The following is a 144,179-nucleotide window of genomic DNA, read 5'->3' on the forward strand; positions in this document are numbered from 1 at the left end:
GCAAGGTGAATTTATTGTTCATTTCCATTTGTAAGAATTGTATGGGGTACCATTCGAAAGATAAAATTATATAGGGACTTAGATTTTTTTGCAGTTGTTTTCTCGCGATGTTTTCATTCATAAGATCCGAGAAACTCTTTGAAGCTAGGTTCGAACCCACGACCTCTGAACAATCATTAATTTCCTTTAAAATTTAATTTTAAAACAACCGTTGAGGGTATATTACCAGGGCTTTTTTTTCACCTTTTAAAATTACTATGTAACTTTATAATTACCCCGTGAGGAGTGAAATTAGTAACAAATTGGAAAAGTCAAAAATACGAAAAAGTCAGTTAACAATTTTTTTAAAGGCACGACTGCCATAATTGACAAGGTGATACATTTGTTAAGATAGGTAGTGAAATAAATAACAGAAAAAAAGCAGGCAGTTTCTAAAATTACTAATTGTTATGCAAATCTTTGTACTTAATTGAAATAAGTACTTAATTCACAAACGGCCTCCAAAGCACGTACACTCCATTAAGTTGGAACCTTCGGAATTATTTTTAAGCGCTGTGACTGCCGCGCCGTTTATTAATAGATCTCAAAATAAATGTAGCTAAAAAGTAAAATTGTGTACCTTTTTGGCTTCTGTAACCGTTTTATTTTTTTCATAAAGAACCTACTTACCTCGATTGGGTTTATTTTTTTCTGGTTTCTTTCATTTTTAATTTATAAATTTATATTCGTAACCTACCACAGTCGAGTTTTCAGTTTTTAAATGTTTTTTACGATATAATTAGACCATATTCCATTTTAGGGTTTTCGTTGTCATTTAATCGTTAGTCATTTTATATAGGCTATTACCGAGGAGACTGAATTTGTGGGTCATGAGTCATAAGGTGATATTTAGGTTCTAATTTGCTTTGTCTATTACTTAGTGATTACTTACGAGGGTTGCTACGTAAGTTGTTAGCTGCTCCGGCTCTACTTATGCGATTACAATATTATTTATACCATTGTGATTGTGGGGGATATTTCAATGCTTATTATGGCCATGATTTTTAGGGTTCCGTGCCTCAAAAGGAAAAAACGGAACCCTTATAGGATCACTCGTGCGTCTGTCTGTCTGTCTATCCGTCTGTCACAGCCCATTTTCTCCAAAATTACTGGATCAATTAAGTTGAAATTTGGTACACATATGTAAGTTTGTAATTGTAACCCAAAGACGGACATGTAACGTAAATAAATGAATTTTCAACATGGGGGCCAGTTTTGGGGGGTAAATGGGAAATTTAAAAATAAAGTTTTTCAAACTATATCGTGTTAATGTATAATTGAAAAGTAATTTTATGTGTTAAAGCAAAAAAAATGTTTGAATATCTGAAATTACTACTTTTGATGAAATGACTCATTATGGACACCTATTAAGTCATAATTTTGTTTACTCAATCAAAATTATTTTATACGTAAAAAACGGTCGAGATTAGCAATAAGCAGCACCTAAAAATATGATATGTTTTTAAATTAATAACAAAGATAGATATAACTAATAATGTTTATAAAATGATACCACATAACGGAGTCTAAATTGCTGATCATAAGGCTTGGGACTTTTGGGTACTAACCACGTTAAGCACCCAAAAGTCCCAAGCCTACAGTGATCATCCTGGCTGATGGTTAGGCTTCGGAACGTCGAAGTAAAAAAAATGCGTTTTCTGAAAATGAATTGACGTCACCTCTATAAGTACTGAAATATCCCTCACAATGGTATAATAGTACATTGTGATACAAGTGTGCTAAGTTGGTCATTACACACGAGGCGATATTTTGCAATAAGAAAGCCGCTGTGTGTAATGATCAATGCACACGCGTTTCATACGACGTTTTTCAACACACTTGCGAGGGAAAAAAAGAAACTTTCATATTAATCAAATTTATGGCATTATCAGAGATGATGGCAAGAGGCCCGATGGGATGTCCTTGGTTCCTTAGAGCTTGGGACGGATGTTGGTGTGGGATAGACACACTGGCACCGTCCCACCTCCAAGGGACTAATGTAAAAGCGGGCGGAGCGGCGGAAAGCGCCGAAATTTTAAAACGTAATAAATATAAGAGCCTCGGTAGAGAGTATCATTTCATTCCATTTGGAGTTGAAACTCTAGGTCCATGGGGTCCCAGCGCACATAAGTTGTTTGCAGAAATCGCGAAGCGTCTGGTTGACGTAACTGGTGACCGAAGAGCTGGCGGCTTTCTCGCACAACGTATCAGCATTGCGATACAGCGGGGAAATGCCGCCAGCATCCTTGGTACAATGCCTCAAGGGCCTATTTTAGATTTAGTTATTAATTTCGTTTACGTAGTACCACTGTATATATCTTGTATGTAAATAAATGTTGTACATGTAAAAAAAAAAAAAAAATTGTTAACCCAATAATGCATATTGTTGCCAAATGTATACAAATCAATAATGATGCATAATTAATTATAATACGCTTAATTAATTATATTACATTAATGAATTTAATCATGCATTTAAGGGGTATTATATTATATTATATTTTTATTTATAAAAATTACATTAGTTTTGAGACAAAATGTCGGAACGTTTTTGAAAAAATCCTGAATTTGATGATTTTTAGTATGTGATTTTGGACATTTTTTTCAGGGTTTGTAATTATTTTATATTTAAAAACTTTATCATAGGTGTATTACAAATAGTGTACCTTTCTGATGTCAGTATGATTTTTCATATATTTCTTGCTGAAAATTATATATTTACATAAATATGATTTAGCCTGTGCAACTTCTAACACTGATTTTTCAGTAAAAATCGATGTTATAATTTTTTTTAAATTTTTCCCATAATCAGCAAACAATTACGTGACACATATATTAATATCGGGCAAAAGGAAAAAATCATGCATTTAAGGGTTAAAACAGTTAGTAAAAGTCTAAAATCTGTCATACTGCCGGCCGCCCCTCGCCCCGGCCACGGGCGGGCCGGCCGGGCCGGAGCAGGCGGTCGGGGGCGCCGGCGCCCGCTAGTCCGCGTGGTAAAATCTACTCGACCAATTAAAGAAGGCTCCGTTTCCATACTTATTATTAGCAACCTTAACCTTAACCTACCTTAACCTTAAGTTACCTTCTTAACTCAGTCGGATAATACAATGAAAAAGCACGAGTGATATAATATACTGAAAAAGCACGTGTGTTTAATATCTAGGATCATGGGCAATATGTAATCGCATGAGTAGAGTCGGAGCAGCTAAAAACTTTCGTAGCAGCCTATGTATGTATGTATGTACTGATAGCATGTTGCGATTGCTACATTAACTAAACCACCTTCAACCACACCAACACATCAAATTTTGTACCACAGTAGGTAGCATAGGTAACAACCTTTATTTCAATTATTAGATAGTATTTTTCAAAAACACCTGTCACCCTACCCATCGAGTTTCAAAAATACTGTAGTGTTACAGTTCTGAAAGGTTTATCTATAAATTTACCCCCTTATTCATAAAACTTTACGGGCCTGATTTAGTTAAATTATTTTCCCCTCACTAGCTCGGAAAGTTGTCTTTTATCCTTTAAAACAAGCGGGGAAAAACGCATTTTATCCACTAGTGGGTAAAGTAATTTGACCTTGGATGGAGCGTGTTTAAGTAGCTTGACAGATAACAAAACTTAAAACGCTCATAATAATGGTTCGTTCGATATTAATTATCATTAAATAAATGGTTTGAGAATCTAATAAAAAATACGTTTGTTTTTTAATAATGATGTTAAATATAATTCTGAACGCACAAGTTGAGTCAATGCAATTTCAAAACGCATCATTGACATTTCATACGTCAGAAATGCCAACATTGTCAACAAATTTTTTACTTAAAAACTTCTCACGTAAAAATAAAGAATTTCCAGTTTTTTGTTATAATATCGTAAAAAAATGAGTGATTCCAGTGATGATGATCTAACGCCTGTGGATGTTGCACTTTCCTCGCTATAGTGAGGTGAAAAGTTTTGTGTTACACACGGGTGCAAATGTATTTTACTTCTCGTGTGTTGAAACAATCGCGGGTAAAATATAACTTTGCACCCTTGTATAACAAATAACTATTAAACAGTTCTAATATTATATGATTATAAGTCTGTAGTACAGTGTGCGAGAAAAATAAAACTTCATCATTAAAAACTTACGAATTATGTCTATTAATTTAAATATTTTATGCACATAGCTAATACTTAGATTATTAACTAATAATTACGTTCACAGCTTTTCCTAGTTAAATTGCAACAATTGTATAATTTTCTTTATTTTTTCCAGCATTTCTAGGCTCAAAGAAATAACACTGTTCGTATGCGCTTCCTTCGGCGCCTGTAAAATGTGTATTATAGTTATAAATAAGGCACTTATTTTCTTCTTCCGCATCGGTAAACGAATGGTGGTTCTTTCTGCACTCGTTCACAAAGAAATCCATAAAGTGACGATTCGCTTTGATCGCATTATAAGTATGAGGGTAAGTCTGGGTTTGTTTCCACTCAAAGATCTTTTCTGGATGAAACTGGACGCCGTAAAATGGATACCTGAAAGCATATATTTTTTGACTCGATGTATCAGTAAAAACATTTATTCTAGAGCATTATAAATGTTATCTTTGCGCAGTTAGGGAGACATATTATGCTACCTTTAAAATACGTTTTAAGTGAAAACGCGTTTTCCCTAGTTAACACGTTCAATGCCAGCGCGAGCTACGCTACGCGCTACGAGCGTAGCCCATAACACGCGAAAACCGTATGTAAAGAAAAGCGCCTACGAACAGAGAACCCGCCTAATAGCGGGTCACTGTCAGAGAATGTGTTAAACTAATTTTTCGTGAAGCCTTGGTAAAAACGCGTTTTCACTAGTTAAAGTTGTCGAATCGAATCGCTTAGCTTAGGTGAAAACTAGTTTTAACTAGTTTTTTTCAGTAAAAACTAGTTATGGCTAATTGTTCAAAATTTATGTCAGAAAAAATGTTTTGACTAGTTAAGACCAGTTTTCCGAAACGCGTAGGTGAAAATGTTTTAACTGAGATTTTTAGTCAAAAACAAGTCATAATAAACTGGAACAAATTATATTAAGTTTAGATTTCTGTGCCACTTGGTCACCTTGTCAAAGTAACAATAATATTATATTGGCTTTCATATTGATTGACTGTGACAAGGTACGAAAAGGCATCATAGTAATCAACTAGTAAATGATGAGTCAAGTATGACTGTATAGGTACTGTCCGCGCGCCAATTCCTTAATGACAGAGATTTAAATTGACTAGACATTCAATTAGATGTGACAAATATGTAGTATTATAATTAATGAGAATAAATTTAAATGTATATTATTAAATTGTATAATACCATATAATTCACCAAACTTTATTATTAATAAGATGTACAAACATAACATAAGTCCTCGTATAGAAATAAGTCATTGTAATGCCCTCACAGGGTAGCATGTACTATTCCTAAGATTATATTTAACACCATGTATTCTGATGCATCACTGTACTGTACATGTATACAATAATAAACACTAATAATAAACAATTCCGTGCATTCGGAGGTCGAGGAAGTGGGAGGGTGTGCGCCGCCGCCGCGCCCGTACACTGAAGACGTACAAGAAAATGACACTACTCTGTCATGACGCCCAACATTCCTAACATTCCTCAGCCGTGCACGGAATAGGGATGACGACACATGTTGAATTTTATAACAAAATCTAGTAACATAGATAGCAAATGAGTAATTTATCACAATAATGTAGATATATTAAAATAATATATGGAAATCATACAAAAATACAGGACTTCAAAGTTTCAAAATTTAAGTCCAAAAAGGAAAAAAGTAAGGGTACTATTCGATTTCTTACATTTTATCCAAAAAAAGATTGTACAGCAACTACATACATAAATGCATTTGTCCATACATTCAAAATGGGCTCTCAGTGAACTTAACGTCACGTTCACTTATCGTTTTGTTTGGAGCGTTACGCGAGTGAAGTAATGGAAGTACGACTGTCGGACTTTGACTATAATTTCTGACTTTTGTATTGCTTTAATGCAATGGGTCCCATATAGACATTTGATCCTAAAAATAAACCTGATCGATTGATAACATTAATGAAAATATGTCATCTAGCCTATTCGCGCGCGGACTATACATCAGTAAGCATCAAATATCAAATATATAGTAACGGCAAATGTGGCCAAATCTTTGTTAGGTACTGTAAAAAAATAAGTTCCGATATATTTGGCCTCTTTGGCCGTCACTATCTATTTGCTGACTGTTGGCTGTATCTATCTGTGGAGTGTGTACTGTGTATCTACTTCACAAATAGCTGATAGTTCCTTTTAGAAATTAGGTACCTATTATGTTCGACGCTAGCTATGAATTTCAGTCCGTTGGCGTCGTTGCTGTGTGCCGTTACGCACCAGTCTTTGGTCAAGTTGTGAGACTTCAGATTCTGAAATCATATTTAAAGTACTTATAGTCAATAAGAGCGTGTATTTAACAAGTGTAATTTGTATATAACAAGCAAGCAAGGTGAATAATAAATGTAATACAAGCAAGGTGGATGAGATATCTTATCAATATCAAATTAAATTCTGATTTTCAAAGCTTGAGTATAGCTCCTGTTCAAGTCTAGGAACTGTCTTTCCCTCTGTCTAGGAACTATTATTTGAGCATGTATAAAAAGTTTTGTACCACTGAAAAATAACTTGTAAACATTTACGTTAAAAATTGCTGAAAAAAGGGATTTCATTGAAGCTGTAAAGAATGCAACTACGAGTATGTGCGGGTTTTTGTTTTAGAAATAGTTATTTTCTCGCCTCATTTCGGAAAAGTATACTACAATATGCACTGCGGGTGCACTTATAATGTTATGGATGTGAAAGATGGATGTTAGATCAATTTTGGGCCTCGAATGACCAAGTTATTTGAGTTTAAAGCAAGTATTCAACCGACGCCACTCAGAGCGAGTAGCAATTTGAGATTATTCTTCAAAGGTTTTCTCTTAGAAAGAGAACATAGGTAGGCACTCGCGGGCAATATTAACAGCCAACTACTGTGCGTTTCTTTATTTCACACGGAATCTATCGGAGCGCTATTCGCTTTTTTCTGACTAATCAGACAGCTGCAGAATACAGGAAATGGAAAAAAACTTACCTCGTCCACAATGCAAAACTGATGATGATTGGCTGTGACGTCTTCGCGGGATAATATATTGATGATGTCGTCATCCGCGCTCTTGTACATCTTGCTGTTGCGGAGATCTAAAAAAATACAGAAAAATAAAATGTATTAATAAATATCATGATGGCGTTGTTGGATAGGTGGGACTCCCCTCTGCTGCAGCAGTGGACAAAACTCCACACTGCAGTAAAATAGGTTAATTTATACTTAGGTATGTAGGTTAAGATTAGTTTTGTAATTCTTCTAACACTATTTTATAAGTTAATGTAATATGTAACTAACAACTATGGATTTATGTCCGAAATAAAATTATTTTATTATGTATCTCATATAAAGTCACGGGTATATACATCCCGGTCATTTGATAGGCGTGCGTGGGGATACAGATCCAACACGTAGAGACCCTTTGGAGAAGTTTGCTGTTTTGAAATACACCTGCTAGAACCCATTCACGGGTACAAATAGATACCCGTAAATCGGTCCCAACAGGCGTAGGGGCTATTATAATTTATAAACACAGTGGAAAAGAGTGCCGGTTATGGTCTTGAAGTTTGGCTGGTCAAAAGATTGGGCTATTACTGAGAGGTCCGGACACCTGCCATAACAATGTATATACACGTTATCGAGGCAGGCGGTGACTCGCCACTGACTAGATGGGCCCCTGAAACTGCCGTCGTGAAGACGACCAGGAGCAACACCGGTGTGAGCGGCTCAGGGGTGTCGAGAGGTGTGCGTCGCTTTCTACCCAGTGACTGTTAACAGCCACTGTGCCCACTCGCGTCTTATGCATCTTTCACTTCCACCCCTGGAGCATATAGCTCTAGCGACTCCTCTCTGGACAGCCAATGAAGGCAAGCCAGAGCTGAGAGTCCTGCGGGTCCCCTTGGGGTCCACTCCGACCGACGAAGACACGCCGGAGACGGAGACCCTGACCGACTCTCGGGAGCACTCGGGTCCGTGGGGTCGTTACTCCCCAACAGCTCGCCACAACCTGCCCTGCTTCATTATTATTATTAAGGTTAATTAAGGCCGTAATTTATTTATTAAATAATTTCATTATAGTCGGATAACAAATGATCCATTTTTTGTTAGTACATTAAATTATTTATTAGAAATCTTAAAATTAAATGTTTTATTAAGTCATGTTTCGTTACTTAGACATAATGAATATTACCTAAACATACAGAAGAAAAGTATAGAGACAAAAATTCTTACTTATTTTCAAATCGGCCGAAACGTTTCTCATCATCATGTGCTTATCACACAAATAAATGCCCTTACCGGAATTCGAACCCAGGACCATCGGCTTTACAGGCAGGGTCACTACCCACTAAACCAAACCGGTCGTCGAATATACCTAAAAGCTTCCTAAAATACAGAAGCAGATTAAAACCATAAGACAGGTGCCGAGAAGATAGAAAAACTTACCACTAGTAAAATTAAGAGGACTATTTCCAAAAGAGTGGCAAGTGACCCTGTTTTCTACAGGCCCTCGACCGGAAGCCAGGATGATGATCAGCTCGAAGCCAAGACAGGTGCCGAAGATAGGGAAATAGTCCCCGGCCTCGTTGATTTCAATGGCTATCTCGTAGATGTGTTGGCCGGCGTCCGCGAAACCGTTGGACTGGTTGAAGTATGTTGCTCCGCCAGGGAAAAGGACGCTGGGAAAAAATTACAACTTTGACCAAAAGGAAAAACATAGCTATGCATTGGTAATACTAATAGATTAACTGTAGTCGACGTCGAGTAAGTTTCAACTTGTCTGAACCATATATTGATAATTTTATATATAAACCCGATACCAAATCGAGGCACATGGGAACATTCATTTTCACCACACCTGGTAAAGGCTCTCTTGATTGTTCAGAAACTGTTAAGAAAGTTGCATTTTATTCAGATGTGAGGCAAAGTAATCGAATGCATATCTTGAGTTGTTTTCTTATGCTTGCATTTTGAATGATATTTATAACAAACATTTTGAATCGATTTGCTTTGATTTTGTTTGATATTTTACAGTTAGTATTTTCCTTGTGTTGGTGTGGTGAAAATGGTTGTGTTTCACGCGGCAATATTGTTTAACCCTCGTGCCTTGAAACCCTCGGAGTGCTCAAGATTCCATTTTACGAATCACTCAATTTCAATTTTGGAATCTTTCGCTTGCTCGGGTATCAATAGTAACACGAGCGGTTAAACAACAACTTTGCCGCCTCGTAAAACAAATACTTAACTATTTGTATCTACGAAGAAACAAAGATAATTACATAGAAAGCCTCTATTATTTTACCTATCCATATATAAGTAGGTATGTATCTATACATCTTTGTTGTCCATAATTACCTAACAAAGAAGTATGCAATATCAACCAAAATAAAATAAATCTAAATCGGTGTCATAAAGTCCTTTCAAATATACCGACCCGATGAATTCAGAACTCCCTCCTTATAGAAGACGTTTAATACATTTTATGGGTTATAGAAACCTAGATATGTAATAATTATTTCTACTGTAATTATATAAATTATAAGGATGGACAAGACTTACCCATTTAATTTGCCTATAATATCTTTATAATAAAAACGGTCTTTCCCGATCCTGAAACAAAATAAATCATTTCATAAAATAGTAAGTATGGCTATAATATAATATTACATATAAAGGGGCCCACTGATTACCAGTCCGCCGGACGACATCGGCCTATCAGTTGTTCGGAACTGTAAAATTTTTGTTCTAGCTGACAGGCTGATATCGTCCTGCCGTCCGACTGATAATCAGTGGGCCTCTTAAGTATCAGTGATCCAAAACATTCAAAACATTTCCTACCTACGTTCAGAGTCGTAAAGCAAGTAAAGTAATTAATGATAAAATTATAAGTACCTCTGTTATGTCTTACAAAGTGTTTGCGGAAAATTATTATTTAACTGAAATAGCTGCTGATTTTATATTGTAAATACTATCTTAAGATACTATCAAGTCTCTTCTTTTCCATTCAATTCGATTTCCTTCTAAGGATCTACAAATAATAAGTGCGTCCTGCTTACATTTTGGTGCACATTTTGATCGTGACTACCAATTAATGCAAAGCTCATAAACTTTTTACTCGATCTCGAGCGACTCACGAAGCCCAGAAAGGTTTAATAAAAAATATAAAGATTCACGTACATTATAGGCACAACTCTTGCTCCGGACGCCTCCAAAGCTTTAACATACGATGCCGCGATGTAGCTAGTGTAGTCCTCGGGATACTTATCCCAGAACTTGTAGTGTTGTTCCTGCGCCAACACTCCAATGATAGGCCGGTCGTTGAGAGCCGGCGCCAACAACGCTGCACCTTCGCAGTGCAAGAAATACGCCAACGTCAGCAAGGCACCCATCGTAGTCGAACACATTGCATGGATCTCAGGATTAGTCAGCAATCTATAATTTTATGGATAGGTACTATGTGTTAGAGCGATTCAACCTCCATCAAAATGTACTTCATCAAAGTGCAGATGTCGCTAGTGACGTTGTCACAGTTGCAATGGCAAAATTCGCGTTGAATGACGGATGGTCAGCTAGCGGAATTGGTAACGCGTTGGACCGGCAATCCAAAGATATGGGTTCGAGTCCCACGTTGGCCAGAGTTGACCATCCTTGATTTTTTAACTGTGATTGACATCTGTATATATACAATTTAAGTACTTGTACAATTAAGTTTAGATAAAAGCGATTTCGAACACTGTAATAATATGCTAACATGGAACTGATTTGATGGCGTTTTTGTCGCGGATATCTCAAAGACTTTATAGGAACTCCGTGACAAAAACGCAATCAAATCGAGTTGGTACTCTTTTAGTCTTGAGGAGTAAAGGTTGACATAGAGATAGACGAAGCTCGTTAAGAATAGACGTCGTCAAAAATGTCCAGAATGTAACATTTGCTCTACGATCCCTAATGACCGCCGTTCAGTTTCACGTCGCGAGTTTGAAAAGGCAACAGTATTGTGATCATCAGTTTTGAATCAATGGTTCATAATGAATCATATAGGTAATTTACAAGAGAGACCTACTAAACTACTGGTGGCATACCTACTTCAAACAAAAAGCAATACAATTACTTACACAACAATTACGATTACAATAGAATAATTACGATTTGATCAAAATGTTTCAAATATCAAACCACTAAAGTGTTTAATACAAGAAGCGTTCTTACCAAAACCGTGAGCGTTTTAATCAGGGCATCTGATTTTACTAATGTAAACAACTACGAGTGCTGCTTATAGAAAATATTTACCTATACACTATAACAGTAACAGCAACACAAACAAATGAATATCTACTGCACATGCACAACAGACACAACAGTCTATCAAGTATCACTGCATAACTACTAAAATCGACTCCACTCCAGCGGGTTAATATCAACACAAAACACAGAGCTATTTTCGTACAAGCTCGATAAACATGAACACATGGTGTAAGTCCCTTTTGAAAGTGTTAGTTATAAATACCTCCGGCTCCGGTCATGCTAAAGTATTTCAATTAGCTATGAGTTTTAGTATCTATTATTTCGAAATCTAGATTCATTTATTCATTCATTTATTCCTTTATAAAACATAGTTTTACATGTCAAATACAGTATTTCATATATACAACTATTTACATCTAAATTAGATAGCAAAACACATCAGTATGAATATAATATTAGGTATAAGATAATTATGTCAGGTAGGTACAATTATTATTAAAAATTTATTATTTACATGTTATATAAAACAATATTCGTTTTGCTGAGTGTGGACAGTTTGACGTACCTAATTATAACACTAGATGTGTGGGTGTTAGTTTATGCAATCAATGGGTTGTGGATAGAATATAAGAATGTTTATCTATAACAGCTGCTGATCGGACCTTGGATTTATCTCTGAATCGTGATTGTATGAATCGATGTTGCTAACAGCTGTATACAATACCTACCTATACTTTCGGAGAAATTCGTGTAAAGAAAAATATCCAGTCCAATTATAATTAATATAGATATGTACGTATAGTAACTACTTAATAAAATAATTGGCTTTGTTCTCTAGTCACATCGTGAGAAAACCGAATTTCTTTACGGCCTAGTTGGTATGCACAAAGAGGATAGAGATAGAGCGGTATTGTCATAGTAAATTTTGTAACCACAGTAAATTCACTGCCATCTATCGACACACTTTAAAACTAAAAAGTATGCAGTAGCTTTCGTTAAATCCTAGCGCCTGCGTCAATTCGTGGGATTACGCTGCCAACCGGACCCTAGGCCAGGATCCATTAGGATAGAAGTAGGAAAACGTCCTACGTATACTTACACCGTGTTTTGTGGGTTCCGTATCCAAAGGGTAAAAACGCTATTTCTAAGACTCAACTGTGCGTCTGTCCGTTTGTCTGTCCGTCTGTCTGTCACTAGGCTATATGTCATAAATCGTGATAGAAAATTTCACAGATGATGTATTTCTGTTGCCGCCTATAACAACAAATACTAAAACCAGAATAAAATAAATATTTAAGTGGAGCTCCCATACACATACAACAAACGTGTTTTTTTTTGTAGTTTTTGCGTAATGACTTGGCCGATTTTGTAATTTCCGTTAATTTCAAGAGTGCATTCCTGAACTTAAATTTAGTAACTTTCTCAAAGACACCGGTATTTCCCTTTTCAGTGGCAAACTAAATTGCTCTTATCAGAGCAACTTCACGTTTCTCTGCTTAACCGCGGAGTGTGTCAATCGCAAACTGTTCTTATTATTATTAGAACAGTGTCACTGTTTCTCAGCACACGGTGTCAATTGATGTACATATATCTTCTATTTATGTATTGTGTTCCCACAACTCCATTTCGGAGATAATTAATAATTTTAATCTTATCTGATAGTCCTTAGCTCTAAGATTTACAATTCTGCTGTAAAGCTACAAAGTGACTTGATACGTTGCACGGTATACAGGCTAAACGGCTTCTTTTTAGGGTTCCGTACCCAAAGGGTAAAAACGGGACCCTATTACTAAGACTCCGCTGTCCGTCTGTCCGTCCGTCTGTCCGTCTGTCTGTCTGTCAGCAGGCTGTATCTCATGAACCGTGATAGCTAGACAGTTGAAATTTTCACAGATGATGTATTTCTGTTGCCGCTATAACAACAAATACTAAAAACAGCATAATATAAATATTTTAATGGGGCTCCCATACAACAAACGTGATTTTTTTTGCTGTTTTTTTCCGTAATGGTACGGAACCCTTCGTGCGCGAGTCCGACTCGCACTTTGCCGGTTTTTTTATTAAATGGTTATTGTCACTGGACTACCAGGAGACTGAAAATTTACTTCTAAAGGTAGTTTAAGGTTAGCTATAGTCTAATTAAATTTGTGTCCATTAGGAAAATAGTTTCTGTCAAACTGTAATATAATGTTATTAATTTCACTAACAAAACTATGTACTTTTAGTTCATAATTTTCTCCTCTGTCATTACAACTGTTACACATGACAAACAAATGCAAACCTGGTCTCCCGCGGTATAGGCCTAGCCTAGTGCGGGACCCCTGGAAATTCAGTACTGTAACCCTTGCTATGCACCCACCCGATGTCACACCAATTTTTGTATCGTATAACTGTGCTGTTTTTATGTGCAATAAACTTATTTTTATCTTTATCTTTTTATCTTGATAAGGCCCCTACGAGCGTGTACACTTGCCTTAGGGCCTGTTTACATATTGATTAGTGTTTAGTAAGAGTTTGAATATCATTGATATGTCACAGTTTTAAATTTTTTGGTTGAGTTAAATTACCCGTGTTACAGCAACGCTACATGCAACATTTAATTACTTTTTTTAAATAAAAATATAATAAAATTATTAAATAAAAACACGGTGAATATGTCAGGGCTAAATATATAATGACCATCAAAAAATACTTTGGTACTCTAAATAAAGAAATCTCTATACATATAAGTATCAAAATAGTAGATTGTACAATTACATTATAGGTACAGCAACGAGGGGTGCGAAACTACTCCTTTCGGGTATTCTCGGCTCCGGTTCAGCATCGCTCCGAGCAATGGGGTTGGCAATTGTCAAAGGTTTGCAGAGATGGCGCCATCATAGCTTGCCCCTTTTTCTATGAGATTTGGCCGCGCATGAGTGTGGAGGGCCCTTCGATTAGAAATTTTGCCCTGAACCAACATTACGAAAAAAAATTTTTTTTTTAATCGTACTGCGGTACTGCGGGTCCAAAAATAGTACGTAAAACCGTACTAAAAGGTACGATTTGGCAACACTGGATTTGGCTTAAAAGGCTGGCATCCAGGGCATTAAAAATACAAAAATTTGACACAATTCTAGGGATTGACAGGGCAAGCTATGCTGGCACCATCTGCTAAACACTTCGACCGGCCAACCCCATTATTAGGGTTGAAACAACTTGACGTCCCTTTGCGTGCACGACCACAGATAAGATAATTTTTACAACCCTAAATAGCCGAAAGGGATAGTGCCATACATTAGAAAGGGACAGCATGATTCGTCCTTAACCCGCTGTCAAACTTCGGTTTTGTAGGAAGTTTCCTTTCTGTACGGTAGTACTATTATAGTTTGTCAAGGGACTGTCTCATTTCAAACATAGACTGAGAGAATCATACTATCTTTGTCTTACACTAGTACTAGCACCCAAAAGAAAAGGACGAGTAGTTTTTTGTTCCTATTTACTGACAAGATTTGCTTGACCAACTATATTTATTTTGTGACATAACTATCCTCCTTTCAGTCCCAGCTCCCCGCCCCTCATTCGCCCAATATACATCGGTACATAATGGCCGGAGCCATACATGGCGGACGAGTATAACAAAAAAAAATACTAGCATGACAACTAAAAATAATTGGACACAGATTGGATTGGTTACAGATCTTGTAAGAATAACTTACAGCTATCTTCAAGCTCTCTCTGGTATAGAACAACTGGCAATTGCTCCATCTCTCCTTTCAAAAATTTGTAAATGTACGTGGCGTTGTTGACAAAATCCAGTTTTCTCCTGAATTAGCATTATCAAAACCACTTTACAGCTCGTAATCTATTATTGCACCAACTGAATGCTGGAAATAAGTTAGATTTTCATGAGAGACACCTGAATCAATGACGTGTTATGACGCATGCGCAATGCAAAAACGCAGCTGACTTGTTAACCGACTTCAAGATTTCAAAAGGAGGTTATCAATTCGGTTGCTTTTTTTTTTTTAATGTTTGTTACTCCATAACTCCGTCATTTCTGGACCGATTTTGAAAATTCTTTATTTGATTGTAAGTATATACATACAGATTGGTCCCGTTTTGGTCAAAACGCAGTTCTGATGATGGGATCCATGAGGAATCGAGGGAACTCCTCAAATGTTAAAGGCATACATATAGTGATTTTAGTATTTTCATCAACAAATCAAGCATTTACATTTAAAAAAGTGACATTTGATGAAGTGGAACTGCTGATGATGATCAGAACGGAACTCTTCAATGACGCATAGTTCACGTTTGGCGATTTGTCCTCTTCGTTATGATTGGTAAGCAAGTTAGGTTTTCAAGACACATTTTTGTCAAGCTCGAGTTCTGATGATGGGATCCATGAGGAATCAAGGGAACTCCTCAAATGTGAAGGGCATACATATAGTGCTTTTTGTATTTTCATCAACAAATCCAGCATTTCCATTTAAAAAAGTGACATTTGATGAAGTGCAGCTGCTGATGATGATCAGAAATATCAAAATGGAACTCTTTAACGACGCATAGTTCACGTTTGGCGATTTGTCCTCTTCGTTATGATTGGTAAGCAAGTTAGGTTTTCAAGACACATTTTTGTCAAGCTCGAGTTCTGATGATGGGATCCATGAGGAATCGAGGGAACTCCTCAAATGAGAAAGGCATACATATAGTGATTTTTGTATTTTCATCAACAAATCCAGCTTTTACATAAAAAAGTGACATTTGATGAAGTGGAACTGCTGATGATGATCAGAATGGAACTCTTCAACGACACATAGTTCACGTTTGGCGATTTATTCTCTTCGTTATGGACCCAGACCCAAACTTAGACCTGGACTTTTTTTTGAACTGCGATCCTCACAGAACCGAACTGCTATCAGAAAAGTGGGTTAGGTTAGGTTAGAACTGTGACCCTTACAGAAACGAAATGCTATCAGAACATTGGGTTAGGTTAGGTTAGAACTATGACCCCCCGCGGGCTGCTCACCTTGTCGTGGTGGAGGGGCTTAGTAACCGTGGCTTGGTCACCCACGGTGAAGCGAAGAAGCAACCAGGGCCGGCCTGTTTGGGTCGCGGGCTGGCCCGAGGAGGACGCTCCAAGTGGGCTGGTTTAGCCTGCTTGTGATGCGCCGAAGGTGGACCGTCGAGGAAGAGGAGTGTCGGTATTGCGGTAAGCCGTTCTCCCTATCCTCGGCGGCCGAGGTGGGATCGCAGGGGAAGAGGAGTGATGGTATTTCGATGCGCCACTCTCCCTATCCCCTGCGAACTTGGCGGGGCCGTTCCGCTGTAGCGGCGTTGGTGGGGCTGCAGAGGAAGAGGAGTCTCGGTGTTACGATGTGCCGTTCTCCCTGTCCTCTGCAGCCGAGTTGTGGTTTTGCGGCAGAACCATAGACATGATCTGTCGCCGGGCGCCGGGGAAATTCCTGGCGCCCGTGGCTTCCTTGTGGCGGGCTCGGGGGGGTCCGCTACAATACAGAATGGAAGCCGAGGAGGAAGGCGCGTCTTACCATCTGGCGCGCCTAGCGTGAAGGGCCTTCGGGCAGTCGCGAAGGAGCCGCGCACGTGGGCGGCTGCCGCCGGTGGGGTCGCAGATGACAAGCGCAAGCGTTCCTGTAACCCCACCAATAGAGCGGCGAGGCGGCATATGGGGGGTTTTTTAGTGGGTACACCGTGGGCCTCATTAGCCTAGACGGGAGTCCCACATAACCACTCGGGTCACCCCCCGCACCCGGGTGGTAACCGTAATGCATTTTTCCCTCCTAACAAAAAAAAAAGTTGTATTCTTTCTAAAACGTGTGATGGTAGGTGCAGGAAGTAGGTAGGTGCATTTTTAAAGAATTTAAAGGTTTTTGCAAAAATCGTTCCAAATGACAGCTTGTTGTTAGGTTCTATGGTTCCCACGATGAAGTGCATAATTATATTAATTATTTTCCATCGTATTTTCACGGAAAAGTACGAAATGTACGAATGTGTCCTAATTGATATTTCTAACTAAATAATCTGTGGTGTAATTGCATATTCGACCTGCAATGTAACCTGATTCTTATATACCTACAATAAAAAGTTTGAGCTTTGAATACTTTTATGTGGAAAATAACCCACGCATATTATATCACTACTATCACTCCATAAAGCTAGTTATATTTATTACGGTCGATTACGACCATCATATAATATATGGACCTCTCAAATAAAGGAGTTCAATATTTCTCTTTTATACATTATATATGTCTAATATCGTAACCTATTATTACATTACATTAGGTATTGCATTACATTAGAAACCTGGTATGGAACATTTTATTGCACGAGAACGTTGTAATGGTTTTCTTATGTAAAGTTAACTAGAAGAGATCCCTTTATAGGGATAAGTTTGCCCTTGTGCATGCATTTTGTTTTCTTGTGTCTTCCAGCTGTCTTATTTACAATTAAATAAATATTAATAAATAATATTATAGGACATTCTTACACAGATTGATTCCCACGGTAAGCCCAAGGAGGCTTGTGTTATGGGTACTCAGACAACGATATATATAATATTTAAATACTTAAATACATAGAAAACACCCATGACTCAGGAACAAATATCTGTGCACATCACAGAAATAAATGCCCTTACCGGGATTCGAACTCACTCACACTTCCCCTTGAGAGGAGGTAGGAAAGAAGCAGTAGTAGTGATCGAACCCAGGACCATCGGCTTCACAGGCAAACAGGCAGGGTCACTACTAGGCCAGACCGGTCGTCAACAAATACAATAAATGTTCACATACTTAGATGTCAGTACAAGTAGTAGTAGTAGTAAAACTCTTTATTGTACAAAAGTAAACATAAAACAAGAGAAAAACGCATCATTTGTACAAAGGCGAACTTATCCCTTTCTTCCAGTTAACCTTTCGCGAAGCCGCGAACGCGAGTGTGGAGTCGATTTCGCTGATTAGCGAACTAGATTCCACACTCGCGTTCGCGGCTTCGCGTCGCGATTCGCGCACGAGTGTGGAGGGCACTTAAGGAAAATCTCGGAAACGGAAGTTACATACAGTCACAAACTATTCAGTTGTCAAGATGCTAAAAACCTCGCCGATAATCACATGCGATCTAAAATCGCATGCCATTTATTTCACCGTCTATAGAAGCCGAAGCTTGCCGAGGACAGAGATAAGTGGCGCAAACTGGTGTCCGACTAATAATTATATTATATAAAGCGGCTATATTTTACTGTTTTACAACAAAACAAAATGGAAAAATAGCTAAATCACGTATGATGCCATAGATAACTAGCAGTTAAACTCGATCAGCTGATGCTTTTCCACCATCTTGGCGCGAACCAAACTGCGAAATCGCCGTAAAGTTTGCGAGTGTGGAGTCATACGTCAACGTCGCTACATGTTCTCTCCGCGAAGTCGCGCCGGAAATAGGAAGGATATAGGAAACTATAGGTCTATAAAAAATCTATTTGTTGCTGTTAGCTAAGCTGCTCATGTTTATTTTAAGACTGTTTGTTTGTCAATTATAATAAAAAAAGAAGGTATTAGGTATATTGATATAAATACTACCACAATGGTATCTTTTTAACATTGGCAACATGTGCGAGTGAGACACGGAGCGCTGGTTTTGCTATCTCAAGTGGACCGTTTTCTCTAGTCTGGTACGAAAAGCTTTCTGACTCGGTGATTAGGTTCTATTTAGTATGGCAAAAAAAGTGACAGCGCCCTCCTGGGCAAATGACGATTTTTTTTTAAGCCGTATATACACGCACATCGAAGATGATGTAAAAGTTATTAATATATTTAATATTAATAGATTAAATAAATGATTTGAGGATAAAAGTACCAAATATTTTGGTAATTTTTTTAATTCAATTATAATTGAAAATTTGACTGATCTATCATACTCAACGTGTATGCGCGTCATTACAGATTCTTTTCACTGTTCAATTAAAAGAAAAATGCCGCTGCAAATAAGAAACGTAATGATAAAGGTATTTTCGTATTTTTGTTGCTGTTAAATAGTTTTAATAACTGTTTTACAAGAGTGAGTGCGGTTATATAGTTTTAATTAGCATCCATCGTTGAACTGTGAAGGTATAGGTTCAAAGCAATACTTTGTGTTTTAGGTTGGTTTCCTGCGTTGACAGTGGAATTCGCGTATTATCGTAAATAACTCTCATTATAAGATGTTCGAAATGGTGAGCAGATTTCTTACTTTACCTAATTTACTCCTTTTATTTGCTTAATATCGTTCATCATTAGTATTAAATCTAAATGTTGTAATTACAGAACGCCGCAGAGCCTATGCAGGTAGATGTTCCTCTGGAAGACAATGAAAACAATGAATCAGAGTGCTATGTTGTTGAAAATCCCACCTTGGACCTCGAAACTTACGCTTCAGCTTACACAGGTTTTGCCAAGTTGTACAGATTAATGTTTGTAGCAGATCATTGTCCCTCACTGAGATTAGAAGCTCTCAAAATGGCTATATCCTATGTCATGACAACATATAATGTAAGTCTTTATCAGTCTTTACACAAGAAACTAGCAGACGCAATAGCTAGTGCAGGCCTGCCAGATATAGCAGTGCAAATGGGCTCTCAGGACATCCCAGTCCTAGATACCATATGGGTTGAATCAAAGACTAAAAAGGCGGCGATAAAACTGGAGAAATTAGACACTGATCTTAAAAACTATAAAACAAATTCTATTAAGGAAAGCATCCGGAGAGGGCATGACGACCTAGGGGACCATTACTTGGATTGTGGTGACTTGACAAGTGCACTAAAGTGCTATTCCCGAGCCAGAGACTACTGCACAAGTGGAAAACACATTATCATGATGTGTCTCAATGTAGTTAAGGTGTCTGTATACTTGCAGAATTGGGCTCATGTTCTTAATTATGTATCAAAGGCTGAGAGCACACCTGACTTCAGTGAAATACCTGGTAAAGATACAAACCAAACCATTCTGACTCGTTTAAAATGTGCTGCTGGACTTGCAGAACTGGCTACGAAAAAGTACAAGTCTGCCGCCAAACACTTTTTGGCAGCCAGCATTGACCATTGTGACTATCCAGAACTACTCAGTAGCAACAATGTTGCCATCTACGGAGGACTCTGTGCACTGGCTACATTTGACCGCTCTGAGCTTCAGAAGCAAGTCATAGTTAGCAGTTCTTTTAAATTATTTTTAGAACTAGAACCACAGTTACGTGACATAATATTTAAATTTTATGAATCCAAGTATGCTTCATGCTTAAGGTTGCTTGACGAGATAAGGGATAATCTGTTGTTAGATATGTATTTAGCACCACATTTGAATTCTTTGTACATGCAAATACGCAACCGAGCTCTGATCCAGTACTTCAGTCCATACTTGTCAGCTGACATGCACTTGATGGCTGCAGCCTTTAACCGCACAGTGACTGCACTTGAAGATGAGCTGATGCAACTTATACTCGATGGCCAGATTCAAGCTCGCATAGATTCCCACAACAAAATTTTATATGCAAAGGATGTTGATCAAAGGAGTACAACTTTTGAGAGAAGTCTCACCATGGGGAAAGAATATCAAAGAAGAACTTCTATGTTAATCCTCCGTGCTGCAATGCTCAAGAATCAAATACATGTCAAGGTAATTTATTTATTACTTATTTTCATAGGAGGACATACTGAGCCCAGTTTGCCACTTACTATAATCCTGCCCAACAACTTTTTCACTCATTTTTAGGGTTCCGTACCCAAAGGGTAAAAACGGGACCCTATTACTAAGACTCTGCTGTCTGTCACTAGGCTGTATCTCATGAACCGTGATAGCTAGACAGTTGAAATTTTCACAGATGATGTATTTCTTTTGCCACCGCCATAAACAACATAACAACAAATACTAAAAACAGAATTAAATAAATATGTAAGTGGGGCTCCCATACAACAAACGTGATTTTTGTGCCGTTTTTTGCGTAATGGCACGGAACCCTTCGTGCGCGAGTCCGACTCGCACTAGGCTGGTTTTTTCATGTCTTGTCAGTTTAGATTTATGGTGCTCTTGACCTATATAGGGTAGGTACTCCATACTCTACAAGTTCTCTGATTTTGTTATAATCATTCTTCCATTACAATATTCTTTTCAATTTTTATGAGTACACCTTTCTCCTACAATTCTCTCACATCACACCATTCCTCACTTGACCTCTGCACATAACACCATATATATTTCTTAAAATTTTACTGTGTCCTCTTTACAAAACAATAAGTAATAAAAAAAATGTTTTACAGAATTCCTAGTCTCCTCTGCCTCTTTCTTTCATATTATCAGAAATCAGAACATTCCTAAGAACTTTATTTATTATTTTTATATAATAAAATAAATAAATAAATAAATAAATTGATTTTATTTCAGGCAAGCACCCATATAAAACACACAATATACTAGTAATAAACTGTCTCATATAATTACATGTAACACAATAGGTTTTGTAAGGTAGCAATAAAATATTAAATTGAGAGGGTTATCAAATTATATGTATGGATGGAGAATTAAGTAGATTATTCCTTTTAAAATCCTATAGCTCTCTGAAATGGAATTCAAATTGGCATGAATATAACTGTCTACATTATTCTACAGTTTTATATATAAAAAGATACCTATATCAAAGAGAATTAAGTTTCTATGTGTCTCTATGTCTTCTTAATTCTCTTTGCCTATATTAAATAATTATCCTTAAGGCCAAGGGTCGTGATCATTGAATATGAACCATTTCTTTCGGCTTTTATTTCGGTTTATATATCCATAGAAGTACATATTATTAAAATTAAACTTAAAATTAACTTATATATTTAAATTACATTTAGTACTTGTGTAGTGTAGTTTGTAGTAGTAGTTTAGTTACTTTTCATAGTGGGCATGTGGCGCGTGCGATTTCGCCCAGTAGCCAAATATCGGGCTGTCATTGGCCCCTGCGACCGCGCTCAGGAGCCCGTTGGTGCTGCCGCGCGCACGGCGCATCAGGGACGCGACGCGTTTGCGCATAATGGCATGGAAATCGTTGCGTAAATAACTAACAAATCTTTTTGTTGCAGAACATTTGCCGTGAGACGGGACCTCAAAGCGGAGAAGCACCAGGCTCCAGCACTAGCTTGACTCACCGCACTATTGACACTGTGCCCTTGTCATGAACTTACCTGTAAGATGCTTTTACATGACAATCGCAATTAGACTCACATGAAGAGCAAAATGCAAGTCATTCTGTAAATTTTGAGGAATTATGTAGATATAATTCTAAGTTAATTCAGTTGGGACAAGCCATGCGGGTGCTCCCATTCGACAAATACGCGTACACAAGAAATACAAATAAGGCATAGCGGCGTTTCCACCACAGAAGACTGAAATTACAGAGAATCAGCGCAACATAGTGCAGTCTCAGGCTCTCAGCGCCGTTGTTTGAAACTGTTGCTCTTTAAGTTCAGTTCTCTATGGGCACATTTTACATACCTAAGGAAATTATGGCACAGATGAAGTGCTTCAAAATCTTAACTTCGACTGACTGTATTTCCAAGTAGGCCTCATCTGATCACAAGTATGATTGTAACTGGTTTGTCATGTAAAACCTGATTGAAAAAACACCTTTTGTATACTAAAATACCTGCTTATGTTTTTTGTTTAATGAGATTAAGTAGGCTCTGTGGTTTGATTTAAGTAAAATGTTTTATCGGCGATCACAAAACTTAACAGCTGGTGCATTTCTCAACATTGTTTATACTGAATTATTTTATGTAACCACAAAATATTATGTCTACGTAATTTTTAATATAATTAAAAAGTAATTTATCGTGTTTTATTGATTTGCTGACCAGCTAAACGGTACCTACTGATGAAATTAATCCTTAACCTTTTCGACGCCGTGTTAAACACAAAAGCTGTCACTCGGACGCCACGTCGCCATCAAAACAGAAATTGAACTTTATGCATAAGCACGTAGGTCTATGTTGATCTGTGGTCTGTGACGGATTAATGCGTCTTTGGCGTTGGACCTGCGGTTCGGATATATCCGTCGTTGGCATCGGAAAGGTTAAAAATAAATGTTTCACCTCCTCAGATGATTCGAATTCGCGCCTTTATAGCAAAGATAAATAAGAATTAAGAAGACATAGAGTAATCACTCCAACATCAGGTTTGTTACCAAAATGACTATTATTTTCGTAGTCTATATCTAGCGTCAAGTAGCGGAACTATCAGTACTGCTACTCGACACTAGCTGTCGAATGTGTCGCGATTGACGAAAAGTGTACTGTTCAACAATTTATAACTAATATTAAAAGCCGAAGGAGTGATAATAGTTTCGATTACTCTAGTTATATTAGCTAAAAATCGTTGTGTATTAGACTTTCCGTTTGCCGCGACATCTATTGTCGAGTAGCAGTACTGAGAGTTCCGCTACTTGACGCTAGATGTAGACTACAAAAATAATAGTCTTTTTGGTAACAAAACCGATGTATGGCGTGAGCACTATCTTCTTAATTCTCTTTGTTTATAGGTAGGAATGGTGATACCCACCAATAACCATTTTTCAAATATTGACTAACGGCAAGTTTCAAATTTTAATTAAAAATAATATGTACTTTATGAATTATGATTTAAACTATGGACTCACCGGATTTCCCGTGCACTTAATGAACTGGTAATTGTTTTATATATATTTCACTCTCTAATCTGGCTTGGTCATTAACAATGAATTTCAAACTTATATATCAGGATCAACATTAAAACTTCAAATTTTTGAGAATATCGAGTACTTTATTTAGATAACATAATGGCCTCGAGAGATAATGCATTGTGCCTTTACCATCGTCCACAGTTAAGTGAAATTTCCTGAACCTTATTAAGTTATTACAAAGTCTTAATAAGTTCCACTGCTGATGGTGAGTGTTAGTAGGTACTAGCAAAGATATATGTAACTCCGTATAAGTCTAAGAAAAAATCGGCCAAGAGCATGTCGGGCCATGCTCAGTGTAGGATTCCGTAGTTAACATTCTGTCAGAATAGGCTAAACGGGGCTATTAGTAAGTAACATACTGTGCATTACAAGTATGAGGTATAGGCTCGTGCGCCATCGCTGCTCAAGCAACTCGTTTTAAGCCAGGATGCCGACGTGTTCGCCAAAAGCTGGCACACTGATTTGTAAAATACAATCATTATGTAATGAATTCATTTAAACTTAAATGTACATCAGATTTACTGTTACATAATATATGATATAAATCTACTATTTCATTATGTATTGTTAAATACTGTTGTTAGCATTATAGGCGCTTTGGTATTACTGTAAGCTTATAATTGTAATTAAATAAATAAAATAAGTATATATATCACCTTTGTACGTCTTTTTACTAAGAAGACTTTTTGCAATAACTCAAAAACGGCTAGACTTATCATATTCGCTATAGTTTTCTTTAAAAGTATTTATTAAGCTTTTGTATTATGAATTTTTTCATATTTTTTGGATCCATGGTTCAAAAGGAGGAGGGACACATATTTTTTCTCTTTTGGAGCTGTCATTTCCGAAAATATTTGTTTTATCAGAAAATGGTTGTTGGAGACCCTTATTCGTTTTGAAAGGGGATACCGCCGTTTCGCCAAATTTCACTTCCCAACAAACTTATGGCATCAGTTTCATTTCCCAAATGAAATTTTAGCAAGTTTTTTACTTCGCAACCATTTCATTTCCCAACCCCATACTTGCGAAATGAAAATGACGTACTAGGTTGGGTTAGGTTAGGTTGGATTATGAAAATTTGCGAAATGAAATTTTGCCAAATGATAATTTGCGTAAAATAGTTTGGGAAGTAATACTTTGGGAAACGATTTTTGGCAATACATTAGTAAACCTTTTGAAAGACCTATCCAACAATAACCCACACCATTGGGTTAAAAAAAAAACATTAAATATGCATGGGGTACCGTAAAAAAAAATTCTTGTGCTTGATTGCTACGAGGGTAGGTAAAGAAATTAAAGGAAAGTGTATTAAAAACATTATTTATATATTATTTTGGAATTATATTTATATTCAGGTACCTACTATGACTAAAGAATAATCGTATATAGTAATTTGTGCCATTTTCAACCAAAAGGGAACTTATTGTCGCTTGTCAGTAAGGCGTTATTTCCATATAGCTTCAATTAGAAATCGACAAGCGACAATGTGGTACCTTTTGGTTGAAAACGTCACATTTATTTAATTATCATTTTCATTACAAGTCGTTGTATGTAAGCATGTGGGACAACTGCCTGTAGCTACTCCTAATACCGGCGGACGTCCACCAGAACAGGCAACCAACCACTGGAAAAGGATGATATTACAATTATTACAAATATTTGTTTAGGAAAAAACTAACTGACACTATACAACTGAACTATAGACAAACACACATACAGTTTCTAGTCCAGGGGTTCACAAACTGTGCGTTGCGGGGCCCAGGTCTGTCGTGGCATTGTCTTACAGGCGTCAGGGACCAGTAAGCCTAATATGCCAGCTCTAGATTCTAACTAGAGATATTTAGATATAACCAAGGGAGCTGCACTACAATAAGTTTGGAAACCCCCACTATAACCTTTTCGACGCCGTGTCAAACACAAAAGCTCTCATCCAGACGCCACGTCACCGAAGTGTCAAAACTGAAATTGAACCTTATGCATATGCACGTAGGTCTGTGTTGCTCTGTGGTCTGTGACGGATTAATCGGTCTTTGGCGTTGGACCTACGATGCGTATATTTTGGTCATTGGCGTCCAATGGTTAATCTATTTATAATTTCATTTAAAATTACCTGGAATAGGCAACTCCTGTGGAAATAAACTACACATTGTGGATTCTGACATAAAGGCTGAGGTACACCAGGTATTTCAGGTAATTCTGAGCAGAAACAAATGTCGCAAACAACTTCTTCAGGTAAATTCTCAGAGAATTTATTTGTGGTTGGAGAATAATCCCTGACAGCAAAACTTGCTATATCTGAAATAAAAAAAGACATGATAAGTTTACATACCTATAATGCAGGGGTACCCAATCTTTTTCAGTTCGCAGCGCATTTGCAAGTTTAAACATTTCGGCGGCGGCGACCTAACCTAGCTAGGCTATTCGAAATAGATAACATGGTGAGGAGGATTGCCTCACGGCGCCCCTCTACTGTCTACGGTGCTCCAGGTCGCCGCGGCGCACAGTTTGGGAACACCTGCTATCTTCTATATAAATATATATAAGAAGAAGAAACTGACTGACTGACATATCAACACACAGCCCAAACCGCTGGTTCTAGAGATTACAAATTTGGCACGTAGGTTTCTTATAAGGTCTAGGGGTGCACTAGGAAAGGATTTTTCTAAATTCACCCCCCAAGGGGGTAAAATGGGGGTCCAAAGTTTGTATGGGGAAACAAGATTAGTTAGACTGTTTTATTCGAAACCTCACAGGAGTATTCCTAACGATAAATGAATAAACACGTGTTTCAGGTTTTTTGAAAAATCAACCCCTAAAAGGGAGAAATGTGGTGACAAAGTCTGAAAATCAACATGGCTATGGTTCTATGGTCTATGGTCTCTATCTCGATCGTCGTCAATCGGTACCTAGGCAAGTGCGGGCGGCGCGGCGGCACAGGGCGGACACGCCATACATCAAAAAACCGGACAAGTGCGAGTCGGACTCGCCCACCGAGGGTTCCGTACTTGTTAGTATTTGTTGTTATAGCGGCAACAGAAATACATAATCTGTGAAAATTTCAACTGTCTAGGTACCACGGTTCATGAGATACAGCCTGGTGACCGACAGACGGACAGTGGAGTCTTCGTAATAGGGTCCCGTTTTTACCCTTTGGGTACGGAACCCTAAAAATCATTTGCGTTTCTATGTGTGAACGGCACGTCGGGGCGGGGCGGTGCGTGGCCGTTCTGTATGATAATACTATTACTTATTCTGTGACGGCGGGACGGACGGGGCGGGAGGAGTAAGTCATCGGGAAACTTCCTGCATCCGTAATAAGTACATTCAAGGTGCTGCAAGAAGGTGGTTGTCTGTTTGTTTCTTATAAGTTTAGGTTTCCATTCTAAGTAAAATGCAAAAAGTCGTAAAAATCAGACAAAGCCGTGGGCAAAAGCTAGTAATGTATATATGAAAGATAGTCATTTAGTCATTTATTCAATATTGCATTGTCATGTACATAATAAGGTGTTACATTTTATATAGCCAGTTCATGACACCCTGTAAGGGCACACAATAGTACAGTTTTTCTATTCTATTAATTCTAATTTACACATTGCAATTAAGGTAACATCATAAAATTAACATATTAGCGTATCAGTGGTTTAGTAACCTATTAGTTAGTCTCATAAATTAATTTAGTAACTTCAACAATATCAACGTCAACAATGCACCGATACAATAATTTCTGATTGAATTAACTTGTCAAATTATTATAATTATTATTTATTTAATGAATGTCAATTAATATTAAAGTGATGGCAGCAATATGTCAAGTTAACAGTCTTACACTAATTCGGTGTCATATTTATCTAACGTATTATCTTCCAGGAATGATTCGACTGTGTAATAACAATTTTCTATTAATAGGCTTTTCAGTTTAGAGTTAAAAGTTTTCTCATTTAGTTCGTATTTGATAGCATTAGGGATTTTATTAAAAATTTGGATACATTTATGCTGTGGTCCATTCTTATACATTGCTAAGTTAGGTCTAGGTAGTAGCAGCTTATTTCTATATTGACTTCTAGTTTTACACGTATCGACTTTTAATGGAAATAATTCTGTGTGTTGTCTGACAAATTGTACAGCCTCCATTATGTATATTGAGGGCAACGTTAACAGTTTAAACCGTATAAAGTGAGGGCGGCAGCTGTTAGGAATGTGTACGTTCGCTAAGATTCGTATACACTTTTTCTGTAGGATGAATATATCTTTGGCGTCTGTGCTATCTCCCCAGAGAAGTACGCCATATCGGAGGCCAGAATAGATATAAGCAAAATATACTGATAAAGCCGACTCAAAATCCGTGTTCGCTTTTAATATACCAAGAGCGTAGATAAATTTGATTATTCTTGTTTTGAGACTTTGGATATGCTCTTTCCAGTTTAACCCTGAATCTATAGTTATACCCAACAGTTTGAAATCATTTACCTCTTCTATTGTATTGTTATTTATTTGTAGTTGCAATTCTAATGGTTTCTTCTGTGTCGGTTTAAATTGAATAATTTTTGTTTTCTGTAGGTTTATATCTAAATTATGCTCGGCAAGCCATTTTTTGACAGTGTGTAAAAGGGTCGAAAGTTTTAGGTTAGCTTCGGTACTGTCCGTAGCGCTAAACAGCAAAGAGACGTCGTCTGCAAACATGACACATTTTGTATTTTCATCTAAAATTTTGGGCAGATCGTTGATGTACGCTACTAAATACTTCCTTGAGGGAGGGAGCAAGTGGTCTGACGTAGTTGAGAGTTTACGCTCGCTACCTCTCGGCTCTGGTGGTCGTAATAATCTATTTGTACATATTGTTTCCGATTCTGTAGGTATGATTGGAACCATTTGTAGGCCATGCCGCGTACTCCCATGCCGTATAGTTTAGTCAATAAGATCTCATGGGATACTTTGTCGTATGCCTTAGTCATATCTAAGAGTAGCCCTATACTATATTGTTTTATATTTAAGTGCTCTAAGATATGTGTTATATATTTGTATACTGCTAAAGCCGTTGAATGGCGTTTTCGAAATCCGTGTTGATTTGAGTCTAAGATATTATATTTTTCGAGAAAGTTATATAATCTGTTTGCCATAGTTTTTTCAAATATTTTTGACACAGATGGTAGCAGAGCAATAGGCCGGTATTGATTTGGGTTGTTTGCAGTACCGCCTGGTTTTAGAATTGGTTTGATTTTAGCTATTTTCAGTAGCTCCGGGAAAGCGCCTTCGTCAAAGGATTGATTTATTAGTCCCGTCAGTGGGGCTGCTAGTTCAGCATCGCATTTTTTTATTAAAGCTGGTGGGAGTTCGTCAATACCATAGCTTTTTTTATTTTTTAACTTACGTATCAATTTAGTTATTTCGTCTTCATTGACTGGACTAATATAGATTGAATTGGTTGTAGGATATATAACAGGGCGTCCGATGCGCGGTGCTGTCGCTCCCGCGGCCGGGGAGCACGGCGCGGGAGCAGATGATTCACCCACCGATGCGAAGTGCTCGTTAAACAGGTTTGCTATTTGCAGGGGCGATTCTAAAATAGTATTGTCTGTTTTTAATGTAATATTTTTGTAGATATTCTTTTTGTTTCTGCGCGTTATGTTATTTATAAGCGTCCACATAGTCTTTACTTTATTGTGGGATCTTTTTATTTCATTAATATGGTTTAATTTCTTTGATTTTTTTATACATTTTTTGAGTATTTTCTCGTATTTTTTATAGTGGTCATGAATTATTAAGTTATTTGTAGTGTTGGCGAAGCTTTTCAGCTGTCGTTTATGTCGGCAAGCGAGTTTTAAGCCTTTTGTTAGCCATGTTTTTTTATGGGTTGATGGTACTAGTTTGATACGTCTTATTGGTAAATAGGTATTTAAAATATTTTGTAATGTATTGTGGAATGCCTGAAAGTTTTGGTTTAAGTTATATTTTTTCAGCAACACGCTGTTCCAATTTATTTTGGCTAGTTCTTGTTTAAATAGTAACATGTTTTTTCCGCTAAAGATTCTACTATGTGCGTACCACGGGTTTTGGGTTTTTTGTGTATCTTGTCTTTGGAGCGTCAGCAAAACGCTTTTATGGTCCGATATGCCGTTATCTTCTACCTCAACATTACATTTTATCTGATTTGTAAAAATTAAGTCGATACATGTAGATGAGTTATTTATTTCCCTTGTAGGTTGTTTTACAATTTGTTTAAAATTATAACATAACATAGTGTCAATTAATCTGTTTTTAGTAGGTGAATTACCCAGCATGTTTATATTAAAGTCACCAACTATAAAAGTTTGTCTGTTTTTTTCTATTTGCTGTATTTTACAAAGCAGCCTATTTAAACAATCAAAAAAGGTTTCTATGTCGCGATCCGGTCTATAAATGTTTATTAACAGTATATTTTCTTTAGGGATTTCTACCGCACAACACTCGAAAATGAACTCTATTGATAGTTTAGATATGTCTATTCTTTCCGTAAATTCGATGTTTTGTTGTAGCAGAATTGCCACACCTCCTCCCTGGCGTTGACTCCTATTAAATGAGGCTGCGAAGTCATAGCTGTTAATCGTAACTAATTCTTTTTGGTTTTCGGATATCCAGGTTTCACTAATACATGCTATTTGGATATTTTTGTCTAGTAGAAGCGTCTCCATGATTTCGATCTTGTTTTTTAGGCTTTGAGCGTTTTGAACTATAATGGTAAGTTCATTCACGAAAGGAATCAGTTTTATTGCGAGCGTTGTCCATTGGTGTACTTAGTATTTTGTCATTCGGTGCGTTCGAGGTTGTTTGTTGTTGTGCGCATGATGACGTCATCGGTGCGCTTTGTTTTGTATCTGACTGCTGCGCTTGCATTTCTAGTGACCTATTTTCGCTATAAACGTGTTCTACACCGTTTATAAAAAGTTTGTTGTTCCTAATGACTGCATATTTTCCCTCTTGGCGTGCTTTTCTCATATTTTCTCTAAGTAGCATTCTTTCTTCTAACGCTTTTTTATCTAAGAAGGGTGAAATTGCGTAACCTGTGTTTTTAAAATAGTGTGCGTTTTGAAGTATATAGTTGGTCATTCGTCTGCTTAAGAGGTCTAGCCGTAAGGGGCGACGGCCCATATAACCATTCCGGTCGCAGAATCATCAAAGTAGTAACTAAATGTCAGATGTGTCGAAACGGTGTCGTAACCGTTACTACACTTTGCGACTGTGTTCAGTTTTGGTAACTTAGTGTGGTCGCCGTGTGCACACAATGTGACCAGAATTGTTTCAGTAACTAAGTGTCGTCGCCGTGTGTACACTTTTCGGTAACAAGGTGTCGACACACTGTGTACACTTTGCGTTCAGTTTGTGACCAAATCTCTACACAATGTGTCGTAACGGTTACTGAAATGTTTCGAAACATTGTGACCGCAAATGACAATATGAAATACCTCTTGAAAACGAAGGTTTGTCAAACTGTCCATTAATAGCAGTGTTGCCAGATCGTCCCAAATAGGACGATTTTCCTTTTTAATGCCACACCGTCCCTTTGTCGTCCCTTCCGAACTACCGTCCCTTTTGGGCATCGAGCGTCCAGTATAAAAGATTTAATGCCATGTTGTCAATGATTGACGTTATGAAGTTCGGGTCTCTACCTTCTCTTAGCGCCTATCCTTTTGAAGGTATGCTTAACAGTATTAAAAACCTGTTACGAAAAGGGGACCAACCATTGGCGCAAGTAGCGAATCGCATACAAGAACTGTCGAAATTGAATATAGAGACTACTTGCAACAAATCAGATCCCGCCCTCAAAAACGAAATTTTACTGGAAACTGGTGAAAAAGTTTTTAAGACAGAATTAGTAAAAAATACTCGATATCTAAAAACAATAAGTTAATTTTTAACAAGCAGAAACGTCTGCGATCGATGCTATTAAGCTTAGAATAAATTTAAAAGTGGAAAAATTACTGCCTTGGGTGAGACTTGAACTCACGGCCTCTGGATAGATACTCCAGCGCTCTGCCGAGGCATCCAGAGGCCGCGAGTTCAAGTCTCACCTAAGGCAGTAATTTTTCCACTTTTAAATTTATTCTAAGCTTAAAAACAATAAGGACAAGTGGTTTCTAACTACTGACAAAAATTTAACAGAAATGCAATACGCTACTTGTGTAGAAGGAAAAATAAAAGTCTTCGGCGGGAATATAAAAAACAAATATATTTTTTTTGAGTTGCCATTTAAATCATCAAACATAAACATATATGCCACAGCGATCATTTATGAAAATGAAGAATTGAGAGAATATAATTTAGACGACATTAAATGCAAAGTTTTTGCTATGGATTGCAATACCGAAATGGTATTCTTTCCAATATTATCAACGCTTCGATAAATAAACATTAATTATTAACATTCTCTAAGCATACTTTTTTTAACCCTTATCTTGGCAAGGCTCAAAATATTTTAAAGTTTAATATTTGTTCAGTGGTTGACCATACTAAACTATTATAAAATAACAAGAAAAAAACCAGGGTTTTCTACTTTACGAGTTTTCGCCCGGGAGGCTATTGGTCATTAAAATCGGTTCGTGGCTCGCAGTCTATATATTATATCACAACCATACGTTTGTACTTATTTAATACTTATTTAAAACTTAAACTACTAAAACGAATTGCTGAGATCATTATACAGGATAATTAAAAATTAACGACTTAATTATATTAGGTATTCTAGTGAGATCCTCATAGATAAAGAAAACATATTTAAAAAAATGCAAGAAATGTCACGGAACGCTCACTTTTTGTATGTACTTTATATGTAACAATGTGTGAAAAATAAAAACTTTTATAAAAAAAAACTTCCGGACACAATTTAAGAATCACCAATATAGTAAATCAATGGAAATTATATTTTAATGCCTAACAATTGCCTAAGAAATATTTAAATTAAATTAAAATTATATTAAATAAATTATATTAGGTCATATTTTTAAATTTATTTTAAATGTATTTTCAAATGCCTAACTTATTACATTTTGTACATTAAATGTTATTCTGTATAGGTAGGTTCTTAGCTCTTAAATGTATTGCAATACCCTCACAGGGTTGTGTTGAGACATGTAATGATTTATGCATAAGATCTTTTGTACACACACTAAGCAAGGAATAAATGAAATGAAATGAAATGAAAGTACCATGTTTTGTATGAAAAAAAAGCTTTAAATGATCTAAAATGATTTCAAGAACAATATACTAGAAATTGATTTCGTCTAACTTATACTACTTCAGTCATAATAATAAAAATTTAGTCTGTAAAAGGTAGAGTACAGGATATGTGTAATACAAAATTACTATTTTTAGCAGTCCAAACTTTACGAAGTTTACAAATAAATATGAGCGACAAAATCAGTGCTTTACGCGCGCTAAACGTCCATCAGAAAAAAAATTATTACTAATTTAGAGTCTGTTTTCAAAAAATGGATCTGTAAAACTGCAAGATGAGAAGACGTGCTAATAGAAACCAGTACTTGTTATTTCTATTAAGTACGTATCAAAAGGTGTACAATTTCTGCGACTTAATCTAACAATTTTACATTTTTGCGACTAAAATCGATAACAGGCTCTTACTAAACTAAAACGACTTGCTGAGATCATTATAAATAATAATTAAAAATTGACGACTTAATTAGATTAGGTATTCCACTTTACGAGTTTTCGCCCGGGAGGCTATTGGTCATTAAAATCGGTTCGTGGCTCGCAGTCTATATATTATATCACAACCATCCGTCTGTACTTATTTAATACTTATTTAAAACTTAAACTACAAATAATTAAAAATTAACGACTTAATTATATTAGGTATTCTAGTGAGATCCTCATAGATAAAGAATACATATTTAGAAAATGCAAGAAATGTCACGGAACGCTCACTTTTTGTATGTACTTCATATGTAACAATATGTGAAAAATTAACTTTTATGCCAAAAAAACTTCTGGACACATTTCAAGAATCACCAATATAATACCATGTTTTGTATGAAAAAAAAAAACGTAATTACCTTTTGTATTGTTTTTGAGCTCCCGATATCCCCGATATGATATAATGAGGGTAGACAGAGCGCAGTCTACACAACTTTGACACCCACCCGCTATCTTCAGTCACCCGTGAATAAGATGCATGTAACCGCGTCGAAATATCGGGAGCTCAAAAACAATACAAAAGGTAATCACGGTCTATATAGGTAGTGAAACTAGCCGCGAATCATTCAAAACTCTTATAAACACTTTTATGACAAAAACAAAAAATCTGGACACAATTTAAGAATCACCCGATTGCGTCGAGGAATCATTTGTATTTTTGTTTGTTTTATTTCCTTCTTGCTTCTTTTCTTTGTCATTTGTATTCTGTAGCAATTGGTTAGATCTGAAAATAAAGATAACTTGGGTCACGTTGGGCAAAAAACTATGTTTAGTTTGTTTTTCTCAGGGCAAAAGGAACAGTATTAATATGCAAAATAGTAAGGCACAGAAATACCAAAACAAAAAGTCACAAATTTTTACGCAAATAAATCGTACTTTTTTGGTCTGTCACTATTATTTCTACGCCATTATAGCATATTTTTGAACCGCTCATACGAAAAGTACGTAAAATCGTACTAAAATGTGCGGTTTAGCCAAAAAGTACGATTTTAGTACGGTTTTGGGCGGGGTACGTTTTAAGTACGTATGCTATTCAAAAAGTACGTAAATAAAAGGTACGATCTGGCAACACTGATCTGAAAACAGATGAGTACAAGGAGCCATTTTGCAAATCCAGTAACTTTGTTACTACTTTTGACATATGTCTACACAGTGTCTACACAGAGTCTACACAGAGTCGTAACATTGCGACTACTTTGTGACTGGAATTTTCTCAGCCTTAAACCATATTTTTACATCTTAAATTACCAAGTTTAGTAGTATGTAAAGCGTTATTTTTATTATTTAGGTATAGTATATGCATCGGAGCACTAAAATTGCATCAAATAATGTAGTTATGAACACATGCACTGAGAAGTAAATGATTTAATTTCTGGCTAAACTAAAATAATGAGGTGGCGCGTTGATAAAATTACACCTAGTTAATCAAATCACTCGAGCAGTTTAATTTCCCATAGTATTTAAAGCCATAATGTAATATAAATGCAAACAATAAATACTTACGTCTTGTAAATCCTTCTTAGCGATGGCGTTTGTCACTTGTTTATTTTTATTTAAGTATATTTCCATCTGACAGTTCCCATTTGAAACGAACAAAATGAACGAATGAACGAATGATTTTGGGATAACTAGTCGCAAACTGGTAACAATGTGTGCACACGGCGACGACACTTTGTGACTGAAATGTGTCCGTGTCGAGCCTTCCCCATTTTGGTAACGACGACGTAACGGCGACCACACTGCGACCGTTTTGTGACCGGAAAAGACGGTGTCGACGCAAGATGTGTCTACACCGTGTCGTAACGGCGACCGAAAATGGTTGTTAGGGGGTACCCTCTTTTACCTATTCGGGTGGCTTGTTCTATAAATCCGTTAATATTTATATTCATAACATCGGCGAACATGTTATCAACACGGCGACATAGATCTGATTCCGTTTCATATTCATACTCGTCCAGGCCATACAGAATTATTGTTTTGTTTTGTTCGATATTTTTAATTGTGTTTGTTTCTGTCCCTAGTTGATATTTTAGCTGGTGCAGTTCTGTCTTTAATTGGTGGGTTTCCTTTTCTAATTGTTCTATTTTTGCCTTAGTTTTCTGTAGTTCACTTTTTTGAATTTCATGTTGTGATGATAGTGTATTGATTTCTTGAGTTATATCCTGTTTTAATTGGTGTATACTTGTATTTATTTCTTGTTGTATTGTAGTTTTCATCTCAGCCAACATAATTGTTTTGTATCTATCCAATTTTTTGTCTAGAAGAGCGCTAAGTTGATCTAGTGTGAGGGGCTGGTAGCTTGTAGTTAGGGGTGCGATATTTGTGGACGGGTTTTGTGTCGTTATGCTGTTGCTTATTTCTGTTTTATCATATATTTGAGAGTGTGTATCTTCGTCTAAGCCTAGTAGATTGTCGACTGACATGGTGGTGTCGTCGAGGCGCGGGTCCGGTGGCGGTGCTGGTGCTGGGGGTAAGTACCGGTTCCGTACTGGGGTATCATCATCTCTTTTCCTACGTGTAATATTATCGCAACTTTGGCAGGTCCAATATAGTTTAAGATGCTTTCCGTGTTCCCTATAATAAGCGGAAGTCATACTAGTGCACGTATAGTGATATGTTGCCTGACAGGTGACGCATTTCAATAGCTCTAAACGAACATTTATAACTAAATTGCAAGCAAAGCACTTCATCTTTGATTGTTTTTATTGTATCGTATACTTAATCTCTAATTATACTTGCTGTGCAGTCGGTTGGTTAGTGCGCTGGGTAGGTGTCGATGTCGGCGCGTGCGAGCAGCGAATCCTATATGCAAGTCCACGCGCGCGACAGAGATGCCGGCATGAACGGTGACTCAAACTTAGATCACAGCCGTTAACTTTTGTTGCACTTATTTTCACTTCAAAACACTTTTGTAATGTAAATATCGTCACTATCGATTCACATGCACCTTAAACTTGCCAGCTTCCGGTTTCCCGGGGCTTATTTCCACTGTTTCAATTTAATTAATGCGGAGCTGTTTTTTTCGCGTGTTGTTAGTCCGAATTCCAAACTACCCTCCCTATAAGTGTTCACATGCTCCTTCATTGTAAATGAAAACGAAATATACTCTGCCAAACCCACTTTATCAGTAGAAAAGGCTAGTAACTCAACTTCTTCTATGGGAGAACAAAGCACGACCATTTTTTTTTATGATATAGGAGGCAAACGGGCAGACAAATCACCTGATGGTAAGCGATTACTGTCGCCCATGGACACCTGAGACTCCGACGGAAATGGCTTACCAAACTATAGTATGTCCTTTCAATTAAATAAATAAAAAGTATATTTCAGTCATGACTGACATCATGTACAAAGTTTATGTCTTACCAAACATAGTTGTAATATTTTCCACAATATCCTTGTCATTGTCCCAGTTAAGCAGACCAGCTTGTAACTTGTCATGCCAATGCTCCGAGTGACCCAGGAGGTGAATGTTTGCTGCGCTGCCCTTGGAGGTCACTTCAACATGCAGCCAAGTCCTGTCATCTGCCAGAAATGAGTATCCCTTTGAAAACAATTATTTAAGTTACTTGTGTAGTTGACAAATAATAACCCAACCCAAAGATACTAACAACAAACCAAGAAGTGATGTCATAAATCTTATTGCAAATAATAATTTACTAGATTTGAACTAAGATCCTATTTTCTAAGCATTAGGTATAAACCTTATATTATAATAAGTATTTAACTAACGGTTATATAGGAACATGTCAAGGTGTTTCACCAAAATACATAAGGATAATTAAAGAAATTTATAAGAACTCCACAGCTAAGATAAAAACAGAAATGGTAGGAAAGGAATTCAACATAAAGAAAGGCGTCAGGCAAGGAGACCCACTTTCGCCCAAGTTGTTCTCGGCTGTGTTGGAGCACATATTTAGGAAGTTGGACTGGGATGCTTATGGTTTAAACATAAATGGTGAAAAACTAAACCACTTGAGATTTGCAGATGACTTGATCCTATTGAGTGAAACACCAGAAATCCTACAAGTTATGGTTCAGCAGTTAGCAGAGGCAAGTGAACAAGTGGGCCTCAGAATGAACTCTGGAAAGACCAAATTAATGACTAATGGATTACAAAAACCTATACAACTTAACAACAACACAATAGAATATGTAGATCAATACACATACTTAGGACAAATAATTTCACCAGAAGATCAAATCCAAAAGGAAATAGATACCAGAATAAGTAACTCGTGGAAAAGGTACTGGTCGCTTAAAGAAGTAATGAAGAACCCAAAATTCACTATGGAAGATAAAAAAAAAAGGTTCTTAATACGTGTATATTGCCATGCCTTACGTACGGGTGCCAAACGTGGGCCCTAACGGAAAAACAAAGGAAAGCTCTGAAAGTGTGCCAAAATAGAATGGAGAGAAGTATGCTGAACATCAAACTGAAAGACAAAGTTAAACTAACACATATCAGAAAATTAACAGGAGTAGTTGATGTCACATATACAGTAAAGAAATTAAAATGGAAATGGATTGGGCACACGATTCGTAGCCGGAAAGACAAATGGTCCAAAGATATCACTGTCTGGTACCCCCGTGATGGGAAAAGGAGAAAAGGAAGACAAAAGAAAAGATGGGAGGACGAAATTAGAGGAATAGCTGGACCATTATGGAGAAGGAAAGCCATGAACAGGGAGTTATGGCAAATTCTAGGGGAGGCCTTTGCCAAAGGGCAGACTGACAATGAAAACGTCCCGGATGTCAGAAACACAAATTAGAATAAGTGAAATATATATATATAAAGATGTTTTTTTATTGTTAAAAATAAGTCAGTAATAAAGGCTTTATTTATTTATTTATTTATTATATAGGAACTATTTAATAAAATTTATGTTTTATAACTTATAATAAATAGTAGGGTCCACACAGAATGGCGTATTCCCATTTCCCACTAGTTACCACCAAGATGTTACCAGTGGTAACTACTGGGATTTTTTTCATCCAAACGTTAATTTCTCCTTAACTATTTTAGGTTTTGCAATTATTATTATTATTATTATAGCCCTTTATTCCATAAGAAGTTTTATATGGTTTTTGTATTTGTAATTTAAATGTTATCTTCTATATGGATCCCTCTTTGGGTGTAGGCCTCCTCCAATTTTATCCAATCATCTCTCTGCTTCGCTTTCTCCATCCATTGTTTTCCAGCTGTATGGACTATGTCATCTGTCCACCGTTTTTTTGGTCTTCCTATGGACCGTTTGCCTGCTGGTGCTTTCCATTTAGTGGTTATGTTGGTCCACCTTTTGTCAGTCATTCGGGCTACATGTCCTGCCCAGCCCCATTTAAGTTTTAAAGCACTTGTGAGGGCATCAGCAACCTTTGTTTTTTCTCTTATTGTTGTGTGTTTTATTTTTTGTATCTTCCTGAGTCCCATCATACTCCTTTCCATGGCTCTCTGTGTTGATCTTATTTTTTCTTTTACTTTATTTGTGTACACCCATGTTTGTGAACCATAGATCAGGCATGGCAGAAGAAACTTTCTACTACTTTCTTTTTACTACTTTCTTTAGGTTCAGGCTGTAGTCACCCTTAAGAATTTCTTTTAGTGACCAGTACTTATTCCAGGTAATATTCGCCCTTCTCGTAACCTCTTCTGTTTTGCAATAGAACCAGTAAAATAGTTTTATATTATTGATCACTTTTAAGGCAGTTTACTGAAACTCTAATTGACTTAAAATTATTGATTAAAGCACTATAGTTATACTGTTTTTATTAGTATTGAATGCTAACATTTTGGTGGTAACTACAGGCAAAAAACCCACTTTAAAAAAAAAACCCAGGAGTTACGACTGGTAACAACTTGATGGTAACTAGTGGGAATAACCCCACAGAACGAGCCTACTTGCGAGGAAATTGCCGCGCGGAGCTCGATCTGTGTAGACGTGCCTCGGCCGAGATTATGTGTGAGAAATTGTTATTCTTATTAAAAATTTGTGGATAAGAGCCACTGCATTATTTCACCTAGTAATATTCTTCTAAAATCATCTCTAAATGATGGCTTAGCAGGTTCCATAACAGTGCAGTATCTGTCAATGCGTTCCAATTCATAAAAATAACCAGATAGGGCATTTACGTGTTCCTCAAAAGCTTTCACAATGTCTTTAATACTTTCATATTCTTTGTCCTGCAATTCTGAATGAGGTATAGATGCATCAATGACACATAATTTCTTGGGGCCTTCATAACGTATGAAAACTGTATGGTCTCTAAAAGCTGATTCATCAGTTATAACACATTTTAGCTCCCTAAGTGTGGTCCCAAAGTGTAGCAGTACATCAGTTTGTCTCGTTACAGTCCTTATTTCTTCTATAAAATCGGCATCTAAGAGATCCGCAGCAATTGTATCTGATGTTTGTAAATTTTTGTACAACAGAGTGTGCAGTTGACTCACTAATGCTGTTAAACTATTATATTTTTCGGAGTTAAATATATTATCAACAACTATCTTGTTTTCCATACTAATTGTAGTAATTAGTAATTGTGTTATTTTAGTTTTTTTATCAGTTTTATCACAAACAAATGCACAAAATACAAAAGCGCGGTGTTTCTTTTCCAGGAAAGGAATTTGACATTTGACATATGGAAAAGCAGCTGTTAAAACCGGCCAAGTGCGAGTCGGACTCGCACACGAAGGGTTCCGTACCATTATTTATAAAAACGGTCACCCATCCAAGTACTGACCCCGCCCGACGTTGCTTAACTTCGGCCAAAAATCACGTTTGTTGTATGGTAGCCCCACTTAAATCTCTATTTTATTCTGTTTTTAGTATTTGTTGTTATAGCGGCAACCGAAATACATCATCTGTGAAAATTTCAGCTATCACAGATCACGAGATACAGCCTGGTGACAGACGGACAGCGAAGTCTTAGTAATAGGTTCCCGTTTTTACCATTTGGGTACGGAACCCTAAAAAGGGCTTTCCTGACGAGGACAATTTTCGTCAATCTGATTATTTAATTGTCCGATCAAATCAGGCCGTGTGGACTCAAACGCCAATTTGGCCACTCACTTATTTTAAATTTATGATGACATTTAAGCGCTCTAAATAAAAAAATTGTCCCAAACGCGATTATTAGCGTCACAAAGTATTATTGCGTCCGCACCCCATTTTATCGGCAATATCGGTCATAATATACGGTCGAATTCGGCGAGCCAAATTGGCGTTTGAGACCGCACGGCCTGAGTTGATCGTACAATGTAACCGAACCTATTCACGAGTGTGAGTAACAAAGAAAGCGCTGTTATTGTTTGTCCTTGTCACAGTCTCACATTTTTTTTATTCCCCACCGTAAATTTAGTATGGTTTATGATGGGCTACAAATCTTCTCGACCAATCATATTGTCGCATTGCGTATGTTTTGTCCCTCACGGGCGCACACGTATAGCTGATCTATGTAATGCTAGATCTATGTATGCTGCCCAAATTTCATATGAATATGAATATTCTTTCTCTTACCCCCGGTCGCTCGGTGGCGCGTCTATAGGGCCCTCCACACTCGCGTTCGCGGCTTCGCGCCGCGTAGTCTGGCGAGCTTATATACTATTATATACTATGTCTAGGGCCCTCCACCCTTGGATATTTTTCTCAGAATAATAATTTATTTTTTGTTTCTGAAATAGATGGCGCTATTTTACCTACCAAAGGGCATTTGCAGTTATTATTCTGAAGGGCCCTCCACACTCATGCGCGAATCACGGCGCGATTCGCGCAAGTGTGGAGGGCCCTTGAGACACGACTGTCCCCCCCCCCCAAACCCTTTGGTATGCCGAATGGCCCGTATGCATATGGGAACAGTCATGATTTTTTTAACTACCTACCTGCAATCTGTTTGGTCAGACCACTTTTTAGTCATCAGGGCTCTCCAAACGATATTCGCATGCGCTTTGCAATAGGGAATATTATGCAAAACTGCGCAGGGGGCGCTACTAGCAGAAACACAGCCTACCGCGAAACACGAAAATCTAAATTTTATTATTTCTATTACTCTTGCATATTCGAGTGACCTAATGAAATGTCAGAAGGCCTACCGCAAACACCGTAGTTCGCAAATTGCGGGCTTCTTTCTCTTTTACTCCAATTAAGGCGTAATTAGAGTGACAAAGAAAGATACGCGCAATTTGCGAACTACGGTGTTCGCGGTAGACCCTCATCTATCCAATCTGCTTTAAGTAGGTACCTAAGTAAAGAAAAAAAAAACAATATTTAATTGAAGTACTTATTAATTAATGAAATTCATAATTTCTCCATGCAATTTCGAACCTCACAGTACATACAAGGCAGAGGGTTTAAAAGAAAATAACCACAAATTCTCAAAAATGTATTGATTTGTCTACAACATCAATGAAAGAAGTTACAAAAGTAGCGTTTGAGCGTTTAAACTTAACCCAGATATATGGATAATATCTAAGAAAAGGCAAGATTACCGACTAAAAACATTATAATAAATTAGAAAAATTTAATACTATGATTGCACACGATGCAAATCGTTTGTGTAGTCAAGGTAGGTACTTGCGCAGGTTACATGCATCGTCGTTAAATAAATATTCAAACTACTATTGAGCAATGAGGATAAACGCACAAAACTTAAGAGCCCATCAACCTGCTCACTAGCGCCACTGCTTAATAATTGTGATTGTTTAAATTTATGGATAGATATTTAAAAAAGGGGGCCGCTAATACGTACTGTATTTAAGTACCTTTTGAATACATCAAACCTAGTTTTTATGTTGCTGGGTTTGTCGATCTATGAACTCAAAACAAAAACGGCCGTTTTAACTTCGAACGCATAGATTGACGAATCCAGCGACGTAAAAACTATTATAAATATTATAATGTATTCAAAAGGTACTTAAATACAAAATACAGTACGCAGCGGCCCCCTTTTTTAAGTATCTATCGTTAAATTTAAATAATTACAATTATTTACCAGTGGCGCTAGTGAGCAGGTTGATGGACTCTTAAGGGTCCCCGGCAAGCTCGGTTCTCCATACAAACGTAGTTACGATCTCATTTTAAAACAAGTAGCTAGTTTGCTCTGAAACTTTGTACTTACAATAGGATAAGGTATATCTATGTCTGTAATTAGTTTATGTAGCTTCAGATACCACAGTTAAAAAAATACAGCGAATTTAAGTTTTTCATACAAAACCTGTTTTTGCTCTATTTCAGACTACTAATTACAGACCTATGTCATTGTATGTGCAAAGTTTCATTACAATTCAACTTTTAAAATGAGAACGAAATTTCGTTTGTATGGGAAGGTGAAATTCGGCCGAGCTTGACGGGGACTCTTAACGCAGATGGCGCTGCAACCGTTCAAAACACAGGACTTTAGATACGCGAAACTCAAAGAGCCACTGGAGAATAAGTCAGAGAGATTATATAATGAAATTATAGATGTATTTAAGACAATAATAATCGGTATTCAATTCAAAATAACGTTTTTTGCAAGGCAAACACATAACTCGTTCAATTCAATAGTCATGCTAAAGTAAGGACGCTCAGCACGTAGAATTTCGTACATCGACCCGCCGTTTCCTATCTCTTTTGCACGCGCGTAATTATATTACTATGTCGCCCAGGTACCGGCGGTCAATGCCGCTGTGCGAACGAGACAGCATTATAATTATGCACGTGCGATAGAGATAGGGAATGGCAGGAGAAATTCTTCGTGGTTAGCGTCCTTACTTTAAAGTACATATCACCAAAAAGAATTCCTTGACCAAGTCCGTCTGCAAGATAATTCCGTACCATCATCCTTTCTGCTTGTAAACCAAAGTTGTACCTAAACATAATTGCAAAGACAAAACACGTGTTTCAGTATTTAGTTCCAATAGTCACACGCAGATGGCGCGCACTGCAGTCGAATCAATAAACCAATTCAAATAAAAATAAAACTAATTCATGTACAATAACAAATACAAGCAGATAAAAAAAATCTAAAATATTTTATTACTACATAGTATTAAAACAAAGCTTACCGCTGTCTGATCGTCTGTCCCTATGTATGCTTAGATCTTTAAAACTACGCAACGGATTTTGATGCACTTTTTTAATAGATAGAGTGATTCAAGAGGAAGGTTTATATGTATAATTCATAATAAATATAAATGCCGCCATGCCACATTGGCAATTATTGTATCTTACAAGACACTCCAAATTTTATTTCATTAAAACCCTTAATTATAAAATAATACAATAAAAGTTACAAAATAGTTGAAACCTTAGCTTAGTTAACTGTGGATCTAGATCACATTGCAATTTCACTATCACTTAAGAAAAAATAAAAAGTCAAACCTAATTATATTATTCTATTCTAAAACAGTCAAAACTGATGTCAATATAAACATCAGAGCGAGTTTGAACAACAATTTAAACTAAGAAGTTTTTGGGTTAAAATGTTACTAGTTTACAACAGACATGATCACATACCTATATTAAGTTGTACTTCACAAGTCAGATTTATTTAATGAAGTTTCAGATGTCATTCAAATGTAATATAACACTAGGTATCTCCGTCACACAACACAATTCAAGTCGCGCACAATAAGACTACCCACCTTCTAACTGTGCGATAGAGAGAAAACGCAGTCTCGCGCAAACTGACAGCTTTGCTGCAGGATACATAGTATTTAGTAAATCAATTTTCCACACTAACTTTCGGTTTGACAAGTCTCGTTTCAACCTTGACCATCTCATTGCCTTTGTGCATTTCTATCTGTACGATGGAGAACACTTCTATGACTTGTTTGATCTGCGGGGCATCCGCCGGCGCGTCCTTGTCGTTGTGCCAAAGGACTTCCATTCGGGATAGTTTGGCGCCGGCCTCGTTTTTCACGCACTTGAAATCGCCTGGGAAGTCCTGCGAAAAAAAAACATATAATACATGCATGCCTACTTTCTATTAGGGACTTAAGGGACAAAATTGAACCATAGCACTTTGAAATAAAGTTTAAAATCAAGTGGGAAACATATTCCCTCTGCCTTATAAAGGGCTTAAGCGTGTTTGAAAGGATGGCTTTATTTTAGGTGTATCCGGAAATTTCCGAAACTGGACTTTAATATGATGGAATTATGGGTGATGTTTTCCGATTACCGGCATTCTGAGGTATGTGGATTTCCCCTAATTCATCTTACAAAACAAATCTCTTTGTAGGGGTGCGTAAGGTCTGTTTTTTTATTCTGTAGACTAAAATGACGTTTGTATGACATGACGTTTCTTAGTACCACATGAAATGACATTTTAGTCTACGGAATAAAAAAACAGAAATAGTTAACTATTATAGTGTCCCTTATAGTTGCGTTATGGCTGCCTGTCTAATTTTACTTTGGCTTAATTTCGGCCATAAGACCTTTCTGTGACCATAATAAAGTGTTATAGTTATTCATAAACGTCTATAAAATGTAACCCCGGCCGCATATATTATACGGAATTTTCACTCAGTTTCCGTCCGAAATGACATGTGCAAGCGAGACAGCACTATTAACGTGTATAGCGACGTCTCGATCACACATGTCCGCACGGAAATCGGATCAAAATTCCTTATGTATGCGGCCCCCATAGCGTTCCAAATCGTTTCTCTTTCCGTCATTTTGATATTTCTTTTTGTGATAAGACAAAATATAACACAGGTTTACTGAGTTTTATAAAACAGGGGTTAAACTTACAGGATTGAAGTAAACTCTCCTGTTAAGCCCCATAGCAACGATGATGACATCAATGTACTTCTCCCGAACCTCCACCACAACACCTTCCGTCACCATGGGTGAATGCATCTCAATGTACTTGAGCGTGTACAACTCAGTGGACATCTCACCGGCCTTCTTGGCATTGTATTTCTGTTTGTTGCACTGAGCTGCAATCATACGGACTTTGTCCACCTCCCATTCTGGAGAACCATTGTTTTTGAGACTGGCTGTTAGTAATCTGAAATTAAAATAATTATTAGTGAGCACTGAGGTCAAGTTCAAAGTACAAATTTAATTAACAACTTAAGATTGCTTCTTTGCTTGAAACTCATTAGTCTCAATACACTCATTAGGTTGATTTGCTTTTTAGCTAATTATTTATTTCATAGCCCTCATTACGATTTCTGGATGAGACTAGCTCAGGACCAAGATAAGCGGCGTACCTACCTAGCCAAAGAGAGACCTATGATCAAGAGTGGACGACAAGAGGTTAAAAATGATGCTGATGAAGCATAGAATAAACGCATAATTATGTAATTAATCGTGATGTAAAATGTAAAAATATGTAATCTTCAATCGTAAGGTAAATTTAACAATATTTAATCTCCAATCGCAATGTAAAATTCCATTTTAATGTAAATTTAATAATATTTGATCTCTTATCTAATGTGAAATTCAATAACATGTAATATAATCTTTAATTGGAATGTCAAATTTAATATATTATGTATTGTAACCTATAATCGTGATCCTTAGCTACTTATTACTAATTACTTAGTTAGTAAGTTACGTAGATAAGAATGTAGTTAATTAGTGAGTATTAAGTTGCAGTGCCCTACAGGGTTCATAGCTGATCAAAATTATTATGTAACATCTTATTATGTACCTATGAAGGCAATAAATGACTGAATACTGAACGCATGTACTGTTGCATGTATTGTCTGCTTAAGGGTCCCCGGCAAGCTCGGTTCTCCATACAAACGTAATTCCGCTGTCATTTTAAAACGACTAACTAGATTGCTCTGAAACTTTGTACTTAAAATAGGATAAGGTATATCTGTCTGTAATTAGTTTATGTAGCCTCAGATACCAAAGTTAAAAAAAATACTCGTACAGCAAATTTAAGTATTTCATACAAAACTTGTTTTTGCTCTATTTTTTTGTTTTATAAACTAGAGCTACAAAAACTAATTACAGACCTAGATATACCTCATGTCATTGTATGTGCAAAGTTTCATTACAATCCAACACGTAGTTTTAAAATGAGAGCGGAACTACGTTTGTATGGGAAGGTGCAATTCGGCCGAGCTTGCCGGGGACTCTTAACTTAAATCAGACAAGCCATTTAGTTAATAAAAAAAGAAATCTTTGCTTGTGTCCTGTTCCTGTTATGTTACTTAGGGGGTCATCCATTAATTAAGTACGTCACACGAATTTTTACGTTTCTTGAGCCCTCCCCCCTCCTTGTGACACTTGGTCACATTTGGAACACAGTAGAACCCGCTTAAGACGATTCTGCAAAAAAAGCGTCTTAAACGGGAAATCGTATTAAACGTGAAAAAAAAGTTAGTATTAGGTATTTCATGTCATTTGTTTATATTTATGTTCTTTTATTGTGTTTGTAATCTGTCTTATGTACAATAAAGTGTTTACATACATACATACATACATATATAGAATGGAAGACACAACAAAGATTATAGGTAAATCAACAATAGGGTACTTAACATAATTTTACCTACATAATTGTAGTATTTTTGTGAGATAAATAAATTCTGTTTATGCTGGTATTAAATTGAAGAGGCTGCCACAGACGGACAGACGCACGAGTGATCCTATAAAGTATAAGGGTTCATTAATATATTTTCAGTTACTAATGAAGTTAAAGTGACGTCACAAAGTTTGTGACTCCCCCCTACCCCTTGTCACAACATGTCACATTTTTTTGACCCCCTTCCACCCCCTAAACGTGTGATGTAATGTAATTAATGGATGACCCCTTATTGAAGATATATTGCCAATTAAAATAAGTCCTTAAGGACGACAAACCGACTGACCTTTTGAAAAAATCACAAATACATTATAGTTTTGTAGGACAGGAATCATACATCAATTTTAGAAGTAATATTTTTAGTTACCTGTGCACCATGATGTCTGCATATCGCCGAATAGGGCTAGTAAAATGTGTATAGAGAGGTACATTCAGAGCATAGTGGTGAAAATCATCATCGTCTACCCCATCAGCGCAAAAGTACTTTGCTCTCGCCATAGGCTTGGCACAAAGCATGCTCAGCACCATAGCTCTGCCTTTATCTTCATTCTCCGGACCTACATATGGCAATATTGAGCGCTGCAGACTCCCTGCTGAATCAATTTCCAGATCAATTCCCATCGGCTTCAGTGCTTTAGCTAACTGCTTCATCATGAATCCACTTGGGGGAGGATGACACCTTAAAAATGCTAGCTGTGGATGATCCTTGTGTATTCTCTCAGCAACAGTCATGTTAGCAAGCAACATGAACTCTTCAATAAGCTGATGACTCTCTTTAGATTCATAAATCCAAAATGATTTTGGCAACCCATTAAAGGGGTGTAAATGAAAAGCAACCTTTGGTTGATCAATACGTAGAGCACCATTTTCGAAACGCCCTCGCCTGAATTTGGCAGCAATTTTGCCTAATATTTTAATTGTATCTCTTATATCTTTATACTGGAAGCCATTGTTTATCTCTGGAAAATCAGATTTATCCTCATTATCTTCAAGTATAGTTTGGGCATGTTCATAGGCCAATTGACTACAGGAATTAATCACAGTTTTAGCAAATCTATGACTAAGAACTTCAGCATTATCAGTTATTTCCCAAAAAACAGAAAAAGCTAACTTGTCAACCCCTGGAAACAGGGAGCAGAGCATACACAGCTCGTCTGGTAGCATATGGTAAGCTTTTTCTACTAAATAAATGGTTGTTGCTTTTTCTGCTACTTTCTCATCCAGCTCTGTGCTTTCAGTCAAAAAATGGGACACATCCGATATGTGTACGCCAATCTCATAATTTCCATTGTCAAGTTTTATACAAGACACAGCATCATCAATATCACGGCAATTTGATGGATCTATGCTGAAAATGCAGAGTTTTCGGCAGTCCTCTCTCAACTTTATTTCATCTTCTGGTATAACATAATCAAGTCTTGGGTACAAGAGACTATATTTCTGCCCGAATGGAGTTACATCCAAGTCATTTTGTGCCAAAATAGCTGTAGTTTCTGTCACCATATCTCCAGATTGGCCAATATTTTTTATTATTTTCCCATTAGCAAATCTTGAATCAAACCAGTCCATTATCTTGGCCAAAAACAAAGTATTTTCAAAGCTTTTAGCCTCTTTATAAAAATTATCAGGCCAACTTGTAAAGGGAATATTGAGGCGTGGTATCCTGTGATCGCGAGGCACAAATAAGGCCTTTTGTCTGTTTTTATCTGGCATTAGTTTTAATACTCCAATACATGTGCGGTTGTGCACTTTTTCTTTTAAATACACTACTCTTCCTCTCTTCTGTTTTTTGTCTGGTTTGGGTGTCATGTCATCAGTATTATTTTTAGCATCCTCATCATCATCATCATTTACATCTTCAAAACTTGTCTGAGTATCATTACCATCTTTTTCAGCATTTTTGCTGACATCATCCACGGGTACATCTCCAGATTCGTTCATTTCATTAACTGCATCATTTTTCTTGTTTTCTGCATCAGTCTCATCACTGCTGCTGTCTGTGATAATTTCTACAACCACAATGTCACCTTCCAAAGCTCTATTTCTATCTTTGATCCCCTCTATAAGAATGTCTTGCTCACCTCTATCCTTACTTGATACATAAGCATGTGTGAACTGTTTAGGATTGATCCTCACAACTCCTTCAATTAATTGTTTGCTCTTTAGGCCCACTTCCACTTCACTAAGAGGCATGTAAAGTCCGAACCTTTTATCACTATTTTGGTTGCTCTCTTTGCTGTTTGTTCTACTCTTGTGTTTGTTATCTGACTTTGGTGTGTGCCTGAAACTGGAGTTTGGAGTAATATTTCCCACGCTTTGCCTCTGTAGCTGGTGCTGTTGATATTGTTGGTAACTGTCAACCGAATATGATTTATTGAGCAGAGGGTGTTGCATGACATTTTGCAAATATCTTGGAGTACTAGGGTCTACCTGTCTCATGTCAGAGTGGTGAGCATTAAACATGGGTAGCTGAGCCAGAGGTGAGCTAGGAACACTTGCTGCATTATGGGGTTGCTGTTGATACATGTACTGAAAGTGAGGATGATAACTTAAATTCTCCAGGTAGTGTGATGGGCTCGCGAGATACATAGGGGCTATCTGTCTAGTAAACAATTCTTGAACCGAAGCATTACTTGGTGGCGCTGTCTGCGATTGCGGTGGTGTAACATTCTGTGGTGTAATTTGGAGCTTTTTTAGCCTTTCTTTCTTTTTCTTTGCATTCTTTTTCTTCGTAGTTTTTGGCGTAGTGTTTTCAGTTACCTTATCAGCAACTTGACTTAACATTTTCAGCACTTCATTGTTATTTTGGCTTGCGTTTGTAAACAATGGCTTGGAAGAAGTATCAGATACATTCTCCTCCTGGATCGGTTTAACGGTTGATTGCTGCAATGCTAAGTTTTTTGTGAGTTTGCAGAGCTCTTGGATGTTCCCACTTTGAGTAACTCCCGTTTCAAGTTGTGGAGTTGCAGTAGCACATGATGAAGATGCTGGTGGGGTTTTCATTTCTGCCTGGAAATCTGCTGAATGATCACTACTTGCCATGATTATACCAGGTTAAGTACTGTTTATTCACAAATAAAAAGAAAACTGTTAATTTTGGGTCAACATTACCAAAAAAAGTGCACGACACGTAGGTATTTTAAAAACTCCTATCAGACTGAAACTGAACTGTCATTCTAAATTAAATGTATGATATGACAGAAACGTAGTGGTTATATACTCTTTGATGACAGATAGAAAGGAAAGAGTATGGAAGGTTGAGGTAAGGAAATGAATCTTCATGTATCAAAAAGTGACCGTAAAAACAGTAAATAGGCGGCGACACCATACACTGAAGTACCTAGACCATACACCTAGTATTTTATATAGATGTGCACCCGTGCGACCGTGAGAGACAGAACATACGCAATGCGACAAAATTAAAAATACGTTTTAACATTCCTGACAACATACCAGAAACAACCTACGTAATTTGGTCGGGTTATTTGCTGCCCCTCCCCATTTAATCTCTACATTAATATACCTCTATGGTTCATGTCATAGAGTCTCCTATATATTACAATACTCTTTGGTCTCAGAGCCTACCTAGCGCCACCGGAGAGATAGGAACTATTATTTAAAGCTGAAAGCCTGAAAGCGGTCACTTTTGCCATGGAGACTGTATAAAGGAGCCAAAACTCTATGTATGAAAAGTGTCCATCAATAAACAGTAATTAGGCGGCGCCACCATACACCGAAATACTACCAAAAACAACCTACGTAATTTGGTCGGGTTATTTCTTGCCTTATATGGTTCATGTTATACTCATGTCCCAGAGCCTAACTAGCGCCACCGGAGAGATTAGGAACTATTATTTAAAGCTTAACGCGGTCACTTTTACAACAATTCTGCCATAAGAGATTGCGATCCTTTCTATACCATCCATAACTTTTGCAATAATGGGGTTGGCAACTGTCAAAGGTTTGCAGAGATGGCGCCATCATAGCTTGCCCCTTTTTCTATGAAATTTGGCTTAAAGGGCTGGCATCCAGGACATTAAAAAAACAAAAATTTGACACAATTCTAGGGATTGACAGGGCAAGCTATGCTGGCGCCATCTGCTATTTATTTCGACCGGCCAACCCCTTCTATACCATCCATAGAAAAGAGGGAAAGAGTGAACACAGAGTAGAAACGTTAATGATTAAGGTGCCTCCACACTCGTGCGCGAATCGCCGCGCAAAGCCGCGAACACGAGTGTGGAGTCTAGTTCGCTAATCAGCGAAATCGACTCCACATTCGCGTTCGCGGCTTCGCGCCGCGTAGTCTGGACTAGTCTGGAGTGAGCTTTACATTTATAAATCTAGAGGGACCTCCACACTCATGCGCGAATCACGGCGCGAAGCCGCGAATGCGAGTCTGGAGTCTACTTCGCTAATCAGCGAAATTGACTCCACACTCGCATTCGCGGCTTCGCGCCGCGTAGTCTGCAGCTGGCTTATGAATACAGTAGCGTAGTTATATATAGTTGGTCAAGTAAATCTTGTCAGTAAATAGAAACAAAAAAAACTACACTCATCCCCTTCTTCTGGGTGCCAGCACCAGTGCAAGACAAAGACACTATGACTCTCTCCGTCTACGCCCGAAATGAAACTTGACAAAGTATACTACTGAAACATAAAATTTGGTAGTCTGGCTAATGAAAGTAGAACCAGAAAAAACGCGGCAATTTCAAAAAATCGCAGACGGCTCTTTGATTACTAGGATTGGATAATTTTTATACTTTTTATGATTTCTAGAATATGAAAATTATAAGAAGTATAAAAGTTATGCAATTCTTGTAATCAAAGAGCCGCCTGCTACAATTTTTTTGAAATTGTCGCGTTTTTTCAGGTTCAACTTTCATTAACTTGACGCCAGACTAGTTGCTGATAAATAATAATATTTTTAGAATATTGCTTGCTAATTTTGTTACGTTCTTAAGAAAAATGTAATTGCACTGCGTGCACTGATAATTATTTACTATTATATAATAATAATATAATAAATATATAATATATAGTATTTTTCCGCGATTAAGTCCCGTGTTACTTTAAAATTATGAGTGAAAATCTTGTTAGTTTAAATCAATATACAATAGAAAAATCGTAATGCATTTTCTTTTATTAAGCCCGCTGCAGCCTACGAGTGTGGCCTTACGGAGCTTTATACTTAACGACGAACGTGTAGTACAAAGTATATAACCACTACGTTGTGTAGTGCGACTTTTAAGTTGCTTTTAACCCTTAAATGCATGATTTTTTGTATAACTTTTTAATAAATTGAAATAGATGTGTCATGTTGTATAGATTGAGGGAATAATATTTTGGATAGCTGCATATTGAGCCACGGACCATCAAATATACGATGCATATATACATCATTATGCATTTAAGGGTTAAGTTCCCTCAATGCTCAACACTCATGCGCGAGTCTGGAGCGATTTAGAGCCTACACTGATTGTGCAGAAACCATATAAATTAGTGATAATCACACAATTGTTAATAAAAATGTTCCGTAAATTCATAGAGTATTAAGCCGTTGCTTACCAAATTTAATAGAAAAAATAATTATATTTACACATATCAGTTAAATTCACATAAACTGATATTGAACCCCAAATAAGTGTTAAACAGTATTCGCAAAACGTTAATTCCGAATGTAATCTAAATAACATTCTGTCAATGTCAATTGGACATCAACGTCAAAACTCAAAATTGGCGAGGCCGAGGCAAAAAACAGGTGGAATTAATTCAGAGTATTTGTATTATTACATTTATTACTTGATTGTGTTATAAATAAAATACTTATGAGGTTAAAGTTGCAAAATTTATTACCGTATTTATTTAAATAAAAATATTATTGTAACGAGAACAGCAAAGTACAAAATGAAGCTTATAACCCACAACATGTTAACGTCGAAATGCTTGAAAGGTGTTACAACCGGCTATCCACTTGCTATAAGCGCTACAGATGTTAAGATTACAGAAGTTGATTTTAATCCGGAATTCGTGTCGCGTGTATTACCAAAATTGGATTGGCAAGTGTTATGGAATGCAGCTGATAGTATAGGACACAGTGAAGGATTACCTAAAACACTAGAAAATACAGAAGGAGACCAAGAGTTTTTAAAGAAAGCTCATCGAGTTTTACTAGAAATTGAAGTGGAAGAAGGTCACCTCACTTGCCCGGAATCAGGCAGACAGTTCCCAATCACAAAAGGTATCCCTAACATGCTGCTAACAGAAGCTGAAGTACAATAAAAAAGTGATTATAAATATGTGTTTCTTTATCCTACCCTTTTTAATGATCCAATAGGCCTAGCATATGATTGGCGCGACAGTTACTTGCCGCGAGATAGACTAACCATTTTTTAATAATTATTGTATGAATTAAAGGGGGACGGGTAGTCTATCTGTCGCGCCAATCATGTGCTAGCCCGGCTGGTGCAGCATAATTCTGAATATGAATTGTGTACCAGTCCTCTATTTGAACCCTTAGCCACTGACATATGTGTGGCACTTTGCCATAGCTTTTATGATGTTTTGTTAACATTTATTTGTTTACCAAAGATACATGTCAGTGGTTAAGGGTTAAAACATTTTTAGAATAGTATAGTTCCATTTAAAATCTGAAAAATACTGAATTAGAATTAATATTTATTCATCTTTTCAAGAAACAGACAGCACAAGCAAGTTTTGAACGAACCTGACACATAAATATATAACTTAAATTAGGGGTTCATAAAAGTTCAAGAAGATTTTACATTATTGAGAGAGCCACTACATTTTACAAGCTTTTATTTCACTTTCCTTAGAATGTTAGTGCGGGTCAAATCTTGAAAGCTATATTTGACCCGCTTCCTGATTTCTGACAGAGCTGAAATTTTGTATACATATGTAAATATGATGACATGGAGCTGATCTAATGAAGGAAAGAGGTGGCCATGGGAACTCTGTGATAAGCCAACACAATCTAATTGTGTTTGGGGTTTTAAGAATTGTCTTGCTTGATAGTATTAGTTGCCTTGCCTGTGAAAAGAAGTCAGCTTATACCAAAAATGATATTATTGCCGAACATTATTTTTCTGTCAGGATGAACATCTTACTTAAACAATTTTTTATGTATTTATTCCACATTTATTCCAATCTTGTTAATTACTATGTATGTTACCAAGTGTTAATTTAGGTCCTGGGTCTTTGAGAAAGTTTGAAAATTGGAAATTGGCATGCACTTAACTCATCATCATAATAAAGAAGTGAAAACAATTAACCTAGTGCTTATTTCCTCTCCCCCACTTTTGATTCACAATTATTACATAGCTCATCATTGTCTTTTAGAAAAAGTTGTTCACAATAAAACTGCTTTTCAGTTTTTTACCATAGTGCTAATTAATACCTTTTTACTTTTCTCCTTGCACCATATTTACATCTCTGTTTGGCCCAATGGTTGACTAGTCGAGAATCCCTTTAAGCATTAAGTCCGCCATTTGTACATTATTTTTATGTTTTATGCAATAAAGTTTAAGTAAATAAAAATAAAAATGCTTCATTATTTCATTATGTTATTTACAATGGTTGTCTGAAGAATGTTACAGAGACATAGTTTTTAAATTATGGGTGGCGCTTTGTTTATAACAGATATAAATTTGATGTACTGTTGAACCTACTATGTTCTTTTGAAATAAACATGCGAGTTTCTGTTACAAATAAATAAAACAGTATACCTATAACAAATCATTTATTTATTTAGGAAAACAATAAATAACTCCATGATTACTAAGATGTTCTCATTAAATTATCGTCTCAAAACATTACACATTTTCTATGGTGGTATAGCACTATTTTATAGTTCGTCGACGTACGGAGTGAAGGCCAGGTTTCCGACGGAGGCCATCGCGAGTGGGCTCTTAGCGGCAGCCGCAACAGCCTGAAACGGAAAACAGAAATTGTTAACCCTATGAATGCGAAGAATTCATAAAGCATCCGAAGCATCGCCATCGCCATCGCCACTGACGCTCACGACCTCTTTGTCCTGCAAAAGAAATGTATACGAATCCTGGCAAATATACGGATCCCAAATAGTTGCCGTCCCTTTTTCAGACAATATGAGCTACTTACACTTCCGGCAATATACATAATGGAGGCCGTTATCTTCGCTAGAAAAAACCCCGATCTATTTGAAGCTAAACTGGATACGTACAAAACTAGAAGCCAGTATAGAAACAAACTAAAAATACCTAACTCAAAATTAGCCATCTATAGAAACGGGCCCCATTTTATGTGTATCCAAGTAGTAAACAAAATACCCGATGAGATCAAGTTGGAACCAAATGACAAACAGTTTCACAAAAAATTAAAAACTTTTCTCATACAGAAATGTTACTACTCAGTGGAGGAACTTTTAAATGAGGAAACCTAGTCGCTGTAAGAGAAAGTAACTATTAAGCATAGCAATTAAGCAAATATTGACATTGAATTTATTATTGTAATTATTTATACCCCATACATATACAAAAATGTCTCTAACCAATTATTAATAATAGCATGCATGGCCTGTAAATGAAATTTAAATGTAATTTAGTAATAAGCTAGATATAAGACAATTTGTGTGCCCTGACAGGGTGTCATGGAAGCTTCCTGTATAACTTCAATAACATCTCATGTACATGACTTTACAAATAAACATCTTATCTTATCTTATCTTATTTGTTGTACGGGGCGTCAACTTCTTTCACAGAAATTTGTTTAATAGAATGTAATGATTCGCAGAATTTTCATTTCATAGAAACTTCTTTTTTCAAAAACCGTTCTTTTTAGGTACAGCTAAAAGGTAATTGTGTAGAACCCATTAGGTCTAACAGATAAGTAGGTTAGGTTAGGTTGAAACTGCAAACCTTTATAAAAAAATATGTTTTCTATGAAATGAATATTCTGCGAAATATTACATTCTATGAAACAAGGTACAACCGTTGTACGGTCACAGACTTTAATTGTTGATCCACCTAAGGTTCAAGCTAAATTGGTTGTCAATATTAACGGTATGAAATGTCCAATGTAAAGTAAACCCTTAATGGGTCAACAATTAAAGTCCGTGACTGTACCTATTAGCACAATCTACGCTTATAGTCTGTGCGGAAAGAGAACAGTCGTGTAATGTAAGGGAACCCATACATTCTATGACTTCTCTTTCCGCACAGATTCTAGGCGTTATGGCGTACGCTGACAATGAGGGCTACCGTTTTTGTGGTCACCAGTTGGCGCCACTGTAGATGTAGGTCCAGAAAACCAGATCTTAAAAATTCTTCTATGCTTATTTTTATAAAATCAATACGTTCTAATCACGTTTCACACAAAGTTATTTTAGCGTCTAAATGTGCAATTTTTTTCAACCTGTTTAATTTTTCATATATTTTATTTGGCACTTTTTATAAACCACTAACATTTATTGAGCTATATCTATTGTTTACCATGATTAATCAAAGATGGACAAAGATTTATCACAATTATGAATAAGGAGTGAAAATTCCCGATAAAAAAGCTTGAAACCCCCAAAACTTCTATGCATTTGACATTTTGAAAGACCTCCATCAACACTAGCGCCCCTAGCGGCGAAATTAAACGCGGTAGCCCTCATTACATAAGATGGCGTGCGAGTCACATTTTTAAATGATGATGATGATGATTCTCCTGACCGATTTTGGCCACAGCAACAGTGTGATCTAGAGTACATGGTTGATAGCACACCATCTACGTAGTTACCTATAGCAAATTGGGTTAGGCGGCTGAGCTCTCTTGCTTTCTGTCGAGTTCACTGCGACATTCAATCTTAAAATCTTGCATATGAGACCTGTATGACCTGTAGGTACTTATGTATATACATATACCTAATTACCTATGTTGGACAAATAAATAATTTAGATTTTTAAATTGACTCCATCATGAGGTGCCGCAATTCAGGCCGCTTCGCTGCCTTCCGCTCCCCGTCAGAAGGGGTTATTCCCACTAGTTACCACCAAGTTCTTACCAGTTTTAGTGGTAACTACTGGGAAAAAAAATCCCACCTTTTACCAGTGGTAACTACGGGAAAAATAATTCCCAGTAGTTACCAACAACTCGGTCTAGTAGTAAGTACTGTTTTTTTTTCCAGTAGTTACCAGTGGTAAAACGCGGGAAAAAAATTCCCAGTAGTTACCACTGGTAACTAGTGGGAATAACCCGTCAGAAGTCTCTATTTAACAAAATAAATATGAATGACAAATGAAATGACACTCCATGGAGTATCGCAACAGATAACTAGAGCCAGATGCTGCGCCATATACCTATGCGCAGTTGCGCAGTGCAGTACTTCAGCTAGTGACAGAGGTGCTTGGCTAAAACAGCAAATAAACATAACACTTGACATTACCTGTGAAACATCGGAAGCCGTAACTTGGTCAACAGCGCCAGCCAGCTCGGCGGGGTTCCTGGCCGAGCCGGTGTGCAGGCCCTGCGCGGCGATGGTCTCGGCCAGGCCGGTGCCGTCGTCCGCCTCGCTCAGCAGCTGCACCTTCAGCTGGGCCTTGGCGGCCTTCACCGCGTCGGCGGATACCGGCGAGCGGATAGCTGTGGCTACTGCTTTGATGGCCTGAAACGTTTTTCTTGGTAATTGAATACTTTTCATGTATGGGCTCCCAACTCAACTATAATATTCATTTCGAAATGTTTTAGTCAACTATAATGAAATTGACCAATCAAAGCTCGCCGCGGTCAAGAGGACGAAACGAAACGATAGCTCAAATTATTTATTTATTTTAGGTTGTATAGTAGAAACAATTGCTTGAAAAGTCAGAAACGCGCATGTGACACCCTTAATATAGCAACATCCATAGACTACGAAAACCGCTTACCGTTTCTTGTTAGTCTCCATAGGCTACCTACGGTGGCCAAAAATCAAGAAAATACTACTGTCTAAAAATTTAATTTAGCAAGGAGCTAGTACCAGGGCCTCATGAGAGTCATGAGTTACGGGAAGGTGTGTCGTTGACCAACCCGCCGGGCGGCCGGGGCGCGTACTAGTATGAAGGTATCGCGGCTGCTCGCGTATCTTAGCTGTATACTTTTGGTTTGTTTACCTATATAGAAAGGTTTGCTAGTAGCTGTAGTAGTTTGGTTTGGTGGTGGTGATTCTACTATATTGTTGTTGACTTGTAGAAAAGGTTTCATGTTTTATACACGGGATGCCCAATAGATATCGATGTAGCCCTGGTCAACGGATCGAGCTCAGTAGCGCCGAGTTCATTCAAAAATAAAAATGCGCATTTTTAGAAGCAATTTTCATATTTTTAGCTTTTGTGCATAAATTGTTAAAAAATTTTAAAGTGCGTTTTAGACCTATGTTAGTGATTTTTTTTTGTCAAGCAAAAGTAAAAAAATCAGGATTCGAATAGCTGAAGTCCCTAGAGGAAATCCTCAAGATTTATAATTGAATTTTTGGCAACCGTATTGTTATCTAAAAAAGTGTTACGATTTTTTTTAAACTCCGCTCGGAACCTACGGCACTTTAATATAAAGATCGCTGGCGCTTCGACTGGCGACCGGGAACCAGGGCTTGTTGTTACCTGTGCGGCCTCGTCCTTAGGCACGGACAGCACGGCGCCGAAGAGCCCGTTGTCGGAGTACGCCACGTTGAACCCGGCCGCCGCGAACGGCCCGATGTTGCCGATAGCCCTCGCGAGCACAGAGTTGTCTGCGCCCCACTTGGTGACCGGACCGTTGCCCAAGGCTGAAACCAAATTATATGAACGTATGTAGCATATAAAGCCTAAAAAATCGCGCCAAAAGTATTTCATTTGGAGAATGGTAGACGGCCACGACTTTGCGCGACTGACGACGGCGGCGGCGATAACCATAGGTTGGAGCGGAACACAGCGATCGATTTCGATCCCACCTTTTCTGTAGTCATCTTGTACCATACGTATTCTGGCAAATTAAGAAATTCTATTCTATTCCTATGATTGTCGCCGCCGCCGTCGCGAATCGCGCAGTCGTGACCGAGCCGTAAGGGACACGTAATAACATTCGCTACGATTACAAGCTTTATGTCTATTTATCATGCGCGAATGACAGCAAAATGACATCATTTTGAAATCAAAATGTATGTTCGAATTGGCCTCAAGGTCATTAGAGTCTCTAAAATTCCTGAAAGTTGATTGTTGAAACTTGATTTACCTTTGGCAGCGACGGCGAGGGCGAGAGACTGCGGGGTGCCGGCCTGGGCGCCCTGCAGCCCGAGGGCTACGTGCACGAGGTCACCGCCGGTCTCCTTCCTGATACCAACGAATGTTATTAGGAAGACTCTTGTACCAGTTTAATTTGAAGTGAACAGGAAAGACAGAAGTACAGGTCAATGAGGGCTAACGCGTATGAATTCGCCGCTAGGGGCGCTAGTGTAGATGGTGGTCTTTTCCATAGTTCGAAATGTCACTTGTCACTTCAATGACTGACAGCTGTTCTTTAGTCTTTTGGACCACCATCAACAGAGGCGCCAACTGGTGAGCAAAAAAACGATAGCCCTCATTCACAAGAGCTGGCATGAATGAGCAAATTAGTGTGAATAACATTAACCAATAAAATGGCGGCTCTGACTATACTGATATAGATGTCACTCATACAATGAAAGTTTCGTTTATTCTATTCGTGCCAGCTTTGCCAGTTTCGTGAAACGACCTGTACATAAATATGCAATTATGGATTAATAAATTTTTTCTCGTCCCACATGAAAGAGGTGGGACGAGAAAAAATACAAATGGAAATTCAAACTTACCTCAGTTCTCCGCCAAAGTACTTGCCAGCTTCGCCTTTAGCGTCCGAGGAGGAGTTCAGCTTCAGAGCCTGAGCGATCATTGTGGCAGTTTCCTGAAACAATACAATTGTTTAAGCCAAAAGAAAAAAGTTGTTTAGCGGTAATATATAAATAAAATATTGAATAAGAATGATTTATTGAAATTGCGTTGCAATAAATAAAATGCCACCCACGGCAGACCACGTGTCTCATCATCTTCAGGTATAGTGATATTTATTATTTGATAAAAGATTATAAGTTGGACATTCAAGATCTCTAATAGCTTATTACTACCAGTCGTTATACCATGTAGTGATAACAAAACGTATAATAGTGACATAAATAAAACAATCGCTGATGTAATAAACTGGTTGCATAGGAATAATCTTAAAGTAAATATATCAAAAACCACGTTTGTCCAGTTTATAAATAGAAATGGCAAAAAACAACAACTGACTGTAACATTCGCAGATCAGGTGATAACGGAATCAAGTCAGACAATTTTTTTAGGCATCTGTTTAGATGACAAATGTTCTTGGGGCGAGCATATTAATAAATTATGTAATAAAATTAACACGTTTGCTTATGCTCTTTGGAAATTGGCTAAGATTAGCACCAAACAGTCCGCTATACAGGCTTATCATGGTTATGTTTGCTCACTGCTCAGATACGGCGTTCTCCTCTGGGGAAATTCAAGCCATGCAAGACGCGCACTTTTAGCACAAAAACAGTGCATCAGGGCGATTTGCAACGTAGATGTCTTAACATCTTGTAGGCCGCTATTCATAAACCTGAATTTATTAACTGTGCCAGGTATCTATATATATGAAGTTTGTTTATTCGTTAAGGCCCACCCAGAACTCTACAAAACATTTAAAGATATATGCAACTTTCCTACAAGGTACCCAGATCGTCTCGCTGGCCCTGGCCGTAAGACACAATTGTACAGCAATAACGCATACTGTAAGTCCATTGACATTTTTAATCGCCTGCATGATGATATTAAAGATCTGCCTATTAGTTTATTTAAGCGTAAACTTAAGAACTGGCTCATTCAAGAATGTTTTTACTCTGTTGAAGAATATTTCGATTACTTTAGACATCAAACTTGAGATTTTATTATATAATTAGTTATTGAATCTGTATTGTAGTTATGACATATTGGTAATATAATTGTAATTTTGACATTTTAGTAATACGCTAGATTTAAGAGCACTAGAATATTAGTTGTAAGTACTCTAAATGCGTACCGTTGCATGCTTTCTTTTAATATTTAGGTACTTTAAATTTTGCATGCCTGTTTCTGGTGGAATGTGTGTGACCACGATATATTTTTTATAACATCTCTTGTACCACATTTTTAAGCAAAATAAAAAATATTCTATTCTATTCTATTCTACCGTGTTTTGCCATCAACCTAACAATTGCTTTGTTTTCTTAAGTATCCACCCTGTTAAGTCGATCAGACAAAACTAAAAACAAAACACTATAAATGGAGAGTAGCTCGATCTACTCTCTAAACCCCCGCCCCGATTCGAATTACCTCGCCCCGCGACAGCAGATTGACGACCTTTTGCCGACCGCTCAGTACTGTTTTTAAGCAACTTACTTTTTTATGTATAGCGTGCCCGCCCTGTGGCATAGTGCTGCAGGGACTCGGAAGAGATCTTGCCGATCTTCTTTGGCGAGATGAACAGCGAGTTGCCCAAGCCTATGCGGAACGCTGCCTTGCCAAGATGTTAGCATGCCTAACGCTCTATCTTCTAGTTGAGGTGATCCCTCTAAAGTTGTAGCCTATAAACCGTTAGACCTACCTTGTTCTCGCCGACGACGGCCACAGCGCAGCGCGCCGGGGTGAGGGTAGAGGCGACATAGTGCTGCAGAGACTCGGAAGAGGTCTTGCCGATCTTCTTGGGCGAGATGAACAGCGAGTTGCCTAGGCCTCTGCGGAACGCTGCCTTGTGGAGAAGGTCTACGGCGCGCACCTTTCATATAAAAATATATAATATAACACTTTAAAATATATACCTACTTTTAATTGTACTGTTTTTACTTTGGGTGTTTTACCCTACATTAGAGAATGTTTTGCGCTGTCTACTATTCAATATAAAATACAGCATAGCAACATAAATTACGCCATGTCGAACCAAAACAAAGACACAGCCTTAAAATCCTTTTCACAAATCTGTTCAGAACATTTTCAATCTCGTGAACATACCTTTATTGTGGCAGTAATATAACTAACTTTGGTATATATATATTCCTAATTAAGGCTTAGACCGCACTTAGACGAAAATTATAGGTAATTACCTGAGGCGCGAGGGCAACAATATCGTATTTCAGGCGGGGCACGTTGTCGCTGAGCTCCCACGGCCTGAACTCCTGGCTGGAGATCAGGTTGTTCAGGCACTCCAGAGCCGGACTCAAGTTATCCTTTGTCGTCTAGAGATAAAATAATACATTAATAGGGCCTAACAGCGTGTTTTTCATTCCACCACGGAGCAGTTTGTTTGCATTCGTAGCGATACATCGACAGCGAGTTAAGAGTGGCGAAATTCGGCCGAGCTTGCCGGGGAAGCTCGCCCGAATTTCACCTTCCCATACAAACAGAGTTTCGTTCTCATTTTATAACTACATATTATTGTTTATAAACATTTTTTTGAATTTTTTTATAGTACCTATACACAATTACACAAGTGTATGCTTTCTGATAATATTTGCAAAGTAATTGTGCATTAATTAGCTAACACACCTAAATGCAGAAATTATTATTCAACAGGATACACTTGTCCATTTTAGGGTTCCGTACCCAAAGGGTAAAAACGGTACGAAACCCTCGGTGGGCGAGTCCGACTCGCACTTGCCAGTTTTTTAGATTGGAGTGTAGAACAATAAAAAAATTAAATTGAAAAACATACCGTTACTAAAGGAAAAACGCATATAACCGATTTTCAAAACCGAAGTGATCCTATAAGTGCTTTGTAAACAAAGTTTTGCATGAAGCACTAAAAATGATAAAGGTTGTGAAAGCTGTGAAGACACTAGCTCAAATCTAGCCTAGACACCCGATATAGGTAATTGTCATCCTTTGAATTTTTTTGGTATTTGACGTCTATTTCCAATTTAAAAATCTTCCTCACCTCAAGTGTGTAATAGATGAACTCGCGGTCACCGGAGCAAGTGACAGAGGCTCCATGCTGGGCCAGTTTACGAGCAAGGATGAAGCCACTGGCACACCCAGTGCTCTGTCCAGCCGCTGTGCGCAGGACATGGGTCAGACCGAGCTCAGTTGGAGCCTCAAATCGGGAGCCAGCCCTATAACATTATCAACTTGTTCATTTACAATCAACATCAATATTTTAAATTTTTTTGAGGTCAGTAACAAGACAATAAAAAAAAATCTGACTTATCTGCAGGGAAAAGTAAAGTTTTATGATGACAGCAAACAAAAAGGCACAAAAGTATTGATTTTCAAGCATATGGTAAGGCTGCTTTTCCACTAGAGCTAAGCCAAGCTATGTTTTCTTACAAGTAACACTTAGCCGCTTATGAATAGTAGTAGTAAAACGCCTGTTCTATGTTTAATTTTGTACAATACAAAAATAAACATAGAACAGGAAAAACACATATCATTTGTACAAAGGCGAACTTATCCCTTTCAGTTAACCTTTGAAGTGTGAAGTAGCTTTAGAATGTGAAATGGGACTTTATTACATGCACTTAGTTTTGTTATTTGGCCCAACATATTCATTTCAAACATCAGGCTAAATAATAAAATTAAGTGCAAGTAATTAAGTTTAGTTTTACATTTAAATTACACATAATAATTGTATTAGTTATAAATAAATAAAAGATGTTTATTAAAAAAGTTTGAACATAGGTACATAATAAAAGTACACAATAATGCTTACAAACTAATTGAAAGGGAAAGTTTACATTAATATAGCTTAGTTTAAGCAATCTAAGAGTTTATTTATTTATTTATATAGCCCTATGTTCTGAACATGTTTGATTTTGTAATAGTAAATTAGTTTTGAAGGTTTATATGAAGTCTATTAGTTCAGTGTACCTGTCAGCAAAGGTCCTTCCAGTATTTCCTCTCTTTTGCCACCCTTGTGGCGTCTCCTCTAGTTGCCACTGTCGACGTCATCTAACAGATGGCGTTAGGGAGCTAGAACGCAATTAGCTAGAAACCTACATCGCGCTTACGAAGTTTCAAATGTCACTAACTATATAATACTCCTTCTGACTAACTCTCAGTGGACTTCGGTCCCCAGGCATAACACCCGCCTGGAGAGAGTACTCTCTAGTGGCCCTCTCTCTACACCTACTACATTGGTGACCTTCCGACATTGGACAGCTATGAAGACCTCAAGATCCTGATGACGCCGCCTCGCAGCAAAAAAAAACAGTTTCCTCTCTGTGTGCCACCTTGCATGCCACTGTACAGTTCTGTACATATGTATTATATCCTGTAAATATCTTGTAAATATTCATGCCTGGCACACAACTTCTCTCACTCTCTCTCTCTCCGCTCGCCGCTCTGGCTCTGAGCAACTGCGCTCGTCACACTGGCTCTGAGCAGCTCTGCTCGCCTGTGACTCTGAGCATCTTCGCTCGCCACACTGGCTCGAGCACACACCTGGTTTCGCTGCACGCTTCATACGTCGTCGCTGACCCCTCCGCTCAAAGGGGGGCTGATGTGGCGTCTCCTCTAGTTGCCACTGTCGACGTCATCTAACAGATGGCGTTAGGGAGCTAGAACGCAATTAGCTAGAAACCTACATCGCGCTTACGAAGTTTCAAATGTCACTAACTATATAATACTCCTTCTGACTAACTCTCAGTGGACTTCGGTCCCCAGGCATAACACCCGCCTGGAGAGAGTACTCTCTATTGGCCCTCTCTAAATCTACCACACCCTTGTCCAGAGTGGTCCCACTGTACATATCATTTCGTCTTCCCATCGTGTTAATTAAGGGACTTGGGATCTTGCGCCTTGCCTTGGATCAAGATCCCAATTGGAATTTCCTAACATTTCTCAAGTTAACCATGACCACCTAGAACTTGATTTATATTTTTACAAAGTCAGAAAAATATCGTCATAGTAAAATCCTTACTTGAAGGCTACAGTCACCCTGGTGACTGGAGACCCGTTGTCCAAAGCAGCAACGAATGTGTTGTTCTGGGTCGTGCCAAACTGTAGGGTAGCAGCCTGCTGCCTCACGGCAGCCTGAGCGGCCTGAGCGTATCCTCTCGCCTGAAATACATTTATGTATTATTTCCACTCGTATCTATCTAAAATAATCATAGGTAAATCCTTTACATAACAGGCATTTGACAGCTAGGTACTGAGGTGAACATTATAGGTTTGAAGTTCTATCGTAACTCATAATCGAATGGTGATATTTACCCCAGCGTGACGAATTATAGAGTTTTTCAGTGCGTTTGATGCCATTTTGCCAAAATTTTAAGGTTTTCGGGCACTCACACTGGCAGTGGAACGACCACCAAATCGATCGAAAAATACGATTTTTAATTATTTGACAGTTTCTGTCAAATGTCTTCTTTGAATTCGTAGATTTTAAGCAAGCTGATTATTAAAGCCGAGTGTGGAGCAAAGAGTAGTATAATATATATAATTTATATATACTATTAATACTATATATTATATAGTATAATATAATATATAGTATAATATATGGTGTAGAGTGTGCGTCGCAGATCTAGGAAATCGAATCCACGCCACAGAATAAGTAATAAGGGCCCTCACACTCATGCTCGAATCACGGCGCAAAGCCGCGAACGCATGTGGAGTCGATTTCGCCTCGCGCCCCATGAGGGGCCTCGCGCGAGTCCCCATCGGGCACAGTGAAAGAAAAGGGCCGCGCAGATACGATTTCGCCCACGGCTAGATTAGTTCACGCTACGCCACTGCCGAACGGGATAGTCTTATGTATCTTTCAGTAGGAGTAGCAGAGAAAGCGCTGTTATTGTTTGTCCTTGCCACAGTCTCACATTTTTTTATTCCCCACCGTAAATTTGAATGGTTTATGGTGGGCTACAAATCTTCTCGACCAATCATATTGTCGCATTGCGTATGTTTTGTCCCTCACGGGTGCACGCGTATAGCTGATCTATGTAAACTATGTAATGCTACGTCTATGGAAAGGACACTTCCTACCATGGAGATTATATAAAGGAGCCAAATCTCTATGTATGAAAAGTGTCCATCAAAAAACAATAATTAGGCGGCGCCACCATACACCGAAATACTACCAAAAACAACCTACGTAATTTGGTCGGGTTATTTGTTGCCTTCATGTTATACTCATGTCTCAGAGCCTAACTAGCGCCACCGGAGAGATTAATAACTATTATTTAAAGCTGAAAGCGGTCACTTTTGCAGCAATTCTGCCATAATAGATTGGCATCCTTTCTATACCATCCATACTTCCTACCTGAGCTTCTTACAAACGCGAAGTTTGAGAGCGATTCAGGGTTGAATCATGCTGTCCCTTTCTAATGTATGGCACTATCTCTTTCGGATATTTAGGTTGTCTTATCTGTGGTCGTGCACGCAAAGGAACGTCAAGTTGTGCCAACTTGCCTCAGGTTGTCTTTTATAATGCCACTGAATGTGTTTTAAAAAGTAGCTTAAATAGCATTATTGACATACCACGTGATCGTTTCGCTCGGTCACTGACATTTCACTACACATTTCACACACTTGACAGTTTTGTTTACCGCCAATTTTGCTGTTTTAGTTGTTGACGACGTTGACGTTGTTGTTGTTAGAAAAATATTAATTTATTTTATGTGATGACGGAAAGAAAACGACACCGATAATTGTGTACGTGTTAATTACTTGATTCTACTCGTATATTCTGTAATAACTAGGTAACACACTGACACTGGTCTAAGCTTAGCTGGAACCGTTTTCATTTGTTTAATATGCGTGGGTTATTTGATATTGCACTAGTTTTAAAGTTGTGGGAAATTTTGCTGCACTGGATATACTTAAAGGGCTAATACGAAGAATATTTTACCATTTCCCAGTTGCTTTCGTGTCGTACATTTCAAAATATCAGTGTTCTCGTTTTAATCTTTTTGTGTTACCTACCTATACCTAACCTAATACAGTTTTATCTTGCAATGGCTGCTAATTTTGATCTCATCTTATTAGATGTTAGTTTAGGCACAACGTAAGTCCTAGTATAAATAATTTCAGAGCACATATTTGTAGCTACTAAAAAAAATATGCCTGCTTTGGCAAAAACAGTTACTAATGTGTTTATATCAAGATGATTCCTAGCCATGATTTTATTGACTTCACTATGACTTAATTGATAAGTGTTCTGTGTGGATTTGGATGCTTCAGTTTGTAATGTATGCTTTTTTGGGCCACTTTAATATTGTTTCCTGCAAATTTTTATAATTCAGATTAAAGTTAAAGATTTATGAAGTATTTAGAAACCAATTCACCTTTATTACTCCATAATCTCACACTTTTTAAAAACAAATATGACCTATAGTCTAATCATTAAACCTCATATTTATCTGGTACTCTTAGAGTGAATAATAATAATAATGGGCAGCTTGTGGCGAGCTGTTGGGGAGTAACGACCCCACGGACCCGAGTGCTCCCGAGAGTCGGTCAGGGTCTCCGTCTCCGGCGTGTCTTCGTCAGTCGGAGTGGACCCCAAGGGGACCCGCAGGACTCTCAGCTCTGGCTTGCCTTCATTGGCTGTCCAGAGAGGAGTCGCTAGAGCTATATGCTCCAGGGGTGGAAGTGAAAGATGCATAAGACGCGAGTTGGCACAGTGGCTGGTAACAGCCACTGAGTAGAAAGCGGCGCACACCTCTCGACACCCCTGAGCCGCTCACACCGGTGTTGCTCCTGGTCGTCTTCACGACGGCAGTTTCAGGGGCCCATCTAGTCAGCGGCAAGTCACCACCTGCCTCGATAACGTGTTTTAACATTGTTATGGCAGGTGTCCGGAGTTCTTTACAATAGCCCAGTCTCATTGTCCACCCAAACTTCAATCCATAGACCGGTATACTGTTCACTTTTTCTGCAATAGTCCCAATGCCTGCTGCGACCGGTTCATGGGTGTCTATTGTTGCGCCTGTGAACGGGTTCCAGCAGGCGTTCTACATGACATTAAAGCTCTCCAAGGGGCCTCCACGTGTTGGATCTATATCCCCACGCAAGCCTATCAAAAGACCGGGATTTATAGGCCCGTGATATCGAAGGAGATACAAATAATAATAATAATAATAATTCTACATGACATTAAAGCTCTCCAAGGGGCCTCTACGTGTTGGATCTATATCCCCACGCAAGCCTATCAAAAGACCGGGATTTATAGGCCCGTGAAATCCAGAAGGAGATACAAATATTAATAATAAGCCCCCAGGGCAGCTTGTGGCGAGCTGAATGGGAAGTGACGTCCCTTGGGTCCCATACCCCCGAGAGTCGGTCAGGCCCCTCCCTCCGGCTTGCCTTCATTGGCCGGCTGGAGTGAACACTGAGCAGGGGCCGCAGGACTCTCACCTCTGGCTTGCCTTTACCGGCCGTCCAGAGTGGGGTGTCAGAGCTATATGCTCGCAGAGTGGAAGTGAAATATGCATAAGACGCGAGTTGGCACAGTGGCTGTGAGTGTTTACAGCCACTGGGTAGAAAGCGGTGCACACTTCTCCACACCCTGAGCCACTCACGCGATGTTGTCCCCTTGTCGCTCCGTGCGAGCGGCCGTTTTCGGGGACCCATATTGTGAGTTGGCGAGTCACCACCTGTCCATTTTTTTCGTGTTTTTAAACATAGATTGGGGCAGGTGCCATAGTATTTCCATAGACCCGGTAACCAGTACACTAACATCTCAACACAATAGTCTAGTTTATTTTGTTTCTTATCATTGCAATAGTCCTGCACTAACCGGGGCTTGTCCTTGGGTGCACTACTATAGTGCATACAGGGATAATCATCGGTTGGTGTCACATCACCTTTTAGAGTAAATTGTCTTTTTACAAGGGGCCTCTGCGTGTTGGCTTCGGCCCCACGCACGCCTTCCAAATGTCCGGGACCCCATGGTCCCGAGATTATGTAAAGGACGAACATAATAATAATAATAATATAATATAATAATATAATAATATTGTTTATTTCAAGTTTTAAACTCATACAGTAAAATAAAATAAGGTAACATAAAACTGAATGTGAATGTAAATACATTATAAGTTTTAATAAAAATAGACTGAAAATATTTGATTTTATGTCAATAATTAGGAAATTTGGCTATAATGTGCTTCTTTAAAAAAAAAAATATTTTCCTAAATTATGTTTGTTTTTTTTTCTGAAAAAATTGAAATCTACTTGGTATCACTAGATTGCATCAGATTGATGATTTGGCAAACTTATGTGAGCTATGGATGCAGCAATTTTGTGGTGACTACAAGTATTTTTAAATGTAATTTTGTAATAAGTATTCCAAATTTAGTTACTTAATCCCAAACTTAATCATGTAGTTGCTTAAGAGGGAAGAATTGATTTGCAATCCTAGGTACTTTATCGATGAAATTTCCACTTCGGGAGAAAACGGTTTCCACTAACTAAATCTTAACAAATCACTTTGATTTTGATCGCTTCAGCATAATATAATTTAGGTTTATAGGTTTCGCTTAAAAAAAAATCTAAGTTTTTATTTATTTCTGTATTGCAAATTTTGAAACAGGAAAACCTATAAACCTATTGTTTCATTGTGTCAATAACATACAAAAAAATCATGGGAATTAGAAAATATTTAGTAGTGGAAAAACATTTTCTTTTTTTCTTTTATATTGCCATTAAGTTATAATTCAAAACTAGAATTTACTTAGCTTTTTACAATATTTTGATCCACAACTAATTTTAAGAATATACAATACCTCCCATTTTCTGCCGAATCATTAGTCTAATTACTCTGCGTCAGATATAATTTTTGTTTTAATTTTAATGGATAATATGAGATTTTTATCCCTACTAATATTAAATATAAAAAAAAATAATGTTCTTAAAACTATATTGACATATCAAATGAAAGAACTTATAAAAATTTCAAATATATTATTTTTATAATTTTAGGATAAAATCACCAATCTTTATCTCCAATGGGTCTAAAATTTCGAAAGTAATACACAAAATAGTTCTTGACCTATAGATGACGGGAAAACTTATTAGAACTGTGCAGTCAAGCGTGAGTCGGACTTAATTACGACCCCTACGGATTTTTTAAAGATTTCACTCACGTTTTACATAAAAAAATACATTGCCTAAACTCGCACTTGGCCGGTTTTTTATATGTACCTACACCTCTCCATTTGATTTAGTGTAAAACTGTATTCTATTTATTCTATTTGCAGATTAAGTAATGTCCACTGTGCTTAAGCCAATTATCGGAGATTGGGAACTGCAAGAAAAACCAAGTAATAGAATAAATAAACAATTTGCTACTACACGGCATAAAACAGGGCATGGAATAAGATATAAAGAAAATAGTTTTAAACATAAATGCAATAAAGCACTTAAAAATAAGTTAAAAAAATATAAACTCAGAAGAGATGGCAAAGAAGATCCAGATGTTATAAATGTGTCCCACATATTTCAGACCGCTTTAAAAATAAAATCTCCAAGTATCAATAATAATGAAGAACTAAATATCTATGATATAGAGAGACCAAAGAATTATCTGTTCAAAATGGTGAGAAGAAAGAAAGACGTTGAAAATGGCAAGTCCATTAAAACATTGTTTAAGGAGCTTCCCGAAAAAAATGAACTTATACACATTCCAGATGTATGTACCGAAATTACTGGAAAAGAAAAACAGTCTCCTAACAGTCAAGATAAAAAACATACCAATGCTTTCAAATTGATGATGGAATCTAGAAATAAAAGTATTGGAGGCAATTCACCTGGTAAAGAAAAACCGATCGATGAAGCTGAACTACAAATAAAAACAGAAGAAAAAAACACTAAAGCTAAGAGACTTTTAGTTTTACAAAAAATGGCAGAACAGAAAGGATCTCTTAAGAAAAAAGAAACAGAGGAACTTCTGGAAGAAGCTATCAAAAGGAAAATGGATAAAAGAGCAGAAAGATTGACTAAAATGATAGTTAATAATGGCAGTAAGAAAGTGAAACCCAAAAAAGAACATTCAAAATTAGCCACAAAGGTAGCAGACACTAAAATGCCTACAATTGATAATGTAAAAGAGCTTCCTGAAACACTACCAATAAACAATAAAAACAATGGTGCACTCCATTTAATTAATATATTCGATGAACCAACTAGCGAGTCAAATATTACAAAGGGCTTAAAAGAAAAATGCGTACCCAAAGAAGATTTAGAATTTTTAAAAAAGCTATCTCCTTCAATTAGAAAGAAGGAAAATATGCTTTGTTATTTTAAAAAGATTGATAAAGATAGTGATTCCTCACCACCTCTTACCACTGATAACAATGAAATGAGTCCTATAATAAAAGTCAAGTTTGGAGCCAGAAACAAGAAGAAACTAAAAAAGAAAAAAATAAGTTTAAATGATAAAAAATCTCTCAACTTAAAGGATAAGAATACATGTGAAGAAATCGCAGATGTAGGCTCATCTTACACACCCACTAAAAATAATAATGAGTCCGTTGTAACTGATATACCTGCAGATAATAAAAACGAGTCTGTTGTAACCAATACTCCTATAGAAACTAAAAATGAGTCGAGAAAACGAAAGCGCGAGCAACTCTCTAAAGAAGAAAACACTCAGATTGTTAAAAACACTGAATGTCTTAATGAATCTGTGGAAGTAAATGAAATTAAAAATGAAAGACCAAAGCGAAATGTTAAAAAGCCTATACAATATAAAGACGATTTTCTCCTGTCTAGCTCAGATGAAGAGTATAATATATTTACTCCAAAAAAGAAAAAGCATAGTGATAAAAAAACTGATACTCCAAAATTGATCAAAGAGCCTAAATCCAAAACGAGTGATGGAGCAATAAAGCCAAACAATAAAAATATTAAGAAATCTGCAAAAAATAATGATGTTAATAAAAATACCAATGTTAAGTTGGCTCCCATATTTGCACCTAAACCACAGTTAGACCCAGTAGCATTAGAAGCAAAACAAAGATTTCTTCAGAGTGGTGTGCCAGAAACATTAAAGAAAATTGCAAAAAAACTCAAACAAGTAGAGACAGAAAGTAACTGTTTTCCTACTGTTGTCCATGTACAGCAAATGGAAGACTCTAAGAATGATATATCTAGCAGCCCAATGATTGATTCATTCAGATGCGAGTCACCTGATGTGAGCCCAGTGAAATGCAGTGATAAAATATTCAAAGCTATATTAAGCCCTGAAAAACCTGCAAAAAATTCACATGTTGCACAACCAGATAACAACACAAGGAAAGTTTTACAAAATATTAAATTGTCATATCCAAAATTTCCAGTTTACCGTACATATCAACTATTGAAAGAAAAAAGCAAAGGAGAGTTTGGAGACTGCAATAACTTTCCTGAATTTGACAACAGCGTAGAAATAATAAATAATACAGTAGATATTAATAAAGTACAAGTAGATAAATTGAATTGGACAGACAAATATAAGCCTATGGTTACTAGTCAAATAATCGGAAACTTTGAAACTACAAAGGAACTAAAAAAATGGTTAGAATCTTGGTCTGCAAATAACGACAAACGAAGAATGAATGCTGCTGACTCTGACTCATCTGATTTCTACCATTCGGATACAGACAGCAGAGACAGTGTAAATACCATTGACAATCTTCTTATTTTGACTGGCCCTACTGGTTGTGGGAAAACCTCCTGTGTATATGCGGTAGCTGCGGATCTAGCCATCAAAGTAATTGAAGTAAATGCCAGTAGTAAGAGAAATGGCAAAATAATGTTACAGGATTTACAAGAGGCTACCCAGTCCCACAAAGTCAACAGAGGAAAAGGTACTAACTCCGAAAATTCTCAAAAACCCCAGGAGATAGCTGAAGTTGATTTAACTATTAAAGCAAAGAAACGAGGAAGGCCTAAAAAAGTTAAAAATGTTGTAACAACTAAACAAAAATGTGATACAGGCAGTCAATCAACTAATAGCCAAGAATGTACTAGAACTGGAATGTCACTTATTTTGATTGATGATGCCGACATTGTGTTTGATCAAGATGACGGCTTTTGCTCTGCTATTAGTCAATTAGTTCAATATTCCAAACGACCAGTGATATTGGTTTCAAGTACCTTAGTTTGTCCGCATCTACAAAGGTTTTTGCAGAGCGCGAAAATTATGACTATGAAGCCACTTTTACCCAGAATGCTTGGCACATGGCTAGACATAATGTGCTTAGCTGACAGTGGCACATGTTGGCCAGGCCTAGGCTCAGTCTTATTAGACTTATACAAAGGGGATATTAGGAAAACCATAAATTGCCTTCAATTCTATGCAACTACCCACACACAAGGGACTAGGCAAATAGAAGAAAATTCACAAAATATAGAGGCCTTAAGTGATGAATCTTCAAGTGTGTCATGGGCTGGATCGGAAAACCAAGACGAACGCAACTTAGCATGTGAAAGTATACAGTTGGGTGACACGTTGTGGAAATATTTTATGGAAAGACAATCGCAATTGCTACACATCAGGTTTCCTTCCGACTTGTGGCATGTATGGTGGAATATACCAAGCTTTTTAATGACTTCTCAAAATGGGACACAGGAAAATAATAAACATAAGCAAACCCGTGAACTAGAAGAAGTAGCAAATATTTTTGACAACATATCTGCAGCAGATTATTTTGGACGTCTAAGACCAGATACAAAGACGAATATTTGTTCTCAACCGTGGTACTCTTCCGAATGTGATAGTTCTTCAGAATTCGAAAACTTTAACTATTACAACAAAAGCTATGATGTTGCTGATGACATATCGAAGACGTTTGTAGTCAGATCGATTTGCAACACACAGAAGTGCTTACAATACAATGAAGAATTGTATGTGAGACCAACTAGTATGGCAGTGCAAAGGTTAGTATTATATAAATTACAAAATATCAGTATTAGTGCCAGTTGCACCATCCGCACTTGACAGACTGATCAACGTCAACCGGCGCGCCGCGGCGGTTTACTATGAAACTTTCCATACAATGAAATTTAGCGAACTCTTTAACGATCACAAACAGTTGGTGCAACCGACCCTTAGTGATACTTGAAATAACAAACGTCAATGCAAGATGGCGATAACTAAAGACAGATAGGCATAATAACTACCCTTTCAAATCTTTACTAGACTGCAGCTAGTGATACTCCTTATTTCAAAAGATTGTAACTTTGTAAGGAGGTTATCATTATGGTTGGTTTGAGGCTTGTATGTTATTATAGAAACAATGTTAACACAATTGCAACAACATAAATGGATCATATTGCATTCAGAATATAGGCAGTTGTTCTCTTGGGGGCCGATTTTTGAATTTCGAGCGCTCGATTTCGTGATTTTTCCCTTTAATAAATCTCCACTACTAGGCATTTAAATTCTTCTAATAGAATTGAAAAGAGTGGTCAATACCACTAGATTCCTAATATCTATTGCTCGTATTTTAAAATTATCAATTCGTCGTTTTCCACAGACTTTCGAGTGACGTAATCGAGCGCTCGAAATTAAAAAATCGCCCCCTTCACTGCTTCTTAAGACTCTTAAGAGGATAGGGGACGATCGATTCTCCATACAAATGTAGTCCCCATTTTCCTCCCTGGATACCCATTGACATTATGGTAAATATTTTTACACAGTTTGATGTATTTTAATTATAGCTATGCCCGACCATTTGATTTTTTTAGATTGTTACTTTTATTATAAGAGTTAGGGGCTTTTAAAAATTTAAGTATATGAAACCTGTTTTCCGCTCCTAACTATAACAATAAAAAAAAATAAAAAAACGGTCGGGCATAGCTATGATTAAAAATATTAAAATACATCAAATTGTGTAAAAATATATTAAAGAGGAAAATGGGGAATAAGTTTATATGGAAAACCGGCTTCGAGGCGGTCGTCCCCTTTCGTCTTAATATAATTATCTATGAACACCGAAAAAAAACAAAACTCGTTTAAATAATAAGTAATATAATTTTTAAAGACAAGGACAAAAATGGAACACTTCATTTCCATTTTTGTCCTTGTCCTAAAAGTTAAATTGGTTATTAATTAAACGAGTTTGGTTTTCTGTAATGAATATTGAAAAAAACCGGACAAGTGCGAGTCGGACTCGCCCACCGAGGGTTCCGAACTTTTTAGTATTTGGTGTTACAGCGGCAATAGAAATACATCTGTGAAAATTTCAACTGTCTAGCTATTACGGTTCATATGGTCGGTTCGGTTATGAGATTCAGCCTGGTGATAGACAGATGGACAGTGGAGTCTTAGTAATAGGGATTGCTTTCTGTTACAGGGATAGAGATAGAATAGTCAAACGGCATGACAGCATATCAACTCATCTAAGCACAGGCGCAACACTGGACAGGAGAGCCCTCGCTTTAGACTACTGGTCGTCCTGCCGGGCGATATGCAGGTTTGAAAAAGAGAAAACTGACACTAACTCTAAAAGAAACAATCGGTTTTGTCACTACCTTAGATCTCTTAAAATAATGTGCAAGAATGACGTGTTCGATAAACTCGGCGGAAGTTTACATATCAAAGGGGACGATTCTAATTAGACTAATAAGGTACGTTAACTCCATAACGTATTTTAAGATGGTTGTACATGTAGAGATTTTCGAACTGAAAATGAAATTAGTTTGTGTTTTCGGATTGTAAAAGTAAAATTCACCGCATAACTAGTGCGCTGCTGTGTACTCACAGCTACTAGTAACGTAGTCACTCGCCGAAGAGATCTTTCATCAATGTTATTAGCCTCAAATGGGTCATTCCAGCGAAAACGACACCACAGGTGATAAATTCATAAACTGTTTTACTTTGAAATCAATATGTAGAGGAAAGTTCATGAATCATATTTTTAGGAATCAATAAGTTTGATTCGAATTTTAATCGCTTTTGCATTTTAATAATTTTGGAACGTGCCTATAGTAGTAGTTTTGATTATACCGTCACAAGGTGCTGTCCCACCCGTCACAAGATATGAGAAGCATTTTTATATTTTTTTTTACAAATTGCATAAGTTTCATTGCATAAATTATACATGTATTTACTTCAGACAATCTCAGAAACAATATATAAAAAAGTTGTTTAATAAAAGTTGCATAGTTTGTTACAATTTGCGAAGTGTCTCAGTGCTCTCGCAGAGGAGGGGTCATGATGTCCCACCCGTCACACTTCTAATACCATCTACTTCTAATACAAAAAAGAAACATTTTATCACTTTTTTTAAAGATGAAGTATGAAATGATTATTTGGGTATATGATTATATAGTATTTAATACAAATATTGTAGTTGTTAGGAAGAAATATAAAAAATAAATTAATGTCCCACCCGTCACTTTGGAATGACCCATATGTTTGTACGGGTAGTGTATTATTTCGGTTTAATTTGTTAATTATAATTAGCTCTTTATTAAGTCACTTTGTATAGATAAATTGAGGAAACATTGATTTAATTCCGGATTTTTATGAATATGTATTGTATGTTTACCTAATTAATTTTACTTATTGTAATTTTCTATATTTTTTTAACCATTACTTTTTTTCTAAATAAAACTTGTGGCTTCTTCTTAACAATCAAATTTTTGTGCTTGCTACTTTAACTACTATAGTATTCTTGCATTTCGATTTTATTAAGTACCTCTTTCTCCACTCATTATCGTCATTTCAATTTTATGTCAGTAATAAACATTATTTATATCATATAACAAAACGAAGATATCGTGCAATGTTATACATTTTATTTGACATGGTGGGGCAGTATCGTTTGTGGCGAGCCCTTGAAGGAATTAGTAATGGAGTACGCATCGCTACATCTTTCCTAACAAAAAATCTGCCGTTTTTCGAGGGGGGCGAGGTAGCACACATATAAAGAAACTAACTACAAATGCATCTATTCCTCTCGTTACTACGCACCCATACTAAAACAATACAACAACACTGTTAAATTAGCACACTATAGGAGTAGGCAATATACAATTTAGAAACCATGCGTTGTATTTTTCAATAATTGAAATACTACCGAAAGTACCGAATAAAGCACTGTTTAGTTAAACATAGTTACATCGATGAATTTTACTATGGATACAATTAATTAGTTAATGTACTATGGAAACAATTAATTAATTATTTTATCCTCCTGCCTGAGACCCAGAAGCATTTGTTTTGTTTTTGAATTTGGAACCCTTAGTTACTCAACAAAAGTTCAAAATAGATTTTGGAATATGTACAAAAATTTGTACGCGGGGTCTTAGGAGGTTATGTCAAAAGAATATTTCATTTCTCATCGATATTTTACCGTAAAGAATAACACTCTCAGCACTATTTTAGTCTAACGCACACTGCAATACGTAGTATAAATATTCAACCTTAAATGCTTTGAAATAAGCTTCATTATCGGACTACGGCTACAGTACTTAATTCACGAAGGCTGATATTTGCTTGTAATTTCATACAACATTTCAAGGTCAGTAGACCTTATTAACATTAAATACGGTGACATTTGAGATGTCAAACTCTCTATCAGTCAGAAATCAGAATCAAATACGATTTCTATGCGATTTTTTTCAAACTGATCTTGTAATCGATTCTAGATGCCTTGTTTCGTTGAAAGCGTTTGATGTTTTAATATGCTATAATCAAAGCAAAAATGTATTTAACTGTAAAATCATAAAATGATATTCCATCCTCTTGTATATTTGATGTAATTGATCGCTTTTTACACCCATAAACAGCACATGCATGCATTTTGACGCGCGGAATACGATCGCAAGACTGTCAATAATCGATGAATGAAGTAGTTTTTATAAAATGGTTTGAAAATTGTTTCGGTGTTTTTGGCAGAGGGGAAACGACATGATGGCGTCTCCATTACTAATTCCTTCAAGGGCGAGCCTAACAGAGGGCCTACCGCGAACCACGTTCGACGTGTTGCCTCTCTGTCACAGCCCGTAAGTGTGACAGGGAGGCAACACGTCGAACGTGGTTCGCCGTTCGCGGTAGGCCCTCTGAGCTCTATTGCCAAAACCATTTTTAGTCTACTCAAACAAAAGCGCAAATTCACTTTGGTTGGCGGCTTGGGATGACTAGTTTTTTAGGACTGATTGTGATTGAGAAGCTAACTGCATAAATTGCGTGTCCACGTCCACGGCCTCTCGACCTGCGGACTTACCGCGAACATTTGCGATCGTTCGTTCGAAAAAAATAATAATTTATTAGAACCTCAAGGAAAGGTTTCCTCAATCGCCTCATTCACAAATATTTCGAGGACCTCATTAAAATTGACCACAAACGAAATAGGAAAAGTATTATAAGGTACCTACAGATTTGTTTTACGAGTTAAGAATGTTTTTGTAAGCATAGAGCTCAATTAAATAATGTTATCAGTTATGTCAAAGTGCGGCATGATGTTGATATTGACACTAAGCTATTCTTGGTGGTAAATTATTAATATATTTAAGTAAGTAAATCGATTGTATGGTAACTAGGTATATAATGTAATATGACTTATTATTACACTCCAGTTTCCAATTTTGTCCTTTTATTTTTTACACATTTGCGAGTTAGGTGGAGGTAGGTAGGTACCTACTTCATTGTTGACCGAGTGTTAGCGAAGGTAATCAGTAATGTATAACTTTCATAGGTACAATAAGGTCTCCGTTTCACCTTGGACAAAAATGCTTGCTATGTCCGGATGATCACGATACCTACAGGTCACATTTCTCAAGCGATTCTCGTGAAATTTTGTGAGCCAGGTTAAAAAAAAAAATATTTTTTTGCCGATTCTGTTCTCGGAATTTTTACAAACCTGCGAAGCCATTCTTAAATATAGGTAGGTACGTCTACATTGAATGGTATGTACACTATTATAGCTTACTAGCTTTAGGGTGAATTTTTATCCAATATGCTTTTTATCGATTTCCCATACTAACTTCCACTCCCCTTTTCACCCCCTTAAAGGATGATTTCTAGGATAAAAACTACCCTATGTCCTCCCCGGGACTCAAACTATCTCTATACCAAATTTCAACTAAATCGGTTCAGCGGTTTAAGCGTGAAGAGGTAACATACAGGCAGACACACTTGCGCATTTATAATATTAGTATGGATGTACATACTAAAAACAACATTTAACTGACCTTTAGTAGAAGTAGACCTTAGTTGGCTTATGATATGATCTGTCAGTTTACAATGCGGACGGTATGCTTGCGAATCTTCGTGCCGTGGCCAATGCTAATTTAACTATAATATCATTGTTCGTGGCCGAAAGAACAAAAGAAAGAGCGGTATACAGCGGGATTGAGTTTGTCTTATCGTAGTCTTATCTTCTCTAAAAGGGTAACGACTTATTATGTACTGAAAAAAAAAGTCTCGAGCCACAAAAACGGATCTAGTGATAACTTTTACAAAATGTAGTAACTCTTCTTGCTATTGCGTGATAACTGGCTTTTTTGAACTCTCGGTTAGTGTTGAACAGGGGTACCTAATTCGTTTTCCGCCGGTTTAAAATTGGTATACCTACTTATGAAAGACTGGTGATAAAGCAGTATTATGATGATACGACGATGGAGACGGAGACCGAAGATGACTATAGGAAATAGGTGATTACACGACGCAACATCCATGTGTTTGGGTTTGTAAGAATCAGCTCTATTAAGCAGTAGATGACTGAGGAGTCGGCGATAAAAGTAGTAGTAGTAGTAAATCACTTTATTGTACAAAACAAAAATTGATAACATGAAATTCATATAAATTTAGGTACAAAGGCGAGCTTATCCCTATAAGGGATTTCTTCCAGCTAACCTTAGAGTAAATGAGTGGAAAATTCGATTTAGATAGATAGACAAACTTACAGAAAAGTTTGTATCAAAGATGACATTTTTGTCTAAAATGCCAAAATATCTTATTTTACTGTTTCACTCAAGTATTTTTAGGTTACATGTATTGGAAAGCCTATTAGGTCTTCATTTTCAAGCATCGATTCCAGTGTGCGGTGATTCAATTTGATATGAATAACTAAGCATTTTCGCACAGTGCGGAAAGTATTTGCATCTTACATCGTGTCATTATAAGAGACCTACCTAATTCTTCCTGTTATTTTTAAAGCAGGCACGTATAGGAAGAGTGGTATACAGATTATTTCCTGTTTAGACTCTGGTACGTTTTTATTGTAAAATTGACATTGTTCACTAATCAAGTTGTTTTTAGTAGTGGGGTATTTTATTGCCCACGGATACAAACATATTTTAACTAGTGCAGAGGTGGTTAAGATAACAATTCGTATGAATTCAAATTCAAATTCAAAATGTTTATTCTGTAAATAGGCTTAATCTAGCTCTTTTACATGTCAACTTATAACTATACTATATACATAATTATTCTATTTTAACATAAATGCATCCTTATCTTATACGAATTCCTTAACCGTATAATAAGCTTTTTGTAAAAACTGTCGTTTTACAATTGAATTGAATTTATTCATAGACAATTTCGTTAAATTTGATGGTTACTTATTATAAAAGCGCACACTGTTCCCCATAAATGACATATTATTTACTCTATTTAAACGGAATTTCGGAATCGCCAATTTATTTTTATTTCTAGTGTTAAAATTGTGTATATCACTATTCAATTTATACATGTCGATATTTTTTCTTACATACATTATATTTTCGTAAATATATTGACAAGCAGCAGTGGGAATATTGATTTCTTTAAATTTATCTTCGCGTTCCTAAATTATATATGTATGTGTATGTAATCTTTGTAGCGCTTAGCAACAGTAAAATTGAACTCACTTAACTAAATTAACGCATCAACTGTGAATATAAATAAAATACCAAGTAGGTAATAGGTGCGTACACACCAAGGTAACGAACGCCGACAAACGTTTTTCAGTGTTGGCTGTCGCACGTTCGTTGGTTCTCATTCAGGTGCGTTCACACCAGCGGCGGTAGCACGGTCGCATTTTTATTGCCTGTCACCATGCCTGTCACGTTCTAACAAGTATGTAAGTGCGAAAGTGACAGGCACCATGCCAAACCATGCTGCCACCGCTGGCCAAAGAACGCCAACAAATGGGTTTCGCTGGCCTTCGTTGGGTGTGTCTGGATGGATTAACAAACGCCAATGATTCTTTGTTGGCGTGTGCCGACGATCCGCAGCGAGGCGGCAACATCAAAGAATTTGAAGCAATCGACCCAACGCGGTGTGGATTGAGGTGCGTACACACCAAGCCAACGAACGTCAACGAACGTTTTTCAGTGTTGGCTGTTGCACGCGTTCGTTGGTTCTAGCCAATGCCAACGCCGAATATATTTCATTGGCGTTCGTTGGTCTGGTGTGTACGCAGGTTAGGTACAATGATACCACCACGCAACGGATTGCCGGCACACGGTAACGAATGATTATGGAACGGTCGGCGTTTGTTGAGTTGTCTAAACAGGCCCAACGAAGGCCGGCGAAACCCATTCATTGGCGTTTGTTGGCTTGGTGTGAACACGCCTTAAGACGAAAGTGGACGACGGTCCGTGACCGCTTCTCCATACAAATGTATAATGTGTGTCTAATATATGTGTGTATAACTTACATTCTTGGGATTAGGTTGCCGTTCGGAACCTAGGCTCCCTAAGTGAGCTGTAGCCAATGCCGGGACAACGCTAGGAAGAGGTTTCATTTCTGGGAAAATATTTTTTCCGGGTTTTCACGGACTTTCCCTGAAAGCAAAGAACCATATATCTAACATAGGTACAGTCACCTGCAATAATATGTTACACAACGATCGAAGGCCGCATAAATATCTGAGACGCTCTACGTAGAGCCGTTAGAGCGCATCATGTCACATATTTTTGCGGCCTTTGTCACCATATGTTAGCCTTACAGAAGTCTACTTTATATGATTATAAATAGGTATGAGGTAGGTACCTATTAGTGGCGTATACGTACAATTAGATTATGCTTTACTCACTTACTGGCTTGGGCTTTTAGCGAGTTGATGAATGGCCGTCAAGTACTCGCACTTTATAAATAGCACTGGGTTGTTTACTCCGCGCTGCCGATAAGAGTACGCGGCTTGCCGATTCTAGAATTTATGGGCAATTTCTAGAAATAACTTGGTTTAGGGGCTCATGGCGATAATGTTCATGAGAGAAAATATTTATTTACTCGCATTCGACCACAACTACCGACATTATTTTTATATTCCGCACTTGATTTAGTTGAGGAGAAGGATTTTTTTAATCAACATGAATCAATAAAATAAACAGATCGATTTTTACAGATTTGATTCTGGTTTATTTCGGGGTTGTGTTGAGTCAATGTTGAGTGATGTGTTTTCCTCGCTTGTGTAGGTACCTATTAGTTGCATTGCATTTAAAAATTGCCTGTTGCTCATAATAGAAGAAATAAATTTGTATACTTTGTAATATTGTCTTCGGTTACCGCGATAGTTACTCATGAAATAAAACTATGAAAACGGATTATATCGCGTATATTAAAGGAGCAAGCGAGACATAGACTGTGAGACCTTAGTGTTGGATGATGCTGGACATTCTGATGTTTTGAAAAGATGTGTCCCGCCGAGTTTTTTGCCGCTCCCATATTGGGATACCCTCCTACAATTTAGGAGGGAATTAAATCTTCTCGGGTCCGTGGTGTAGGGTTGGAGCCGGCGTAGTTTTTATCGCGTATATATATATATATCTTTACTTGAAAATAATTGTAGTGTATAACTAGCCTTATGAACCGATTTTGCATGTACAACCAGCCTTAAAGTTTGTAGTCTATGATTGTTCATTATTTTAGTATGTGGGTATTTTTGCACATTGTAATTTTTCCTCAGTCACCCGTTGACCACGAACGCTGTAAAGAGTTCGAAACGTCGGGATGTATTATAAATTCAATATACGCGATATAATCCGTTTTCAGTTTTATTTCTTGTATACTTTGTATTATATTTTTATATTTGAAACCTAAAATTTAAAATCTCACCTAGTACTTTGAACCATTTTGCTGCAGTTCGTTAAATTTATTAGTCAGTTAACAAATAATTGTAATATGTATGTAAATTATCAAGTTCTATGACAAAATAACTATACATACTGAATGTACATCCAGTTTCTTCAACAAACGTCGCAATTGGGTGTCGAATTAGGAGCAACAAGTGCATGCAATCGTTAAAGAGGTCTGATAAGCCGGTCTATTCTGGTGAAGATCTAGAACTCGATGCATCGGAAAAGGACAATATTAATGAGTTCTAGGTATCAACAAGGATAACAACGGGTTTTTACCGGTTATCATGATATTTACTACTAGACTTTGTACTGGGTATCAAACAACTACTAACAATAACAAATATGTTATTAGATTAATAATATTATACTAATAGTGATAACTGACATCGGTAATCTCGTAGCATTTTGGTGATCGCAAAGTTGAGTTGAAATGATTAATTAGAGCCAAGAACTTTTATATGGGTCATCATATTAATTGATTCCCTCCTTAAAATTGCCTGCTACGATATTATCTACTCACCCCAAGATTCGGTTTAATGATATGGATAGGCACTAAATAAAATAAAAAAATCTTGGGTTAATTTCCATCCGATTTTGTTATTTCGGGGCTAGCTCTCCGACTATAGGTAGGTCCTACTCCTACCAAAGTTAATCGTGTAGAGCTGGCAGGTACTTCCGTATTCGAGCGGCCCTATTAGTTTATCTCGAGTCTATTATGAATGACGGACAGAATTTTCGAGATTTGTCTGCAAATGTAGAAACATTTTTGATAAATTATCTTTAAAGTGTTATTGAAATAATTTAATTATAAATTACTCGATTTTATAATTTAATTTAGTTATAAATTACCCGAAGAAATAGGAAGAAGATAACTTAAAAATGTATCCTTAATCAGTTTTGGGAGGCAATTTGGCTCGCAATTTTTACGCGACCTATAATGGGGTTGCTTTTTACTATCACGAGTTGTACATGAAGTATGAAGTCTACATAGTAACGACCCGGCCAATATCGCTCACGAAATTGTCATCACGATATCTCTTGTTGGTGCGGCAACTGGCGCCGGACCTACTCGTGAGGTTATCAGCACGGCGCGTGCGCGACGCCACGGTATCGACAATAAATACGTCGAGTGGACACCGACCGCATCAGTCTTCCAAGTTTGTCACACGATAAGAACGTGCTACGATGGTTAAAAGTGTTCTGCGCGGTGAAACCTGCGGGTACTGCAGCGCGTGCGTGCGTATACGCCTGTGCACGGCGCGCGGCCGGAGTCCTGAACCTCTAGAGTGTGCTTACAAGCATATCTTGGAATCATACGGGGGCGGCAGCGGAGCGCCCGTGAAGACACTAGAAGCCCCCAAAACAGCTTGTTCTTCTTGTCGGTGGACGTCGGATGCACAGTTTCCTGAAACCCCGCCCTCCTACAGTGACCTCAGCCAGGAGTGGAGTTCCAGATCTTCAACCCGTTCTCGGACACGCCGGCGCAAGAGATAGATGTTATTGCGTCAGATTTTGAAATTTCTCTTCGGGTACTTATCCTCAAGTACGTAATTGACCTTTTACCGTTACGCAGCGTACTACGTAGGCGAACAACAGGCGAACGCGAAGCGATGCGGCGCGGGTTGAATCAATCCTTTGATACCTATAGAAGTGTTACGTGGGCGATCTCGTTGCGAACGCGAACGCCGTGGGCCCGCCGCGCCCCTTCGTTTCGCGTTCGCGAGAGACGCAGCATTAAAGATCTCGTCGGTGAAAATGTCTTAAGTGCTACTTTTAATTTATTCGCTGTGTGATGATATGCTAGTCATTTGTAAAATATTACAATTAAATTTGATGCTGAAGTAGTTTCCTTTTTCCCCATTGATCCCCATGGCCCATCCTTTGTGCCCGAGTTATACAAGAGCTTAAATTAATTGTCGTGTGGGGGAAAAAGAAATAATACAAGTACACTGCAGTCTGAATATTAACAGCTTTAATTTTAAACAATTTGTTTTATTCGTGATCACAAGATAATGTCATTAAACTATTATAGTGACAGTCGTAATGTATCACTTAATTTAATTATTAAGTTAAAACATATGTACAGCTTTTTAACCCTATTACGGCGAAGCCATGGGAAAGGGTTGGTTTTTATAACTAGTGTATGTGGATGAGTGCATTTGTATCATTTTTACGTTTCATACCGTAGCGTCGACATTACTGAGCTGATTCTGTTCTGATGAACGAAGTTTCAATGGATTATCTATGAAAGTAGCTAGGTACCTACTTTTAACTGTCCGGGTGACATATTTCAAATGACTGACGAAAAGGAGGAGGTTTATTTTGAAACTTTTTAACCGACTTCAAGATTTCAAAAGGAGGAGGTTATCAATTCGGTTGTTTTTTTTTTTTTTTTTTTTTTTTTAATGTTTGTTACTCCATAACTCCGTCATTTCTGGACCGATTTTGAAAATTCTTTTTTTGATTGTAAGTATATACATACAGATTGGTCCCGTTTTTGTCAAAACGCAGTTCTGATGATGGGATCCATGAGGAATCGAGGGAACTCCTCTAATGTTAAAGGCATATAGTGATTTTAGTATTTTCATCAACAAATCAAGCACTTACATTTAAAAAAGTGACATTTGATGAAGTGGAACTGCTGATGATGATCAGAACGGAACTCTTCAATGACGCATAGTTCACGTTTGGCGATTTGTTCTCTTCCTTATGGACCCAGATCCAAACTTGGACCCGGACTCGGACTCGGACCCGGACCCGGGTCTGGACATGGACCCCAACTCGGATCCGGACCTGGACCGAACTCTGACCCAAGCTTGGACCCGGACAGCCGGACACGGACCCGGACTCGGATCCGGACCCAGACCCGGACCCAGAAATGCTACTAGAAAAGTGGGTTAGGTTAGGTTAGAACTGTGACCCTTATAGAAACGAAATGCTATCAGAAAAGTAGGTTAGGTTAGGTTAGAACTGCGACCCTTACAAAAACGAAATGCTACTAGAAAAGTGGATGGTTTTACCTCATTTTCTACATTATTAGGCAATATTATTAATTAATTATTATTAACTGTAAGCTAAATTTATTTCACACTACATCACCCATATAACCATTCCGGTCGCAGAATCATCAAAGTAGTAACTAAATGTCAGATGTGTCGAAACGGTGTCGTAACCGTTACTACACTTTGCGACTGTGTTCAGTTTTGGTAACTTAGTGTGGTCGCCGTGTGCACACAATGTGACCAGAATTGTTTCAGTAACTAAGTGTCGTCGCCGTGTGTACACTTTTCGGTAACAAGGTGTCGACACACTGTGTACACTTTGCGTTCAGTTTGTGACCAAATCTCTACACAATGTGTCGTAACGGTTACTGAAATGTTTCGAAACATTGTGACCGCAAATGACAATATGAAATACCTCTTGAAAACGAAGGTTTGTCAAACTGTCCATTAATAGCAGTGTTGCCAGATCGTCCCAAATAGGACGATTTTCCTTTTTAATGCCACACCGTCCCTTTGTCGTCCCTTCCGAACTACCGTCCCTTTTGGGCATCGAGCGTCCAGTATAAAAGATTTAATGCCATGTTGTCAATGATTGACGTTATGAAGTTCGGGTCTCTACCTTCTCTTAGCGCCTATCCTTTTGAAGGTATGCTTAACAGTATTAAAAACCTGTTACGAAAAGGGGACCAACCATTGGCGCAAGTAGCGAATCGCATACAAGAACTGTCGAAATTGAATATAGAGACTACTTGCAACAAATCAGATCCCGCCCTCAAAAACGAAATTTTACTGGAAACTGGTGAAAAAGTTTTTAAGACAGAATTAGTAAAAAATACTCGATATCTAAAAACAATAAGTTAATTTTTAACAAGCAGAAACGTCTGCGATCGATGCTATTAAGCTTAGAATAAATTTAAAAGTGGAAAAATTACTGCCTTGGGTGAGACTTGAACTCACGGCCTCTGGATAGATACTCCAGCGCTCTGCCGAGGCATCCAGAGGCCGCGAGTTCAAGTCTCACCTAAGGCAGTAATTTTTCCACTTTTAAATTTATTCTAAGCTTAAAAACAATAAGGACAAGTGGTTTCTAACTACTGACAAAAATTTAACAGAAATGCAATACGCTACTTGTGTAGAAGGAAAAATAAAAGTCTTCGGCGGGAATATAAAAAACAAATATATTTTTTTTGAGTTGCCATTTAAATCATCAAACATAAACATATATGCCACAGCGATCATTTATGAAAATGAAGAATTGAGAGAATATAATTTAGACGACATTAAATGCAAAGTTTTTGCTATGGATTGCAATACCGAAATGGTATTCTTTCCAATATTATCAACGCTTCGATAAATAAACATTAATTATTAACATTCTCTAAGCATACTTTTTTTAACCCTTATCTTGGCAAGGCTCAAAATATTTTAAAGTTTAATATTTGTTCAGTGGTTGACCATACTAAACTATTATAAAATAACAAGAAAAAAACCAGGGTTTTCTACTTTACGAGTTTTCGCCCGGGAGGCTATTGGTCATTAAAATCGGTTCGTGGCTCGCAGTCTATATATTATATCACAACCATACGTTTGTACTTATTTAATACTTATTTAAAACTTAAACTACTAAAACGAATTGCTGAGATCATTATACAGGATAATTAAAAATTAACGACTTAATTATATTAGGTATTCTAGTGAGATCCTCATAGATAAAGAAAACATATTTAAAAAAATGCAAGAAATGTCACGGAACGCTCACTTTTTGTATGTACTTTATATGTAACAATGTGTGAAAAATAAAAACTTTTATAAAAAAAAACTTCCGGACACAATTTAAGAATCACCAATATAGTAAATCAATGGAAATTATATTTTAATGCCTAACAATTGCCTAAGAAATATTTAAATTAAATTAAAATTATATTAAATAAATTATATTAGGTCATATTTTTAAATTTATTTTAAATGTATTTTCAAATGCCTAACTTATTACATTTTGTACATTAAATGTTATTCTGTATAGGTAGGTTCTTAGCTCTTAAATGTATTGCAATACCCTCACAGGGTTGTGTTGAGACATGTAATGATTTATGCATAAGATCTTTTGTACACACACTAAGCAAGGAATAAATGAAATGAAATGAAATGAAAGTACCATGTTTTGTATGAAAAAAAAGCTTTAAATGATCTAAAATGATTTCAAGAACAATATACTAGAAATTGATTTCGTCTAACTTATACTACTTCAGTCATAATAATAAAAATTTAGTCTGTAAAAGGTAGAGTACAGGATATGTGTAATACAAAATTACTATTTTTAGCAGTCCAAACTTTACGAAGTTTACAAATAAATATGAGCGACAAAATCAGTGCTTTACGCGCGCTAAACGTCCATCAGAAAAAAAATTATTACTAATTTAGAGTCTGTTTTCAAAAAATGGATCTGTAAAACTGCAAGATGAGAAGACGTGCTAATAGAAACCAGTACTTGTTATTTCTATTAAGTACGTATCAAAAGGTGTACAATTTCTGCGACTTAATCTAACAATTTTACATTTTTGCGACTAAAATCGATAACAGGCTCTTACTAAACTAAAACGACTTGCTGAGATCATTATAAATAATAATTAAAAATTGACGACTTAATTAGATTAGGTATTCCACTTTACGAGTTTTCGCCCGGGAGGCTATTGGTCATTAAAATCGGTTCGTGGCTCGCAGTCTATATATTATATCACAACCATCCGTCTGTACTTATTTAATACTTATTTAAAACTTAAACTACAAATAATTAAAAATTAACGACTTAATTATATTAGGTATTCTAGTGAGATCCTCATAGATAAAGAATACATATTTAGAAAATGCAAGAAATGTCACGGAACGCTCACTTTTTGTATGTACTTCATATGTAACAATATGTGAAAAATTAACTTTTATGCCAAAAAAACTTCTGGACACATTTCAAGAATCACCAATATAATACCATGTTTTGTATGAAAAAAAAAAACGTAATTACCTTTTGTATTGTTTTTGAGCTCCCGATATCCCCGATATGATATAATGAGGGTAGACAGAGCGCAGTCTACACAACTTTGACACCCACCCGCTATCTTCAGTCACCCGTGAATAAGATGCATGTAACCGCGTCGAAATATCGGGAGCTCAAAAACAATACAAAAGGTAATCACGGTCTATATAGGTAGTGAAACTAGCCGCGAATCATTCAAAACTCTTATAAACACTTTTATGACAAAAACAAAAAATCTGGACACAATTTAAGAATCACCCGATTGCGTCGAGGAATCATTTGTATTTTTGTTTGTTTTATTTCCTTCTTGCTTCTTTTCTTTGTCATTTGTATTCTGTAGCAATTGGTTAGATCTGAAAATAAAGATAACTTGGGTCACGTTGGGCAAAAAACTATGTTTAGTTTGTTTTTCTCAGGGCAAAAGGAACAGTATTAATATGCAAAATAGTAAGGCACAGAAATACCAAAACAAAAAGTCACAAATTTTTACGCAAATAAATCGTACTTTTTTGGTCTGTCACTATTATTTCTACGCCATTATAGCATATTTTTGAACCGCTCATACGAAAAGTACGTAAAATCGTACTAAAATGTGCGGTTTAGCCAAAAAGTACGATTTTAGTACGGTTTTGGGCGGGGTACGTTTTAAGTACGTATGCTATTCAAAAAGTACGTAAATAAAAGGTACGATCTGGCAACACTGATCTGAAAACAGATGAGTACAAGGAGCCATTTTGCAAATCCAGTAACTTTGTTACTACTTTTGACATATGTCTACACAGTGTCTACACAGAGTCTACACAGAGTCGTAACATTGCGACTACTTTGTGACTGGAATTTTCTCAGCCTTAAACCATATTTTTACATCTTAAATTACCAAGTTTAGTAGTATGTAAAGCGTTATTTTTATTATTTAGGTATAGTATATGCATCGGAGCACTAAAATTGCATCAAATAATGTAGTTATGAACACATGCACTGAGAAGTAAATGATTTAATTTCTGGCTAAACTAAAATAATGAGGTGGCGCGTTGATAAAATTACACCTAGTTAATCAAATCACTCGAGCAGTTTAATTTCCCATAGTATTTAAAGCCATAATGTAATATAAATGCAAACAATAAATACTTACGTCTTGTAAATCCTTCTTAGCGATGGCGTTTGTCACTTGTTTATTTTTATTTAAGTATATTTCCATCTGACAGTTCCCATTTGAAACGAACAAAATGAACGAATGAACGAATGATTTTGGGATAACTAGTCGCAAACTGGTAACAATGTGTGCACACGGCGACGACACTTTGTGACTGAAATGTGTCCGTGTCGAGCCTTCCCCATTTTGGTAACGACGACGTAACGGCGACCACACTGCGACCGTTTTGTGACCGGAAAAGACGGTGTCGACGCAAGATGTGTCTACACCGTGTCGTAACGGCGACCGAAAATGGTTGTTAGGGCAGAGTTACTTTTCAAAATAAACCCGCATATGGCTCTCTTCATCATCCGTTTCTGTCTATTTACCCCAAAATTCATGTATGTGCTACGTAGCTGCCCAGTTTGGAAATTTCCCTCAATTCTTTCATCCATTGACTCCTCTCTTCAGACAACGCTATCGAAAATTTTAAATATACAGTTTGATTCTAGATCATGGACCCAGGCGGTTCTCCCAATTAGGTTTGGGGGGCTCGGAGTTCGCACTTCGGCCAGCTCGGCCTTACCTGCTTTTCTGTCTTCCGTGTACGGTTCGCTGTCTCTCATCGGTGTCATTCTAAACCTTCCACAGATACTCGATGATCAGGTAGCGAGCCTCAAGGAGGCCAGAGAAGCATGGTCCAAGTCGTGCCCGAGTGCGGACATCCCAGACGCCAAGCACATTCAACGGGCGTGGGACTCCCCTCGTCTAGAGGTAGTCCATGCCTCAGTTGTAGAAAATAGCCCAGACGACTTTGAACGCGCTCGCATTCTGGCGGTTTCGGCCCCCGAGTGGGGCCACTGGTTACAGGCTCTCCCTTCCAAGGCAATAGGCACGGTTCTCGACCCAAGTAGCTTAAGGATAGCAATAGGCTTGAGGCTTGGGTACAGAATTTGTGTTTCCCACACGTGTGCCTGCGGCAAAGGTGTGGACCAGCTGGGCCGTCATGGCCTCTCTTGCGCAAAAAGCGCCGGCCGCATGTATCGCCATGGCACTATCAACGATTTGGTCCGTCGCGCGCTTGCCACCGTCTCTGTGCCGGCAGTTTTAGAACCAGTGGGCATGGCTAGAGACGACGGCAAGCGTCCCGACGGAGCCACGTTGGTGCCGTGGAAATTAGGAAGAGCCCTGGTGTGGGACGCGACGTGCATTGACACCCTTGCACAGTCCCACATCGGGGCGACCCGCATCCAGGCTGGTGCTGCGGCTGACCAGGCCCAGGTTCTCAAGCGCCGCAAATACTCGACCTTAGTTAACGACAATGAGTTTGCGGCGCTCGCAATAGAGACTCTGGGTCCTTGGTCATCCGACATGAAGACATTTATGAGAGCTTTGTCGGCACGGCTGGTCGATTCCACAGGGGACCGTAGGGCCGGTGCGTACCTCTCTCAGCGTATCGCCCTAGCGGTACAGAGAGGTAACGCCGCCGGCGTAATGGGGTCCATGCCGCAGGCCGACCTGTTGGACGGGGCATTTTTTTTATGATTGGGTTTTATGTTTTAGGTTAGTTTAATTTTTATACTCTATGTTTAGGTAGTTATTTATTTAATTTTAAATTGTATTTCTCAAATAAATATTTAGTTACATAAAAAAAAAATTTGGCAATTAGGCAAAATTAGTCAAAAGATGGATTAGGATAATTACGCAAAATATGCTGTCTATTTCATTTCATTGTCTGGAATCTAAGAGTGCACCATCAACAATAAGTAAACTTTCAGCGGCATCCCCCATTGAAGTCGGTTTTTTTTCTTAAAAATTATTTATTTGTAATACCTACGTAGGTTCACAACTGTAAATAATATGATATGAATTGTATGTAACCGACACGGTAAATGCAGGGTAAATATGTTTGTTGTTGCAACTTGCAAGGGGGAATTTAGAAGTTCCGAATTACTAAAAAAGCTTTCGAACATAGCTTTTAAAAGAAAAAAAGACTTTCGAACATTGTGGTAGCCTGTATAAGTGTATACCCTCAAGGAGCTGTGTAAAGCGAGGTTTAGACTATAGGTACTTCGTTTTTTTAGCATTAGATTTTTTTTAAAATAAGTCATAGCGAATATGTAACAGGGCGAAAAAAATGCAAAAAATGTTTTATAGATTAAATTAATTCAAAGTTAACACAATGGCGTTAGAAAAGGAAAGATTAGCCTCAATTTTGTAATGCTTATGTGGATATTGTCTCCTGAGTCACATGAGCAGTTTGAAGAGAAACTTTTTACATAATTATATTTCGGTATACGCATACGGCATAATTCGGTAAACGCTTTATTAGGGAATTAAAACAGTAATGGTGTGTGTTAGAGATAGAAGTGAAATAGTATTTGTTTTTAATATTAACCTTTTCTTATTACATATTTTAAAGTCGGTAAACTGTTACAAATGAAGGGGACAACATTGTCAGCCAGGAGACAAAACGTGTAAGTCAAGAGACACGACTATACATACTTAATTAGCATAATTTGAACAAAATATCTGCATCTTTAGGTACCAGCTCATCAGCTGCCCATTTAAATATCCATCAGCCGGCCCTTTGTCATACCCAGACTCAAAGAAAGGCCAACATATTCAGTAAAGCTTAAGCTTAAGTTAAGCTTATAGATGTTTTGTTGCGGGCGATACTGACTGAAAGGACCGTCACCGAAGAAGTGAACGATTGCAATGAGAGAATGAATATATTAGCAATAAATTGTACGGTGTTTCATTGTATATAGGCTTAAAAGAGTCTTGTGTCACGAAAAGGTCTTTTAGGTCACAATTATTATGACTCAGGGGACCGTGAGCCAAGTGATATTTAAACAATTTTGGAATTTTTCTGACTCAAAATTATTGAAAATACAGCGAAATCATGGTCCCGCGGCATTTAAGACCTAAAATAAAAAAACAAGGCAATTCGGAATCCATGTATCACATACAATGTTAATACACTAAAACTATATTTACTAAATTACATTACCATTTAAATTTTAAAATTAAAATTTGCATTGTTTAAATTACAATTAAAATGAATTAAAATAAAAAAAATAGATTATAACCGTTATAATTTAAAAAAAGATAAAACGAACCTATTTAATTAAATATCTTAAATTAAATTTATTATTGACTAAAAGACATAAGAATCAAATTTGGTTCTAAAAGTATTAAACTTATCGAAATTGCATTGTTAGTCAGTCGACACACAATAAACACAACTTTCCACTCCACTTCTCGAGTCACGGACGAAATAGCCAAGCCAGTTTTAACCTACAACATTGGCCGGCGCAATCATTCGATACGCAGATACTGCTCCTATTGATTAAGCCGTTGATGTTCTGTTCCATTCGCATTTATTAGAATATTTTATCTTGTGACCCAGCCGACACGTGTTTTACTGACGCAGCAGGGACAAAGTTTCAAAAAATATTTTATACACTTAAATATTTGACGACGTGCTCGATAATTAGAATTTAAAATACAGGGACAAATGTTTTTAATAACAGAGTAAAATAAAAAAGTCGTCTAGGTAAATATTTCAGGATCACCATTAGTAGCGAGTCCATACGCCTTAGGGACAGTAATATTTTGTATGAAAGACAAATTTCGTCACCTGAGTCACCATGATTTTTCTTAAAAAAACTTAATAAAATTACCATAAGCTTAGCAAACATAAGAAAATAGATCTAAGTTTGTGATTGTAATCTTATAACATTTTAAATGAATATATAGTAATAGTTAATATTTTCCAAATGAACAGGACAGGTTTATACAGAAAATAGTTGATCGGCCCAACAATTATAATATACGATTATATCATTTACGATTATTTACATTATTACAACGGGTACGTAAATCGTCAATTACTGGCCACCTTATACTAAAAATGAATTCTATATTCACCTATAAACAGAATTCATTTTAGTAGGTATAAGGTGTCAATAACTGGCCACCCTTCAATAACTAGCCACCTTATACTAAAAAATAAATGAACTCTGTTTAGAATAGAATTCATTTTTTTTGTATAAGCTGGCCAGTTATTAAACAGTGGCCAGTAATTGACGATTTACCCTAGTTACGTCCTAATTTTATTTAGGAAATACCTATACATATTCGGAACAAATAATTATGTATTTGTGCGTGAACACAAAGACAAAATATTATATCTTGTCCGTACCTACTCGTACAGTATCTATCTATATACAAGACTATAATATTTATAGTATATAATATTAGGAATTATCTAGGAACATGAAAGATTAGAAAAACAGGATATGTTTAGACAGTAGTAGGTACATATTATTTTACATATATGTACAAGTTTGCGTATACATTGATTTAATATACCTAAGATACGGTGGGATGGTGTATGAAGCCAAGAATTAGTTACATACCTACCTACTTACATAAGAATAGAAGTTACTGTTGGCCTTAAGTAAGTAAGTACTAAAGTCTTAACTTTATTGTTACGCGATTACGTGTTAGTGTTAACCAAGTGTTAACGTTATTCAAGTAAGTTTGCAAAAATTCTGCTAGAAATTAGGTAGAGGGATAAATACACACAGGGGTTTGGAAATAATTTTACTTTCTGTTCTTGATAGGTATTAGTTTATTCTTTTAGTGACAAAGAAGTACAAAGTTAAACTAAATATTGTAGCCGCAATTTGATAACTGGATGCTTAGCCAATATGCCAATCGTTAACGCTCCATATTTACAGAGACATTTTGGCTGGCCACCCTGAACTGAACTAGATGGCCCTGCACGGCGTATTGATAGGTAGGTAGGTAACAAGGATTGGAATCCTTTTTTTAAATATACATTAATATTGAACACATATAACAATAACATGATGAAATTGAATAAACTCACATACATACTCCAATGTCCATGGATACGAAAAAGAATATGTAATATGTACCTATGCATATGTAATATACCGAATTAAATTCATGTTTTAATATTGTAACTAGTTTTCTTTGTAATTTGTAATTTAATTGATTTTATTACAATTGAGAGCTTCTGTTTAAATTCCAACTAAGAGAAGAGGAATACATCTTAACACAGGTAATGTTTTTTTACTTAAAAAGAGGTACCAATTACTATATATGTATGTATATGTATAAATACTGTAAACTACTGTTGATTAAACTTTTTTAATTTAGTTATTTTTAACATAAATACCTACCTACATTTAACACAAGGCATATATATCACTCATCTCACCAATAGGCAACAAGACATAATTTTTAAGAAAAAAAAAACCGACTTCAATGGGGGATGCCGCTGAAAGTTCACTTATTGTTGATGGTGCACTCTTAGATTCCAGACAATGAAATGAAAAAGACAGCATCTTTTGCCTAATAATGTAGAAAAGGAGGTAAAACCACCCACTTTTCTAGTAGCATTTCGTTTCTGTAGGGGTCGCAGTTCTAACCTAACCTAACCTACTTTTCTGATAGCATTTCGTTTCTGTAAGGGTCACAGCTCTAACCTAACCTACTTTTCTGATAGCAGTTCTGTTCTGTGAGAATCGCAGTTCAAAACCCAACCACCCACCTAACCCACTTTTCTAGTAGCATTTCCGGGTCCGGATCAGAGTCCGGGTCCGTGACCGGCTGTCCGGGTCCAAGTTTGGGTCAGAGTTCGGTCCGGGTCCGGGTCCGAGTTGGGGTCCATGTTCAGACCCGGGTCCGGGTCCGAGTCCGGGTCCAAGTTTAGGTCAGGGTCCATAAGGAAGAGAACAAATCGCCAAACGTGAACGATGTCATTGAAGAGTTCCATTCTGATCATTATCAGCAGTTTCCATTTCATCAAATGTCACTTTTTCAAATGTAAATGCTGGATTTGTTGATAAAAAAACAAAAATCACTATACCTAGTCGGCTCATAAGTTCTGTCATATACATAGTATCAAATAAAATCAAAAGTTTAAGTTTATTCCGTATAATTTGTACAGCGTTTGAAAGCTTATAAACTAGAGAATCTAAATGTATAACATTTATTCAAAATGACCGCCATAATTATCTACACAGGCTTGAAGTCTTCGTGGCCAGTCGTCAATGGATTCACGCACCACTTTCATGTCGATATTGGCCACTGCCGTAGCAAGAGATTTTTTCAGCGAGTCTAGATTTGCATGAGGTTTTGAGCACACCTTTTCCTCTAAATACTGCCATATTTTATAGTCTAAAGGATTAAGATCTGGGCTAGAGGAGGGCCAATCTTCATGCCGTATAAAGTCGATTTTATTGGAGGCGAGCCAGGCTTGTGTAGACTTTGCCTTATGGGCTGGAGCAGAGTCCTGCTGGAAAACCCAATGCTGGTTTAGAAACATCGTATGGGATAGTGGTTTCACAATATTAGTCAACACCGTGTCTTGGTACACTTTGGCACTAGTTTTTACTCCTTTCTCACAAAAATGCATACTAGTGACGCCCGCATAAGAAACTCCCAGCCAAACCATCACAGATGAAGGGTGATGACCTCTTTGAATACGGGGAATGCTATTAGACGCTTCTTTACTATTGCGAGCGTACACTCTATCATTTTGTTTATTACAGTTTTCTTCTATGTCAAAAATTTTCTCGTCCGAAAACAGTATACAACGGTGCTTATTTTTAGCGTACTTCTTCAATAAAGCTTTAGATCTTTTAAGCCGACCATTGAGAAGATGGCCAGTTTTTCGTTTATAAGCACGAAGTCTCAGGTCTTGATTAAGCACTCTTTTCACCGTGTTTTTGCTCAAACCCATCTGGAGGGCCATAACTTTTTGTTTCCTAGCGGGATTTCTGGCAATGCGTGCCCTAATTGCTTGTACAACCGCTGGAGTCCTAGCTGTACGCGGACGACCGCTTCTTTTCTTGTCATTTAAACTAGAGACCTCACTGTATCTTTCTATGGTACGATACACAAATCTTAGAGAATTTTAAATTTTCAAGTAGCTTAAAAATTTTAGTCGGCGAGTGACCACAACGATATAGTGCAATTATTGCGGTACGGCTATCTTTAAGCGTCCACTCCATGTTGAAGAAAACAGAAAATTGCAAAATTATACTACTCAAATATTTAATAAAGATTCGAAATTCAAATGCAGAACGGTTTTTGTTTTAGGAGTTCCAAATTTAAATTTTAAAGGCCAGTGACAGAACTTATGAGCCGACTAGGTATGTATGCCTTTCACATTTGAGGAGTTCCCTCGGTTCCTCGTGGGTCTCATCATCAGAACTCGAGCTTGACAAAAATATGACTTAAAAAATTAAGTTGCTTAACAAACATAACAAAGAGGACAAATCGCCAAACGTGAACTATGCGTCATTGAAGAGTTCCGTTCTGATCATCATCAGCAGTTCCACTTCATCAAATGTCACTTTTTAAAATGGAAGTGCTGGATTTGTTTATAAAAATACAAAAATCACTATATGTATGCCTTTCGCATTTGAGGAGTTCCCTCGATTCCTCATGGATCCCATCATCAGAACTCGAGCTTGACAAAAATGTTTCTTGAAACCTAACTTGCTTAACAAACATAACGAAGAGGACAAATCGCCAAACGTGAACTATGCGTCATTGAAGAGTTCCGTTCTGATCATCATCAGCAGTTCCACTTCATCAAATGTCACTTTTTAAAATGGAAGTGCTGGATTTGTTTATTAAAAAAAAAACACTATATGTATGCCTTTCACATTTGAGGAGTTCCCTCGATTCCTCATGGATCCCATCATCAGAACTGCTTTTTGACGAAAACGGGACCAATCTGTATGTATATACTTACAATCAAAAAAAGAATTTTCAAAATCGGTCCAGAAATGACGGAGTTATGGAGTAACAAACATTAAAAAAAAAAAAACAAAAAAAAACATACAACCGAAATGAGAACCTCCTCCTTTGAAATCTTGAAGTCGGTTAAAAACACGGCGGCGACACCAATCTGTTCTACAGTCGCAAGGATGAAAGGTTATCTTCTTATATTGTTACAAGTTATATAATGCATGTAATTAAAACAAATATATCTACATTTATTACCACATTGAGTAGGACATTTTATACTTTTTAGGGTTTTCTTAAACAGTTGTCTTTATTTCCCTATCCAATATTGTTTGGAATAAATTATAATACTGTCATTTACAATCCTAATCCTGTGTCACTCTTATCTTTTTCTTAGGTATAAAATGAAGAATGCCTTTGTTAAGTGTATGACCTTAATTTTGACTGAAGTGTGAAGTGAGGGACATAGATAATTATATGACCTTAGTGGAAAGTAACTGAATACTTTCAGATTAGATATAATAAATATACCCTACTTTGATTCAGCTAATGAATTTAAAAATGAGAATGATAAGGACAACTATAGGTAGGTAATACCTACCATTAATCGCGCTCAATATATTTGAATTATATTAATTTTGTTAAATAAGTAGGTAAGTATACTTACTGATAACTTACCTATAGGTATCCACTTGGTTTTTGTTGAAGATATCTAACATGACCACAGACAAATCATTACATAAAAGTAACTGCATTTAGTAAGAGCATTATTTAATCAGAATAACAAAAACGATTTTTTTTTACAATAACCAAAATAACACCCTTCGTATTTGATTATTTTAAACATTACAATTGCCCTTAAAACTCTATTTACTACTTATGTACCTACATAGTCAGTTTTATTTAACAAATAGTTTGTGTCAAACAAGCTCGTAAAATTATTTACCCCAAACTCCTTATTTTACTCTAATTTAATACCTAGCGAGTGTGCCCCACTATATATGCAGCATACACTTAGCTAAGTAAGTAGGTAATTAAATTTGGCATTCAGAATTACTTAGCTGCAGTAATCTTATAGCAGTTAAAAACAATCTTTTGTGACTCAGGCGTATTTTTATAAAATAATATACCTATGGGAAGAAGTTCAAGAATAAAATAAATTAAAAATAAAAACAAAATCAATCAATCATATTAGGCATATAGATCGTTTTGAAAAAAAAAAAACAGTGGAAGTGTGAGTCCGACGCGCGTTTCAAGGGTTCCGTACATCACACAAGTTTAAACAATGCTCTATTTTTGTACGTGAAACATGAGTGAAACTTCTTGAAAAACCCAAATGGGTCGCATCAAAAACGAGATGTAACGGAAAGTATTATGGCGTGGTGGCTTATATCTCTGCAACTATAATAGCTATACTAAGTATATGCATAGTTTTTATATCGATGTTTAGGAAAGAAGCCATTACTTGGAATTGAATGTATATACCGCTGACAGAGTTGGCGTCTGGTTGGCGTTCATTTTGCGCTAGAAACCCTTATGCGCGGTATTTACTTAGTAATCTCATCAGTCCATGGACGTATTTAAAGAAAAAGTGATATCATTTCATATATCTTACAAAATTAATACAAAATTATAATACGTGGGATTATAACAAGTTGTAAAACAATGAAAATGTGGGGGTTTACAGATATTTTACGATTGATGTTGTTTATGTACAAATTGGTGTAAAAGTAGCTCGGATAGCAAGATCAAATACCCCAAAGCCCAAATGCAAAGGCCGAAAGCCGAGCTCGACGTAAGCTCGGAGCGTCCGACGCGTGCAGGCTTTCCGCAACTTCCTCAAGTATTTTAAGAGAAGAGAGAGAGAGAGAGAGATGCAAGAATGTAGTACTCAAACATGAAACAATGTACAAGTACCATTGCGGCTGGGTGCCAGATACAGTTTTGCATATATTTCCTTCAGTCCGGCTCACGCTCGAACTTAAAGGCGTATCTCGGGCGCTTCTGATCTTCATCCCTACGCGGTGCTTGGCTTTCGGTTGACCATTATTCTGTGTTCAAGCACTAATCTCCCGCAGCTCTCGTGTAGGCGTGCCTCTCTTGGACGCTTCTGGCCTTATGGCCTTCACATTTAAGATACTTATGGAGTTTTAGGCTCGGCCTTCAGTCATCGAATTCAGACACTTCTACTATTATTCTTTGTCTGAGCACTAACCTCCCAAAGCTCTATTTTTGGCCTCAGCCATGGATAGGCACGCCTCTTCAGGACGTTTCGGGCCTTCGGCCCTACGCGGATTTCGGCCCTCGGGCTTAGCAATCGCTGTCTACACCACGTTTCACGTAAACCATTGCTGCTGTGTCCTTAAAACAACCTAACCGCATTTTTGTTCTTCCGACTTCCGAAATCCGACTCACGTTTGACTGTAGATTTCTAATAGGTTTTCCTGTCATTTTTAGGTAAAGAACTATTTTGTGTATTTTTTTTTCCAAATTTTTTGCCTATTTTCATGAATAACTTCTAAACTGTTTTTCAAAAAATTATAAAGAAAATATATCTGTGAATCTCACAATGAGCCCTTTCATCTGATACCTATATAACACGTCTTAGTTTGCAATTTTTTTTTTAATTTTCTCATTTACCCCCCAAAAGTGGCCCCTATGATTAAAATTCATTTGTTGACGTTACATGCCCGTCTTTGGGTCACAGACATACATATGTGTACCGAATTTCAAATTAATTGGTCCAGTACTTTCGGAGAAAATGGCTGTGACAGACGGACAGCCAGACGCACGAGTGATCTTAAGGGTTCCGTTTTTACCTTTTGAGGTACGGAACCCTAATAAAAGGAAAATGGAAAACCTCCAAACGCGATGCGTGACAGTTTTAGAGCCAATAGTTTCCAACAATTTAACTTTTCGGAGAGGGAAGTATCAGCCGGCCTAGCCAAGGTGACAATCGCTATCGCTTCGACTACGAAACGCTTTGTGTCTTTATCACTCTTCCATATTAGTGCGACAGTGACAGTTGCGTTTCGATCGCTACGGAGCGTAAGCGATTGGCATGTTGGCTACGCGGCTAAAATCAAAATTTCTTTATTTGCCTCTTTATCGCTCGAACATGCAAGAGCGATAGAGGGGCAGATAACGGAATTTGGTTTTTCGCGGGAGGTTCTCAGCTTTGGTTTTTTAATCCGAGTATGAATCTTCTTCTTATATAAAAAGAAGTAACATTTAATTGATTACTCGTATTAGATTATTTAAATTATCCTCCCGACGAGTTACAAAATGTATTTAGGCACACTTTAATAAATTAATTCAATTCCAATTTACCGCAGGTGGCTAATAATAATAAATATTTTTATTAAAAGTTACTTCTAAATTTTAAACACATAAGATGGCATAACACAGGTTTGTACTAGGAATTTATTAGGTACTTAGATAGAGCCTGGCTATCGCAAATGGAACTTTATCATCTACCTGAAGGATTGTAAACAATTCGTTCGGCTCGGTTGCTTTGACTCCGATCCGTACCCAACGAGATCTGGTGTTAGTCAGGGATCCTTACTAGGGCCCTTTCTCTTCTCTATTATGGTGAATGATCTCTCGAGCTGTTTGGTTGCTGGTAAACTTCTATGCTGACGACATAAAAGTCGTAGTAGATATCAAAACCCCATCAGATTGCCAAAACATGCAGCGTAACCTGGATGCGATATACCGATGGAGTGTTAAAAACCGCCTTTCTCTTAATGTGCCCAAGTGCCATGTCATGAGTTTCACCCGGGCTAGGCAAGGAATATTCTCGAACTACCTCATTGATTGCGAGTCTCTATCCCGCACACATTCTATGAAGGACCTTGGGGGTGCTCTTTGATCCAGGCCTTACATTTCATGACCATGTACGGTCGCTGGTTAAAGAAGGGTTTAAACGCTTGGGGTTTGTTACACGTATCTGCAAAGACTTTACGCATGTAGGTGTCTTTAAAGTTCTATACTCTGCTCTGGTACGATCCAAACTGGAAGCAAGCTCGTGCGTGTGGAGTCCATACGAGACAACCTACATGTTAATGCTAGAGAAGGTTCAGAAATGTTTTCTGCGTACTCTCTTCAAGAAACTGTACGGGTACTATCCTTTCATGTATCCGACAGCTTACTTGCAGGGCACGCTAGGATACAACGCACTAGCGACGCGCAGACTGTTCGACCAGCTGATAACCGTGCTTCGTATCCTGCGTGGTCGCCTGGATTGCCCCGAGTTAGTTGGCGAGATATGCCGATTATTTGTCCCGGACCAGCGTTTGCGGTTTCGTGCTGACCGGGTGCGTCTCTTCGCGGTCCCTCCCGCCCGCACGGTCTCGCGGCGCAACTCGCCCGTTTGCCTAGCGTTGAACACGCTCAATAAGCTCGGTGCTGTGCAACACTCCTGCGATTTGTTTGCGGACGGCTGGAAGGTTATTGAGAGGGATTGTTTAAAAATATGCGAGTCACTGACCTAATTATTGAAATGATTTAATGTATCTTTGACATAATCCTTATGTACTCAGTCCATACAATTATTATTATTGTTTTATTATTGTTATTATTCATAATCGAACCTAGATATAAGAAATGTAATGACTTAGGCTAGTCCTGTAAAATTGCATTTTGTTTTAAATAAATAAATTGAAATTGAAATCATAATAAAATTGAATTGCACAACAACACCATATATGTAGGTACAGTCGAAGGCAAAAATATCGATCCAGACAAATGGCTCGAAAATATGTGAACACGACTTTATTGTCTAAGGTGTAAGAGCGTACACATATTTTTGAAACTGGGAATGTATATATGTGTATGCCCTTGACTGTACATATGTGAACTATGTAATGTACAGTACAGGTAGTTATTTAAATAAAGGAATATATGTTGTGTTACCGCGTATTTTTAACTTTTAGCCTGATTTAAAACTAGGGTTAATTTAATATTAAATTGTTTCCACTTTATTGTTTACGTGGCATAAATGAGTGAAATTAATTATTTACAATTTTTAAAGTATTTTGATGCTAAAATTTATTTATATCTACTCAAAATAGCACTTGTAACTTCCTTGTTTCGTAGGACTTTCCATCCAATCCAATCCATTGAGTAGGTACTGTATTGCACTTGACTTATATGGAGAAATATGAGCTATTACTATTACTCCCCCGTACGCCTGTGTGACGTAACAGTTTAAGAGCAAGTGTGATGAAAAAACATTTATAATTATTATACACAATATAAAAATATATTCAATCTATTATTTAACAAATAACAGTACTGTCGTAAAATTCTAATGTCTACCATGTTGGAGTCAGTAGTAGAACTTGCTAAGCAGGTGAGGTGTTCAAAAACTTTATTGTTAGGAGAATAAGAGTAGGTATGTGTAGGTTTAAAACACCTCACTTGCTGAGTTCCGATGAGTTCATTCACAGGATTGCCTTTATAAAAATATAGAACGGCAAAATATTGTAGAATATAAAATGGAATAAACTAATTAATTTATTGTACAACGGGCGTAAGATAGACGGAGTTATCCACGTGATAAATCACCCATTGAAATAGACGTACTTACACTGGCTTTTTCAGCTTGTAACGAAGACAAGTGCGACCATCATATCCTCACACAGAGGAACATAAATAATATTTTAAATTGTTAAGTACTTATTTGAGTGCTTTTACTAATATATCTACAAGCAACATGTGATAATTTAGTTAGAGTAATATCTTCTTAGATGTATTTCTAAATTCTACTTGAAAACAGTATTATGAACAATTTGACCTAATTTTTACATTCGTTACATTCAGTCATGGCTCATGGCAAATACCACAGAATGGCCCCATCACTCCTTGGCCTAATTGGCCCCTATATTTGAAGGTTCCCATGTACGATGTTTAAATATCCAACGTAACTGACTGAAATTAAATAGGTAAATGGGACTTCCGGTTCGAACGCCATCTTGATAGTAGCCTCGGGATTAATTCCTTTGTTTTTTGCTCATTAATATTGTTTAAAGTGTAATATCGATAGCTTTATTATACAATAATCTAATGTGGTAGTGTGCAGCGAATGGAGAATTAATCTCAAAGCGTGTTTAACCACCATTTTGGAGTCAACGGCCGGTAGTCCACGTGCTTCTCGTAAAATCCAGCTATCGGTTTTACGAGACAACTACAACAACCACCGAACAGCGTCGTGCTCTAAGAGCATTTATTTTGTTCCTACCCTTTTACGTGACATTGGCTACGGGCAACACCGCCCTCAAGTCCATCAAGAAAAGAAGAAATAGGTAAATGGTACGTCTTTGTGCTTACTTATATGTACAAGAAGTTGGGGTACGTATTCCAGGCATTATTAATAAAACTGTACACACATTACTCATGTTTTCTGTTTTATATTAGACTACGGCCTGATTCTAATTTTAATAAACGCCAAAAATTAGATCTCGTTCGATATGGATCGGATCCGTCAGTGTCAAAAGTGACATTTTTGTTTGAAGCAACGTCACTTTTGACACTGACAGATCCCATCCATATCGTATTTGTTGTTTATTAAAATTAGAACCAGGCCGTTTATCATAAAGACTGCGAGTGTCATAAGGTTTAACTCCTATAACTGATTTCCCCTAGAGCCAAAATCATCTGAATATTGAAATAGATTTTCGATGATGTTCTGGATATTTTTTTTGAATGCCGCCCCTGTAAGTTGACGTCATATTGTCGCTACTCGCTACACTTGCTACAGTATCAACGCCGTAGCACAATTTTTCTCTTTCATCTACACGCGGGGTTAATTCGCTACGGGAGCGTAGCAGTTCGTAGCAGAGTTATCTCTTGAACTGTTTAATCTTCTTCATGCTATTGAGTATGAAAAAAGGCGTTAGTTGAGGTGCAGTCGGCGTGCAGTTCGCATACAAATTGCAGTCGGGTTGCAGTCCGTCTGTATCGGCCCTTAGGGGTACAGCATACGACACCAGCAAACCGGACAGTACCGCCGTTGTATTGTTAATGTACTGTGGGGTTGGAATACTTGGAATGCGTGGTACAGGGCACCGAGCATACCTAACAGGAGACATCAGCGAGCCGGACAGTAATACATTGTGGTAATGTATTGTAGTGACGTTAGAGTGCGACGTGGTGGTCGCGATAGTTGGCAGCACAGGTGTGGGATAGGCGCCGCACGGGGCGCCGTGCATGCCTTAACAGGAGACATCAGCGAGCCGGACGGTGCGTTGTGTTAATGTACTGTAGTGAGGTTAGAGTGCGGCGTGGTGGTCGCGATAGTTGGCAGCACAGGTGTGGGATAGGCGCGGCACGGGGCGCCGGTTGGTGCGCCAAGCATACCCAACAGGAGGTAAGACACTAGCGAGCCGGAGAGTAAGCCACCGTTGTAGGAAAGAGTCATCATATTGCCTGTGGACAACAATATTATTATTGCTTGATTGCACCTTTACATATATGAAAAAAAAAAGTAAGACCAGGTTACATAATTAGCGTGTACTATTACATATAATACTACGGTTGTATAATTAAGTATTCGTCCCGCAACTCCGCAAAACGTCCACCGGCACCGATGCGAAAAACGAGGCCATTTATTTCATCGACTTTCTTCAGACAAAAGCGTCTATTTTGACACTGTCTGATCCGATCCATATCGGAGATCTAATTTTTGACGTTTATTCAAATTAGAACGTTTTGTTTTAAACAGGTGCTCATTGTTAGACGTCATGAAATTACTGTGCATCTCTAGCATAATAATGTCGTCTGTAACATACTACATACTTAGTAAAACTTTGCTGCAATCGTGCAATGTGCTGTGAAATTGGTAGGTATAGATATGAGCGTGACGATGATCTTACCAGCAATTTCACGATGCTCACGGCCGACTCGCGAAGGTGCCATGATCATAGGCACAGATCCGAACACCCCGTTGGTAAAACCCAATACGACGGAGAACATGATAGGGTAAAACTGTAATAAATAAATATTAATTTATTCATTCTCATGTAAGAAGCAAATACTGCGTCTAAAATTATTATAAAGATAGAGTAAGAGAGAACCCACACTAGCGTCTCCCGAGCGTTGGCGTCTAGTCAAAAGTCAACTCTATGGTTGCTGCTCGAAGCAACGTAGCGCGTAGGTGCAACTGCGCAGCGACACCATTTTCCATAGCGCTCACTAGACGACTACGCTCTAAAGACGCTAGTGTGGGGTCTCTCTAAGTATAAGATAACTCTAGATAGGTATGATGTTATGAGATAAGTAGCCTAAGGTACAATAGGGGACATTCCTGGTGAACCACCTTAAGGGAAAATAAGTTTTAGGCAAAAATTTCATTTATGGTACAAGCTTTTATTGCTGACTGTATTTTTTTCCACAGGCAACTAATACTCATCGAGACAATTCTAAAAACCCCAAACACAATTAGGTTGCGTTTTTTTTTATCACAGAGTTCCTATGGCCACCTCCTGTCTCCATCATCAGATCAGCTCGATGGTACCATAATATTGCATTGTCACACGACTTACATATGTATGCAAATTTTCAGCTTCATCGGAAACCGGGAAGTGGGTCAAATTTAACTTGCAAGATTTGACCCTTACAAACATGTTACATACATACTTACATAGGTACATTGCAAGTTAAATAAAAGCTTGTAAAAACATTTAAACGTCTTGTAGACGATCAGGCCATATCATAAAAGCGATGACCAAATAGTGTTAAAAAAAGGGGTAGCTCAGGTAAAGTTTATTGCCGTTCATTGTCTTTGTGACCGCCGGCATTTGCCAACTAAGATAAGGAATAAATTTAAAAGTGGAAAAATTACTGCCTTGGTTGAGACTTGAACTCACGGCCTCTGGATTATTCTAAGCTTAATAGCATCGATCGCAGACGTTTCTGCTTGTTAAAAATTAATATGGAATGGGTAGCACATCGTAACTGTGGTGAATTTCCAATATGACTTGGAACTCCGGTGGCCGTTTAAGAAGTGTAACACTCTTACGGTAGATGTCGCTAGGGTCCCCTAGACCCATATAGTGGGAAGATTTGCTGCTGATCGACTATGGATTTGAGGTGAGGTCTTGGTGGCTCAGTTGGCAGAGCGCTGGAGTATCTATCCAGAGGCCGTGAGTTCAAGTCTCACCCAAGGCAGTAATTTTTCCACTTAAATTTATTCTAAGCTTAATAGCATCGATCGCAGACGTTTCTGCTTGTTAAAAATTAATATGGAATGGGTAGCACATCGTAACTGTGGTGAATTTCCAATATGACTTGGAACTCCGGTGGCCGTTTAAGAAGTGTAACACTCTTACGGTAGATGTCGCTAGGGTCCCCTAGACCCATATAGTGGGAAGATTTGCTGCTGACCGACTATGGATTTGAGGTGAGGTCTTGGTGGCTCAGTTGGCAGAGCGCTGGAGTATCTATCCAGAGGCCGTGAGTTCAAGTCTCACCCAAGGCAGTAATTTTTCCACTTTTAAATTTATTCTAAGCTTAATAGCATCGATCGCAGACGTTTCTGCTTGTTAAAAAAAAAATAATAATAATATAAGATAAGGAATCCAAAATGCATCCTGATTGGTTATCTTTATGGAGAGGCGAAGCTTAGCCTAAACAACAACAGCTAATAAACTGTCCTTACTACTCGTACCTATTGTTTGTCTCATTACCTGTTTCAAAGATAGATATAACTCCGTAATAGATGGATACAGTCTAAGGAAAAAAACGTGCCTCGAAAATCACGAAAATTTGATTCTCGATCAGATGGCGCCACTAGTTTTAGCCTACTCTCGTATAGAGGGCGTTGACGGTTTCGTTTGTTATTTATAATTTTAACGCATATCAGTGAAAGAACATGGGTCAAAATCATATAAAAATAAAAAATGCAAATAAAAAAATAATCATTTATCCATATTTAAATACAATTTATCGTAATTTTTATAAATATTTATTTTTAGTTTTAAAGTGTGTCGACAGATGGCAGTGAATTTACTGGGGTTACAAAATTTACTATGACAGTACCGCTCTAGTATATGTTACTCTATGGTAGATATCATTGTGTGTATGTATTATTACTTACATCTCCTACGATATGTGGCGAGTGGCGCGGCGCGGCACACAGCAGCATAAGCGGCACCAGCAGCAACCGCACGCCGCTTGCCATCAGCAGCTGGCTGCGGCTCCACTCATATGGCCACGCGGCTGCTATCTGATTTTTTTTATTTACTAAGTCATTTTTGGACATTATGAAGACAATTTCAATACTTATATCGAGTATGAGACGTTCGGTGCCGATGAATTTAATCCTTGATTTTAAATTCCAGATACTAAAATGATTGTTAGAGTTCCGCAATTTATCCGACTGGTCTGTCGTTTTAGTACAAAATTAATACAAAAGCAAGATGATTGGGATCACCCAATAAATTGGCGAATGGAACTGTCAATTTATGAGTTGAGATATAAAGACAGAGCTTAAAGCTCAAAACCTTAAAAGCCGCAAGTTAAAGTCTCGCCCTAGGCAGATTTTTTTTAAATATTATTACCCAACTATGTTCTTACCTTTCCAATAAAGTCAAAGAGATTGAACGCTGACATGAGTATGATGGGCATCCAGTCACCGAGACGGCAGGACGGGACTTCTGAAGCGATGCCGGGGTACAGGCTTAGTGTGGTGAAGTATACCAGCCCGATGGATACCATGTAGGGGTAGATAGACCGGGCTACCGCCCAACGTGCTAATACGCCTCCTGAAGTATAAACATATATATTAGTAAATAATTATAACAGAGGACTTATTATTACGTATCAGGAGCTCAAAACAGCGGCAGAAAGAAGAACGGAGTGGCGGTTACTCCCCCGACAAGAGCCAGGCTCTTAAGAGTTATGATGGTGATGAGCTATTATTACGAATAAAAAAAGAATTCTAAACTACAGATCCAGTCCATGAGCTTCTTCGAAATGGTAACAATAAAGCGCTGTATTTCCTACTTGGTCACACCACGGTGTAAAAAGGAGAAAGTAAGCATTGTAAATTTGCAGATTTTGGATCTACATATTGTCTCCCTTACCTAAGGTTCCTGTTCCATCGTTTCCTAAAAATTACTCTTAATTCCAAAAAAAAATCGAAAATTACGTTTAAAAGCCCTCCACGATGTAGGCCTTTCAGGGGTCTCGAACACGACATCCTCGACCTTGTAGGAGGGGCGGGGGGTGCGCAGAACCGCCGGAGGGGAAGTGGCCGGCTCGGAGGCGCTCGGCGTGGACAGCGGCACTGGCGCCGATACCGTCGGCGAGTACAGCGGGTTGGCGAAGCTGAATGTATTGGTTTCTATGTCTCCTGTAACATTTTAAAACAATTATTTTAGGATTCTCAAGGGTCAGCAATGCTTAAGTGGCTCTTGTGATGTTGCTTATGTCCATGGGCGACGATGACAGCTTCCCATCAGGCGGCTCGTCTGCTCGTTTGCCAACTATCACAAATTCAAAAGTCTCCTATCCACGTTAAATCCCTCTGTATAATAAGATGACTGTGGTCAACAATTTACCACTTGAGGAAACCTTACAAGTCTAAAATTACAAACGAAACAACCACTTTAGAAACAAAATGCGTTTAGACTTAATTCATGAATTTCAACATGATATAAATAAAATAAAAGCTTACCTTGCCCGGTAGTTGACAGAGCTGGACTCTGCAATTTCAACACTCCGTAACTGCCATCGCCTGATTCTCCTTCCATCTAAAACAGAGATTTAGTATTGTAGTAAAGTAATATAACTAGTGACTCTGTGAGCTGTAGTCCTCGCGATAAGCTTCATTGAAAGCTTAAAAGAATTAAAAATACCTAGGTACTTATTTCGTTGAGTCATTTATCAGAGCGAACTCACAATGGTGTTAAGTCCCATAGACCTTATTGCCTTTATTCATGCCTGATTCCACCATTTTGAACATTTTCCAAATAACGAAACGACTAAAAAATTCTAACTACCGTACAGCTGCTCACAAAAATTCTTGAGAATCGGTTGAGAAAATGCAACCTGTAGCGGAGAACATCCGGACATACGAAATCATTTTTAGGCCAAGCTGAAATGAAAACCTTCGCTAACTCTCGGTTAATTAACTAAACCACGGTTTACGGTATTTATAGGTATTATAAGTATGAGCCCAATCCATTAAAAGCGACGTACGTAGGTGCAGCAGTTCTACCAATTTAATTGTATTATTGTTGTCTCATAGCCGATGAAGGGAGAATAATAGTAACAAGTAGCTAATAGTCGATTCACCCAAATGATAATAATAAGTGTCAAGTAATTTACGTCAGTATAAAAAAGCAGCAAATTAAAATAAAATTGGCGCGAAGGGTTATCGTACCACAGAAAATTTGAATTACGCGCCTTTTTCTACTGACAATGTTGTTTGACACTATAATAACGATTTTTGGGCATTTGATTTGGCATAATTGGGGCAGCAGTCTTACCAATGTAGCACGAAATACCTATTTCGAGGATGCTTTCCCTAAATTTAAAATATAGACAAAATATTGCCTTCGGTTACCGCGATAGTTACTCATGAAATAAAACTATGAAAACGGATTATATCGCGTATATTGAATTTATAATACATCCCGACGTTTCGAACTCTTTACAGCGTTCGTGGTCAACGGGTTCAATATACGCGATATAATCCGTTTTCATAGTTTTATTTCATATAGACAAAATTTTAGGGTTTTACTTGTTAACAGCTCAAAATAATTAGTATTTAGATACCAATGTAGCATCTTCGTTAGGGTTAAGATGTAACTGTATTCTTCGCCGGTGCCGGGACTCGTTGGTCAGCCTCAGATAATGCAGTACGAGAGGGTGCTTCATCATCACGTGGTGCAGCATGGAGTGTCCCAGCAATATCAGGATGGAGAATACGAAGAACATGAAGGTGCTGCGGCGCGGTTGGCGGAAACCGTACTTTGTTACGATACGGTCTAGTGATACCCAGAAACCGGCAGCACCTAGAAAAATATTGCGGTTATTATTGCTGTTCTAGGAAATCGCTAAATACTCAATACTTATTATCGTGAAAAGCAGTACGAGTATAATAAAACTTTTATCTTTATTTGTAGGTGGTAATGGACTGAACACAACAATTATAAGTAAATACATTAAATTAACCTCGTAGTTTTTTTTTACATAATACCACATCGGTGTCATCAGTAGAAATAGAGGTAGTTGACACATGTTGAATTTTATAACTAAATCTAGTTAAATAGATAGAAAATGAGCAATTATTCTCAATAAATTGGAAACTTAAAAAATATATAGGAAAAATAAAATATTACCTCAAAAAAAAAAATTTTTAATAGGAAAAAAATAACGGTACCATTTGATTCCTTAAATTTTATTTAAAAAAATATTGTATAGCAACAATATCCATAAACGCAACATTTCACCGACAAAATCGCAATTTCCTTGTTTTCCATACATCGAAACGGGTGACATCACGATGTGTTGCCATTTGAGTTAGAGCGTTTGCTCAGTAAAGTGGTGATGCCAGACTTTGACCATCATTTGTGACTTTTGTATTGCTTTAAGACGATAGGTCCCATACAGACATTTGATCCTCAAAACAAACCTGATCGACTGACTAATACCATTGAAAAAAATTGTTAACTACCCTATTGGCCTGATGGCAAGCGGTTATCGTAGCTTAAGTAGACGCTATCTACTCCAGGGCTGACACATTGATGGCGTTGCCGACCCTCTTGAACTAAAAATTTCCACTTACTCTCTCCCGCCATTACAGCCTGCGTGTAGCGCGGCGGTAGGCACCCAGTGAACCCGTAATACGAGGCCTGCTGCACGGTGCACCCGAACGCGACTACCCCAATGGCTACCAGGTTGATGGTGTACGACACGCGCGTCGAGAACCCATCCCAGCCGATGTTGCACACGGCCACGAATAGCATCGTTGCCAGGGACACTAGGATACCTGAAATATTTGAAACACATTAGAACATTGATTTGAATGATTTTATGCTTATGTACATTTGTGACGTCCTGCCGAAAAAAATCCTGCACATTGGATTCTTATAGCCTATCGCTTGTAAGGTTGAAATTTTTACAGGTTTTAAAAACTAAGTTACTAACATTCTGACTGACATTACTTTTGGACGCAATGATTTCATACCTAAGTACTAATGAGAGGTTAAGGTGGCAATTTGGTCTAGCAATTTTACGAATGCTCTCCCTCAATTTTTTTAACTTTTTTCCGCCAGTAAATGTTAATCATCTGCCTTTTTGTTGATTTACGAAATAAAAGATTTATAAAAGGAGATAGAGAGAAAGTTAGTTAAGCAGCAATTCATTAGAACGAAAGTGAGTACGAAGCTACGAACTCTACGTTCGTATCTATCAGTTAATTAAGGCCATTAAGGGTCACCGTTAAAACGTTCGCTAAATTTTATTGCAGTAAGTATAGGAAATTTCATAGTTCACTGCTGATTGCCGTAGATCAGTCCGCTAATTATTATTGGTGCACAGACCTGACCTTAAGTATATTCTAAGTCCCGTGACTGAATTAGTCAGGATTATTTCAAGGATTCAACTCACCAAAAGTGATCCTAGTGTTGTATGTAAACAAATCCAATAGTAGATTGTTAGCCACCACCGCGACGCAAGCCGAAGCGATGTAGACAGTCGACATGTCAAACATTATGGTGGTGTTCGGGTAGTGGTGTTGAAAGTAGTCCACTGCCATTATGAAACTGTGAACACACGTTGTTATTTAGCTTGTACTCTTGGTGGTTAGTGTTCTTATGCTTATTTCCGCGCCCTAGCTAGCTAGCAGTAATTCGGAAGATAACACATTTATAACAAAATCTGGTTGAATAGGTAGAAAATGAACAATTTATAGCAAATATCTGGGAGACCGAGCTTTGCTCGGAAAACATATAAAAACTCAAAAATGCGCGTTTTCCCAGAGATAAAATTAACCTAGCTAGATCGATTATTCGCCCGCGAAAACCTCCATATAGCAAATTTCATCGAAATCGTTAGAGCCGTTTTCGAGATCCCCGATAGATATATATATATATATATATAGCTATTATATATATATATATATATATATATATATTTAGATATATACAAGCTTTGCTCGTTTAAAGGTATAAGATAAATTGGGGACTAAAAATTTTTATGGTAATGATATAAAATACAAAACTTCATGTTCCAAAGTTAAGTTTTTTTTAACATCATCCATAGTTAGGTACTTGAAGACGGCTTCAACCCAGGCGTGACGTCACTATCAAGTACCGTTTAGTGAGGGACGTTTCGTGCGTAGAAACTTATCTAACCTATTATTTTGATTAGGCTTTACCAAAAGTTACTAAAAAAATTAAATATTAGTTTACCGATAACTTACTTAGCTCCCTACTAATCTGGTACTGGTAATAATCACTAGACTGAACCATTGCTAGTATGTGTAACCAGGCGTGGGTGACGTGCTTTACCAGATAATTATTGGTTATTACTACCCTACTACGATGTGTAAAGTACATCCAAACTTTCTGTCTACTCTAGATAAAAAAATTCAGTCTTACCTATTAAAGGGCAACAGGAAAGCTGCGCCAGCGACGAACAGCGTAAAGTACACAGAGTTGTACCTATCCGGGGGCGGAGCACCGGGCTCCATGTTCCCAAGAGGCTCCCTTCGTGCTGCTCGTATCGCCTCTATCCGTGCGTACCCTCGCCCGAGCGTCTCGTTCATCTTACTTCACTTACAATCACTCATTTTAAAACAACTTCATTTCCTAGCAGTTTTCTTGACAATGATTAACTAGAAATAAACTAAACGCTTCACCTGTCCCACATATCGTTGTTTTATGCTATTTGCACGTTTACACGTTTAATCAGACATGACCAATTGAAATATTATTGTCACAAAATCACATTACGTGATTGTAATAAATGGCAAGATTTATTTTTAGAATCACGATCACTGGTCGTTATTTTCGTTACCTACATTCAAGTAACGTGGAATGTTATTAGATTAAACATGTTTTGTTTTAGGTAATTTTTTTTACAATGTGAGATGGCTTTATCGTGTTATTTATGGGATTATCAACAAAATATCGCCGGCCAATCTAGCTGTCAAGCGCGAAGAGGCGCGCATGCGTGCTCTACATTGATTTTCAGGTATTCCTTACTTACACTCGGTTCAGGAACATCAGAATAAAAGTGACCTCGAGATCCGAAATAACTGTGCATAATCGGAGGTCCTGAGTATACTGGGTATATACAATAGAGAAGAGACGATGAAAGGTAGTAAACGAAACTAGCTGATAGAAAAAATAAACTTGGAAAGTGTAATATGCGACAACTACCGTGACGCGCTTATCAGATACTGCACACATTTAATGAATAGGTACTAGTAGTATATAGGTCGTTTGTTATAATATTATGTTATAATACAAAACAAAATATTTATACAAAACGAACTGTTTGTAACATTTTAAAGGGGGTTAAAATTTTCAATGAGTAAAATTTAATAAAACATTTTTGTATATAATAATTATTTTTATTTATTTCGTTGAAACAAATGACATCATGTAGAGTGTAGTTTATGAGCCAGTAGTATAAGAGCCAAAATTCCAAAATTTTATTATTGCAAATTACAAAATAAAAGTAATTTTCCAAACTTCGATTCCAGGCTTTGGTTAGTCACTAAATGAGGACTGAGTTTTTTTATACAAAGAACACACAAGCGTGATACCCCCCCCCCTAATGTTAAGCGACCACCGCAGCCTACGGGCGCTTGCAACTCTAGACGTCTAAAATCTGATTTAATTTTACCCGAAAGTAAAAGTATTTTCTTCTATTGCCGCTTCATTTCGGCTTCGTTATTTATTGTCGTAATTATTATAGTTCTCTTAGTAACTCTACTGTAGCTGGTAGCTGCACGCAACTACGCCCCCTACTACAGGTGTTCAAGGAAGACCAGCGTCAGATACTACTCCAGTAGGACCTGGCATTATGCTGAGTGTTCACCTTTTTCAGTGTAGTTACAAGTTAATAGTTTTGTCATTTTTTTTTCTTTCTCTGTATGTATGTGTAACTGTGTACTTATGTATACTGAAAAAAAAGATGTTTTCCATTGTATATGTTGTATTGTTGTATCCATCCATCCTTAACATTCCTAAAATTGTTATTTTAAGTAGATGAAATACGTAGTAAACCTATAGTTAAGAAGATTTTATCAAGTAATTTAAAGTTTAATAAAATAACGAAATCGTAAACACCTCCACCCAAAAAACACTACCTATTAAATAAATATTTCTTAAATAAAACAAATACTTTTTGTTATACCTAATTGTTAACAAAATCGCAGTTACCATAGAATCTAACAATTCAAACAGCTTAAAAACGAAACTCAGCCCACAAGGAAATATCAACTATCGTCTCAGCCTAAATATAAGCCTGAAGGGTTCCGCCGAGAGCGTCACCCCGTTGACCGGTTCCGTTGAAGGTGTACGGTCGCCTTCAGGTATTACTAGAGTAAAGCTCTGCAATAGGTATGCCAGAAACATGAATAGTTCTGAGCGGGCCAGACCTTCACCAATGCAACGTCGCTTACCTGAAAGATAAATTACTGTTTATTGGACACCGGATGCCGATTCTAACTTTACAGTCTGAAATTGATTTGTTATTGTTATGACACGACTTGCAGATTCCGACGAATCGAGAACCTCCTACTTTTTTTAAAAGTCGGTTAAAAAGTGCAAACAAATATCAATATAAAATAGGATTATGTAATTTGTGGCATTTATGTTGTAATTAAATACATTGTCATTAGATTGTACTTTATTACATTTGAAACAGTGTTTAGTACTTAAATTCTTGAATTTCAGAGCTCCCAAAGATACCGATGCCATAACAATGCGGTGGCTCTGAGGCGCCTGCATTGTCCCATAACCTGTCCATGTCCACACTGTGAATCCTTGTATTGTGCATACATACTTATACTTGGATGAATGAATATACAGTGTGGAAAGAATGAATGGTCCCTGGAGGGCAAGTACCTAAAAACCGTTAGTAAAAAAAGTTAGCTCATTTTGCTTATAGAAAACATTCTTTTATTTTTGAAAATAAACAAAACTGCATTCAAAGATTTTTAATTTTTTTTTAAATTTTGCTTGTCTTAAAAATATTCTTGAATACTAAATATTCGATTTTATGGATATTTTGTACGACAGACGAGAGTAAGGCCTAGTGTTTCTTGGAGAAATGTTATCATTAACATTAACTGTATCGATTAGTAGAGTAAAATAGCGAGTGTTTATTTATTTTTAATTTTTAGTCGGTTCGATTCCCGGGTGAAACAAGGCGAATTACAAAAAATCTTTGAATGCAGTTTTGTTTCTTTTTTAAAATAAAAGAATGTTTCCTTTGAGCAAAATGAGCTAACTTAAAGTTTTAAGGCACTTTCCCTTCAGGGCCCATTCATTCTTTCCACACTGTAGATGCACTCAAGTTACTGATAACTTTGTTACTTAATGATAACTTTGTTTTCCGCTTACTACTCCTACACTAGCGACTTTAGATTAGAAATTATTTTATTAAGGTAGGGCACTCAAAGTCTGTTAACACATTCCTTATTATTACATTATTTTTGTATATGACTGTTTGTTGCAAAAAAAAGGACCTAAAATCGGCCATGCGCATATATTTAATACCAGGTATATAACTGATACATTCATCATCAAGAGGCTCTCATGCGGTAAATCGGTGCAGGAATTGAACGCCGGTTCTAGGACTTACCTGTCCCAAAGGGCATTAGCCACTCATCCTGTACTAGATTCCCTTCTTTTGTGAGAAATCTTTCGGGTCGAAACTCGTGTGGGTCCGTCCAGTGAGAGCCGTTGTGAAGGTCGTGTAGAGCCAGCAAGATTAATGTACCCTACAATACCCAAGAAATATGCAACTTTTTTTCTCAATAGAGGTATAACGTTATAATTAGACTTTGTCATAGGTTGAGCAGCATCTGCTCTATCATGCCACAGAAGGCCACTGATTTTTATTTATTTTATAAATATGTGAATGCCAATGTGAACGTGAGTCATCTTATATGGTCCACCTAATAGGTCACTGATCAGCCGGCCATGACAAAGTGACAATCGCTATCGCTTCGACAACGAAACGTTTTGCGTCTCTCCATCACTCTTCCAAATTAGTGCGACAGTGACAGTTGCGTTTCGATCGCTACGGAGCGTAAGCGATTGGCATGTTGGCTACAAGGCCTGCTCCTATGCGCGAAGTTATTGAAATCAAATTGGTATTATAATTTACGTTTCTGAATACTTCCTAGGTGAAATACATAATAAAATAAATCATTTATTCACAGAAAACAATAAAAATGTGCACACTACATTAAAAATAAAATACAGAATTTGAAAAATCTTAAAAAATAATATAGTTACATGTAAAATTAACCATAATTCATAGGTATTAGATACTTACACGAAATTTTCAATAAAGGTGCATTTGGGCAGATATTTCGGAATAAAGCAGTGTACCAATATCAATTAACTTGCCGAGGTATTTAAGACAGTTGAAATTCATATTCCACAGGTTGCAACACTTGCAACTGTTGTTGCAAGTAAAAAGTAAGACTCCCTCCGTAGGTGTAACCGAACGTATTTGTTCGACACTCCCATTCCGCCACTTTATTGTACCATTGTCCACAGTGTTTTCTGCTTACAATTCGTAAACCTTATTGCAACGGCGTAAGATCTATCAATGGTCAGTTAAGACGTCCTTGTTAGTAACATAACATATATTTTAAGTAAAGGGTGGCAAGTACCTTAGGGATGACATAATTCTTGAGCTGCGTTTTTTCCCGCGCCATGTGGGGGATGCCCACTGGGGCCACACTTGAGATACGGAGGGCTTCCATGATAACTGCCTCGGTATACAGCATTCTGTAGAAGTTCACAAAACATATTTCGTTTATCGTTAATTAATACCGCTAGACTGACCATGGTGCGCGATGCCTGGTTGTTCACTTACCTGTTGTACCATACTAGACATTAGTTTAACAAATTTATAATGCCTGATGCCTCGGTCAAGGAATGCACGCTCCGAGCATCACGTGCGTGTGTGTGTACATTTGTGGCGTCGGCGTCGAGCGTGCATGCCCCTGACGCTCTGAGCGTGCATTTCGTGGCCCTCAGGTACTGTGTCTTGAGCGCTGGTGGCTTAGAGGTAAGGCATGCGGCTTCTAAACCTGACGTCGTGGGTCCGAATCCCGACTCGTGCGAATAATAAGTTAACGTATGTACAAAATACTTATCATTAAATATTTGTGTTATTCGATGCAAAAAGCATTAGGTATGAGGAAATCGGACTAATTAGAACCCATTAGGATTATCCGATTTTCTCCCGTATGCATTGAAAGGTTAGATGGCAATTGCTCGAGTAAAAACCAATGCCTGTGTCAATTATTGGAGTTATAATATGTTACCGAAAGCGGGGACTGTAAACATTTAGGACGCGCTCGGAAAACTGCAGGAGTAAGACGACAAGGAATACCGACCTCACAAATATCTTACCTTGCTCTATCACCCAACGCCGGCAATCGTTTTGGGCCGACTACATCATCAATCTCTTGTCTCAGACGCGCTTGCACGTGCGGATTCAGGGCGACGTGCAGAAGCAAAAACACGGCTGTGTTACCCACAGTCTCCATTCCAGCTTCTAGCATATCAAGGCACACCACTTGGAGTTCTTCTTCTGAAACTGTTATAACGATGCAAGGATCGAACGGTGGAAATGCAGTGTATTTGTGTGCTTCCAGTAGCTTCATGGAATTTTGTCCGAAAACGCAAATAACTTTATGACTGGTATGACACTAAGGGGATTTTTTTAAAGTAAATAGGTGCCTAAAATGTATTCAAGTAATAAATAGCCTATACATATACCTACTATATGTAATTGGAATTACGCAAATGGCAAAATATGTTCTTACAATATCTTATCTTATGTATGTAAAATGTATAATTTTGGTGCAATAATAGTACATTTCGATGCTAGTGCGGAAAGTATGCCATCACGTCACGAGTACCGAGATATGATGCATGTTCTATAAGACAGAAACAATTGTAAATATTAAAACATTGTACTATTATTACCTAATTATCGTTATTTACGATTATTTGTGTATCGTATATTTATAAAAACAATATCGAATGTAGCCTTTGGAAACTTAAAACATTCTTGCAGTAAGAAAATACGCCTCTTCTTTGACAGGCGTTCCGTTCCATTCAGACAACTTATTAAGAACGGTATTCAACATTAAAAAATAAACGTAATGATGAAGAGGTAAGTAATAAAATATGAAATATGCATATTTTTCGTATTCATACATTAACAGTAGGTTTTTATGTTGATTACGACGTTTAAAGGAAACTAATATAAACACTCATCAATAAGTAGTCATGAATTGGAACAAGTATAAATTTAAAAAAAATGGAGAAGTAAAAAGCACTAGTTCGCGAAAACCAACTTTCCGCACGCTAAACAGCCACGAAAAGTAGCACTTTTTGAGCAACTGTATTAAAAAGAATATTTACTTACTTACAATCTCAGCTATGAATCCTCATGATAAATGCAAATAATTCCGTAGAATGAGCGATTGCTTCTTTGTTTGTGTAGGCGTATAAAAAGTGTAGCATCTGCGTAGAATTGATTTCTAATATTGTATTTTGTACATACATTAATACTACGGTATAATATAAGACTATGTCACATGATGTTTTCCTTCAGCGAAAAGCGACTAGTAAATATCAAATGATATTTCGTACATAAGTTCCGAAAAACTCATTGGTACGAGCCGGGGTTTGAACCCGCGACCTCCATCTGCGATTAGATAACGCTGTGCTATAATTATAGCCTGATCCTCGTGTATAGCGAATAGGTAGGTAAATAAATATAACTTAATAACTTCTTATCAAACTACCGGATTGATAGACGATAGTACAGTGACGTCTAAACAACAATATGTCCGTGTAATAAGATATTAAAATGGCACCATAAAACTGCACACATACTTGCATCAGCCTTGTTTTTTATGGATTCAATCAGGAAGGCGTCGATGACGTCTCTCGGGTCTTTTGTAATGATGTTTGTCTCGTGTTCTTTTATAGTTTCCTGTAAAAGACGAATGACTACGTAAAAAAAATTGATACTCTACTTTTACTTAAACAGTCATCACAGAGTTCCAATGGTCCAATTCCAATTCCTTCGGTTTCCATCATCGAATTGATGAAACCCCCTATTACCTATTTCTTATTCAACGACACGCCATCTAGGGTTGAAGCTAAAAAAACCGGCCAAGTGCGAGTCGGACTCGCGCACGAAGTACCATTATGAAGTACCAGTACCATTACGAAACAAAACAGCAAAAAAAATCACGTTTATTGTATGGGAGCCCCATTTAAATATTTATATTATTCTGTTTTTAATATTTGTTGTTATAGCGGCAACAGAAATACATCATCTGTGAAAATTTCAACTGTCTAGCTATCACGGTTCATGAGATACAGCCTGGTGACATACAGACAGACGGACAGCGGAGTCTTAGTAATAGGGTCCCGTTTGTACCCATTGGGTACGGAACCCTAAAAAAGAACCCTCCTTACATTACGTGCGTAAATACTTCTTCTTTCTAGATTTTATTTTATGGGGCCCACTGACTATCAGTCCGCCGGACGACATCGGCCTGTCAGTTGTTCGGAACTGTCAAATTTTTATTCTAACTGACAGGCCGTTATCGTCCGGCAGACTGATAGCCAGTAATAGGCCCCTTTACCACTTTGTCGGCGTGATATAAGTAGAAAATATAAAACATACAAAAACTCAAAAATGCGCGTTTCCCCAGAGATAAGATCTAACTAGATCGATTTTTCGCCCCCAAAACCCCCATATATCAAATTTCATCGAAATCGTTAGAGCCGTTTCCGAGATTCTCAAAATATATAAATATACAAGAGTTGCTCGTTTAAAGGTAAAAAATATATAAATATTATACATACATATATACAAGAATTGCTCATTTAAAGTTAGGATCTAAGATATATAGACATGCCAAATGGGAGTTTTCTAGTAATAAGTACTAACGACCATTGAGCTAAGCCGGGGACGGACAGACATACAGAAGTACACGGGGGGGAGGAGGGGTAGGTACGCTCAGGTATGCGACGCTGAGCTATTGGCCTACACCTCAAGTCCGTCATACACGTCCCCGTCGGCCCAGTATCTGCCGCCGCGGATCAGGGCCGAGCTCACCCAGGGTTACACTTGTGGGTGGGTCGTCTCCCCCGGGCAATGCTAGTGGTCGTAACGGGCGTCGCTACATTTACCAACATACCCCGGATCACTAGTAGCCAAGTATGAGGGCCCCGCCTGGTGTGGGCCACGCCAAGTGATGTGGCATCCCCACCCGCCAGGTGTTCCTTTCCTTACCCTAGAATTCCTGTCTGTAATCCCATGCTCCAAAACGTCATTTCCCGTCTGTTATTCCCGTCTTACCTTCCCTTCTCCTGGGGTTTGCAGTCCGGAGCCTGAATGTGCGGAACGATCCTCCGCACATTTGGGACCCGGAATGCAAACCCCAGGCTTCCTTTCACACCACTTCTCCTACTCCACTCCAAGAGGAGACAACCTCTTTAAAAAATCCCCAATCTAAGGTGGAACAATCGTGCCGAGAGATGCGTGGCTGAGGGGAAGCTCAGCCGCTAACGATGACCCTCGATACCGGGCAACCTCGAGGAGTATTTTGCCTTGTTCCGGCAAGCGGGGCTCTGCTGGAACCGACCACATTTTTCCCTAGCTTCTCGTGGGATTTGTATGGAGAACGTTAATAATAAAACTGAAGGTACCCTGGAAGACCTATGCCAGGAACTAATGCCCCTGATGGTAGGTGCGGAAAACTCTGCCCAAACATCAGAGCAAGCCATGGAGGGAGTGGAGAGCGTCGACACGGATGAAAGGAGCGATATTCATTGCCCAAACATCCCAACGGAGGCTCCCAACCCTGACACACGTAAGTCCGTCAAGAAATTGACGGGCTCTGCGAAGGGCCGCTACAAAGCTCTTAGAGGACTAGGAGTTGCGCACGAGGAGGCGCTACGACTGTCCGCAAAGAGCTTCGCGGAACTTAAAAAGTTGGGATACAAGTTCGGGTCCTCACACTCCAAACCCGAGCCGAAATCGGCCAAACGGCCGCGCTCGGAGGAAAAATCACCGCAGGGGAACGCCAGCAAGAACCCAAAGGTGAGTGAGAGCCCCCCAACCCAACCCCAACCTCTACAACCCTTTAACGAGGTCCTTAGCCAGGTCCGGGTCGGAATCAAGGACTCCAAGCCGATGAACGTCGCGCAGTTGGGGTCCCTATGCAATACCATCTTGCAAAAGATTGCGACTCTGGAGATGGATGAGGGACCAAAGTTCAAGGGTTATGCATACAAGCCAGGTTGGTTACTCATTACATGCAGTGACCAAAGATCCAAAGCCTGGCTTGAGGAAGTAACACCAACCCTAAAACCATGGCCGGAAGCCAACCTCGGGGTCATCCCTGAAAATGAGCTTCCTAAGCCTAATATAGGGATGGTGTTCATTCCTGAGATAGACGACTCCATGGTCAAGCAGTCGCTATCTCTACTCTATGCGCAGAACCAGGGGCTGCACACAGAGTTATGGAAGACTCTCCACACCAAAGTCGAGAAGGGTGGGGTTTTGGTAACCCTGTCTCTGGACGACGTGTCGGTGGAGAATCTTAAAAAAAAGGACCTAAAGGCAAACCTAGGTTTCCGGGAGGTCCAGTTTCGGCTAAAGGGCCAACCTAAGACCCAACAGCCCGAAACGCAACCCACCCAAAACCCAACACCGCAGCCTGCAAACCCTGCCCCTCCCACCACCCTAACCCAAACACCCGCCCGAAAGGTGCCTTCAGGTCCAAAGCGTGCGGCTCCTTCCACTTCCAATCCCACTCCAGGACCTCCGGGGTTGCAGCGGTTTCTCGCCAACAGGGGAGGCTACAGGGGCAAAAACCGCCCAAGGGGTAGAGGGAACGGAGGAGGCCACCAAGGGCACGGCAGTGCCCACCGCCGTGGCAAATAAAAAAGACGCTACCAGGGGTAGGGGGGTGATGTTCCTTCAGGCCAATCTCCACCACGCCATAGCGGCCACAGCGGTCGTAGAGAAGCTTTTTGGCGAAAATGGCCTGGACATCGCCCTCATACAAGAACTATGGATAAACACCAAGTCCATGGCAACAGGACTCAACAGAGCAGGAAAGGTACTAATCTACGAAAAAGGAGCTAAACCGAGAGCCTGCATCGTATTTAACAAAAATATTAACCTCTTGCCTGTTACAGAGCTATGCAGTGAATATATAGTAGCTGCCTACGTCGATCTCAAAGGGAGAGGAGCACTGAAGGTAATAGTCTGCTCCGCCTACCTGCCCGGAGAGAAGCAAGACCCCACAGAAGAACTGACTAAAGTGCTAGAGTACGCTCAGGCACAAAAGGCGGAACTTATTGTGGGTTGTGATGCCAACGCCCACCACACCATCTGGGGGAGCACTGGAATCAACAAAAGGGGTGAGTTACTATCCCAATTTATCTTTACCAATTGTCTGCACTTGTTGAATAAGGGCAACACGCCCACCTTCGTAACTAGAGCTAGGCAAGAAGTGTTAGATATAACCTTCGCTACTGAAAAGGCGGCAAGCTGCCTAGCCAACTGGCGTGTCAGCAGCGAAAATTCAATGTCGGACCACAGACATATTTTGTTCAGTGTTAAGGACTCTCTAGATAGGGAACCACTAACGCGTAGAAATCCAAAAGAAACGTCATGGGAAGCCTATAAGGCTGACCTGGAAAATCGTCTAAAGGATGTACCAAAATATGTCAAAACACCAGACTCTCTCAACCTGACAGTTAATCTATTATCTGAAGGCATACTTAGGGCCTACGAACAAAGCTGTCCTTTGAAAGAGGCAAAAACTACTAACACAACGACGTGGTGGAACAAAAGGCTAGAAAACCTCCGTAGGTCTACACGTCGCATATTCAATCACTCGACCACGCCGAATGAGTGGGAAAGGTATGGTAGAGCGTTGACTGAATATAATAAACAAATCAGGAAGGCAAAAAGGAGGTCATGGAGAAGGTTCTGTGAAGAGATTGCCCAAACTCACAAAGGAGCGCGAATTCACAAAATACTTTCCAAGACACCGACCAACTATCTCGGTCTTCTTAAAAGACCAGATGGCACTTTTACGAGCACAGAAGAGGAAACTAGACTTGCTCAGAGGCACCCACTTCCCCGGTTCGTACACAACCAGTAACACACAGTTATGCGCCCAAAGGAATAATCAAATCCACAGGGCACGCAATAACGACTGGAATTTGGCAACTAATATCTTTAGACCAAACAAAATTAAATGGGCATTGGAAAAATTTAAACCATTTAAATCGGCAGGAGAAGACGGAGTGTTTCCAGCACTTTTACAGCAAGGACAGGACCTCCTCCTCCCGCATCTGGCCAGAATATTCCGAGCAAGTTTTGCGTGGGGAATTATACCAGATCAATGGACTAGGGTCAAGGTACGCTTCATACCGAAAGCAGGGAAAAAGGACTATTCACAACCTAAATCCTTCAGACCTATTAGTCTAACATCGTTCCTACTCAAAACGATGGAAAGAATCATTGATCAGCACATTAGAGCGAAATACCTGGTGGATAGACCACTAAGTGTAAACCAACATGCTTACCAAAAGGGGAAATCTACGGAGACTGCCCTACTCGACCTGGTTGACAAGGTGCAGAAAACCCTAGAGGAAAAGCAAACCGCTCTATGTGCGTTCCTTGACGTCGAGGGTGCTTTCGATAATACGCCCACAGAGACCATACTTAATGGTATGAAATCAAAGGGAGTAGACGAAACCACCACCAGATGGGTACATAGCATGCTCTCGAACAGAGTAGCCACTCTGACCCTCAATACTATAGAGCATGAATTTTATACCACAAAAGGGTGCCCACAAGGAGGCGTTCTATCCCCACTATTATGGACCCTAGCAGTGGACCAACTTCTTGCAATTATGTCAGGCCAAGACTATGACACACAAGGATATGCCGACGACCTTGTAGTCATTGTCAAAGGCCCTTGCCTCCACACTATATCCAACCTAATGCAAGGAGCTCTAAACACAATATTCAAATGGTGTAGAGAAAATGACCTGTCCATTAATCCGAGTAAGACGGTAATAGTACCATTTACAAGAAAACGGAAGCTTGAAAAGCTTACAGAACCAAGACTTAATGGACAAATAATACCGTTCTCAGAAGAGGTCAAGTATCTAGGGGTCACTTTCGACCAAAAGTTAACTTGGAACGCTCACCTGAGGAAAATTATACAAAAAGCGAAAATGGCCATGTGGTCATGCTGTCGAATGGCAGGAGCAAGATGGGGTATAAGACCCAAAATTGCTATGTGGTTATACACAGCGGTAGTGAGGCCCATTATAACCTACGCCTCCGCAGTCTGGTGTAACAAAACCAGCCAAAAGACGGCAATAGATACTCTAAACAGCCTGCAACGCATGGCTTGTTTAACAGTAACAGGCGCCTTCTCCTCGACACCGGGGGCGGCCCTCGATGCACTGCTGGACATTTTACCACTCCACTTGCAGATGCAAAAGGAGGCCAAGCAGTGCGTCTACAGAATATGCACGCTAAACAGGCCAAAATGGCGCTCTCAAGCACTAACCAAACTGAAGGCCTGGGTTTTTGCAAATAAAACCCTTAGCATGCCCACTGATGACACGCACACAGAATGTCAATTTATCAAACTGTTCACAGTAGAAATACCTCCTAGAGACAAATGGACCAACGGCCAAATGTACGTTGAGGAGGGAAGCCATATTTGGTACACAGATGGTTCCAAGAAAGGCAATGATGTAGGATGTGGGATCTATGGTGAAAGACCTAAGCTCAGAGCTAGCGTCAGCATGGGCACACAGGCCTCAATCTTCCAGGCAGAAGTCTTCGCCATCAACAAATGTGCGGAGATCAACCTGGATAAAAACCTAAGACACCAACATATCTACATCAACTCAGACAGCCAGGCTGCTCTGCTGGCACTAGATTCACTTGAGTCAAACTCAAAACTAGTCCAGAACTGTAAAAAAAACCTAAATGCACTGGCTAACTCCAACAAAGTCATACTTAGATGGGTACCAGGGCACTCCGACATTAACGGAAATGAAGAAGCGGACGAACTTGCTAGAAAGGGCGCAGACACAACCCTGGTCGGCCCAGAACCGTTCTGTGGAACCACAAAACGGGATGCATATTCTCTGCTCAGCAACTTAGAAAAAACGAGAGCAATCGATTGGTGGAAGTTCGTCAAAGGACAAAAACACTCGAAAGCTCTAATTAAAGGATTCAACAGCAAAGTTGCTAAGGAGCTTCTAGGGCTCAAAAGACACAAAACCTGCGCGGTGACTAGAATACTGACTGGACACTGCAAGTTGAACAAACACATGTTTCAAATAGGAAAGATACAAGATCCGACATGCAGGTTCTGCCAGGAGTCAGAGGAGACTGCAATGCACATTCTCTGTTCCTGTGGACCACTAATGTCAAAAAGAAGTACCTACTTAGGGCGGCACGTACTGCAACCCTATGAGGTACAGAACATTACGGCCCAAAGAATCTGGAATTTTCTGGATTCAACGGGCATTAGTAATGAGCTTTAAAGGGCCGTCACAATAGATCACTGTTTGGTCGACGTGACACTCAAAGGCCCACAACGCCCCAAATAATAATAATACAGAAGTACACAGCAAAACTATAAGGGTTTCTATTTCTAGTTAACTTTTATTTTTCCGAACTTACAAAAGACCGAATTTCTGAATACCGAATTACTAAAACGAAATGTGTCTTCATTTGAATATCACGAATTTTATTTTTCCGACCTTACAAAAGACCGAATTGTTAATTCGGGACTTTATGCTTTCGGTCAAATGATTATCGAATTTTAAATTTTCGGAAATAGCACATTCGTGATTTTCTTCCATCGTGTTTTAAAAAATCAAAATTTTGATATTTCGGACTTATAAAAAATCGCGATTATGAAAATCGTGCTTATAAAATTCGGATGTATTTCGGAATATTTGGGTGTTCGGTATGTTTGGGTGTATATATAATGTTATTGTAGTTATGAGTCCCTGTTACTCGAAATAAATGAATTTGAAACTTGACTGAATATCGGAGCTGCATCCAAGGTGTTAAGACGCATGCCTTTCGTTTCCGAATAGTAATCATAGTGTAGCAATAAAAATATTTTGTTTCTTTATTTTACCAAAATTTTACGGTTTATAACCTTGCGGCTTATAAAAAAAGACTCGAGACTCGAGAAAATTCGAGAATTCTGGAAACTCGAGGAATAAAATGGGTTGAGAAATCAGAAACCCCAAGCATAGCATTAATAGGCTATTTGACTAATTTTTGAAAATGGTTTTAATTTATTGTTTATGACTTAATAATTACACTACATTGATATGTCCGTGAAATTTCCTGTATTAAATATAAAAAAACAATGTTAGTTTATTTATTTTGAACGCGCCTTAAACGCTGTTTTTGCAAAGGGGCTAATCACGTGACACGTGTGACGTCACACGCGAGTAAACTCAGTCAATGACCTTAGTAAATGTTATGGTTTATGTGCATTGAATTGAATATTTCACTGTAAAATGGTATATAAAAGGTGTATAGTGCCGCAATGTTCAAGTACGACTATAAAAAATCCAGATAAATTGTTTGTTTCCGTTCCAACGAATCCCAAAAAGAGAAAAATGTGGTTAAAACTAGCGCGAAGAGACCCAAAGAGCATTTTAGCGCATACAAATGTTTTTATGTGTGAAGACCACTTCGATGTAAGTAATATTTAACTGTAAATAAATATGGTAATTAAAACAGCGGATTTTGTTATTTAACGAAACAAGATCTAGGTATTTAATGTATTACTACATAACCTCATAACATAGCTCTTTCAGCATTAGTAGGTAGGCATACTTTTTCTTTCAAACTAAAGTGCAGTATGGAGATATTATTCTCGTCATCGTATTCTATATATATATATATATCGTCGTCGTATTCGTATCATCGAAATCGAAATGTTCGTAAATAAACAATTTCTACGTATACTCACACAGCTATTTTTACATTTCTAAGTTCCGCAGTATAGTAATCCGGATTATCTTTAAAGAAAAGTGCAACCATTAATGCGTCTGTCTGGTAGGTTGCGCTATCAGCTTTCACATATTTCGGCTCCATTTTGAGATTCTTATGAATATTGTGCTACTAGATATACGGATAAATCGGAATATATCAGAAAACTGTGGAACAATAACTAAAATTAACTAAATACAAACAAAACAGTTAAAACACTCAAGGCAATCAAGAATTTTTACACGCGTTTGACGTCATCCGAGCGTTGACCAATCACAGAGCGTTCACGTCCCTGATGAAATTTCAAAAAATATTAAATTTTCTTTCGTTTATTTTTCAAAAAATAAACATAATTTAAATTAAAATATAGTGAAATATACTTTATTAGTTTATTATCTTTCAGGATGACAGCAATTCGTTATATATTTTTAATGTTGTCAAATACCCTATTGATTCTATTTAAGTATGACTGCATATCTTATCAGACAAGTGCATTTGGTTTATTCTTTTTTTACGATGATCTTCATTCGTATTGTTTACACTTGTGCACGAGTTGCACGACTAAACCTAAAGGTACCTATTTCATAATATGTATGTTTATATGATCCGTTTTCTGGGAAGGTTATCGATAAGGGGCAAAAGCCTCACCTCAGTAACGTCGTATAGGATGAAGCGGAAGGTAGCTATAGTCACAACATCTACTGAAGGGTAAGTTTCTTACACTTTTATCAATGCATGTTGTATCACTTTTTATACATTTCGATAAGAAACAAAAATAATGACAAAATTGTCATTTACTTATAGAATTTTTTTAGGGATTTTTTATTCCTTCTAAGTACTCGTAAACTCAATGAAGTAAACTTCCCGTTGCCTTAGAAACGTGTGTATAATTTAGCAAAAAGCAATTTATTATACCTATGTGAGTGAGTAAGTTTGTATAAAGCCTAGTTCATATAGAATTGGCACATAATTAGTTGTAGATTTTTTTTTCATGGCGGGAAAAAAATTGACAATTACAGTTCAATCACCAACCTTCATTCATGGTGAAAATATTATTTTGCTGGTTTTATGCATTTTAAAGTTTTCGACCATGGAAATTGAGAAAAAGAGATTGATCGTGCATAAATACCTCACAAATTCTTATCGGTCCGGCCGGGACGAAGACAGCAAAGTCGCTTAAGATGCTAAAAACTAGTGCTTGTAGGGTCATAAAACGTTGCAAGGAGACTCTATCCGCCAACAGGAAGATACAAACTAATTAGAGGTCTAATACAAGTAATAAGATTTTGAAAAAAAAGGCCTAAGGGCAGTCAAACAAAATCCAGGACTGCCTGATTACGATTTATCACGAAAATTCATAAAATGTCGTAGTACTGTAAAGATGATTTGCCTCAGAGGTGGCTATTAAGAGCTATCGAACAATTAAATATTCAAATTGGACCGTAAAATAGAACCAACAAGCTAAAAAACGAGCTCGACTATTGTGCGACCGAGTTTTGACAAAATTCGAAGGTTGCTTGTTGTTGGACGACGAGACGTATGTAAAACTCGATTTTAATCAACTACTCGGTTCGAAGTTTTATATGGCAGATAGTAGAGGAAATCTTCCCGAAAAATATAAGTTCATGAAACTTGACAAGTTCGACAAGGATCTGTATTAAGTCCATTGTTATACAATATCTATCCATCTGATTTAGAGGCATCTCTAAATGGTACAGTTAGTGTCTTACAGTATGCTGATGATTTATCACTTTATTCATCAAATCTTTCTCCTGAACAGGCCAGTAGATCCGTCACTCGTTCCTTAGGTTTCCTGAAGTCATGGTTAGATTCTAATGGTTTAGAACTTTCTGTTCCTAAAAGTGTTGTGGTTTTATTTACTAGAAAACTGTTTCCTCCTCCAATCAATGTGCAATTTGATAACTACTCCATTTCAGTAAAAGTTAAAACTAAATTCCTTGGTGTCATTTTAGACAGTAAATTAACAGGTCTCCCACATTGTGAGTACATAGTTTCTAAATGTGAAAAAAGGGTGCATTACATTTGTTATAATTACTTTTCATATATTATAGTTTGGTATATCGTTACTTTGAATAACGTAATAAATGGCATACTACCGTAATACCTAATTAACGGTACACATAATGTAATTATTGGTATAATGGTCATAAGGCATATTTACACTTCGTCTAATATATATATTGCAATAATAATAATAATTATTATTTTTTTAAGCCTACTAAGTGTCCCACTGCTGGGCAAAGGCCTCTCCCCTTGATTTCCACGACTCCCGATTTGGTGTTTCCTCGGGCCAGTTGTTCAGGAAGCTGTCCAGGTCATCCCGCCATCTCCGTTTGGGCCTGCCCCGTCCACAGCAATAATTATTACATACTCTAAATCTAAAGCATATTATTTGTTATTAACATGTGCTATCACATAATTATTTGTGTGGCATAATAGTTGCATGACATAAATTTGTTAGGTTAGGTTGAAACTGCGAGTTCGCATAAACGAATAACTACCTAGCAAACGGAGGGTTAGGTTAGGTTAGAACTTTGACCCCCCGTAGAATGAAATACCTATGAAAAAAAGTGGTTTAGGTTAGGATTGAACTCCGGCACCGACAGAATCGAAATCCGTGAATAATTTGGTTAGGTTAGGTTAGAACTGAGACCTCCCTAGAATAAAATAGCTAGCAAAAGAAGTGGGATAGTATTAAACACAAAACTAGAAATTCAATATTTTATTTAAAAAAAAATGTAGCATGCACAAAACAATAAGTAAAAAAATTATAATAATGAACACATTTCTTAGTTTGTTCTGAGATAAATCGTGCTATTCTTTTTCGTCAGGCGTTACACTAGGAGAATTTGTATTTAATTGTAGGGCCTGCATACTAGTTATAAATTATAATAAGCATGTAAAATGTTACGTTATTTTTAAATAAAATATGCTAAAAATGGTTATACAATATATGTAATTATAATTGATAAAATTATATAAGGTATTACGTTATATGAAAATATAATATAACAAATGTTATTATAAAACATGTTCATATACTATTTAAAAATCATATTAGAATAGGCATTATATCAATGATAGTTTAGATGAACTCACAATATAACAAAGGAAACGTATAATAAAAATTACGTTATAACATATAATAATATATTTTGTCAGAGAGGTATGGAGCGCAGCATATTAGGTGTGAAACTCGGGGATCGCATCCGGAACACCACGCTGCGCTCTAAAACCCAAATAGTAGATGTAGCTCGGAAAGCGGACAAGTTAAAGTGGGACTGGGCTGGTCATGTCTGCCGCATGCCGAATGACATGTGGGCCAAAATAACCACAGAGTGGGTGCCCCATGAGTCAAACCGGGGATCCGGCAGACCTCGTCGGCGATGGCGGGATAACTTGGACTCCTTTTTGAGCGACTGGCCAGATGTAGCTCAAAACCGGGAGGAGTGGAAGAAGAGGGGGGAGGCCTTTGCCCAGCAGTGGGACGTAATAGGCTCGTAATAATAATAATAATATAAGCCTGACATTGTGATAATAGATCGATCGCAGCGCCGGGCCGTGCTCGTCGACATCACCATCCCCCATGATGAGAATCTCGTGAAAGCCGAGAAGGACAAGTCCAGTAAGTACCTAGACTTGGCTCACGAGATAACCGCCATGTGGGATGTTGATTCGACGATCATTGTCCCGATAGTCGTTTCAGCGAACGGTCTCATAGCGAAGAGTCTCGACCAACACCTTGAGAGACTCTCGCTAGGTGGTTGGATCAAGGGTCAGATGCAGAAGGCGGTGATCTTGGACACGGCGCGGATAGTCCGCCGGTTCCTCTCTCTGCGGCCCTGACCACCGGCAGCTTGGGCCCTGCCCCGCTGCTGGCGGCACCCTAGGTTAGGTTTTTTATAATTTGTTTATATGTATTTTGTATTGTTTTGTAAGTGTTTTTATATTTTACTTTTATATGCATATTATAAAAAACCTAACATAAGAAAAAGAATAAATAAAGAGAATAATAATAATATATCAAATGGCGTTATAACAAATGTATGTTATTTTATATATATTTATATTAAACATTACACACCCGTGAAAAAAATATTAATATTCTTAGGTGTGTTTCTGGTGTTTGGTGGGGTTCACATCCTTTTTGCATGAAACTTTTAGATTATGGGACATTTTTGTTAGAGCCGGGTTATGTCGTTGTCAAACTTAACAGTCCCGTGAAATTTTGTGCTGATTCAGCCAGCTGCCACTACTCAAAAAAAGTTTTGGCATAGTATGCTTATAATCAGGTAGATTACATACCCCGCGAGATGAATCCTCCGAATTGTCCCCAATTTCGATCTATCGAAAACTACTGGGCAATAATAAAAAAAAATTAAACATGAGTAGTCAAATTGTCCAGGATATCAATTCGTTGCGATCTACATGGGATCAACGCGCCAAGAATGTCGACAAAAGTGTTGTGCAGAATAAGATGGGGTCCATTACGAAAAAAGTTCGTAATTATTTACATAACAGAGATTTATTTATTTATTTATTTATACATATTTAAAAGCTAAATACATTACTATTTAAAATTCACCATTCATAACTTTGTTATATCGTTTGCTTAAAAAAATATCAATTTTCTAGTGCGTACCAATTCTATATGAACTATGCTTTAAGTAGGTAGTGGGTTCTGTGTGTCCACGGAAGCGTCAAAACTACAACGTAGACGAATTTGGTGCAAAGGTATCAATCGATTCGTATATTTTATAACGCAGGTGACATAGGGCATTTTTAACCGACTTTCAAAGAAGAGTAGGTTTTTTACGAAAAAAGACATCATGGTCGTAAAGATTTAGGGAAAATACTTTTTAATTACTGAGAACTGCCTTTTACTGCGTAAACCAAACTGGTCTGGATACCAGACCAGATACGCCAGCTTCATCACCGGTGAGACCGTCGTGGCGGCGGGAGGGACCCACGCACATTTATTATTATTTTACCCCGGTTTGATGGCGCCAACAACGTATGTATGAGATAGTGATTAATTAAGCATCGACTTAAGTGTTTTCGATAACGACATGAAGCAATTTGTAAATCGTAATAATTAATAACATTAAGCGAGCCCCCTGCGGTTTTCATCGATTTTTGACAAGTTTTGAGCCGTTACCGCTACATTTGCACTACAGATAGAATTATAAGACAAACGGCTATCGGTTCTTCTATCTTGTATCTCCATTCTTGTCTGCCGGATTTTGAAAGAAATGAATACTTATTTTTATATGATTTTTTTAAACATTGTTTAAAAAAAAACACTTTTTTCGCAACTCGATTGCTGTGAAGGATCTTACATATTCAAAATCTACATATTTGGGTAAGCCTTTGGCGTCTCTAAAAACTGGTCAGAGATTTTAATTTTAAATTAATTAACACAAAAATTATGGCCAGAAAACCAGTTTTTTGGCCTAAAATTGTTCAACATGCCAAATATCTAGAAGACAATCAACTTTGACGTAAAGATGGGATACTACCTATATTGCTTAAAGCCTTTGCTGTTAATATGATAAGCTACACTACAATAAACATTAGAAATCTAAGGGATTCAGATCCAGAACAATCATGGTTATATGTATATGCTCACGGAAACTCTATATATATGAAACAAATATACTATGGTAGGTATGTACCTAATAGTTTACTATTGTATATAATACAATTATAACAATTACAGATCGTTCCAGAGGCAAGACGAAGAAAAAATAGGACAACTTATTACGTCCATGATCTAAATAATAATCACTTGTTATTGAACCGTTATCGCCATTGCAAATAAAATAAAAACTTATTAAATTAATGGATGTAATATTTGTATTCTAACCAATAATTAGCTACATGCATAAATTTATTGAAAGATGTCCATCGATTTTACTTCCTGTTAAATAAAAGGTACGAAAAGTCACGTGACTATTTCAATACATTACTTAAGAGTCCGCAGCAAGCTCGGTTCTCCATACAAACGTAGTTACGCTCTCATTTAAAAACGACTAGCTATATTGCTCTGAAACTTTGTATTTACAATATGATAAGGTATATCTATGCCTGTAATTAGTTTATATAGCTTCAGATACCATAGTTACCAAAATACAGCGCATTTAAGTTTTTCATACAAAACATGATAAGAAGATAAGCATAATTTTGACATTGATGCAAATTTATAGTGTAATTTTTATCCGGAAATAAATAAATCTAATCTAATCTAATCATGCGTTTGCTTTATTTCGTTTGTTTTAGAAGCTCGAGCTATAAAAACTGATTACAGGCATAGATATACCTCATGTTATTGTATGTGCAAAGTTTCATTACAATCCAACACGTAGTTTTAAAATAAGAACGAAACTCCGTTTGTATGGGAAGGTGAAATTCGGCTGAGTTTGCTCGTTTCGATTGTGGCGTTTTCTATCTACGATTGGCATCGTGGCTAGGCCCGCAGATCGCTCACGCACCCCCTTATGCATTTTTATTAGATATGTAGGTTTAAATATTATATAGAGACTAGGCAAAGAAGCTAGGCAAATTTATTTCAATCTCGGTGCGTTCGTGCGAAATAAAATCTACCTCTACTTACCATTTTTTTTATGAACACGCTTACATATTACAGAGGCGTATGTAGAATACGAAAACAAAATAAATGTATGTCGCTCGAACGCAGATCTAGACTGTGTAGCTTGCCATATAAGCGCAGCACAATAGTTATTTGTGCAACAAGAGAGGAAAGTTGGTTTTTCTTGCGAGTGTTTATTTACCGTACCGTACCGTACCGTACCATATTTTTTTTTAAATAAAAGTATGAAGTTCATGGCCTTCACTAAATTAAAAAAGCTACATTGTTTCACTCCCTGGAGTGAGGAAAGTCGCACTTTCCTCACTCCAGGGAGTGACGAAAGTAGGCTTGTTCGAGCTGCTGAGGTGAAATAGTTATTTGTTATACAAGGGTGCAAAGTTGTATTTTACCCGCGAGTGTGGAATTGAAACACAAGCAAGCGAAAGGATTCTATAGTTGAACCACGAGCGAAGCGAGTGGTTCTAAAATAGAATCCTGAGCGTAGCGAGTGTTTTAACACACGAGAAGTAAAATACATTTGCACCCGTGTGTAACACAAAACTTTTCCCCTCACTATAGCGAGGAAAGTGCAACATCCACAGGCGTTAGATCATCTTCATCAACTGGAATCACTCATTTTTGTACGATATTATAACAAAAAAATGGAAATTCTGTACTTTTACGTGAGGTTTTTAAGTAAAATTTTTGTTGACAATGTTGACATTTCTGACGTATGAAATGTCAATGATGCGTTTTGAAATTGCATCGACTTAACTTGTGCGTTCAGAATTATATTTAACATAATTATTAAAAAACAAACGTTTATTATGGAATTTTAAGGTTTATGACTTAAAATCATTAAATAAAGCTAAATCTTGTGTTTTTATTAGATTCTCAAACCATTTATTTAATGATAATTAATATCGAATGAACCATTATTATGAGCGTTTTACGTTTTGTTATCTGTCAAGCTACTTAAACACGCTCCATTCAAGGTCAAATTACTTTCCCCACTAGTGGATAAAATGCGTTTTTCCTCGCTTGTTTTAAAGGATAAAAGACGGCTTTCCGAGGTAGTGAGGAGAAAAATATATTGAAATTGAATTGAAGGTCTAAAAGGAATATGTATAGTTAATTTTGCTCGGGGCAAGAGGAACAGTATGAGAATTCTCTGCAGATGTTTATCCTACTCTGTCTATCCTTATATATTATACATTTTTTGATATTACCAAAGTTTTACCTTTATAAATGAGTACAGAGTCTTGTGGAGTTCATTCAGCTCCGTATATCCAATGGCGCCAGGAATGATATGCCGCAGAAAAGGCATGAAGTTCATCACGCCGCCACTCATGTCCACTACTTTAAATGCCCGTTTGATCATATGGCATAACTTCTTTAAGCGGATGTCTTTCAAATCGTATCTGAGGAAAAAAAATAAGTTTTTAATTTTACATTTTTAATATACCCTAGTATCCTACCAATACCACGCCGGCGCCAAGCCGGCTTCACAACCAGGGACTTATTTGACTACTTAATGAATATAACAGAAGGCGAGTTCAGCGAGGCTGCGTGACTGATGGTGTAAAATGCAAGCCAATTTACGAAGTTTGAATGATCGTTACTTATTACAAAATATGATTAGACATATGGTAATGGTAGCCCCTCCACCGCTGGTCACTTTATGCATCAGGAAGATGTAATCTCAGGTAAAGTCAAGGCTGTTTTTCTATCCAAACCAAGTTTTTTCCACTTCATTTTTAGTTTCTTTTCTTAACTACACGCATGCCATTACTTCCGGTTGGGATTCGAGCTTAATAGCTGGACTTTTGAAGAAAAAGGCATACTAACCTTGTGCCAGCTACAAGTCGCCACAGAATATTGACTATTGAGATGTCGAACAAATCGTTGACTATGACAGGCTGACGCGTACTTGAGAGAAGCTTGACAAGGTCCGCGCACTCCTCGGCTATATATGCCTCCATGGAGCGGGTGCCGTAACCAAAACCCTTCAAATACTTGAGGAGTACTCCACGCGTCGATTTCCAACATTGTCCGTCCGAAAATACTACTCCTGTAAATATTCATCAACAAATCATGAGTTAGTTAAATTATATACGCCGTAAGTATTGTTAAAACGTAATTTGAAAAGAAAACCATTATGTTAAAATATTTTTAAAGGAAGAAGAGGATTTATGAAGGGTTCCGTACCGATATGTAAAACACGGCAAAAAATCACGTTTGTTGTATGGGAGCCCCACTTAAATATTTATTTTATTCAGTTTTTAGTATTTGTTGTCACTGTATTAGGCTATATCGCATGAACCGTGATGGCTAGACAGGTGAAATTTTCACAGATGATGTATTTTTGTTGCCGCTGTAAACAAAAATACATCATCTGTGAAAATTTCAACCATCTAGCTATCACGGTTCATGCGATACAGCCTAGTGACAGACAGACAGACAGAGGAGTCTTAGTAATAGGGTACCGTTTTTATCCTTTGGGTACTTACGGAACCCTAAAATTTAAAACATTGTGTAAGAAGAGTTCTTGGTCCACATATGCAAAAAAATATCTAGCTCTGGTTTAAAATCTTGCGAGAGCTTAATTTATGGGCAAGGAAAAACTGTCACACTTTTAGCCTCCTCAGACTCAGAACTCTCAGAAGCAGCTGTTTTGTTTTTGAATTTGGCACCAACCCTAGCTTAGTTAATTAATAAAAGTTTCGAATAGATTTCTCAATGACAGAAAGTTGTACACGGGACCTTAGGACGCTAGAGAGGTTTAATTTCTTGTTTCGCATTTTACTTTAAATCGGGCTTTAAGGCCACAGAGACAAACCTGAAGTTTGACGACGTAAAACTTAGGAATGGTAGCGTTTCGGGGTTTAACTGTAAGCATTAGATACAAAAAAAATGGGTACTCACCTAATTTTTTGCCAAACGACCGTATCATATAAAACAACCCATCCGGCCTCCCCTCGAACACATCTCTTGAAGAAACTTCCTTGATCAAATCTTTTCCAAATACCACAACCACATTCATAGAGCCTAACTGAAGACCCACTATGTCGCCATATATTTTCGCCCATGATTGCCAAAGACTGTGGTGATATTTCAGCTTTCTCAACCCGATCCAGACGGAAATGAGGTTTCCTATTATTGGTAACGAACAAGGACCTTAAAGTTAAAAAGGGTTTAATTTGGGTTTATTTATTATAGAGCAGTAACTTATGCTTTTAAAATTGTTATTGCACACCTGGAGGATAAAAACGTGATCGGCCAGGAAATGCAATCTTATAAAAAGAAAATAACAAAACTATAAAAATAGTTAATAACCACATTGTCACTGCTTTTGGCCACGGTATGAACTGAGGTAGATGCTGAGATTTCTTCAGATAGAAATTAGGTGTTATTTCGGCAGCTTACCGAGCTCGACGTATGAAAACAACTAGTATAAGTGAAATGTCAAGATCCGCAGTAGTATGCAGGTTGCCTAAACTTTTTTTAGGGTAATTATGTTATGGGTGTCATGGGGACTTTTGAACCGGCTACGGTCCGAAGTGGGAACTTGGCCTAGTTTAATTTAGTGTTTAAGATTGACAAAGCCTGTTGCGGATTATATCATTTGTTAGTAGGTGACGAAGCTGATTTATTGCTGTAAGCACTTGATTGTATAGAACCAAATATAATTATGTTAATATAATATGTTGAAACCAATAGTAGTATGTTTCATTAAACATGTCGAGAACACGAGAACATTAAAGACAAATAAAGACGTTCAACTTTTAACTTTTAATGTGCAAAGCGGTAGATGATTATTGAATATGATTATGATTAGAAATTATACAGGTATCAGTGAAATATCAAAAATAGGTTTCCCATGACGTAACAATAGGGTTCCGGACCTTTGGGGGGCGTGCGCAGAGCCGAAGCCAACACGTAGATACCATTTTGACACTTTAATGTAATGTAAGGGATACACCGAGCGGATGCTGTTCTCGCTCGTGTCATGCGACGCACGTAGAGACAGCACCCGCTAGGGTGTAAAGACTATTGGAAGTTGTTGAAGTATATTATTTTTCATTTCTCATGCTCCGAAAGAGGGTCATTGTTGTTCTAAAAATTGTGCAGAAAATGATACGTTTTTGCATTTTACGTTCGAAGTACGATTTTTTTAATTTTTTTACAATAAGTAATTGAAATTTGGGTTTAAATGGATTTGTTACACAATTTTTATTCCATATGAAAATTAAACGAATAAAAACGATTATCGTTCCAAAAACTTGATATTTAACTGAACATCTAATAAAATAATGTAAATAATTTTTCGGTTACTGATGAAGTTAAAGTGACGTCACAAAGTGTGTGAATCCCCCCTCCCCCGTGTCACAAAATGTCACATTTTCATGACCCCCTCCCACACCCGAAACGTGTGATGTAATTAATGGATGACCCCTTATGCCAGTGAAGTATTGCGTTTAGGTATTAATAGTTGGAATACATTTTTTTTTAATAAAATGTAAGAAATAAAAAAAACATTCTGAATTTAACTCTCCATTCCATGAATAACGATACGTTTGCCTAAATTGTTAAATTGTAAGTACCCTCAAGAAATACTATAAAAATTTACACTTAGTCGTATTTAAAAAACCCTATGCATTTTACTTTCCTCGTATTCGAAATGAAAAGTAGAGTGTTTAACTCGGCTGAAAGGCATCATTTCATCCCTTGGTTGACAATCTACTAATGATAAATTGCTTTTTTTCCACATATTTAAATTACCTAATACTGAATGTTATAAAGTTCTACATTGCTATTGTAAGTAATTGGTAACTAAAATAAAACAAGGACGAGGGGTTGGTCTGCCAGAGCCCCTGAGGCGATGCACTCAGTAAAATGTGGAATACGAAACCCGATTTCCATGAATAAGTATGCTTAGAATTATAATAACAACAATGACGCTCTTCAGGTTATCTTTGGTCAATCGATGATTTTTAAATCAGAAAAAAAAACTTTGCTTACAATAATCTATTGTTTGTTGCTTCCTGTGGGAAGGATAAAGTACATTACGATAAAAGTGCGAAAAGTAGAAAATTCGCAAAGACTGGCGATATATAAAAACACGACCGAAGGGAGTATTTTAAATAGACACGAGTTGCGAATTACCTTTTCGCACGTGTATTGTACGTTTTACAGTTTACAGTAGGTACATTATGTACCTACTGTAAAATGTTGTACAAAAAATTGTACAATGAATTTTTCATGCAAGTTATTGAACCGTCAATGCCGTACATATGGCCCTTTAAATTTTCAACATAGTTACGTAACGTGCTAATTATCGCACTAGTGCGGTAAAGTACATATGTACTGTAAAAAAATAAAAATCAAGATAATAATGTGATTTTATGATAAAAGTGGACATATTAGTACTCAATAAAATATTTGCAATTATTAATTACCTATATAATCAATAATAAATAAATAAATGAATGAATGAATGATTATATATATAAAATTCAACCAGGTACGACAGTAGATTGACGAGAATTTAATTTTTTTTATTGGCAGATAATAGTAAAAAAATGCATGCCTCCATTATTGTATAAAATTGATTTATAAAGTAATCAATTATATGTGTACTTATGTAACAACAATTTGACCAATATGAACCTATAAAAAATCATGCCATTGCCTATAAATGACACTTAATCATTGGACAGTCTCCCGCGACACTGATCTAGCCGACCTTGCACAGGCAGCAATTAACCGCACCCGAAGCCTGTCATTGATTAGGTGGATAATGTGAAACTTGAGATTTGCACTATTAATCCTTCAACAGAGGTCACATACCTAGGTAGGCGAGGTAGCACTGTGATTATCTTTTTTTAATCCCTTGTAAAAACAGTTCTACCTTAAGGGAAAGTAAAGTTAATCAAGTTTAATTTCTATCTACTCGAATCTATCTAGTTATATTTATTTAAGAGTCCCCGGCAAGCTCGGCCGAAGTGCACCTTCCCATACAAACGTAGTTCCGCTCTTTTGAAACTACGTGTTGGATTGTAATAAAACTTTGAACATACAATGACATGAGTTATATCTAGGTCTGTAATTAGTTTATATAGCTCCAGTTTATAAAACAAACGAAATAGAGCAAAAACAAATTTTGTATGAAAAACTAAAATTCGCTGTATTTTTTTTAACTATGGTATCTGAAGCTACATAAACGAATTACAGACATATAGATATACCTTATCCTATTGTAAGTACAAAGTTTCAGAGCAATATAGCTAGTCGTTTTAAAATGAGAGCGGAACTACGTTTGTATGGAGAACCGATCTTGCCGGGGACCCTTAATGCTATTGAGCTTTAATAGAACGCGTTGGATCGTCCAGTGAGGTGCAGAAATAAATCTAACAAGGGGTTTTTTCCCAGACTTCAGTCAGAGCGGGCGAACATACTATATCTGGGGCACGGTAGTACCCCCGCCAAGACGAGCAAAGCGAAGCGCAAGAGCACTACCTACCTTTTCTCGAAGCGCTTCGTCGTTTTTTTGAACCCTCATAACTTGGGTTTGAATTATACCAGATAAACAAAATTCTCGGGATGTGATGTCATTAGTGGAAACATAAAAATTTTCAATTACATAGCTTTAGATTTTAATTATATCTAAAAAACCCCGATTTCGCCACTCACTCACTTACTGATGATCATCAAAACCTACTTCCTGAAATCCTAGGAAGCTAAAATTTGGTATGTAAGATACTCTTAGTACACAAACAACAGAAAAATTCAAAAACTTGAAATTTTTTGCCCCTAAGGCGGGAAAAGAAGGGTCGAATTTTGTATGGGGAATTAATAAACTCTGAACCGATTTAGTTGAAATTTGGTATGTAGATAGTTTCTGTTATGGGAAAGGATATATAATAGTTGTCAACCCCAAAATCACCCCGCAAGGGGGTGGAAAAGCGCGTTAGGGGGAAAAGGGGGGTTAAAGTTTGTATGGGGAATCAGTAAAAAGTAAATTGTGTAAATGATGCCTCCAGATACGTATTTCGTAACTAACAGTAAATTACTCCCAACCCTTTAAATTTGACAATGGGGATGGAAGATTGTCATAAGCGATAACTTACAAAAATAAGTGAAATCCCACCAAAAACATTTTCATGTAAAATATTGCCAAGACGAAACCATAAGGCTCGCACTGTCAAAAAGTTATCAGATCTCTTGTAGAGCCAAGCTTCTAACTCTTCAAGCCCTAACTTCACAAACTCTACATCTTAGTCAAATTATGTGGCTTGGCCATTTCGTTACTACAAGAACTATCATCATCTTCCTCGGCTCATGGAGCCTGGGGTCAGCTTGGCAACTAATCTCAAGAATTGGCGTAGGCACTAGTTTTTACGAAAGCGACTGCCATCTGACCTTCCAACCCAGAGGGGAACTAGGCCTTGTTGGGATTAGTCCGGTTTCCTCACGATGTTTTCCTTCACCGAAAAGCGACTGGTAAATATCAAATGATATTTCGTACATAAGTTCCGAAAAACTCATTGGTACGAGCCGGGGTTTGAAGTTGAACCCGCGACCTCCGGATTGCTAGTCGCACGCTAGGCCACCAGCGCACAAGAACTATTGTATAATAAAAACCCGGCCAAGTGCGAGTCGGACTCGCGTGCCAAGGGTTCCGTACATTACACAATTTAAACAATGTATTTTTATGCGAAATGTCTTTAAAAAACCCGTAGGGGTCGGATCAAAAACTAAGTAATTAAGTCCGACTCACGCTTGACTGCACATTTCTAATAGGTTTTCCGGTGATCAGGTAAAGATCTATTTTGTGTATTTTTTTCAAAATTGTTGGCCCAGTAGTTTCGGAGATAAAGGGGGGGGGGGGGGTGGTCATTTTTTGCCTATTTTCTTGAATAACTTCTAAACTGTTTTTTCTAAAATTATATAAAAAATATATATTTGAGATTCTCACAATATGAGCTCTTTCATATGCTATGTAACACGATATAGTTTGACAAAGTTTATTTTTAAATTTTCTTATTTACCCCCCAAAAGTGGCCCCCGTGTTTAAAATTAATTTGTTTGCGTTACATGTCCATCTTTGGGTCACAAACTTACATATGTGTAATGTGTACCAAATTTCAATTTAATTGGTCCAGTAGTTTTGGAGAAAATAGGCTGTGACAGACGGACAGACAGACAGAGCACGAGTGATCCTATAAGGGTTCCGTTTTTTCCTTTTGAGGTACGGAACCCTAGAAAATAATGAATAGTGAATCATTTTTTCACCTCAAACGGTAGCGAAACGGCCACGCCACATAATTTAACTAAGATGTAGAGTTTGTGAAGTTAGGGCTTGTAGAGTTGGAAGCTTGGTTCTACAAGAGATCTGATAACTTTTTGACAGTGCGAGCCTTATGGTTTCGCCTAGCAAAGATAGATATAACTCCGTAATAGATGGATACAGTCTAAGTAAAAAACGTGCCTCGAAAATCACGAAAATTTGATTGTCGATCAGATGGCGCCACTAGTTTTGGCCTACACTCGTATAGAGGGCGTTGACTGTTTCGTTTGTTATTTATAATTTTAACGCATACCAGTGAAAGAACATGGGTCAAAATCATATAAAAATAATTAATGCAAATAAAAAAATCATTTATCCATATTTAAATACATTTTATCGTATTTTTATAAATATTTATTTTTAGTTTTAAAGTGTGTCGACAGATGGCAGTGAATTTACTGGGGTTACAAAATTTAATATGACAGTACCGCTCTAGTATAAGTTACTCTATGCGCCTAGGCAACATTTTACATGAAAATATTTTTGGTGCGATAATCATATACAGAAGCTAGGGTACTCTCTATGCCGTCTCGATGTACCGCTGTG

The 144,179-nt window shown here is 37.6% G+C and overlaps 10 protein-coding genes across 13 annotated transcripts; 4 read left to right on the forward strand and 6 right to left on the reverse strand.

The window, feature by feature from the left end:
• Positions 1 to 4,205: 4,205 nt before the first annotated feature.
• On the reverse strand, positions 4,206 to 15,279 carry LOC134745157 (gamma-glutamyl hydrolase A-like). 2 transcript variants are annotated; one of them, XM_063679137.1, is made up of 7 exons: positions 15,141 to 15,279; positions 10,375 to 10,629; positions 9,757 to 9,807; positions 8,644 to 8,876; positions 7,189 to 7,295; positions 6,387 to 6,484; positions 4,206 to 4,569 (listed from the first exon to the last, which is right to left on the reverse strand). In XM_063679137.1, the coding sequence occupies exons 2-7, from the start codon at positions 10,599 to 10,601 to the stop codon at positions 4,269 to 4,271; spliced, it is 1,017 nt and encodes a 338-aa protein (XP_063535207.1). In that variant the 5' UTR covers positions 10,602 to 10,629; positions 15,141 to 15,279; the 3' UTR covers positions 4,206 to 4,268. The 2 variants fall into 2 exon arrangements, with proteins under 2 accessions (XP_063535207.1, XP_063535208.1); XM_063679138.1 differs by lacking the exon at positions 15,141 to 15,279 and adding an exon at positions 11,407 to 11,432.
• Positions 15,280 to 19,364: 4,085 nt separating this feature from the next.
• LOC134745138 (COP9 signalosome complex subunit 1) lies at positions 19,365 to 23,281 on the forward strand. Of its 2 annotated transcripts, none has more exons than XM_063679108.1 (4): positions 19,365 to 19,447; positions 19,583 to 19,654; positions 19,746 to 21,092; positions 22,538 to 23,281. In XM_063679108.1, exons 2-4 carry the CDS (start codon positions 19,643 to 19,645, stop codon positions 22,631 to 22,633), a joined length of 1,455 nt encoding a protein of 484 aa, XP_063535178.1. In that variant the 5' UTR covers positions 19,365 to 19,447; positions 19,583 to 19,642; the 3' UTR covers positions 22,634 to 23,281. The 2 variants fall into 2 exon arrangements, with proteins under 2 accessions (XP_063535178.1, XP_063535179.1); XM_063679109.1 differs by having other exon boundaries at positions 19,428 to 19,500.
• Positions 23,282 to 25,684: 2,403 nt separating this feature from the next.
• LOC134745151 (E3 ubiquitin-protein ligase Fancl) lies at positions 25,685 to 40,477 on the reverse strand. The gene is made up of 4 exons (XM_063679130.1): positions 39,874 to 40,477; positions 37,222 to 37,380; positions 26,282 to 26,466; positions 25,685 to 25,795 (listed from the first exon to the last, which is right to left on the reverse strand). Exons 1-4 carry the CDS (start codon positions 40,367 to 40,369, stop codon positions 25,691 to 25,693), a joined length of 945 nt encoding a protein of 314 aa, XP_063535200.1. The 5' UTR covers positions 40,370 to 40,477; the 3' UTR covers positions 25,685 to 25,690.
• A 1,740-nt stretch (positions 40,478 to 42,217) lies between these two features.
• LOC134745495 (DIS3-like exonuclease 2) lies at positions 42,218 to 50,531 on the reverse strand. Its single transcript, XM_063679539.1, has 3 exons — positions 47,741 to 50,531; positions 45,582 to 45,840; positions 42,218 to 44,775 (listed from the first exon to the last, which is right to left on the reverse strand). The coding sequence occupies exons 1-3, from the start codon at positions 50,413 to 50,415 to the stop codon at positions 44,554 to 44,556; spliced, it is 3,156 nt and encodes a 1,051-aa protein (XP_063535609.1). The 5' UTR covers positions 50,416 to 50,531; the 3' UTR covers positions 42,218 to 44,553.
• A 2,569-nt stretch (positions 50,532 to 53,100) lies between these two features.
• Positions 53,101 to 53,670, forward strand: LOC134745258 (multifunctional methyltransferase subunit TRM112-like protein). Its single transcript, XM_063679250.1, has one exon. The coding sequence runs from the start codon at positions 53,281 to 53,283 to the stop codon at positions 53,653 to 53,655; it is 375 nt and encodes a 124-aa protein (XP_063535320.1). The 5' UTR covers positions 53,101 to 53,280; the 3' UTR covers positions 53,656 to 53,670.
• Positions 53,671 to 55,119: 1,449 nt separating this feature from the next.
• On the reverse strand, positions 55,120 to 65,786 carry LOC134745144 (cytochrome b-c1 complex subunit 2, mitochondrial). The gene is made up of 10 exons (XM_063679120.1): positions 65,628 to 65,786; positions 65,335 to 65,474; positions 63,355 to 63,529; positions 62,525 to 62,656; positions 62,029 to 62,199; positions 60,197 to 60,288; positions 59,602 to 59,699; positions 58,992 to 59,155; positions 57,800 to 58,018; positions 55,120 to 55,321 (listed from the first exon to the last, which is right to left on the reverse strand). The coding sequence occupies exons 1-10, from the start codon at positions 65,670 to 65,672 to the stop codon at positions 55,238 to 55,240; spliced, it is 1,320 nt and encodes a 439-aa protein (XP_063535190.1). The 5' UTR covers positions 65,673 to 65,786; the 3' UTR covers positions 55,120 to 55,237.
• A 1,150-nt stretch (positions 65,787 to 66,936) lies between these two features.
• On the forward strand, positions 66,937 to 78,333 carry LOC134745106 (enhanced level of genomic instability 1). 2 transcript variants are annotated; one of them, XM_063679049.1, is made up of 3 exons: positions 66,937 to 67,067; positions 70,616 to 74,276; positions 75,695 to 78,333. In XM_063679049.1, the coding sequence occupies exons 2-3, from the start codon at positions 70,624 to 70,626 to the stop codon at positions 75,957 to 75,959; spliced, it is 3,918 nt and encodes a 1,305-aa protein (XP_063535119.1). In that variant the 5' UTR covers positions 66,937 to 67,067; positions 70,616 to 70,623; the 3' UTR covers positions 75,960 to 78,333. The 2 variants fall into 2 exon arrangements, with proteins under 2 accessions (XP_063535119.1, XP_063535118.1); XM_063679048.1 differs by lacking the exon at positions 66,937 to 67,067 and having other exon boundaries at positions 70,552 to 74,276.
• Positions 78,334 to 84,489: 6,156 nt separating this feature from the next.
• LOC134745259 (uncharacterized) lies at positions 84,490 to 85,128 on the forward strand. Its single transcript, XM_063679251.1, has one exon. It carries the CDS (start codon positions 84,597 to 84,599, stop codon positions 84,903 to 84,905), a length of 309 nt encoding a protein of 102 aa, XP_063535321.1. The 5' UTR covers positions 84,490 to 84,596; the 3' UTR covers positions 84,906 to 85,128.
• Positions 85,129 to 105,029: 19,901 nt separating this feature from the next.
• Positions 105,030 to 114,602, reverse strand: LOC134745496 (equilibrative nucleoside transporter 4). Its single transcript, XM_063679540.1, has 10 exons — positions 113,979 to 114,602; positions 112,987 to 113,141; positions 112,163 to 112,366; positions 111,151 to 111,389; positions 110,048 to 110,123; positions 109,520 to 109,723; positions 108,946 to 109,133; positions 108,467 to 108,595; positions 106,245 to 106,356; positions 105,030 to 105,798 (listed from the first exon to the last, which is right to left on the reverse strand). Exons 1-10 carry the CDS (start codon positions 114,143 to 114,145, stop codon positions 105,623 to 105,625), a joined length of 1,650 nt encoding a protein of 549 aa, XP_063535610.1. The 5' UTR covers positions 114,146 to 114,602; the 3' UTR covers positions 105,030 to 105,622.
• A 1,222-nt stretch (positions 114,603 to 115,824) lies between these two features.
• On the reverse strand, positions 115,825 to 138,657 carry LOC134745137 (farnesoate epoxidase-like). The gene is made up of 9 exons (XM_063679107.1): positions 138,540 to 138,657; positions 138,209 to 138,460; positions 137,132 to 137,354; positions 136,524 to 136,704; positions 120,483 to 120,582; positions 118,986 to 119,172; positions 118,238 to 118,355; positions 117,196 to 117,334; positions 115,825 to 116,011 (listed from the first exon to the last, which is right to left on the reverse strand). Exons 1-9 carry the CDS (start codon positions 138,622 to 138,624, stop codon positions 115,830 to 115,832), a joined length of 1,467 nt encoding a protein of 488 aa, XP_063535177.1. The 5' UTR covers positions 138,625 to 138,657; the 3' UTR covers positions 115,825 to 115,829.
• Positions 138,658 to 144,179: the final 5,522 nt, after the last annotated feature.

Source organism: Cydia strobilella, chromosome 11 (assembly GCF_947568885.1).
Source record: "Cydia strobilella chromosome 11, ilCydStro3.1, whole genome shotgun sequence".
NCBI classification, from domain to species: Eukaryota; Metazoa; Arthropoda; class Insecta; order Lepidoptera; family Tortricidae; genus Cydia; species Cydia strobilella.

Bases quoted from the DNA above. Each gene is read 5' to 3' on its own strand.
- LOC134745157 (XM_063679137.1), bottom strand. From the start codon at position 10,601: ATGTGTTCGACTACGATGGGTGCCTTGCTGACGTTGGCGTATTTCTTG. The intron at 7,296-8,643 runs GTAAGTTTTTCT...GTATTTTTTTAG, and splicing joins TCCTCTTAATTTTACTAGTG to ATCTCCGCAACAGCAAGATG. The intron at 6,485-7,188 runs GTAAGTTTTTTT...ATATGATTTCAG, and splicing joins AGTTTTGCATTGTGGACGAG to AATCTGAAGTCTCACAACTT.
- LOC134745138 (XM_063679108.1), top strand. The intron at 21,093-22,537 runs GTAATTTATTTA...TTTTTGTTGCAG, and splicing joins AGAATCAAATACATGTCAAG to AACATTTGCCGTGAGACGGG.
- LOC134745151 (XM_063679130.1), bottom strand. From the start codon at position 40,369: ATGGAAAACAAGATAGTTGTTGATAATATATTTAACTCCGAAAAATAT. The intron at 37,381-39,873 runs GTGAAATAATGC...CATTTCTGGCAG, and splicing joins TTTTAGAAGAATATTACTAG to ATGACAGGACTTGGCTGCAT. The intron at 25,796-26,281 runs GTAATTTTAAAT...ATCCTTTTCCAG, and splicing joins ACAGGAGTTGCCTATTCCAG to TGGTTGGTTGCCTGTTCTGG.
- LOC134745495 (XM_063679539.1), bottom strand. From the start codon at position 50,415: ATGGCAAGTAGTGATCATTCAGCAGATTTCCAGGCAGAAATGAAAACC. The intron at 45,841-47,740 runs GTAACTAAAAAT...TTTTAATTTCAG, and splicing joins GCAGACATCATGGTGCACAG to ATTACTAACAGCCAGTCTCA. The intron at 44,776-45,581 runs GTAAGTTTAACC...TTTTTTTCGCAG, and splicing joins GGAGAGTTTACTTCAATCCT to GACTTCCCAGGCGATTTCAA.
- LOC134745258 (XM_063679250.1), top strand. From the start codon at position 53,281: ATGAAGCTTATAACCCACAACATGTTAACGTCGAAATGCTTGAAAGGT.
- LOC134745144 (XM_063679120.1), bottom strand. From the start codon at position 65,672: ATGGCATCAAACGCACTGAAAAACTCTATAATTCGTCACGCTGGG. The intron at 59,156-59,601 runs GTAAATCAAGTT...ATTTGGTTTCAG, and splicing joins CCTCGCCGTCGCTGCCAAAG to CCTTGGGCAACGGTCCGGTC. The intron at 58,019-58,991 runs GTAACAACAAGC...AAAACGTTTCAG, and splicing joins CTAAGGACGAGGCCGCACAG to GCCATCAAAGCAGTAGCCAC.
- LOC134745106 (XM_063679049.1), top strand. From the start codon at position 70,624: ATGTCCACTGTGCTTAAGCCAATTATCGGAGATTGGGAACTGCAAGAA. The intron at 74,277-75,694 runs GTTAGTATTATA...TTTCTGTTACAG, and splicing joins ACTAGTATGGCAGTGCAAAG to GGATAGAGATAGAATAGTCA.
- LOC134745259 (XM_063679251.1), top strand. From the start codon at position 84,597: ATGGTTAAAAGTGTTCTGCGCGGTGAAACCTGCGGGTACTGCAGCGCG.
- LOC134745496 (XM_063679540.1), bottom strand. From the start codon at position 114,145: ATGAACGAGACGCTCGGGCGAGGGTACGCACGGATAGAGGCGATACGA. The intron at 110,124-111,150 runs GTATCTAAATAC...TCTCTGTTTTAG, and splicing joins CTAACGAAGATGCTACATTG to ATGGAAGGAGAATCAGGCGA. The intron at 109,724-110,047 runs GTAAGCTTTTAT...AAAATGTTACAG, and splicing joins TCTGTCAACTACCGGGCAAG to GAGACATAGAAACCAATACA.
- LOC134745137 (XM_063679107.1), bottom strand. From the start codon at position 138,624: ATGTGGTTATTAACTATTTTTATAGTTTTGTTATTTTCTTTTTATAAG. The intron at 120,583-136,523 runs GTAAAACTTTGG...CGTCTTTTACAG, and splicing joins CTCTGTACTCATTTATAAAG to GAAACTATAAAAGAACACGA. The intron at 118,356-118,985 runs GTAAGATATTTG...GAACTTCTACAG, and splicing joins GCGTTGGGTGATAGAGCAAG to AATGCTGTATACCGAGGCAG.